We start from the raw sequence: 126,721 nt of genomic DNA, 5'->3' as shown, positions 1-126,721 counted from the left end.
AAAGATGAGAGAGGCCTGTAATTGACATCATAGGTAGACCTCAACTATGAGAGACAAAATGAGAAAACAAATCCTGAAAATCACATTGTCTGATTTGGAAAGAAATCTTTTTCAAATTTTGGTGGAAAATAAGTATTTGGTCAATTACAAAAGTTCATCTCAAAACTTTGTTGGCAATGACAGAGGTCAAACGTTTTCTCTAAGACTTCACAAGGTTGGCACACACTTTTGCTGGTATGTTGGCCCATTCCTCCATGCAGATCTCCTCTAGAGCAGTGATGTTTTGGGGCTGTCACTGGGCAACACGGACTTTCAACTCCCTCCAAAGGTTTTCTATAGGGTTTAGATCTGGAGACTGGCTAGGCCACTCCAGGACCTTGAAATGCTTCTTACGAAGCCACTCCTTCGTTACCCTGGAAGTGTGCTTGGGATCTTAATCATGCTGAAAGACCCAGCCACGTTTCATCTTCAATGCCCTTGCTGATGGAAGGAGGTTTGCACTCAAAATCTCACGATTCATGGCCCCATTCATTCTTTCATGTATGCGGATCAGTCATCCTGGTCCCTTGGCAGAGAAACAGCCCCAAAGCATGATGTTGCCACCCCCATGCGTCACAGTAGGTATGGTGTTCTTTGGATGCAACTCACCATTCTTTCTCCTCCAAACATGACGAGTTGTGTTTCTCGTGCTTGTGACAGAGGCGTCAGTAATATAAGAAGTGTTTGATGCCCTGGCATTACTGACTTATTTGGCTTTTGCATGATGTTGGAGTTGTAGCTGTGTTTAAAAATCTCCATAGGGGATAAATCAACATCCCAAACTCCAGTCTTGAACTGACCTATGTTTATGGTATTTTGCCTGCCTATGCAGTTATGTGATGTCCTGTGTTTGATTTCAATAGGTCTTAAAATCTTCTATACAACTTATAAAAGGATAAGTGAAATGCATTATTTTGAGATCAAAATTAACCAAGTGACTCCCAACCTGTACATTTGATATTCTTTGTGGCTTACTGGTTATAATTAGGTCTACAAGTGCACCCCCCTTTTCTTGTTGGGTCCTCCACCGGACGTAAAAGATAATTGTCTTTCATTAGGACGCAGTCGGACGGAAGTATAAATTGGACAAAGATCGGAATGCAATGCAGGGACTGGCCGGTGGCTATCGCGACCCAAGTGTAACAGCTGCATAAAAATACATGAAGCTTGAGTAAGGAGTGCCGCTGGCCAGTCCCGATCTCGGTCCAATTTATACTGCGGTCTGACTGTGCCCTTTATTGTCAAAAACCTGTGTCCTTTGCTGGACCAGCAGGATTCTGCTCCCCTATTTATATCAGGGTAGTTGAAGTCCCCCATAATAATTACTTCTAAATGATTCACTGCCTCATCTATTTGTTTAATGAGGATATTTTCTGATTCTTCCATTATACTTGGATACCAATATCAGTAGTTTTTTATTCTGTCTCCCTCCTCTTATCGCCACCAATAGGGACTGTACACTTCCATTGATCTCACATATACAGCCATGGCAGAAAGTGTTGGCACCCTTGAAATTGTTCCAGAAAATAAATATTTCTCTCAGAAAATTATTGCAATGTGTTACATGTTTTGTTATACACACAAAGGAAATAAACATGTGAATTGGGACAACACAAAAAAAACAGAAAAAAAGGCAAACTGGATGTGATTTCACACAAAACCCCAAAAATGGGCCGGACAAAATTATTGGCACTATTAATAAATTGTGGATAAACAACTTTGTTATAAGCATGTGTTGATCATTCAAAAACTCACCAATGGCAAATAACATGTGTGGGCAATATGAAAGACACATCTGAAACCAGATAAAAATGGGAGAATTTGACTCAATTTTTGCAATGTGTGTGCCACACTAAGCAAGGAGAACAGAAAGAGAAGAAAACTGTCTAAGGATTTGAAAACCAAAATTGTTGAAAAACAACAATCTCAAGGTTATAAGCCTATCTCAGATCCTGATGTTCCTTTGTCCACGGTGTGCAACATAATCAAGAATTTACAACCCATGGCACTGTAGCTAATCACCCTATACGTGGACGACAGAGAAAAATTGATGAAAGGTTGCAACGCAGGATAGTCGGATGGTGGATAAGCAGCCCCAATCAAGTTGCAAAGAAATTCACGCAGTGCTGCAGGCTCAGGGTGCATCAGTGTCAGTGCAAACTATCCATTGACATTTGAATGAAATGAAATGCTCTGGTAAAAGACCCAGAAAGGACCCCACTGCTGACACAAAGACAAAAAAGCTAGACTGTAGTTTGCCAAAATGTACGTAAGCCAAAATCCTTCTGTGAAAGCATCTTGTGGAAAGATGACACCAAAATAGAGCTTTTTGCTAAATAATATTCTACTGTTTACCGAAAACAGAATGAGGCCTACAAAGAAAAGAACATAGTAGCTACAGACAAATAGGAGGATGATTAAAGATGTGGGGCTGCTTGATTGTGCCTTGATTGTGTGTAAGGCATCATGAAATCTGAAGATTACGGATTTTGGGTCACAATGTAGTGCCCAGGGTCAGAAAGATTTGCATCCTAGGTCATGGGTCTTCAAGCAGAACACTGACCCCAAACATACTTCAAGAAGCACCGAGAAATGGATGGAAACAAAGCTCTGGAGAATTCTGTAGTAGAAAACAATGAGTCCAGATCTAAATTCCACTGAACACCGGTGGACAGATATTAAAGTTGCTGTTGGGAGAAGGCATCCTTCAAATATGAGAGACCTGGAGCAGTTTGCAAAAGAATAGTCAAAAGTCCCAGTTGAGGGTAGTAATAAGCTTATTTAAGTGATCAATTGCAGTGATTTATTCCAAAGAGTGTGCAACCAAATATTATGTTGAAGGTGCCAACAATTTTGTCAGCCCAATTTTGGAGGTTGTGTGTGTGAAATGATGTCCAATTTGCCTTTTTTTCCTCAATTTTTTTGTGTTGTTGTAATAGGGCATATCAGGGCCGGGTTTACCAGCAGTCAAAGAGATGGGTGGGAATGGCTGCTCACATACCCCCACTTTTCTTTTTATTTGAGTATATTGAGCAGTTTATGAAGTTTGTAATAAACCAGTCTGGACATTTTAATGACTACCTCAAACACAGCAACTGCAATTATTTTCTGGGACAAATACTTAATTTTCTGGAACAATTTCAAGGGTGCCAACACTTTCAGCCATTACTGTATTATGGAAGATGGGTTTTAGTAAAGATTTTGCATATAAGCAAACCTTTACTGCAGCGGTGCTACTCCTGTACTTACACCTACTTTATCTGCCAACATAGCAAACTTGTTGGGGTGTGCCATACCAGGAGCATTATTCAATCCATAGAGCAATATTTTCAATTATTTTTAAATTTCTATGAGGACATTTGGTCTGGAACACTTCCTTTGGCTGAATTTGATGCTTACAACTTGGTAATCAACTATTGGAAAAATCTCCATTCTACAGTATGAGGGCCTATTCACAAGTCCGAGTTTATATGCCAAATCCAGGAATGGAACTTACAGAGAAATACTATGATTGAAAGATTGATACCTGTTCTGTGTTTTGCAGACACTACGGATTTTGGCATACAAATACTGATGAAATACTGATCAAAATTACTGCTGTATGAATAAAGCCTTAGTATGCGGAATGGAAGACCAATGTGGAATGGAAGTACAATCTCAGATTGGGCTTCTGTGTTCGATAAGTTTTCATCTAGACATCCATGGCATCTGGAGGGAGAGCCAAAACAATTTTTATGCAGTCTAAAGCTAAAAAGAATTCAGATTACTGCTTAAGGAATTCAATTAATTCCAACTTTGGTTTTATACCTAAATCAATTCAATATTGCAAATATGGACCAACATCTTTCCTGCTTTCACCCTCTTTTCTATTTTTCTTTTTCCTTCTCTTCTTATGCATTTTATAAATAATACCTGTGTATAATGTATTTTCAGACATTACTGCGCTCAACAGGGTACTTTTATCCCTGTTACAAAATGGAGCTGCAGGTTGGATGTCCAAGGGGAGCTCCATTCAATTTCTATGAGGCTGCAGGAAAAAGGCCAGTTGCAGAGCTATAGGGAATGAAAAGGGCACAGTTAAGCCAGTGTAAAGAATGAAGCATGGATGAAAAAAGTGTGTCTAGAAAGTTGGAGTAACATAAGAAGCTGTCAGAGGAAAGAAAAGCAGAGCTCACAAAGTTGTCAAGGTAAGACTTTAGCTAGACATTTTTGTGACTATTACATTAGGAACTGGAGGGCATTGAAAGTGAAGGGTATTGACCAAATAGCAAGTACAGGAACTTGCCAGATTTCATGGAGATCATAGGAACTCTATATTGAAGTGTTGAAGCCAAACTAGTTTGCTGATATTTAAGATCTGGAATGCGGCTGACAGTCGCATCACGCTTGGGAACCACAAACAGGGGTAAATAGCGTCTGTACTGATGTTGTAGAAAGGGAGCGCAACCTCAGCCTCCTGTCATGTTTGAGATAACTCTTAAATGAAACGTCACAATAGGGAAGTGTCTGAGCATTGTTCTCCCTTGTGTTCCCATTAGTAAGTATTGTGCAACTAGTGGGTTGCCAGGTCCCAGTCTTGTACCTGACCCCCAGGTCCTTGTGTGGCCAGGGCCCGAACCTGACCTCCTGGTCCTTGTGTGGCCAAGGCCTGAACCGAACCCTGGGTCCTTATGTGGCCAGAGCCTGATCCTCAAGCTGCACTTGGAGGTACCTGATCCTGAAGCCGCACCTGGCGGGACCTGAACCCTGAAGCTGCACCAGCAGTACCTGAACCAGAGAAAGCATTGGCGGCATCCGAACCTGGAGCCGTTCCGTCAGTATTAGAACCTGTCGGACCCTGTCCCAGGAACTGAATTCAGCCCTGTCTGTAATTCAGTGTCAGTATCCGTTCTGTGAGAGGATCAAGAACCTGTGCAGTCTGAACAGAGTTCTAATACTGTCTTGCGAAGAACTCCGAGCCCAGTCACTGTTAGTGTACCTGACCCTTGAGTCAGTACCGGGGACTGCCTAGGAGTGGTACCTGGCAGCTACCTGCAGTTGAAGTCTGACTCCACCATCAGGAGCTCCAGTGAACACAGGTAGCAGCTTAGCTATGCCCCTTCCTAGGTAAGCTCGGCCCTGTGGCACAGGGGGTCCACAAACAATGTGCCCCACCTGTGGGCGTGACAGTATTGCATAATAAAGCCAATTACAAAAGTAGTTAGGTTTTAAGGATATATATTTAGAAAATATTGTACATGTTAGGTGCCAGACCAAGGATCCGGCATGTCCAATTTTGGATCTGTTCTTAATAAAGATAAGCTGCCGCCATAGGAGTCTGGCAGGGAATCTACTGTGTAAAGAGTCGGACGAGATAACTGCCAACGGAACGACTGTCTGGAACATCATTTGGCCCACAGCAGTCTATTGAATATGGAGCCTCAGAGCTAAACTGGTGTTAAACTGGTACCAGTAGGTGAATGTATCCTGTGGAAAAGAAGCAAATTTTTTTTTGTGTGATCGTAGTATCAGCCTTCTGGTTGTAGCGGCCAACACCCAAGGTTCCTGTGTGCTGTAATGAAAAACCTGAGAAATCAGTGATTCTAAACCCAATGAACAATCTGAGTTGAATAAAATTGTAACATTTACATTTGTAATGAATTTCTTTATTCCATCTTACTTTGCCATTGTAGTCAACATCCTTAAATGCTTTGTACATACCAAATTTGTGTTTTTTATTATTTTTGGAACTGATCTGAAGACCAGTAACAGTTAGACAATCTGCAATTGACAGTAGTTCAATATTTGTTGATGCGGAGAAGCAATATGTCAACTGGACATCAATAAAATGTACTGCGGAGTAATTATGCATTATTCACATCCATATTCTGCATCTGAGATTCTAAACCAGAATTTTGATTTTTCTTTCCTCCTTGTTGCTTCTTTTGCTTTTTTGTAAGTTCTTCCTCAATTGGAGCTGGTTTAACAAATTTGATTATTTCTTTCAGTCCTGGGGAAAAAAAAAAAGTTTATTAACAAAAGTATTAAACGGAATAGGGCCAATTTCCAAATTCTACTTAATTTCCGTCAAAAAGCTGTCTTACACATCCTGCACATTTATTTTGCGATTTAAACATGGTACATAAGGGTCTATGGCCCATTGGTAAATGGGTGGGATTGGGATGTGGCACCCTGTGTGCTGAAACTGCACCACAAATAGACATAACCTAGTGTACAAAAGTAAGCCAACTAATAAAAAGTGTAAACTTGCATTAGACAATGTAAGCCACTTTGATATATCTAGCACATTTCACAATTGTTTCACAATAGTCTAAGTTTGCGAGGTTTAAAAGGTGGATCACTTTAAGATGGATTTACACTGAAAGTATCGTTTCACAATGATCTTTCAGGCTGCAGATCACCCGATCAACAAGCAAACCTCTCGGTAAACGGGTGCAATGACCTTTTCGCAGCGCAAAAGATCAAATGTTCTCAGCAGTACGAGTCCTGTTCACCCAAGACTGTGGATTTGGGCATCCACTGAATGACAAAATGACAGGTGGCTCAGTGTATATCGTTTACCGCGGTCCTGTGTAAATAAGCTATTTAAATTAACCCCTTCAGAACTTTTGACATAAGTTTACGCCATGGTCAGGAAGGGGTTCCCGCAAATTAACGTAAACTTACGCCATGGGAACCTCTGGTCACCAAGTTCGGAGGAAGGTGCCTGTTATTTCTGACAGCAAGGCACCAGAAGTCGTCGCCACCGCCCACCCCTACGACCGCTGCGATTCGCTGTTCAATTGTCAACAGCTAATCACAGCGATTTCAAAGTTTTGTCAAATGAAATTGCCTGAAACATTGAAGTTGAGCTTTGAGCGGAGCTATAAACAGCACTGATCATAGGCTGGAGCTAGTCAAAGGTGGCGTCAGCCGCCCCAGCGCCGATTGGTGCGATCGGACAATGACGTTCGATCGCACCAATCAATAAGCAGAAACATAGTCTGACCGCTCTGTAATGCCTCATTCCAGCTTGAAGAGGTGTGCAGAGCGGTCACTGTTGTCGTTCTGCTGTGGATCTACTGAGTATTGTGGTGCCACAGATGATAATAGCCCGTGCCACCACTTCTGCTGCTGACTGAAGAGCTGAAGAACAGAAAACCTTGCTGATCTGTTCCTGTCCCCTACTTTTTTCCAATCCACCCTAATCCATCTCACCCCTTTTCCCTAACCTCTTTCCCAGCCCACTTGTGCCTGCGGAGCGCTGATCAGTGACCCGTGCTCGACATTCAAGCTCACTTTTGGCTTAGGACTTTTTATTCCCTGTCCACCCCCCCTACACACCACTCTCCCCTTTGCACAATCTCTGTGCATGTGTCCTCTAGCCACTGATCAGTGACGAACATCACTAATGGGTATACGTGCTCCCTTTTTTCTTAGGGCTTTTTTTTCCCTGTACATGTTATTTTTCCTCCTGTGTACACCACCTCTGTGCATGCATCCTGAAGCCGCTAAATCACCGATTGGCATCCATCGACAAACAAAAATCAATTTTATTAGTTGATTGGATTAGATTAGAGACAGTAAAAATATTTTGTAGGAATCAGCCTTTACTACAGTATTTTTTACTAAAATATAATCAGAATTAGTGTCAGATAGTTGGGGGCGTTCAGTCTTTTTTTTTTTTTTACCGTTGTCTGTTTAGTAATTGTAGTTTCAGAATTTTAGTGGAAAATTCTTGTAATTATACTAGTTTTTTTACTACATAGAATTATGGTTATATATACCTTAGATCCTTGATAGTCATGTAACAGGCTTCAAGATAAAAGGGACTCCTTGCTCAAATATAAACAATATAATTTTTAATCAACATTAAAAAAACAGAACTGAGGGGAAACTCCAACAGAAGGGAGACACTATAAATACACATTCCACCAGTAATATAGGCAAGTACAAAGTGCGGAGTAGAATGTCACAAAGTCTTCAGAGAGCGAAACGGCGTCGGGAAGAAGGAGACGCGACATTCTACTCTGCACCCCCGGTCTGGCAGTATGATTTACTAATATACCCTATCTACTATCCTTGCATGACTAGAGATAAAATCACTATTTTTTCACGATTACTATATACCATCATTACTGCCCAGGTAAGGCAGCTGCCTATTCTTTAGGGCAAGCTGTAATCTATGATATAGGATCAGCAGCTCATCTCAAGGGGCTTCATAACCTATATATAGTATATACATGTGTTTATCACTGGTTCAATGTGTATTTATAGTGTCTCAATTCTATTGGAGGTTCCCCTCATTTCTGTTTTTAATATTGTTGATTTTATGTTGATTGAATAAAAATTATATTTTTTATATTTAAGCTGGAGTCGCTTTTATCCTGAAGGTATATATGGCATGTAGAAAGTACCTAGCACTTGAATTGTACGGTGTTGTTTGGACATATGTGATGAATAGAATTATGGTTAGCGTAATTTAGTTGCAGTCAGTCAGTAATTGTTTTTACAGTCGTTTGTTTAGTAAGTTTGTTTCATTGCCTCCAGCAATAACCGTGCGGGAGAGGATGCCACATCCCCCCCCCACCTCCTGAAAATGAGGAGTGTCACATCCCCACCCCCGAAAATGAGGAGTCTCACGATTCCTTATTTTGTGGCTCAATCCGGAATCCAATTTGACACCGCCAGCCTCACAAGAATCAACTTTTTCAAAGTATTTTTCTCTGGGAATTTTGTAAATCTCATGGTGGGGCAAACAAATTGATACGCCCAACAATTTCTTGCCCAAAACCCCATTTCATCATATGCTAGTTGGATGCCTGTAGATACAGTAGAGATGAAGACATTTTGGGGCCTTGCCCTTCACATGGGGAGAGTGAAGAAGCCTTAAGTTCGGCAATATTGGAGTGCTGATATTTCATAACACACTCCAGTTTTCCGCATTGCTATGTCCAGGACACGCAATGAGGCCATTCTCAAATTTTTGTATTATAACGTTATTATGCAGTGTCCACCCAGAGACAACCCCAATTTTAATCGAATTTTCAAAATTTGGTCGGTCATTGATTACTTCAGCAACAAATTTGCTGATGTGTGCATTCCCCAAAGGGACATCAGCGTAGAGGAGTCCCTAATACATTTCAAGGGGAGGCTTAAATTCCGGCAATACTTCCCAATAAGACGGCCAGGTAATGAATGAAATATATATGAAGGGAAGAACACCAGGATTCAGCCCCCTGAATTCTCCCCTGTCCTGGGAGTGAGTGGGAAAATTGTGTGGGAATTGTTGCACCCACTGCTGGATAAGGATTAACACCTATGTAGATAACTTCACTCCACACACTCATAGAATCATAGAATGGTAGAGTTGGAAGGGACCTCCTGGGTCATCTGGTCCAACCCCCTGCTCAAAGCAGGATTCACTAGATCATCTCAGACAGATGTCTGTCCAGCCTCTGTTTGAAGACGTCCATTGAAGGGGAACTCACCACCTCTCGTGGCAGCCTGTTCCACTCATTAATCACCCTAACTGTCAAAAAGTTTTTTCTAATATCTAATCTGTGTCTCCTCCCATTTAGTTTCATCCCATTGCTTCTAGTCTTTCCTTGTGCAAATGAGAATAAAGATGATCCTTCTACAATGTGACAGCCCTTGACATATTTGTAGACAGCTATTAAGTCTCCTCTCAGTCTTCTTTTTTGCAAGCTAAACATTCCCAAATCCTGTAACCGTTCCTCATAGGACATGGTTTGCAGACCAGTCACCATTCTGGTCGCTCTTCTCTGAACTTGCTCCAGTTTGTCGATGTCTTTTTTAAAATGTGGTGCCCAAAACTGTACACAGTATTCCAGATGAGGTCTGACCAAAGAGGAGTAAAGACCGATAATGACTTCACGTGATCTAGACTGTATGCTTCTGTTAATACATCCCAGAATTGTATTTGCCTTTTTTGCTGCTGCATCACACTGTTGACTCATGTTCAGTCTATGATCTATTAGTATACCTAAGTCTTTTTCACATGTACTGTTGCTTAGCTCTATTCCTCCCATTCTGTATATGCTTTTTTCATTTTTATTGCCCAGATGTAGTACTTTGCATTTTTCCCTGTTAAAAACCATTCTGTTGGTTGCTGCCCACTGCTCCAGTTTATTTAGGTCTTTTTGAATCCTCTCTCTCTCTTCTCTAGTATTAGCTATCCCTCCTAGCTTTGTGTCATCAGCAAATTTAATCAGTTTACCCTCAATTCCTTCATCTAAATCATTGATAAAGATGTTGAACAATACAGGTCCCAGGACGGAGCCCTGTGGTACCCCACTTGAGACATTCATCCAGCTGGATGTGAAGCCATTTACAACCACCCTTTGAGTCCGATCACTAAGCCAGTTATGAATCCACCTAACAGTTGCCTGGTCCATTGCATACTTGGTCATTTTTTCAATAAGGATGGTGTGAGATACTTTGTCAAATGCTTTGCTGAAGTCAAGATATACTATATCTACAGCATTTCCCTGATCCACCCAGTCAGTGATTCTGTCATAGAAGGAAATTAAGTTAGTCTGACATGACTTGTTAGTTACAAACCCATGCTGACTCTGGTTAATCACTTCATTCTTATCCATGTACTTACATACATGTTGTTTAATAATTTGTTCAAAGATCTTTCCTGGTATAGAAGTCAGACTCACCGGCCTATAGTTCCCTGGGTCCACCTTCTTCCCCTTTTTGAAGATAGGAACAACATTTGCTCTTCTCCAGTCTTCTGGGACTTCTCCTGTTCTCCAAGAATTTTCAAAGATTATGGAGAGTGGTTCTAAAATTTCTTCTACGATCTCCTTCAGTACTCTGGGGTGTAATTCATCTGGACCTGGAGACTTGAACTCATTTATGTTAGCTAAATATTCCCTCACAATCTTTCTGTTTACAGATAACTTGGATTCCTCTATTCCTTTAAAAGGACAGTGAAGATCAGTTGATGTTACATTTTCTTTCTGAGAGAAAACAGATGCAAAATAGGAATTAAAAAGTTCGGCCTTCTCAACATCCTCTCTTACCATTTCTCCATTTTCATCCTGTAAAAATCCTATAGCATCTTTGACTTTTCTTTTACTTTTGACATACCCCCAAAATCCTTTTTTATTGCTTTTGACATCTCTTGCAAGCCTTAATTCATTGTCAGCTTTAGCTAACCTGATACGTTCCCTGCAGGATCTGCAGACTGCATTATAATCTTCTTTAGATATGCCTCCCTCTTTCCATTTAATAAACATTTCTTTCTTTCTTTTTAGCATGTGCTTAAGTTCTGTGTTCATCCATCCTGGTTTCCTTAAATGCTTCCCATTCTTCCTACTTTTCGGGATTGTTAACGATTGTGCTTTGAGAATCTCATTTTTAAAAATTTGCCATCCTTCCTGGACATTTTTGTCCTTAAGGACATGCAGCCATTGGATCCCTCCTATTCTCTTTCTGAGTCTCTTAAAATCTGCCTTTCTAAAATCTAACCTTGAAGTTTGAGTCTTCACATGTCTTCCTCCTCTAGTTATCCAAACTTCTATAATAGCATGATCGCTGCCTCCTAGGGTCCCAGCCACCTTTACCTCCTCAACCATTTCCTCCCTGTTTATAAGGATTAGATCCAAAGTAGCAGATCCCCTTGTTTTCTCCCCTACCTTTTGGGAGATAAAGTTGTCAGCAAGAGAGGATAAGAATTTGCTTGACCTGTTAGTTTTACTTGAGAGAGATTCCCAACAAATGTCTGGATAGTTGAAATCTCCCATGACCACTACGTCATATTTTTTGGAGAACTTGGTCATTTGATACATAAAGAGTTCATCCATATCTTCAGCTTGCCCAGGTGGCCTGTAGTAAATGCCTACAATGGTGTCCTTTCCGTTGTTCTCTCCTTGTATTCTTACCCAAACAGTTTCCACAGAACTCCCAGTCTCTGAAGCTTCAATCTCTGTGCAGATATACACTTTTCTAACATACAATGCAACACCTCCTCCTCGTTTATCAAGTCTGTTTCTTGCAAATAAGTTGTATCCTTTTAGCCTTTTATTCCAATCATGTGTATCGTCCCACCAAGTTTCAGTGATTCCAATGACATCATATTCCTTTTCCTGCATTAGTAGTTCCAATTCTCCTTGTTTGTTGCCCATGCTTTGTGCATTTGTATAAAAACATTTTAGTTTGTGATTGATTTCTCTTCCTCCCATATTTTTATTATTTAAATAGTTTTGTCTTTGTTCTTCTTTTCCACTTCCAGTAGCAGAGATCTCAATAGTATTTGTCAGCTGTATGGCTTTTTCTGGCCTTTTGCTTCCCTTCCCACATTGTTCTAGTTTAAAGCTCTTCTGATGAGTGTAGCAAGGCGACTTCCAAATACATGTTTTCCAGTCTTCGTAAGGTGCACCCCATCTCTAGCAAGTAGTCCATCGTATAGGTAATTCATTCCGTGATCCAGAAATCCAAATCCTTGTTGACGGCACCATCGACGTAGCCAGTTGTTCACCCGTAGAATCTTATTCCACCTCATTGTTCCATGGCCATCCACTGGGAGGATGGATGAGAAGACCACCTGCGCTCCCAATTCTTTCACTTTCTTGCCTAAGTCTTCAAAGTCACTGCAGATGGTTTCCAGGTCCTTTCTTGCGGTGTCATTTGTCCCCACATGTATTAGCAGGAATGGGTAGTGATCTGTAGGTCTGAAGAGTCTTGATATCCTGTCAGACACATCTTTAATTTTTGCTCCTGGAAGACAGCACATTTCTCTTGAGGTTATGTCTGGTCTGCAGATAGCGGCCTCTGTTCCTCTTAACAGGGAATCCCCCATGACCACCACTCTCCGTTTTTTCTTCACAACATTCTTCTTTCTCCATCCAGGAGGATTCTGAGGGCTTACAAGGTTATTCATTGCTGGCAAAGTCTTATTTTGCTGTATTTCTTCATGGTTCTCCTGCGTGAGAGCCTGGTACTGGTTCCTGAGCAGTATGGGTGCTGACTGCCTCTCGATCCTCCTGCTTCTGTGGGTCACATGCTTCCATTCCGCTGTTTCGTCAGGTGCAGTTCGAATTTCTTCTCTTTCTGAATCATGAAGAGATAATTCTGCTCTGTCTAAGCAGCGGTTTACCGATGTCTTCTTTTCAGCTCCAACAGCCAAAATCCAGTGTTCTTTGAGCTCGCGGAGACTCTTCACTTACCCCAAAATGCAGTGGGAATATGCAAATTATCTCCTCAGGACTCCTCCCCTGGTTTACCGATGTCCTCTTTTCAGCTCCAACAGCCAAAATCCAGTGTTCTTTGAGCTCGCGGAGACTCTTCACTTACCCCAAAATGCAGTGGGAATATGCAAATTATCTCCTCAGGACTCCTCCCCTGGTTTACCGATGTCCTCTTTTCAGCTCCAACAGCCAAAATCCAGTGTTCTTTGAGCTCGCGGAGACTCTTCACTTACCCCAAAATGCAGTGGGAATATGCAAATTATCTCCTCAGGACTCCTCCCCTTCTACACCAGCATCAAACTGTTCAAATCCCTCTCTGCCAGAGCGACCACAGCATGCATTACTTTGCACAAAAACGGAGCGGACTCCTTGGGTTGCTAATTGGTCAGCGGCTCAGAAAGAGTGAGAGCAGAGCACAATGTAGCTACAGCATTCTGGTGGTCAAGTATAAGGCCAAGACGGATGTCTTGTTCTTGACCACAAAACACGGTTAAGGCAGCACCCCCACCGTTGCACGTTTACAAAGGTCTATTATCAGCAGGGAAAGGTGAATCAGATAAAATAAAATGTGACCTTTAATGATAGCACTAAAAGAATAAAACTTAAATCAATGACAAATAGGGACCACCCTAACACACATACATAAAGTGCAGGTGCTCAATTAACCAGTGCTCATATAAAAAGGTTCAGTCTCACCCATATATCTTGATGAGATATATTCTTCCAATGTTACACAGCTGCAGAAAAAGACATGTATGGGTGTATGTTCTAGGTTAACCCTGTCTTGCCCCGTGTGTACCTTTAACTTAAGGTTTTATCACTAGGACATTATCATTGCTGTGACTAGCTGACAGGCATACATCTATCCGATTCCGCCCCTTTCTGTGATAAGCAGCTCACTGTCAATAGACAATGTAGATACAGAGCCTGGTGTGGGCGGGGTTAGCTTTCTTAGCTCTGCTACATTCTAAATCTATGAACACTGATTATATCCCAACTGCTGCACCCAGTAAACTAAGGGATACAAGATTGGAATCAGGGCCTCTTTTCCTACATTATGCTGCTCTCAGATGAGGTAGCAAAAACCTGCTGATGAACACCTCTTTAAGGCCACGGCCCCACTATCAGTATTTGGTCAGTATTTTTCTCAGGAGTGGGAGCCAAAACCAGGAGAGGGTGATAAATGCAGAATTGGTGACTTGTTTCTATTATACCTTTTCTCTGATTATTCCTCACCTGGTTTTCACTCCAAATCCTGAGAGAAAATACTGACCGAATACTGATAGTGGAGCCGTGGCCTAATACACTATACTATACTAATGTGTTTGTATGTTTTGATGTATTATTTGTATAGCAACAATACTATACTCTATTATATGGGTTATTGCAATTTCTCTGATACAGGGCTGTGGAAGAATTGGTAGCTGAGAATAAAGGGGTTACAGTTGGACAGGACAGAAGATGGGAGGGGTTTCGGGGCATAAGAAACGTGTTGCTTTCTAGTTAGAGTCAGTCAGCAGTTTGGATTCAACAGAAAGAGACAAGAGTTTAGCCGCAATCTGTGTTCATATGCAAGGAAGGAAATTTTGCGTTAACGGGAACAGGATAATGGGCAGTCTAAATCTCAATATGACCGAAATGGAACAGCTATAAGGAGAGCTCAGCTGCAGTGGGTACAGCCAGGACCCCAGAAGGCAGAGCTGAGGGTTTGTGGAGACCCTGGACCGCTTGAGAAGGAGGGCTGATGGACCCGGGAGTATACTGAAGTGATACTGGACTTGCCAGACCAAGGCACGAGTACTGTACAGAAGTGGGCTGTGGTTGATGAAAGGACAGGTAGATGAGATGGAGTATTCAAATCATGCTTGAGTACTGCTAAAATGACATTAACAAGTGCCACCACATGAAAACATTGTGATTGTGCCTTTGTGTAAAACAGAAGATGTGAAATATAAGCTTTGGGTATGCTACCTATTCTACATATGTTTCATCAGTTCCAACAGTAAAGTTACATAAATTAGATTGATATCCTTAGTTGTGAATACATTACATCTAGTTTTCCTGTTACATCTGAGGGCCTCCGGCAGTAGTGCAAGACTTCAGCAAAGCTTAACCTCAGTCCCAGAAGAACTCGTTTTGCCAGTGTTAGGGGTTACATCCAAAGATATAGCTAAATGAATGTACTATACCAATGTCCTTATTTTAATAGGCCTGTGATAGCACTTAGAAATTGAGTCTATTTTTGCTGAAATTTGCCAAATGTCGATTAAGATGTGATAATAGCATGGCAGCCGTATGTAATGTAGAAAATCTCATCAACTGCAGAAAGAGATGTTGAAAAGTGACAAATTCAACAATGAACAAGGATAACCATTTCTCACCCTTACCAGGAGGCATGAAATCTCGTAGTTTTTCAGGTACAATAATTCCTTCACTTGTTTGATAATTCTCTAAAATTGCACAAATGGTCCGTGTTGTCGCACACATTGTAGCATTTAGCATATGTACATACTCAACCTGTAACAAAAATTCAATGGTTTGTAGAGATTACAACAACATCCAATCTTGACAATACCTCCACCATAAGGGTTAATGCACACACTGCGTATTAGAAGCAGATACACAACACCATTTTTTCAGAGGCAAATCTTCAGCGTGATATATACAAAAATAGTAATATAGATGAGATTACACAAATTTCATTTAAATGTAGCAGCTATTTACAAGCAACAAATTTGCCAGGTGTATGTGGGCTATTTTAGCGTGGTCTTACACTGGGGTCTGTCTTTTTAAAAAAAAAAAAACTGCAGTTTTTTATTCATTTTTTGATTCAAAAGCCAGCAGGAAAGAGAAGAAGTATAGCTTTATTTTTACCTTTTATAGTCCACTTCTGGCTTTGCCACTGCATCAAAAACTGCACTATTATTTTTTTTCTAAAAGTACTAAGCCAACGAAAATGGCGTCATAACTAGGGATGAGCGAATATGTTTGAAAAACGATCGCCAATTTCAAATTTGGCACATTTGGATTAGTGATCGGAAATACGAGCATTTTTTCTTAAAATCGACAAAAATCTGTAAAATTCGGTAAAAGTGCGGGAAATTATTGCGTTGCCACTAAAGTATTTTTAGCACTTTGGCTAGGATAGTGGTGGTGTATGATGAGCGGGGGGCACGTGTTTGATGAGGGGTGTGGAGAGCTCAGAGGAGCGGCGTGCTTGTAATCTTTTTTTTTTCAAACTTTATGTGTGCTAATTGTGGCTAGCCAATCAGGGCGCAGGAAGCATTAACACTGACAAGACACAAGAGCTTGTGCCATTGGCTGCTGAAATCACATGTCCCTCTCTATGTAAAGAGCAGACATGTTGTTTTAGCGCCATTTTGTCTATGTAACAGCACAGAGAGGATTCTCCTGACGTGATGCAGCACACCATTTCCCACCTTATTTTGTGGCGTTGAAATTCAGCTGTATGCAGAGTAAAAAAAATCTATTTTTTTCTGCGACTAAAGTGATACAAAAGGCTAGATCTGAGTTTGAAATTTCTTGGAGCACATCTTCTATGTTATACAGGCTTCATCCACACTAAAAGAATAGTTTCTTCTGTTACTAACGTGATACAGTAGGGGACATCTCAGGGTGCCAAGGGACGATGGATTAGTGCAATCGATGGGGGCTGGTGATACCAGACAAACAGTGAAGGTGCAAGTGTCGAGGAACAAATGGAGGAGGTAGAGGTGATGGGAGAGCAACTGTCAGGAAATGAAGAGGATAATCATCCCCTCTCTGTTCGTGGTTGGCGGGAGGGGACGGAGGAAACAAGCATCAGAGTTACTCAGCCACCAACACGGCATGGGCTTGGACCTCATGGAAGGGCCCGACATATAAGTGCATTCTTGCTGCATGATCCCCGTATAGCTATGATTCAAAATAGTGCTGACTACTGGGTTGCCACTCTGTTAGATCCACGTTATAAGAGTTAATTTTGCCAGATGCTTCCCGCCCTGGAAAGGAACCCGCAAATGCTGAAATATCGAAACATGCTTTTACTCAAACTTAAAAGAGGTTTTCCTCAAGACAGCAGTGAGGCACACAGTGCTCATTGCAGCTCTACACTTCCAACCTCCGGCACGTCAATCCGTCAATGCCCAAATATTAGCAGCAGCAGCAGCGTAAGTGGCAGAAGCAATTTCTGTGAGTCCTTTCACACATTTTTTTAGACCAGATCGTGCACTAGCACAACAGAGTACAAGTCTGACACGTGGAGAGGAAGGTGCAGGAGTATCTAGAGCTCAATATCAATACCATCATGGAGGGATTGGACCCTTTGACATTTTGGTCTGCAAAAATGGATGAGTCGCCTGAGCTCGCCTGTCACGCCTTGATGGTTTTATCATGCTCGGCAACCAGTGTTCTCTCAGAACGTGCCTTCACCGCTGCTGGTGGTGTCTCGATGGATAAGTGCAGCCGGCTGTCCCCTGAAAGTGTAGACCGCCTAACTTTCATCAAGATGAACAAGTCATGGATCTCCAAGAACTTTCGTACCCCAATCACTGACGGTACAGACGAGGCGATATTGTCGTTTTTAGTGTGCTGCATTGATCTTGTGTAATTGCAGTCCATGATATCTTTAGTGTGGCTTCTGTGCCTGCTGTTGCAGATGTTAACACTAATTTTTGGAAATGTGAACACTCCTGATTAAGTCTCCATCTGCTGGGTTGGCTGTTGTGGAAGAAGTGTCGGTCCCCATTATAAAAGTTATACTCTAGTAAAATTAATTCTTTGGTGCTGATATTGTTCCCCATACAGGGGTACACATTAGTGATGAGCGAGCACTAAATGTGCTCAACTTAGTGCTTCAGCGGTTTCTCAAAACCTACCCAGATCTGCTTGTGAAAGTACACCGTGTGTGTACCCATTTCAGAAAGTCAGCTACAGCTTCCGCCACCCTGGCAGTGTTTCAGTAGCGTTTGCAGCTTTCAGCTCACCGACTGGTGTGCGATGTCACTGCATGTTGGAAATCAACGTTGCAGGTGTTGGGAAGGATTTGTGAGCAGCAGAGGACAGTTGTTGACTACCAGCTTCAAAACACCTGTTGGAATTCAGGTCAGCCTCCGCACATAAGAGCTCATGAGTGGGCATGGATGTCTGACATCTCTGCAGTCCTCCAAAACTTTGAGGACTCCACCAAGATGGTGAGTGGCAATGGCGCCATAATTAGCGTAACCATCCCGCTTCTCTGTCTACTGAAAAGCTCTCTGCTCACAATTAAAAGAGGAGGCATTGCAGGCGGATCAAGGAATTATACAGGGTGATGCTACTCATCCTAGCCTCATCTCATCTCAATGCGGGTGATCATGAGGAGGAGGATGAGAACATGGACAGTCGCCCTCTTGGGGAGGACAGGGAAGTCTTGGCTGTCTTGATACCCCTCTTTCAGTCTGTGGGAAAGCTGTACGAGTTTTGCTTAATGATGACTTTCAGTGGCCTAAACCGTGACTTTGCTTATGCACATTATTTCTCAAAACGCATTGCAGATCAGGCCATTGCCCAACTCTGTAGTCATGAAATTCAAGGCGTAAAGATCTTTATGTGTTGAAGCAGAGAAGTGTGAGCTGATGTTGGACGGGCTGCCATTACTTATGGAACAAGCTGCATTAGAGGACTTCATGAGAGAAATGAGAGCCGGAGTAGATACGGTTTCCCTCTATGCCAGTCCTTTCACAGACCTAAAGAGTATGGCCGTGGTGAAATGCAACTCTCACCGAGAAGCAGTGTCAGACTGAAGAACATTGGGCATACCAGAGGATTTGATTCTGAGGGACTACCTTTCTCCCCCACTCAAGAGCCCCATAGCAGTTTTAAGGTTTGCACTATGAGATCTCCTGAAGGAGAAGCCAGGGCCCACCGGAGGATTCTCCAGTTCTCTAGTGGACCAGTCCAACCTTGCCGAGAAGCAGCCCTGGCTAAGAAAAGTGTGTGTGAAGGTTCCCGGACACTCTATGGCTGCTTTTTTACTGTGGACTGGCTTCAGCAATCTTTAAGACTTAAGATCTGCAATCTGGCACCTTAGCAAAGCCCAATTCTGTTCTTGTTCTGATATCTAACAAACAGGTCATGCTGGAGAAACTTGCACCTACTGCCACTCAGTGTCTTCAGCTTCTTAGTGAGAAACTAATGTTTGGGCAGCCAGTCTACCAAATAAAATTCCTGAGATGGAAATTGTGGATGGCTTCGCTTCTGGTACTGGGTGCTAGTACCAAACCATTGGGTGCCATAATCCTGGCTGGTTGGAGACAAGCTCATTCCCACAGAAAAGTACCAGCAAGCTAAGGAGATGGTGGCTTCTATCATCATGAAGGAGTTTCTTGTCTAGGAGACAGACCACTGCTGCTGTCTACCTTGTGAACATTGTGTTGAAGCTTGGAAGGTGTCATGGGTTTAGCGCGACAGAGAGGAGCCAGAAGACCGCAGCGTCTGATTTCTCCCACTCCTGCACTCATTACAAATCTTTCGCCTTCATATTAATCGGTGCAGGTTTCTTTTAGCAGTGCAAGGGTTAATCTGCTCAATTGTTAGCTCCTTGAAGCTTACCTTCATTTAGGCTCTCAGCTGTCCAGTGTTAGCCACTCCGCGCTCCTATATATACTGGGCTTTGGCAGGCTATCATTACCAGAGCAAGCTTAGGCTGCATGGTGATAGGAGTGTGGAGGAGAGGTGCTGTTTGAGAAGGAGTTTGGAGGATTAATACTAAGACTGTTGTGTGGTTTAGGTTGTGTGTGATCCTTTTCTTCTCCTATTTGTTTTTCCAGATTTTCCTTTAGCCCTGTTTGTTTTACCTTGGTAGTCTGGTTGATGTACTGCCATACACTACTACTCCCCTCTTCCCTGGGTGGGGGAAAGGAACAGACTGAGGGCGGATTGAGGCACTCAGACAAGGTACGTGGCCCCGGCGTCTTCATCTTCAGAAGTAATCTGGGGAACAGGTCCAGCTAGGGCGCCCCTAGCGTTAGGGACAGGGAAGGAGCCCCTGGCCCCCGGGATACCCGACAACAGAGTCGTGACACAAGAATTAAGAGGTTACATTGGTGATTCTGGTTTTTATACTAAAGATCCTGCTGTGTTTTTAAAGTTTTAAGTGAGCATGCAGAGATCGTGGTTTCTGCAGCAGCGCAGGATGAGGATGGGAGCCATGCAAGGCACATGTGTGAGGTTGCTCCCGTGTAGGGCCGCCACCAGGTTTGCACAGTTATCGCACACGGCGTTCCCTTGCTCCAGGTTCAGTGGAGACAGCCATAGCTCAGACTTGGCATGGACAGCTATCCACAACTCGAATAGTTTGTCTGCGATATCCAAGGCATATTAATTGAAACACTGCCTGAGTGCAGTGAGCCCTGGCTGAGCAGTACGGAGGTGGGGGGATTCTATCTGCACTGTTGGAACGTGTGTCTCAGTAATGCAGGGGTTGAGGGTGCAGGCGTAGGTCCTAGAGGAGGTGGAGGAGGCAGAAGCACTGAAGGAAGTGTTACATACAGAGGTTTGTCCCGCAAGCCTTGGGTATTCCAACACTTGCTGTTAGTGAAACCTTGGTGTCTATTAGTTTAGTTCTCCATGTTCTGGTATGTATTTGTTTCGTTCTCCAACCGTAGCCATTTAATAATTTAGTTCTCCAACCCCTGTTGTCTAGTAGTTTAGTTCTCCTCTTCTGGTGGGTAGTGGTTTAGTTCCCCATCCCCAAGCGCCCTGCAAGCCTTGGGGGTTCCAAGACTTGTGTAGCAGCCCATTCTGCCCCCACAGCCAACAGAGTAACCCAGCGCCCAGTCAGCGAGATGTAACCCCCCTGGCCATGCTAGCTTGTCCAGGTGTCAGTGGTGAAATGCACCCTGTCAGACCTAGATTTTTTCAAGGAACAGGTGAAGTTGTCTGCAACATGCTGGTGTAGAGCAGGCACAGCTTTCTTAGAGACGTAATGGCGACATGGCAACTGGTACTGGGGGACAGCTTTTGGAAACAGTCTGTATCCACCAGGCAGAAAGGCAGCATTTCCATGTCCAACAGATTGGAGATGGTGAAGTTTAAGCTCTTCGCTTTGGCATGTGTAGGAGGAAACAATCTTTTACGTGAGCACAACTGTGGGATTGAGGGCTGGCTGCTGTGCTGAGAGAGGGTAGAGTAGGATGAACACGACAAGCTACTGGACTGTGAGAGAGGTGCAGACGGAGATGTTACGATGGACTGAGAAAGATGGGGTGTTGTCGGTGTCTGAGATCAGTCAAAAACAGCAGGCATGTCCACCTCCATAACAGCTGACGGGCTCTCACTCCCCCCGACTTTAGCGGGTAAACAAGTGGAGGTTCTGTGGCCGGAGACCTGTGTGAGAACACTTGCCACGGTGATGGAGGAGGAAGAAGCAGCAGAGGCGGTTGATGGGGCGGACAGTGGTTGGCGAGGCCCGCTAGCCTGCATTTTAGCACAGTGAGATTCCCAGATTAAAGCATGTTAATCGCGCATGTGCCAGTTCATGCATGTAGTAGTCAAATTTTTTTTTACTCTTCTCTAATCTGTTGTTTTTAACTAAGTTGGCAGATAACGCGAGTTGTGTCATTTTTTGAGGTCTCAAAAAAGACCCAGGCTAGGCAACTAAAGACCCGCGAACGCTGCTGGTCACTGCCAGAGTTGGGGCTGAAGATGCAGTGCTGGTCGTGGTTGCATAACTCTGTCTGTGCGGGAAGCTGCAACGTAACATCCTCGTCTTCCTCCTCTTCCACCTCCTCTGCTGAGCTACTCGGCTGCATGCCTCTGGATTCACACCAACTGGGATCTACAACCTCATTGTCAACCTCTCTGTTCTCCCACTCCTTGCCTCAAATGTTACCCTCCTCCTCTTCCTGCCCAGACAACACAGTACAGTCCGCATGCGCCTCAAGTATCTGAGTCTCATCAGGATCACCTCCACCCCCAGGGGTTAATGTCTGGTGACGAGTGTTTGGATTCTGCTCGGACTGTACTTCGTCCGGCCCCGGATCAACTGAAAAAAAATTTTGGGCATCGCTGCACACGCTTTCCCCCTCATGAGTCTGTGAAGCTTTGGATCAGACCTCTTATGCCCCGGAATAGAATATGTGAACAGCTCTGCAGAGTCGCCCATCTGTGGTTCCCCACAGTCAGTTGAGCGGTTGGAGAGTTGTGACGGGGGGTAATTGGTTGTGCCACCTCTGAGGACTGTACTGTGTGTGATGGAGGAAGAAGAGCAGAAGCCACTTGATGCAGCGCTTGTCATCTACTGGAGCATATGTTCTTTTTGGCCCTCATCTACAAAGCGTACCGCTGTCTCGGCATCACAGACTTGGCTCTATCTTGGATCTCTTCATACCTAACCGACCGGACATTCAGTGTCTCCTACTCACACACCACCTCCTCATCTCGCACCGTGTCGGTGTCCCCCAAGGTTCAGTTCTAGGACCCGTGCTCTTCTCCACCTACATCTTCTGCCTGGGTCAGCTTGTAGAGTCTCACGGCCTTTATTATCACCTCTATGCTGATGACACACAAATCTACCTCTCTGGACCTGATATCCCCTCTTTCCTAACCAGAATCCTACAATGTGTGTCCGCTATTTCATCTTTCTTCTCTGCTAGATTTCTAAAAGTTAACATGGATCAAACCGAATCCATCGTCATTCGACCATCTCATTCATCACTCCCAACTGACCTATCCATCAAAGTCAATATCTGCCCACTCTCTGTAGTTCTGCAAGCTTGACTCTGACCTGTCCTTGAAACGTCAGATGCAAACCCTTTCTACCGACTCCAACTCCAAAATATCTATGGGATCTGCACATTCCTCAGCCATGAATCTACAAAAACACCAGTGCACGCCTTCATCATCTGTCTACTGCAAGCTCCTGCTCTGTGGCCTAACTTCTACCACTCTCGCACCCCTCCAATCTATCCTAAACTGTGCTGGTCAACTAATCCACCTGTCACCCTGCTATTTCCCGGTTTCTCCCCTCTGTCAATCCCTGCGCTGGCTCACCGTTGCCCAGAGACTTCACTTGAAAAGCCTAACTTTGGCATGCCAAGCCATCCACCACCTGTCTCCTCCATACAGGTGTGACCTTAGTCTCCCTGTACTTACCTGTGCGCAACCTCCCATCCTTACAAGATTTCCTTCCCTCTTATCTCTTCTTGCCACAATCGCATACAAGATTTGTCCCGTGCATCTCCCCTACTGTGTAACTCTGTACCCCAACACATCAGACTCTCGCCTACCGTGGAAACCTTGAAAAGGAAGCTGAAGACTCACTTCTTCTGACATCCAGGAAAGATGGTGGTCAGCAGCACTCACTGCAAGGGACGCACGTCCATAATCCTCAAGGAACCCAATCGAGGAAATATCAGCATACAAAAGTAAAAGAAAGCGTCCATGCCAGGGTGTTCAAGGTTTTGGGATAGTGGAATAAACACCTCTTTTGCAATAGACCACCCTGGCATGGACGCTGTCTTTTACTTTTATCCACTTCTTCTGACAAGCGTACAATCTACAGTAACCCTCGCTCCACCATACCGCTGCACGACCAGCTGTATCCTCACTCATCCCTTGTAGACTGTTTGTGCGCCCTCACGGGCAGGGTCCTCTCTCCTCTTGTACCAGTTGGTGACCCCTTTTCACATGTAAAGCGCCATGGAATAAATGGCGCTATAATAAATAATAATGATTATACTACTTGTACTCTGGGTCAATTGATGCCACTTTTCTGGTGTCTGCCCCTAATTTCTTGTGATTTTGCAGCTTTTGGGCCCGTTTGAAGGTGTTGTGTATGCGTTTGGTTCTGCCTTTAGTGCACTCACCTCAACTTTGCCACCCCACATTTATCAAATGTTGAATGTTATTGGGAAGTTTGGTGCAAATTAAACCAGTACAGTTATTTAAGCATGTTGTTTACTACACTTCCAAATGTCATAAAATAAAGTAAAGTAATCAAGCATCTCAATTTGTGACTTTCTAAGCATGTTAAAAAATTAAGAGGGCCTTTCACCAAATCAACGAGCTGCAAGTAACATATACTGGCTTGTATCATCTCAGCCAGGTATGTGCTACAGCTTTTCAGAGAAAAACATACTTAAAAGTCTCCGGGGACGGAGCATCGCTGGAGACTATCGGTGAGTCCCCGAGAGTTCTCCCTGCCCACTGCTCTGGAATGACAGGTCTCTCCCTATTCAGTGACAATATAGACAGAGGGTTCTGAGGGAGATCAAGTGACCAGAGGAGCATCACAGGTTAAAGAAGGATTTGGGAAAGCAAGGTATTTACAAAAGAGCTCATCTATGTCACTGAGAGGGACTTATTAAGTAGTTGACAACAACCTCTTTGATAGGGTATTCTTTTCAAAATAGATTTATCACTTTTCCACAGAACTGGTAATCTCTACAGCTAGGCCCCCTACTAGCAGGTAGGGGGCCTAACTTGCCCTTCTTGTCCACATTTTCTTGGTGAGGAACGTGAATGGAGTAGTGGTTAAACATGTGGCACTACTCGAAAAAGCCAAGCACTGTGGATGGATGATGTACGAGGGAAGAAACCCCTTTACAGAGGACCTGTCAGCTCAACAGTCTTGTCCAATTAATGGGTCACATCCAATTAATGATCACCTCCATCACCAACAAACTCTTGAGGACATACCCCATTAACAAGAGAAATAGTAACTCCAAGTTGTTGACTTATTTAATAAAAAAATGATTTTAGTAGTAATAAGCTTAAATTGATCATTTTCTATAGATTACCTTGTCCATCATCTTTTTTGTCTGTCCATAACGAATCCGCAGCCGTCGAGCCTGATAGTCAGTACAGTTAGAACATGACACTAACTCTCTGAAGGCCCCAGAGCCTGGAAACCAGGCTTCTAAATCCAACTTCTTACTCGCTGCATGATTTAAAGAACCTAAAAAAATGAAAGGAATTGTTTCATCAGCAAATGACAACTTATTTAAATCAGGGTTTTAAATATAAACATTTTTTAAATTGGTTCTAATGCTGAGACGGCTGTCAGTCAGTGCCGGGGCGAGGTTACAAAGCGGTGACTGAAGCCACGCCGTTCGCATCACTATGACTGAAAGCCAGGGGCTGCCAAAAGCCATAACTTCTGTATTTTCCCATCGACATATGTGTGAGGGGGCTTTAGTTTTTGCGGGAGGAGTTGGACTTTTGAATGACTCCAACCATTTTATCATGTGATGTACTGGAAATTGTGAAAGAATTCCAAGTGTGGCAAAACTCTGAAAAAAGCACAGTTCCGCAAATGCTTTTTTGGAGTTTTGTTTTTACAGTGTTCATTATACTGTAAAAATGGCTTATCCAGGTGAGTACAATTACGGGGATACCAAACATGCATTTTTTTTAAGTAATCAAAAAGAAATAAAAAATTTGAACATTCGTTAAAAAAAAAAAAAAAAAAAAGCGTGAAAGCTTGTTTTTCGAGTCAAAAGTTGACATTTTTATTAACCGCTTCCCAACCGCCCACTGTACATAAACGTCGGCGCTTGCTGGGCTCTGTGCAGCGCTGACTTTTATAAACAGTCGGCAGTCCTGCTCAGGACCCATAGGGTCCTGCAAACGCTGCAGGTGCTGTGCAGAGCAACAACTCTGACAGGGGACATCATCGGGACCTGATTGGATCAGGTCCCAATGATGTTAACCCTTTGCTATCTTCTAGATGCCGCGATCCATAGCAATCGCGGCATTTAGGAGGTAGTGGGAGGGAGTCATCCACTCACCTTTCCGACAGCCCCCCGTAATAGGACCTGGCGTTGTCATGGCAGCCGGAGGTCACATGATGATTTCCAGGTCTGCCATGCACGATGTCCTGCTAGACTCAGCCAGCAGCTGAGTCTAACAGGAGATCTGACAGTGTAAAACTGTCAGCTCTCATGCAATGCAATACATGCCTATTGCATTGCATGAGACCAGTGATCAGAAAAATAAAAATTGAAGTCTCAATACAGGGACTAAAAATGTTTTCAAACTGTTTAAAAAAAAAAAAATAAAAAAAAAAAATAATTAAACCAGTAAATCCGTATATTTATGCAAAAACAAAAAAAAGTACACACATTTGGTATTGCCGCATCCGGAACAATCAGATCTATAAAACTGTTGCACTAATTAACCCCTTCTGTGCACACCGTAAAAACGATGGTTTTTCATGATACCGCCACATAAAAAGTGGAATAAAATGCGATCAAAAAGCCAAATGGAAATAAAAATGGTACCGCTAAAAACGACTTCTTGTCCCGCAAAAATAGCGCCGCCATGTAGCTTTATCAGCCGAAAAATGAAAAAGTTATAGCTCTCAGAACAAAGCGATGCAAAAACAATTATTTTTTCTATAAAATACCGTATTTTTCGGACTATAAGACGCACTTTTTTTTCCCAAAATTTTGGAGGAAAGTGGGGGGCGCGTCTTATAGTCCAAATACTAGCCATAGTATATACTGTGGGTGGTGGGACGGCTGGGGGGAGCGGATCACAGGAGGCAGCAGCAGCCGCCTGCTGCAGCCTACGCTGTGCCCACTGCTAAAGAAAATGAATATCCACTCCACGCCCATGGGCGTGGAGAGCAATGAATATTCATCTTCCTTAATAGCGTGCACACTGTGCCATGCATTAGCAGGATGGGGATCAGGGGGTGCCATGCATTACCAGGATGGGGATCAGGGGTGCCATGCATACCAGGATGGGGATCAGGGGTGCCATGCATACCAGGATGGGGATCAGGGGTGCCATGCATACCAGGATGGGGATCAGGGGTGCCAAGTACACCAGGATGGGGATCAGGGGTACCATGCATACCAGGATAGGGATCAGGGGTGCCAAGTACACCAGGATGGGGATCAGGGGGTGCCTTGCATACCAGGATAGGGATCAGGGGTGCCATGCATACCAGGATGGGGATCAGGGGTGCCAAGTACACCAGGATGGGGATCAGGGGGTGCCTTGCATACCAGGATAGGGATCAGGGGTGCCTTGCATACCAGGGTAGGGATCAGGAGTGCCTTGCATACCAGGATGGGGATGGGGGCCAAGTATAACAGGAAGGAGGGGGGCATATATACCAGGATGGGGGATATTACCCAATAACAGTGTCAGAAGCAGACTCCCTCTCCCATAACAGTGCATCATGACCACATTTTTTTGCTTCATTTTTTTTTTTCTATTTTCCTCCTCTAAAACCTAGGTGCGTCTTATGGTCCGGTGCATCTTAGAGTCTGAAAAATACGGTAGTTTTTATTGTGTAAAAGTGGCAAAACATAAAAAAACTATACAAGTGTGGTATCGCCATAATTGTACTGACCAGAAGAATAAAACTGCCTTATCACTTTTACCACATGCAGAACGGTATTAAAAAAAAAAAATCCTCAAAAAACAAATCTTGAATTGCTGTTTTTTGTTCATTCTACCTCCCAAAAAACGGAATAGAAAGCGATCGAAAAATGTCACATATCCAAAAATGGTACCAATAAAAACATCAACCCGTCCCGCAAAAAACAAGCCATCACGCGACTTTGTCGGCCGAAACATGGAAAAATTATGGCTCTCAAAATGCGATGCAAAAACTAGATTTTGCAAAACAAAGCGTCTTTCAGTGTGTGACAGCTGTCAATCATAACAACTTGATATGAATCTGGTATCTCTGTAATCACACCGACTTGAAGAATAAAGTCGTCTAATCACTTATACCGCATGAGGAATGGCGTAAAAAATAAAAAAAAAACAATTCTTAACATGCAGCTAATTTGTTCATTCTGCTTCCCAAAACAACGCAGTAAGGCGCGGCTCACATTTATTCTGCGCTCTGTGCTTACACCTGGGTTTCCGTGTAAATCTATGAAATACGTGATTCTGACGGAACCCCAGGCGGAAGATTCCCTGTAATGAGGCAGATGGACGCCGTCTGGCCTGTGATCCCACGGTGTCAGTGTTTTTAAGGCGTGCATAAAAGTGCGGTTGGCCACGGTTTTGTGCACCTCTGAAAAAAAAGGACACAAGCCAAGCAGAGGCCAGACTGAGTCCTCTGCTGCCTAACTATAGTGAATGGATCCCTCGTGGGTTTCATCTGAATTACATCACTTGGAGATTTAGATGGAAACTCCGATGTAAGTGCTCAGCGTAGAGCGCAGGATAAATGTTATGTAAAATGCTCCCAATAAAAGCTTCAACTAAATCCACAAAAAAAGCAAGTCCCCACTCAGGTCTGTCATCTGTTAACAAAAATATAAGGTACTTCCAAGTTACTGGTAGCACAAAGGCTCTGGAAAAGCGAAATGACCCTTGCCCCCCAAAAGAAATTCAGAAAATTCTGTGCTCCCAAATCCAAATGCTCCCCCTCCCTTTTGAGCCCCACAATGTGCCTAAACTATATTTAGGGTCCACATGTTTGGCATTCCTGTAGCGATGAGAGCCCGCCTAATTTACAGGTGCATGTCTCCAGAAGCATGAGCTGGGCACAACTTACTGGTCACTACAATGTACTGGTCACTTCAACGTACTGTTCACTTCAACGGCAGTTTGAAATTTTCACTCAGCAACATCCACTGCTGCTTGTTTCTGGAATCAAAATCCTCACTACACCTGTAGGTAAATTCCCAAAGGGGTATAATTTCCAAAATGGGGTCACTTGGGGGAATTCTGCTCTTCTAGCATTTAGGGGCTCTGTATATGGAGTCCGCAAACTATTCTACAATAATTTGTTCTCCAAGAGTCAAATAGCACTCAGTCCCTCCCGGGTCTTGCCGTATGGCTAAGCGGTACTGTACAGCCACATATGGGGTATTGCCACCTTCAGCAGAAATTGTGAGACACATTTTGGCACCATTTTTACCCATTCCACTGTGTGAAAATGTAAATCTGAGGCTAAAACAATTTTTTTTGTGGTAAAAATATAATTATTTTTTCTTCGCTGCCCAAAGGTATAAATTTCTGTGAGTCACACGTGCTGTCAATATAAATCACTGCACCCCTAGATGAATTCATTGAGCGGTGTAGTTTGTAAAATGGGGTCACTTATGGGGGGGGGGGGGGGGGTTTCTGCTGTTCTGGGACCTCAGAGGCTCTCCCAGTGGGTCATGTCACCTGCAAACAGTAAAATCTGCACTGTACCATGGCGCTCCTTATGAGCTTTGCATTGTGCCTGAAAAGTAGTTTTCAATGACTTATGGGGTATTGATGTACTTAAGAGAAGTTGTGTAACATTTTCTCTCATTACCCCTTTTGAAAACTGCAAACTTGGGGTCAAAGCAACATTTTAGTGTAAAAAAATAGTAATATTTCATTTACTTAGCCCAATGTTGTTATACAAGTGTGTGTATCGCCTGAGGGTTAAAAAATACTCACTACTCCCCTAGATGAATTCCTTGAGAGGTGTAGTTTAAAAATGGGGTCACTTGTGGGGGTTTCTGTGTTTCGGCATGTCAGCGACTCTTCAAATGTTGACATGGTGTCCGCAACCTATCTCAGCCAACATAGCTCTTTTTTCTCTTCCAAGCCCTGCAGTATGCCAAAGCTTTCCACCACATATGGGGTATTGGCGTACTCAGGATAAATTGCGCAACAGTTTTTGGGTCCATTTTCTCCTCTTACCCTTGTGAAAATAAAAAGTTTGGAGCTAAAAGATAATTTTTGTGGAAAAAGTTAGATTTTTTTATTTTCACAGATCTACGTTATAAAGTTCTGTGAAGCACCTGGGGGTTCAAGGCTCTCACCACACATCTAGAGAAGTTCCTTGAGGGGTCTAGTTTTTAAAATGGTGTCACTTGTGGGGGGTTTCCACTGTTTAGGCACATCAGGGGATCTCCAAACACAACATGGCATCCACTAATTATTCAAGCAAATTTTACATTCAAAAAGTCAAATGGCGCTCCTTCCCTTCTGAGCCCTGTTGTGCGCCCAAACAGTGGTTTTCCCTCACATATGGGGTATCAGCTTGCTCAGGAGAAAATGCACAACAAATTTTGTAGTCCATTTTCTGTTACCCTTGTGAAAATAACAAAAAACTGGGTCTAAAGTAACATTTTTTGTGAAAAAAAATTAAATGTTCATTGTTTTTTTCCACATTCCAACAATTCCTGTGAAGTACCTGAAGGGTTAATAAACTTCTTGAATGTGGTTTGAGCACCTTGGGGGGGGGGGTGCAGTTTTTAGAATGAGGTCACTTTTGGGCATTTTCTGTCATAAAAGCCCCTCAAAGTCACTTCAAATAAGATGTGGGCCCTAAAAAAAAGTTTTTGTAAATTTTGTTGGAAAAATGAGAAATCGCTGGTCAACTTTTAACCCCTATAACGTCCTAACAAAAAACAAATTTTGTTCCAAAATTGTGCTGATGTAAAGTAGACATGTGGAAATGTTATTTATTAACTATTTTATGTGACATATCTCTCTCATTTAAGGGCATGAAAATTCAAAGTTTGAAAAACTTTTGCCAAATTTCCGATTTTTTTCACAAATAAACGCAAGTGATATCGAAGAAATTTTACCACTATCATGAAGTACAATATGTCACGAAAAAACAATGTCAGAATCAGGGGGATCTGCTGAAGCGTTCCAGAGTAATTACCTCATAAAGTGACAGTGGTCAGAATTGTAAAAATTGGCCCGGTCACGAAGGCAAAAACAGGCTCTGGCGCGAAAGGGTTAATATTACTTGGGGGTAGATACAATGTTTTGATCGCCTTTTACAGCATTTTTTCTCGAGTGTTGTGGTAGCGGAAACAAGAATTCTGGTGTTTAGATTTTTTTTTTCTCATTATGTCATTCGTTCATTTTATACTGGACTTTTATGAATGTAGTGATACCCACTGTGTATCAATGGTAACAACTCTACAAAGCACTATTCTTAAAGCAATCTCCAGCAGGAGCAGCAGTACGCCCACCTGACACTATGTTCACAATGCGGTATGGAATGCCCAGTGTTTGGTAAAACTCTTCTGCTGTCGTGATCATCTCGTCAAACATTTCCCATGATTTGTTATCATGAGGTGATGCATAAATAAACTGTTCAATCTAAGGAAAAGGAGAATAAAAGGAGAAAAGATGGATAAAAGACATTACAACATGTCTGCAGAGAGATTATCACATATACATGTAGAGACATCTATACTGGTTTACGGTTTGTTTGATTTGTACACTAAACACTAGTAGGATTTCTAATACAGTACGACAGTTGTTCTGGCAAAAGGGATTTGTATGTTTTTTGGTGTAAATCATTCCAAAACACGGCACCCGAACTACCGATTTATGTTGTCCTGTGCCACGTCTCCTCACAAATTCAATCTTAATCCCTTCTCATCTAAGCCTTTTTTGTGCCTCTATTTTTTCCTCATTGTCCTTTAACAGCCATTACTTTGTTTTTTTTCCCCCATCAGTATAATCATATGGTGCCTAAGGTCCGGGTCACAAGCGAGAGATAAGGATCAATTATTTAAATGACTCACCGATCAAACTCTGATCCAAGTTTATCACTGACAGCTTAATGTGATCTGATTCTCTTGGATGAGAGAATAGTAGCACACTGTGCAGAGCAGATTGAGAACAAAATTGCTCCATTCTGTGAGTCTGCGGAAATCTAACTGCAGTCAGATGTCATCCGAGTGTAGTCCGATGTTTTCCACATGCCCATAGACTTGGGTGGATGAGTGCTACCAGATTTACGCAGCATGCTGTGATTTTTATTGGCTTATACCAAATTGGTGAGCAAGCTCTAGTGGTAAATATTTCTTCATGTGTAGAATACCAAGCCCGCATAAGGAGACTTTTAGGCCATGGAATTTAAATATGCAAATAGTCTCTTTTCAATTCTATAGCCCCATCACCCTAAATGTCAATATCGACCTATCTGCATATATAAATTCCCAGAGGAGCATTGCATGGTTTATAAGTCTCCTTGCGCTGACTTGGCACTCTGCACAAAGAGAAACTTTACTCCCCGACAGAGGCCTCTTATTCAGCCAAATAAGGCCTCCTGCTCTGCACTGATGAGGGGCAAATACTCTGATAAATTTGTCTGCAACAGTAGAGTCTAGTTTAGTTTCCTAATCCAAGTCATTTAGCAAGGCTCATTAAAGGGTCGATATTGACTTTTAGGTGGCATTAGAGTTCAATTATTTTACTCTCTAAAGAGGCTATTTACATATACTTGTAATCACTGCAGTGAGACTGGTCAATGTATGTCTCATATGGAAGAAAAAAATGTTCTCAGCTATTGTGGGGCATGTTCTCCCCCCCCCCCCAGTATTTTGCTACCTGTTAAATATTGGTCACAGTCATACAAGGGACATCCACTCCCCCAGAGAAGAATCTCTGGTAACGCCCCCTTGGACTGAAATTATAACCTGAACTTTACCAGCTAATAACTTCACAAAGCAGAGAAATAAAAAATAAAACTACAGTGGGTACGGAAAGTATTCAGACCCCTTTAAATTTTTCACTCTTTGTTTCATTGCAGCCATTTGGTCAATTCTAAAAATTTTTCATTTTTTTCTCATTAAAGTACACTGCACCCGATCTTGACTGAAAAAGAACAGAAATGTAGAAATACATGCAAATTTATTAAAAAAGTAAAACTGAAATATCACATGGTCATAAGTATTCAGACCCTTTGCTCAGTATTGAGTAGAAGCCCCCTTTTGAGCTAGTACAGCCATGAGTCTTCTTGGGAATGATGCAACAAGTTTTTCACACCAGGATTTGGGGATCCTCGGCCATTCTTCCTTGCAGATCCTCTCTAGTTCCGTCAGGTTGGATGGTGAACTTTGGTGGACAGCCATTTTCAGGTCTCTCCAGAGATGCTCAATTGGGTTTAGGTCAGAGCTCTGGCTGGGCCAGTCAAGAATGGTCACAGAGTTGTTCTGAAGCCACTCCTTTGTTATTTTAGCGGTGTTTAGGGTTGTCTTGTTTGAAGGTGAACCTTCTGCCAAGTCTGAGGTCCAGAGCACTCTGGAGAGGTTTTCATCCAGGATATGTCTGCACTTGGCCACATTCATGTTTCCTTCAATTGCAACTAGTCGCCCTGTCCCTGCAGCTGAAAAACACCCCCATAGCATGATGCTGCCACCACCATATTTCACTGTTGGGATTGTATTGGGCAGGTAATGAGCAGTGCCTGGTTTTCTCCACACATACTGCTTAGAATTATCACCAAAAAGTTCTATCTTCATCTCATCAGACCAGAGAATCTTATTTCTCATAGTCTGGGAGTTCATGTGTTTTTGAGCAAACTCTATGCGGGCTTTCATATGTCTTGCACTGAGAAGAGGCTTCCGTTGGGCCACTCTGCCTTAAAGGCCCGACTGGTGGAGGGCTGCAGTGATAGTTGACTTTGTGGAACTTTCTCCCATCTCCCTACTGCATCTCTGGAGCTCAGCCATAGTGATCTTTGGGTTCTTCTTTACCTCTCTCACCAAGGCTCTTCACCCACGATTGCTCAGTTTGGCTGGACGGCCAGGTCTAGGAAGACTTCTGGTGGTCCCAAACCTTTTCCATTTAAGGATTGTGGAGGCCACTGTGCTCTTAGGAACCTTGAGTAATGCAGAAATTCTTTTATAACCTTGGCCAGATCTGTGCCTTGCCACAATTCTGTCTCTGAGCTCCTTGGGCAGTTCCTTGGAGCTCATGATTCTCATTTGGTCTGACATGCATTGTGAGCTGTGAGGTCTTATATAGACAGGTGTGTGCCTTTCCAAATAAAGTTCTATCACTTTGATTAAACACAGCTGGACTCCAATGAAGGAGTAGAACCATCTTAAGGAGGATCACAAGGAAATGGACAGCATGTGACTTAAATATATGAGTGTCTGAGCAAAGGGTCTGAATATTTATGACCATGTGATATTTCAGTTTTTCTTTAATAAATTTGCAAAAATGTCTACATTTCTGTTTTTTTTCAGTCAAGATGGGGTGCAGAGTGCACTTTAAGGAGGAAAAAATAATAACTTTTTAGAATTTACCAAATGGCTGCAATGAAACAAAGAGAGAAAAATGTAAAGGGGTCTGAATACTTTCTGTAACCACTGCAAGTTTTACTCACTTACACAGCCACTACGCCCTTACGTGGCTAGGTTTTTCTTGCTAAAACTGGTGAAAGGTCCTCTTTAAGCCACCAGCAGCGATCAGAGCTAGTGCAAATCGCTGCTGCTAGCAGCCAGTTTGAGTCCACTCCAAACACCCCCACCCAATGTGTGATATACATATACTTCACTTGTCGTGAAGGCGTTAAGAGTGTCAGCAAAATATACCAGGCACATTGTTGTTTATAAGTTCACAGACTGATTGGTAATGGTTCATGGTTTTAAAATATATTTATGTAGGCCAACAAATATGGACTCATTCTTTTTTCTGGTGATGTGTACTGATATAAGATAAATGACCTTATAATCTTAGCTTTCAATTACCTTCTCAAACTGGTGCACTCTGAAGATGCCACGAGTATCCCTTCCATGGGAACCCACTTCTTGGCGGAAGCAAGTGGACAGACCTGCATAACGGATAGGCAAGTCTTCAGGTTTCAACCATTCATCACGGTGCAAAGCAGCAATTGGCTGTTCTGATGTAGCAATCAGATACTTCTCATCAATGGAGCTGTCATCTTGTTTTTCACTACCTTTTCCAATTACCTAATGTGAAAAGAAAAGATCAGTTTGTTACATTGTACTGTCTAAAGGATACAAAACATTAAAGTACTATTAAGCCATTAAGGCACTAGACACAGAGGTCGCTCATCTATTTTGTGTGGTGTTACATTTTATATTCACACAGGACAGATAAGCAGCGGATGTTTTGCATAAAACATTCACTACATATTCTAAATATCAGTATGTGTCAACAAGATGTACATGAATTAGCACCTCTACACATGAAAGGGTTAAAACCCACACTGAAATTGCACACCACATTTGGTTAGTCCGGCAATGTTAATCTTAGTGATAAATCCTTCACAGTTAGGAAACAACAGCACATGCTTTGAAAAGTGACACATCCCTGAACTCTGTGTTTCAGCCTCTATCTCCGCTGTCCTCAGATTACATAGTAAAAACCTGCTGACAGATTCCTTTTAACCATTTCGCGCCAGAGCCTGTTTCTGCCTTCGTGACCGGGCCAATTTTTTCAATTCTGACCACTGTCACTTTATGAGGTAATTACTCTGGAACGCTTCAACGGATCCCCATGATTCTGACATTGTTTTTTCATGACATATTGTACTTCATGATAGTGGTAAAATTTCTTCGATATCACTTGCTTTTATTTGTGAAAAAAACGGAAATTTGGCGAAAATTTTGCAATTTTCAAACTTTGAATTGTCATGCCCTTAAATCAGAGAGATATGTCACACAAAATAGTTAATAAATAACATTTCCCACATGTCTACTTTACATCAGCACAATTTTGGAACCAAAATTTTTTTTTGTTAGGGAGCTATAAGCAGGGCCGGCGTCAGCACCCGGGCAAATGCCGGGGCCCTGAGCAGGCACAGGGGCCCACTGGCGGTCGAGCACCCCGCTGGGCTATGGGTGGAGGAGAGCGGTGTCAGCGCCCGCCCTTCTCCCCCGCTTGCTCAGGGCCCCGGCAGCCGGATACTTACCTCTCCCCGTGCCTCCGCACATCAGCTGTCTTCTTGCTCTGCGCTCCCTGTGACGTCTCAGGTCAGAGGGCGCGGTGACGTCTTTACAACGCGCCCTCCCCTGAGCCGTCACAGGGAGCGCTGAGCTGGAAGACGCCGACAACGCTGGAGTTCGGAGCCGAGCAGCGAGCGGCGGGCAGCAGGTGAGGAGAAGGGAGGTGAGTATTCGATTTTTTTTTTTTTAATGTATGGAGGCATGGGGCATTATAAAGAGGGGAGGGGGGCATCCTGCATGGGGCATTATAAAGAGGAGGGGTGACAGCCTGCATGGGGCATTATAAAGAGGAGGGGTGACAGCCTGCATGGGGCATTATAAAGAGGGGGGGGATTCCTGCTTGGGGCATTATAATGAGGAGGGGTGACAGCCTGCATGGGGCATTATAAGGTGGGGACCAGCCTGCATGGGGCATTATAAGGTGGGGAACAGCCTGCACGGGGCATTATAAAGAGAGGGGGGGCATCCTGCATGGGGCATTATAAAGAGGAGGGGTGACAGCCTGCATGGGGCATTATAAGGTGGGGAACAGTCTGCATGGGGCATTATAAAGAGGGGGGGATTCCTGCTTGGGGCATTATAATGAGGAGGGGTGACAGCCTGCATGGGGCATTATAAGGTGGGGACAAGCCTGCATGGGGCATTATAAGGTTGGGAACAGCCTGCACGGGGCATTATAAAGAGAGGGGGGGACATCCTGCATGGGGCATTATAAAGAGGAGGGGTGACAGCCTGCATGGGGCAGTATAAAGAGGAGGGGTGACAGCCTGCATGGGGCATTATAAAGAGGAGGGGTGATAGCCTGCATGGGGCATTATAAAGAGGAGGGGTGACAGCCTGCATGGGGCAGTATAAAGAGGAGGGGTGACAGCCTGCATGGGGCATTATAAGGTGGGGAACAGCCTGCATGGGGCATTATAAAGAGGGGGGGATTCCTGCTTGGGGCATTATAATGAGGAGGGGTGACAGCCTGCATGGGGCATTATAAGGTGGGGACCAGCCTGCATGGGGCATTATAAGGTGGGGAACAGCCTGCACGGGGCATTATAAAGAGAGGGGGGGACATCCTGCATGGGGCATTATAAAGAGGAGGGGTGACAGCCTGCATGGGGCAGTATAAAGAGGAGGGGTGACAGCCTGCATGGGGCATTATAAAGAGGAGGGGTGACAGCCTGCATGGGGCATTATAAAGAGGAGGGGTGACAGCCTGCATGGGGCAGTATAAAGAGGAGGGGTGACAGCCTGCATGGGGCATTATAAGGTGGGGAACAGCCTGCATGGGGCATTATAAAGAGGGGGGGATTCCTGCTTGGGGCATTATAATGAGGAGGGGTGACAGCCTGCATGGGGCATTATAAGGTGGGGACCAGCCTGCATGGGGCATTATAAGGTGGGGAACAGCCTGCACGGGGCATTATAAAGAGAGGGGGGGACATCCTGCATGGGGCATTATAAAGAGGAGAGGTGACAGCCTGCATGGGGCAGTATAAAGAGGAGGGGTGACAGCCTGCATGGAGCATTATAAAGAGGAGGGGTGACAGCCTGCAAGGAGCATTATAAAGAGGAGGGGTGACAGCCTGCATGGGGCATTATAAAGAGGGGGGGCAGCCTGTAATGGGCATTATGTGGGGGGTAACAGCCTGCATGGAGCATTAAAAGGGGGGGGCCTGTATGGGGCATTATGTGGGGGGGGGGAACAGCCTGCATGGAGCATTATAAGGGGGGGGGGCAGCCTGTATGGGGCATTATGTGGGGGGTAACAGCCTGCATGGAGCATTAAAAGGGGGGGCCTGTATGGGGCATTATGTGGGGGGGGAACAGCCTGCATGGAGCATTATAAGGGGGGGCAGCCTGTATGGGGCATTATGTGGGGGGTAACAGCCTGCATGGAGCATTATAAGGGGGGGACAGCCTGTATGGGGCATTATGTGGGGGGTAACAGCCTGCATGCAGCATTATATGGGGACCGGTATCCTGTATGGAGCGTTATATGGGGGCCAGTATTCTGTATGGAGCCTTATATGGGGGCCAGTATTCCGTATGGAGCCTTATATGGAAGCCAGTATTCCGTATGGAGCCTTATATGGGGGCCAGTATTCCATATGGGGGCCAGTATTCCGTATGGAGCCTTATATGGGGGCCAGTATTCCGTATGGAGCCTTATATGGGGGCCAGTATTCCTTATGGAGCCTTATATGGGGGCCAGTATTCCTTATGGAGCCTTATATAGGGGCCAGTATTCCATATGGGGCCTTATATGGGGGCCAGTATTCCGTATGGGGCCTTATATGGGGGCCAGTATTCCGTATGGAGCCTTATATGGGGGCCAGTATTCCGCATGGAGCCTTATATGGGGGTCAGTATTCCGCATGGAGCCTTATATGGGGGTCAGTATTCCGCATGGAGCCTTATATGGGGGTCAGTATTCCGCATGGAGCCTTATATGGGGGTCAGTATTCCGCATGGAGCCTTATATGGGGGTCAGTATTCCGCATGGGGCCTTATATGGGGGTCAGTATTCCGCATGGGGTCTTATATGGGGGCCAGTATTCCGTATGGGGTCTTATATGGGGGCCAGTATTCCGTATGGGGTCTTATATGGGGGCCAGTATTCCGTATGGGGCCTTATATGGGGGCCAGTATTCCGTATGGGGCCTTATATGGGGGCCAGTATTCCGTATGGGGCCTTATATGGGGGCCAGTATTCCGTATGGGGCCTTATATGGGGGCCAGTATTCCGTATGGGGTCTTATATGGGGGCCAGTATTCCGTATGGGGCCTTATATGGGGGCAAGTATTCCGTATGGGGCCTTATATGGGGGCCAGTATTCCGTATGAAGCGTTATATGGGGGCCAGTATTCCGTATGGGCGTTATATGGGGACCAGTATTCCGTATGGAGCCTTATATGGGGGCCAGTATTCAGTGTGGAGCGATTCACCGGTTTCTGAGCTATTGTGGAATTTACAATAGATATCACTCATGAAGTGAAATCTTTGCATTGTACTATATATATATATATTTCTCCGCCGTATCTCTGCATCATGAATCGTGGTATGTGTTAAACGGGCCCACTGAGACTCTTTCGCCCGGGGCCCAGAAAAACCTGGAGCCGGCCCTGGCTATAAGGGTTAAAAGTTGACCAGCGATTTCTCATTTTTCCAACAAAATTTACAAAAACATTTTTTTAGGGACCACATCATATTTGAAGTCACTTTGAGGGGTCTTTATGACAGAAAATACCCAAAAGTGACACCATTCTAAAAACTGCACCCCTCAAGGTGCTCAAAACCACATTCAAGAAGTTTACTGACCCTTTAGGTGCTTCACAGGAATTTTTGGAATGTGGAAGAAAAAAATTAACATTTAACTTTTTTCACAAAAATGTTACTTTAGACCCAATTTTTTTTATTTTCACAGGGGTAACAGGAAAAAATGGACCCCAAAATTTTTTGTGCAATTTCTCTTGAGCACGGTGATACCCCATATGTGAGGGAAAACCACTGTTTGGGCGCACTGCAGGGTTCGGAAGGGAAGGAGCACCATTAGACTTTTTGAATGTAAAATTTGTCTGACACCATTTTGGAAACTAGACCCCTTAGGGAACTTATCTAGATGTGTGGTGAGCACCTTGAACCCCAAGGTGCTTCACAGAAGTTTATAATATTGAGCTGTAAAAATAAAATTTTCACATTTTTCCCACAAAAACGTTTTTCATCCCTTAATTTTGCATTATCATAAGGGTAACAGGATAAATTGCACCATGAAATTTGTTGTGCAATTTCTCCTGAACACGCCGATACCCCATATGTGGGGGAAAACCACTGCTTTGGTGTACGGCAGGGTTCGGAAGAGAAAGGAGCGCTATGTTGGCTGGGATAGGTTGCAGACACCATGTCACATTTGAAGAGTCGCTGACATGCCGAAACCCCCACAAGTGACCCCATTTTGTAAACTACACCTCTCAAGGAATTCATCTAGGGAAGTAGTGAGTATTTTTTAATTTTTAAATTTATACCATTGTGCAGTGAAAAAAGCATAATTATATTTTTACCACAAAAAAATGTTTTACCCTCAGATTTTACATTTTCACACAGTGCAATGGGTAAAAATGGTGCCAAAATGTGTCACACAATTTCTTCTAAAAGTGGCAATACCCCATATGTGGTTGTATCATACCGCTCAGCCATACGGCGAGATCTGGGGGGGACGGAGCGCTATTTGACAATTGGAGAACAAATTATTGTAGAATAGGCATTTGGATTTGGGAGCACAAAATTTTCTGAATTTCTTTTGGGGGGCAAGGACCATTTCGCTTTCACAGCCTTTCTGCTACAAGTAACTTGGAAGTCCCTTATATTTTTAACATTTAATGGACCTGAGTGGGGACTAGCTTTTTTTGAGGACTGAGTTGAAGCTTTTATTGGGAACATTTTACGTAACATTTATCCGGCGCTCTAGGCTGAGCACTTACATCGGGGTTTCCATCTAAATTTCCAAGTGATGTAATTCAGATGATGCAGGATCCATTCACTGTAATGAGGCAGCAGAGTTACTCTGGACTCCGTCTGGCCTCTGTTTAGCGGTGTCCTTTTTTTCAGAAGTGCACAAAACTGTGGCCAACCGCACACCTAAAACAAATGACACCGTGGGATCCCAGGCCAGACGGCATCCACAGTGGCCTATATCTGCCTCATTACAGGGAATCTTCCGTCATGGGTTCCGGCTGAATCACATATTTCAGAGATTTACACGGAAACTCTGGGGTAAGTGCTCAGCGCAGAGCGCAGGATAAATGTAAGGCTCTGCGCCTTACTGCGATCTTTGGGAGACATAATAAACTAATCCGTAGCAGGTGAAAAATTGGTTTTATTTATTTTTTACGCCGTTCCTAGCGTGATATAACTGATTAGATTACTTTATTCTTCGGGTCGGTGCGATTACAGAGATACCAGATTTATATTGGGTTTTTATGACTGACAGCTGTCACACACTAAAAGACGCTTTTTTTTGTAAAATCTAGGTTTTTGCATCGCCATATTTTGAGAGCTATAATTTTTCCAGATTTTGGCCGACAGAGTCATGTGATGGCTTGTTATTTGCGGGACGAGTTGACATTTTTATTGGTACCATTTTTGGGTACGTGACATTTTTTTGATCGCTTTCTATTCCGTTTTTTGGGAGGTAAAATTAACAAAAACCAACAATTCAGGAATTGTTCTTTGAGGTTTTTTTTTATGCCGTTCTGCGTGTGGTAAAAGTGATCAGGCAGCGTTATTCTTCGGGTCAGTACGTTTACAGCGATACTACACTTACTGTATTTTTTATATGTTTTGGCGCTTTTACACAATAAAACCATTTTATAGAAAAAATATTTTTTTTGCATTGCTTTATTCTGAGCGCTATAACTTTTTTATTTTTCGGCTGATGGAGCTGTATGGCAGCTTGTTTTTTGCGGAGCAAGATGACGTTTTCAGCGGTACCATTTTTATTTCCATTTTGCGTTTTGATCGCATTTTTTTCCACTTTTTGTTTGGCGATATGAGGAAAAAGCATAGTTTTTTGCTCAGTTTTTTATTTATTTTTATTACGGTGTGCACAGGAGGATTTAATTAGTGTGACAGTTTTATAGCTCGGGTTGTTTCGGACGCGGTGATACCAAATATGTGTACTTTTTTATTTTTGCATAAATATACGGATTTATCGGTTTAATATTTTATTTATTTATTTTTATTTATTTTGTAATTTTTTTTTTAACAGTTTAAAAACATTTTTTTTTTACATTTTTACTTAGTCCCTGTATGGGACATTAATTTTTATTTTTCTGATCACTGATCTCATGTAATGTAATAGACATGTATTACATTACATGAGATCTTCCCTGACTGTTTCACAGTCAGTCTCCTGCCTGGCTTCAGCTGCAGGCTGAGCCAGGCAGGACACCATATATGGCAGATCTGGAGGCGGTCATGTGACCTCCAGCTGCCATAGCAACGTCAGGTCCTGGAAGGTATAAGGGGGCCGTCGGAGAGGTAAGTGGATGACCCCCTCTCCTCCTGCTGTCTTCTATATGCCGCGATCACTATAGATCGCGGCATATAGAAGACAGCAAAGGGTTAACATCACTGGGACCTGACCCAATCAGGTCCCGATGATGTTCCCTGTCAGAGCTATCGCTCTGCACCGCTCCCGCAGCGCTTGCAAGACCCTGGGGGTCCTGAGCGCTGCGGGACCACCCACCGTTTTTAAACGTCCGCGCTGCACAGAGCCCAGGCAGCGCGGACGTTTATCTACAGTGGGCGGTTAAAAGAGTTATTTTACATGACAGGTTTCCTTTAATTCTGGGAGCCTGAATTTGTTGAATTAGGGCATTTTGTAGTGCTACTAATTGATTAACTATTAAGCTGCTCTAATCTAAAGGGAAATATTGAGTTATATGGAAACCTGTAAACTTGTGGACTGCAGTTACTCACCAGTTCATATCAATCAGTAACATTACAGAATTTTTAAGAGCCCAATTTATCAAAGCTTTCATGGCAGAATTCTCGCTGAAAAGCTTTAAGGAAACGTTCACACGTTCAGTATTTGGTCAGTATTTTACATCAGTATTTGTAAGCCAAAATCAGGAGTGGAACAATCAGAGAAAAAGTATAATAGAAACACGTCACCAATTCTGTATTTATCACCCACTCCTGGTTGTGGCTTACAAATACTGATGGAAAATACTGACCAAATAGTGAACGTGTGAACAAGGCCTCAGACTACATTTCCATGATGGTTTTTTTTTACACTGAGTATTTTCAAAAAAATAGAAGTAACCTTAAAGGGTGCAGAAAATCTGCAACATAAAAAAACTCACAAAAAGCTCATCGCGGAAACATAGGCTAGTCACAAAATTTAGTCGCAATTCAGAGTTGTGCCTAAATGTGTCTTTTGACAGTTTTGTCCAAGTTTCTCCCAGCTCCAAAATATGGGCTCGAGCAGGAAGCCACAATTCATCCAATTCATGACAAAATGTGGCATTCCCTACACCAAAAATCTCACTCTAGTACCTGACTGGAGTGAGATTTCTGGTGTAGCCCCTGCCACTCGTCAGACGCTCCAGATTCATGAAGAGACATGCATCTTTCCATGAACAAGAGTGTCTGACTCCAACACGTCCCCTTCTGCAGTCACACGGGAGTGCTACTGAATGTTTCTAAAAGCCAAGCTCACCTGCAGAGGCAAATAAGAACTTCAACAAACTAAAGTGCCCATTCGTGGCTACAGATGGCCATGACTGTCAGCCAGATGCATCAGCATCCCTGAGGGATCCCAGCCTCGGTGCAGCCCTAACATGACTGTATAATGAGTTCAGATGCATTTATAAACAATACACAATTTCCACCCGATACTGTACAAAACACACCTTATACAGCTCCTCATCAAACTGGCTTAACTGGGCTACTTCCTGCATTATCTCCTTCCTCATGAAGAATGGCGTATAAATAGGGGTGTAACCTCTTGCAGCCAAAGTCTGAAGTGCATACTGGATAACAGCTTGTTCCAGAAACACCAAAGGACCCTAAAGAGAGAGAGAAAGATGGCAAAACATACCCAAAACAATTTCCGACGAGCTTTTTTTTGGAAATTTTTCCTCTACTTTATAGAAAAACACTGAAAACAGCAATGCAGATAAACTGTGGCAATCAACTAGTACGTAGCCATCAAATCAAGTCTATAAATAAAAAAATTGGTCGGCACTTGGATGCCACCTGTGTGCATTTCATGCGCAGACCGATTTTCAGGTTTGTTTCATAGGAGAAACTTGAGAAATTCTCCAACAAAAAAGATCAGATAAATCTGAGGGTAATAAAAACTGACACTTGATGAAAATATGGTCCAAGACACTAATGAAAAGGAGTCTGCTTTTCTTGCATATGAGAAAAATCACCACTAGCTTGAAGACTTTCAGCTGTGCTTTTGGAGCAAGTCATCTGAAGCTTGCACCCCCACTCTGAACTCCTTCACATCAAAGTCAGTTTGGACATTTTTACTATATATTTAAGGATTGAATTATTGATATATACAATATTAAATTGTTCAATTCCAGAAGAGGGATAAACAAAATAAGTCAACATAAGTAAAACAATAATAAATGAAAGAAAATAAGGTGTATAACAGTTTGAATAACCTCCTTTTCCCACACAAAAACATATTTAGTACAGTGTATCCACAAATGTCCAATCTAGGAAATACATTATTTTAAAAGCTAATTAACCACCAAAATTTTGGAGGAAAGTGGGGGTGCTGTGCTACAGTAAATTTATCACTTAAACATGAGCCATGTATGAGGGAGTCGGAGTCGGTGTCATGGAAATTGAGGAGTCAGAGGTTTGGCTTACCGACTCCACAGCCGTGCTCCCTACGCCCATGGACATGTGGTGCACTGAATATTCACTCTCCTTAATAGTGGGGGCGCACAGTGTCAGCAGCGGACGCGGCTCCTGCAGCTGCTCGGCGGCCAAGCGTGCCCACTATCAAGGAACATGAAAATTCACCCCTCTCCACACCCATGGGCGTGGAGAGAGGTGAATATTCATGCTCTTTAACCCCTTCGCAACCCTGGGATTTTCCGTTTTTCCATTTTCGGTTTTTGCTCCCCTTGTTCCCAGAGCCATAGCATTTTTATTTTTTGATCAATATGGATGGCTGTGTGAGGGCTTATTTTTTGCGGGATGAGTTGTACTTTTCAATGCCATTATTAGTTTTACCATATCGTGTACTGGAAAACGGGAAAAAAAATTCCAAGTGTGGTGAAATTGCAAAAAAAGTGCAATACCACAGATGTTTTTTTTTTTTATTTTTTTTTACCACGTTCACTGAATGCTAAAACTGACCTGCCATTATTATTCTCCAGGTCATTGCGAGTTCGTAGACACCAAACATGTATAGGTTCTTTTTTATTTAAGTGGTGAAAAAAAATTCCAAAGTTTGGTTAAAAAAAATAAATAAATAAAAAATAGCCATTTTATAAGACCCGTAGCGTTTCCATTTTTCGGGATCTGGGGCTAGGTGAGGGCTTATTTTTTGCACACAGAGTTGAAGTTTTTATTGATACCATTTTGGGGTAGATCCAATGTTTTGATCGCCCGTTATTGCATTTTATTGCAATGTTGCGGCGACCAAAAAACGTAATTCTGGCGTTTAGAATTTTTTTCTCGTTACGCCGTTTACCGACCGGATTAATTCTTTTTTTATATTGATAGATAGGGCGATTCTGAACGCAGTGATACCAAATATATGTATGTGGTTTTTTTTATATCATTTTATTTTGAATGGGGCGAAAGGGGGGTGATTTAAACTTTTATATTTTAAGTTTTTTTATATTTTTAAAAACATTTTTTTTTTTCACTTTTTGCTTGCTTCTATAGTCTCCATAGGAGACTAGAAGCAGCGCTTGTCTGATCGCCTCTGCTACATACAGATGATCAGCAGATCACCTGTATGTAGCAGAAATGGTCCTGCGCTATGAGCGCTGACCACTAGGTGGCACTCATAACGACCAGCTCATGACAACCACTGGAGTCTGCTGCAGACCCAGTGTTGTCATGACCTCCCATCGGTGACCCTCGATCACGTGACGGGGTCACCGATGGGCGAGGTAAGTGACGCGCTTCCGACAGCGGCATTTAACACGTTAACAGCAGCGGGTGGATCACGATTCCACCCGCGGCTGTTGCGGGCACATGTAAGCTGTAATAATCAGCTGACATGTGCCCGGTTCAGTGCTGGCTCAGCGCCGGAGCCCTCACTGAATCAGGGGATTACAGCCTGTGCGTACTAATACGTCACAGGCTGTAAAGGGGTTAACCCCTTTCCGACGTGGTCAGTAATAGTACGCACCACGTTGGAAAGGCCGGTTCAGCGGGGGCTCCGGCGCTGAGGCCGCACTGAACCGGGCACAGGTCAGCTGATTATTACAGCTGACATGTGCCCGCACAGCCGCAGGTGGAATCGCGATCCACCCGCCGCTGTTAACTAGTTAAATGCCGCTGTCAATCTCTGACAGCAGCATTTAACAGCGCTGCGCCGGAAGCGCGTCACTTACCCCACCCATCGGTGACCCAGTCATGTGATGGCAGCTCACTGATGGGTGGGCATGACAACCCTGGGTCTGCAGCAGACCCCAGTGGTTGTCATGTAAAGATTGCTATGAGCGCCACCTAGTGGTCGTCGCTCATAGCATGGGAGCATTTCTGCTACATAGAGGTGATCTGCTCATCACCTCTATGTAGCAGAGGCGATCGGACAGTTGCTGCTTCTAGTCTCCTATGGAGACTATTGAAGCATGTAAAAAGTGTAAAAAAAATGTTTTTAAAAAATATTAAAAAAATAAAAAAATATAAGTTTAAATCACCCCCCTTTTGCCCCATTCAAAATAAAATAATAAAAAAAAACCCACATACACATATTTGGTACCGCCGCATTCAGAATCGCCCCATCTATCAATATAAAAAAAGAATTAATCCGATCAGTACACGGCGTAACGAGAAAAAGATTCTAAACGCCAGAATTACTTTTTTTGGTCGCCGCAACATTGCAGTAAAATGCAATACGGGCGATCAAAACATTGGATCTACTCCAAAATGGTATCAATAAAAACGCCAGCTCGGCCCCAGATGCCGAAAAATGGAGACGCTACGGGTCTCGGAAAATGGCGCCATTTTTTTATTTTTTTTTTAAAGCAAACTTTGGATTTTTTTTTTCACCACTTAAATAAAAAAAAGAACCTATACATGTTTGGTGTCTACGAACTCGTAATGACCTGGAGAATAATAATGGCAGGTCAGTTTTAGCATTCAGTGAACGTGGTAAAAAAACAAACAAACTGGTATTGCATTTTTTTTTGCAATTTCACCGCACTTGAAATTTTTTTCCCGTTTTCCAGTACACGATATGGTGAAACCAGTGATGGCGTTTAAAAGTACAACTCGCTCCGCAAAAAATAAGCCCTCACATTTCGGCAGTCAGAAAGGGGTTAACAGCGGGCACGGCACACGTGATCGCCCAGCAGGAGCCACGGCTGGGCTGACACTGCACGCGCTATTAAGGTGAGTGAATAGTCACTACTTCCCACGTCCATAGTCCCGGCATGGGTAGCAGTGACTATTCCGGCAGCTCATCTCACCGTGTGAGAGTGCATGGAAGTGACGTCATGCGCGGCTCACACTGTGAGATGAGTGCTGGCAGCAGAGCAGGACGCAGCGCTGGAGCAGAGGGAAGGAAGGTGAGTAGTATAGTTTATTTTTGTTTGTGTAGTGTGATGGGCATGAGGGGTGCCATGCATTCCAGGATGAGGGATCAGGGGTGCCATGCATAGCGGGACGAGGGGTGCCCTGCATAGCGGGACGAGGGGTGCCCTGCATAGCGGGACGAGGGGTGCCCTGCATACCGGGACGAGGGGTGCCATGCATACCAGGATGGGGATGGGAGCCACGTATAACAGGAAGGGGGGGCCACATATGCCAGGATGGGGGATATTAGTACAGAATTGGGGCACATTACCCCTATAACAGTGTTAGTAGCAGACCCCCTCCCGTATAACAGTGCATCATGACCACATTTTTTTTTTCCTCCTTTAAAACCTAGGTGCGTGTTATGGTCCGGTGCGCCTTACAGTCCGAAAAATACAGTATTTAATACACTGCCAATTTTGCAAGTTTTCTCACCTACAAAGAATGGAGAGGTCTGTAATTATTATTGTAAGTACACTTCACCTGTGAAAGTCAGAATCTTAAAAAAAATCCAGAAAAATCATATTTTTGTCTGATTTTTCCTTATTTAAATTGCATTTTATTGCATGAAATAAGTATTTGATCACCTACCAACCAGCAACAATAATTCTGGCTCTCACAGACCTGTTAGTTTTTCTTTAAGAAGCCCTCCTACTCTGCACTCATTACCTGTATTAATTGCACCTGTTTGAACTTGTTATCCGTCTAAAAGACACCTGTCCCCACACTCAATCACACTCCAACCTCTCCACAATAGCCAAGACCAAAGAGCTGTCTAAGGACACCAGGGACAAAATTGTAGACCAGCACAAGGCTGGGATGGACTATAGGACAATAAGCAAGCAGCTTGGTGAGAAAGCAACAACTGTAGGCACAATTATTAGAAAATGGAAGAAACACAAGATGACTGTCAATCTTCCTCTGTCTGGGGTTCATGGCAGGAGGCATGGGAGAAGGTCATGTGGTCAGATGAGACCAAAATAGAATTTTTTGATGTCAACGCCACTTGCCATGTTTGGAGGAAGAAGAAGGATAAGTACAACCCCAAGAACACCGTCCCAACCGATGCATGGTGGGGGAAAATATCATACTTTGAGGGGGCTTTTCTTCAAAGGTGACAAGACGACTGCACCATATTGAAGGGAGGATAGATGGGGTCATGTATCGTGAGATTTTGACCAACAACCTCCTTCCCTCAGTAACCGCATTGAAGATGGGTCGTGGCTGGGTCTTCCAGCTTGACAATGACCCGAAACACACAGCCAGGGCAACTAAGGGGTGGCTCCGTAAAAAGCATTTCAAGGTCCTGGAGTGCCCTAGCCAGTCTCCAGACCTGAACCCAATAGATAATCTTTGGAAGGAGCTGAAACTCAATGTTGCCCTGCGACAGCCCCGAAACCTGGAAGATCTGGAGAAGATTCGTATGGAGGAATAGGCCAAAATCACTGCTGCAGTGTGTGCAAACTTGGTCAAGAACTACAGGAAACGTCTGACCTCTATAACTGCAAACAATTGTAGCAAATATTAAGTTCTGTTTTTCTATTGTATCAAATTCTTATTTCATAAAAGTATTAATAACTAGCACTGGACCCAGGTGTAAACGAATAAAGGATACAGTAATGGGTATAAAAACAAGTAAATTTATTGATAGAGCTGATTAAAACAAGCCATTAAAATGCAATAAAATACGGTGGGAGGAGATAATTAATATTAAGCATAGGGTTAATTTTTGGTGATAGAAAAATTGTAGTCTTCTGTAATTCTCCTCAGGGTAGGTCCACTGAGTATTAGCTTCTAGGTCGAGTTAATTTCCTGATGGCGAGGAGGAGTGGGTCAGGGGAGTCCAAGGAGATTTGAGAGCGACCACGGGTGATGCTACACTGCTAAGTTGTCCCAGAATGGATGGGTGGATTTCCTGGTGGAGGGAGGAAGTAGATATAATCTCGCAGCCGCGCACTGAAGGAACCCATCGTGACTCTTCAATCGCCGATTCTCGATATTGATCCAACTCCTCTTACCAATTCTTAACCAGAGGCATCTTAGGGGACAGCCATCGCCCTGCAGAGGCGCACTTTGCCCTGCCCACGACCCAAGAGATCTCTACCAATCTCATGAATGGAACATATAAAGAGGTCCTCACTAGACCTTTCTAGATACCCACTACTAACGGTGACACCAAGGATTGGTAATAACAGACCGATCCTCATACCAGTCAACAACCAAAGTGAACATCTGAGCCAGCTGCACCATTTCTGCGAGATTATATCTACTTCCTCCCTCCACCAGGACATCCACCCATCCATTCTGGGACAACTTAGCAGTGAACCATCACCCGTGGTCGCTCACAAACCTCCCTGGACTCCCCTGACCCACTCCTCCTCGCCATCAAGAAATTAACTCGACCCAGAAGCTAATACTCAGTGGACCTACCCTGAGGAGAATTACAGAAGACTACAATTCTTCTATCACCAAAATTAACCCTATGCTTATTATTAATTATCTCCTCCCACCGTATTTTATTGCATTTTAAATAGCTTGTTTTAATCAGCTCTATCAATAAATTTACTGTATCCTTTATCTGTTTACGCCTGGGTCCAGCGCTAGTTATTAACAATTTTATTTTAACCTCCTGACATACTGTGGTCTTTTGTCCCAACTAGCAGGACCCTCTAGGCAGATCTACCAGCGCCACTGTTTTTATCTACAAATTCTTATTTCATGCAATAAAATGCAAATGAATTACGTGAAAATCATACAATGAGATTTTCTGGATTGTTTAAAGACTGTCTCTCAGAGTTGAAGTGTACCTACAATAAAATTTACAGACCCCTCCATTCTTTGTAGGTAGGAAAACTTACAAAATTGTCAGTATATAAATTTCTTTTTTTCCCCCCAAAGTTTGGGTATTTTAAGGGGTTTTCCCGCTTCATTAAATAAAATTGACAGTGGCAACACATGAGGATAAAGAAAAGATTTAATCACCCCGGAATCTGCTCCTGACAGTATTTCCAACAGTCTCCACTGGGCCCAAAGCAATAAAGTCAGTTGAATGGTGGTCATTTTTATAGTAACAAGTACGCCCTAAAAACAAAACTCAAAAAACAATGGCGGACTCCTTTGTTTTCTCATCATTTCACTTCACTTGGAATTTTTTTCCTGTTTTTAGGACACTAAAACATATCTCTCGATAAAAAGCCCTCTTCTAGCTACGTAGATACAAAAATACAAGTGTTATAGATTTTGGAAGAAGTGGAAGTGAATATTTAAAAAATAAAATAAAATTTGCCCTGTTATGAAAGGATTAAGCTCTGTTTTACTGTAATATAGAACAATACTCAGATTTGGGGCAAGACAGCAACAAACCACATTTTATTATCTTTCAAATGAGCAGCTCACTTAGCAGTGCTTACCTTCAAAAAGTACCCTCTGCTGCCAGCAACTACTGCCCCTTTCTCCCCTTCATAGCCATCCACCATCGCGACAAGATCCACGTGGGAGTATTTCTTTCGTTGAGTACAATCTCCTGACAATCGTTCCACTTTGTTATCATTATCCTAGAAGCAAAAACATCAGATTATTTGTTTCCCATGTTCTCAATGTTTGCTTAAAAGCACCACTCCAGCATTTTATTCTTATTGTATTGCTAGAATGGTGTTACTAATCCATGTTCACTGACCCTAGTGATATACTTACCAGCCGCCATCTTGTTCTGTTCCCGGTGACTTTCCAGTCATCTTCTGTTCTGCTGGATGTAATCTGCCGGACTGCTCCAGTATTTGTTGGACAAGCTGGAAGTCATTACTCAATATACCGTATTTTGCAGACTATAAGACGCACCCCAAATTTTTGGAAAGAAAGTAGGAATAAAAATGTTTTAAATAAAATGGTGGTGCGTCTTATAGTTTGGTTTTACAGTAGCTTAAAGCGGGGATGGGGTGGTGGCTACAGTGGAGTGGGGTCACAGGAGCAAGGGTCACCTCTGAAGGAAGCTGGCGGCAGGAGTGGGGCAATGCTGTGAGACGAGATCTCAATCTGAGGATGCGCCACCTCCGGCGACCATTTTCCCTAAGTCCCCTAAGTGGCAAATGCAGGGACTCCGCTGACAATTTGTGAAAGCCCGGAGCCGGCTGCCGCCTCGCTTTGCTGAACACCCCCACCTCCTAGCCCAGGGCCCACAGCATCGCTGCACTCCTGCCGCCGCTGCCTACATCTTGAAGCAGCGACTGTGCCTTCTGTGACCACGCTTCCCCACCGCCGCACCCTCCCCTCCCCCCGGTAAGCTACATTTGGATTCTAAGACGCACCCCCACTTTGCTCACAATTTTGAGTGAAAAAAGTGCGTCCTATAATCCAAAAAATATGGTAAGTCTATGAGAGCCAGAATAAGACCATAATGAGGCTCTCAGACTTACTAAGAGCTTGTGACTGTTACCTCTGACTTCCCATTAATCAGATGTTGTGGTGACAAAATGGCGGCCCAGGAACAGCAGCTGGTACGTTTGTTACTAGGGACAGGGAACATGGAAAACACTTAGAGTAGTGCGTGCTTTAAAAAAAAAAAAAAGCATAACAATTAAGCAAATCCTGATCAGAATATTATATAATATCCTGTGTACAGAGTAAAGCTCTCCAAACACATTTCACTAATGTCCACTGCACCCGCAAATATCGATGGGTTCAACCAACACCCCAACGTGTATGGGACTGGAGTGGCAGAAAACTGATTGCCAAGGAAGATGTCGATCGGGCATATCCGATTCCGGCCTGCCGATCACTTTGTTCACCAGGAGATAAACTGCTAGCAGGGATGTCAATCATCGACTTTCACACAGAGAACACAGGAGTGCCCGGCTGAAGGAAAGCTCCTGTGTATGAGAGACGCCTGGGACGGGTATCAGTCACACTATGGGCCGAAGCATTGTTTGGCTGACAGCCATCTAGTGTGTATGGGGCTTTAAGTGGGGTATTTCTCCACAAACACCAAACTTATTGTAGACTCCATTAAAGTCTATGGGAGCGTAAAAAACATGGATGACATCTAAGTGCAGTCTGATTTCCACAGACTCACAGAATAGAGAAGATGGAGAAATTTTGTTCTCCATCTTCTCCTCACCGGTGCTATAATTCTCTCATTTGAGAGAGTAAGATCACACTAAGCGCACACTCTGACGAAACTCGGATCAGAACTTTAGTGGAGTGTCATTAACATTATTCATTATTCATACATTAGTCATTAAGGGTACATATTCCTCAGTGACTTGAAAGAGCGTCGCTGAGGCATAAGGTTGTAGCGCCCCCCAGCGTCAGAAATTCTACCCTGTTACCTGAGACCCTGGAGAACATGATCAGTGCCGGATTTTCCGGTCCCCGATTCAGTTAATAGGGGCGATCATGGAAAAAAAAAAGCGTGCCCGCAGTTACAATGGTTTCTCTCTCCTCTGACATGATATACATGTCAGAGGAGAGAGAAATGAAGCCCCTCAAGCCCAACCAATACCTCCACCATCCCCCGAATCTCCTGATCCATCCTCCGGCCCTCCATGATGTTCCGGTAAAAGAAAAAATAGTGGATGCACGAGCAGTGCGCTCGCCGAGATCTGCCAGCAGGTACCTGGCAACAGTAGGGAATTTTCCCTATTGATTCATTTTGATCACTGTAATAAACACTATCACAGTGATCAAAAGTTAAAAAAAAGTAATAAATCAAATCCCCCTTTGTATTCTCCTTAGTTAGATAAAAATTATAAAAAAAATAATTTCCATTCTTTGCCGTTAGGACTGGGGTTAGAATTAGGGTTGTGGTAGGGTTGGGATTTTTTCAAAAGTAAAAAAAAAATAAAATAAATGATGACGATATGACGACTAGTGTTGAGCGCCGAGTATCGCGGATGCTCGAGTGACATGCTCAAGTCCCCGCCCCACATGTTTCACGGCTGTTATACAGCAAAAAAAAAAAAATACAAGCAGGGATTGCCTGCCATACACGAGCAATCTCCGCATGTTTTTTTTTAATGTCTAACAGCCATGAAGCATGTGGGGAGAGGACTAGAGCATCTCACTCGAGCACCCGCGATACTCGGTGCATACCCAAGCAACCAATGCAAACTCAAGTAGAGAGCACTTGCACTCAACACGAATGACAAGATATTCAATATGACAACCTAATATTATCAAATTCTGTGTCATGCCTCTGGGTTCAAAATGCTCACTATACCCCTTGATAAAATCCTTGAGGGGTGTAGTTTCCAAAATGGTGTCACTTGTGGGGGGTTTGCACTGTTTAGGCACATCAGGGGCTCTCCAAACGCGACATGGCGTCCGCTTATTAGGCCATCAAGTTTTACATTCAAAAAGTCAAACAGCGCTCCTTCCCTTCCGAGCCCTACCGTGCGCCCAAACAGTGGTTTTCCCTCAAATATAGGGTATCGGCATACTCAGAAGAAATTTCACAACAAATTTCAGAGTCCATTTTCTCTTGTTACCCTTGCGTAAATAAAAAATTGGGGTCCGAATGGAAATTTGTGCGAAAAAAGTTAGACGTTCATTTTTGGGAATTTTCTGTCATATAGACCCCTCAAAGTCACTTCAAATGTGATGTGGTCTGTAAAAAAATGGTGTTGGAAAAATGAGAACTCACTGATCAAGGTTTAACCCTTATAACTTCATAACAAAAAAAATTATTGAAAAAAATTGTGTCGATGTAAAGCAGACATGTGGTAAATGTTATTTATTAACTATTTTGTGTGACAAATCTCTCTGATTTAAGGGCATAACATTTTTGAAAAGTTTTTTCAAAAGTTTGAAAATTACTACATTTTTTTTAAAATTTTCATCAAGATTTATTTTTTTCACTAATAAACGCAAGTGATATTGAATAAATGTTACCACAATCATGAAGTACAATATGTCTCGAAAAAACAATCTCAGAATCAGGGGGATCCGTTGAAGCGTTCCAGAGTAATTTCCTCAAAGTAACACTGGTGAGAATTGGAAAATTTGGCTCGGTCATTAAAAACATAATTGGCTCAGTCACTAAGGGGGTAATTTATGAGAAAGCAGACAAAATCCTGCCCCAAACCATATACTGCGGCACAAAAGAAATGCATTTTCAGCTGAACGTGTTACACGAAATACAAGCATGAATTACATACCTCATCATTACTGATCGGGACACTCGGATGAAGCAAGTTTCCAATTTCTCTCAGACACTCAAATCTTGCAGCTTCTAAGCGTAAGCGCTCTGCATCCGTTTCTGCTATTTTTTCATCTATTTCTAGCCGCAACTTCTTGATTTGTGTCACTGTCAATGACTGATACAAGCAAAACACATTAATTGCTAAACGAAAATAAAAGGCATAAAGCCAATGGCAATATACAGTCCTGCTCATGGTTATTGGCACCCATGAAGTTTAAGTACATAATGTGGATTATCTCCTGAAAAAAATGAATCAAGTGAAACCGTTTTCTTGTATAGAGCACTCGTGTTAAATACAAAAGAGCAAATGATAATCAATAATTTAAAACAAAAAACAATGGGAGGGGAAAATAGAAAAACCTAAAGCTTGCTGTGACACTGGTATTGGCATCCTTTACATTAATTTAGTATGGGAACACATTTTGACTTGCCTGTTGTAAATCACAAAAGATATTCACCTGTGATTAATTGTCGGTGCCCATGTGACATGAATTAACCAATGAATGATGACTTCAGTGTTTTAAAAAGCCACATGGTAGGCCCTGTTCCTTTGTCACAATAGTGAAGAAAAAGGAGCAAACACAAGACTTCCAAAGGGTATAAGGCCATCTCCAAAGACCTTGGTATCCCGGTTTCAACAATGCACAACGTTATTAAGAAGTTTGCCAAGCATGGAACCGTCAAGAACCTCCCTGGACATGGGGGAAAGAGGACAATTGACAAGAGATGCCTTCGAAGGTTGGTGTGAATGGTGGAAAAAACACCACATCAAACATCCAAAGACCTGAAGAACAATTTGGAACAGTCTGGGATCATGGATTCAAAAAGTACTATACGCCGCACACTAAACCAAGCAGCTTTATGGGCGAAGAAAAGACATAGAAAGAAAAGACTATTCTTTGCAAAGAGTACCTAGACAAACCACAATCCTTCTGGGAAAATGTTCTGTGGACAGATGAAACAAAATAGAGCTTTTTGGCAATGCAAAGCAACAGTTTGTTTACAAACAGCGCAATGAAGCTTATAAGGAAAAGAATACCATAAGTTAAGCATGGTGGAGGATCCATAATGCTGTGGGGTAACTTTGCTGCATCTGGTACTGGAGGTCCTGATCGCATCACAGGAATCATGAAATCAGAGAATTATCAAGAGATTTCAGAGCGAAAGGTCTTACCCAGTGTAAGAATACTTGGTTTGAGTCGAAGATCATGGGTCCTCTAGCAAGACAATGACCCAAAGCACACCTCCAAGAGTACACAGGAATGGTTGAAAAAGAAAAACTGGACTGTTTTAAAATGGCCAGCAATGAGTCCTGACCTCAATCCCACTGAAAGTCTTTGGGGTGAGCTGAAATCTGCCATTGGAAAAAGAACCCTGCAAACATTCAAGAGCTTGAAGAAACTGCAAAGGAAAAGTGGGAAAAAATTCCAGCTGAGAAGTGCAAGAAGCTTATAGATAGCCTCCAAACATTTCTTGGAGCCGTCATCAATGCTAAAGGGTGTGCAACCAGGTATAAATTAGGGGTGCCTTTATTGCTGCACATGCTGTTTATTCTGTTTCTTCTTTGAAATTGCAACATGGAAGTTGAAAAGCAATGTTTTATTGTTGTATTACTTTGGACCAGTAATTAAAAAATCCTGGAGGATATAATCATGATTAAGACTAACGTCGAAACGCGTAGGTCGTAACTCTTATAGTGCACTAATGCCAACATATGGTGGAGCATTATGTTTTTAAAGGCTAAATAAAAACTAAGTTTTACTAATTATTTAGCAGTTCCAGCTGGATTGTTTTGCATTTTTTCCTAGTTCTGGTCACAGCTAGTGACGGGATCCGTGCGGGATTGCGCATACTCCACACCCCTCAAGGTGAGTGGACTTGTTCCCATTTTTTTTTCTCGAGGATATAACTTTGGTACATTTCCATTTATTTCTGAAGATATTGTACAGCCTTTGAAAAAAATGAAGGGGTGCCAATAATGGTGAGCAGCACTGTATATTTTTATAGTCAGTAAAATCAGAACATGAGCCGCACACCTGCATCTGTTGGCCATAAAATCCCTGTGATGACTCCCATAATAGAGTTTTTCATACTAGGAGCTAAATTATTCGTTAAAAGGTGCTGTCCCATGACACGGGCAAAAGAAAGACACCGTTCAAGGGCTTCTGGATACCCAATGAAGACTTCTCCCATGGGATGGAGTTACTGACAACTATTTTTTCTTTTTTTGTAGGATCAGTGATTTTTTTCTGAACTCATTCCTCTTAATCCCACTGACTGCAGACTCATGAGGCCATGCCCACCAGAGGGCTTCTGCCCGGGGGTATGCATATCGCATACATTACTGCAGTTCCCGACTCAATTCGGGGAATCTTTGCAGCGCACACTGCATGCGCTGGGGGGATTCAGAAGTCTGCAGTCACACAGACTTCATTTTAGACCAGACAACCCTTTTAATGGACATAATAAATATAGTGCCGGCAAAAAAAAATCTTTACATGTAAAATTTGTGTCATGATTTCACTTCTTAGGGCAGAGACACACTGCCGTATAACTCGTGCGATGATCACATCGCACTGAATGGACTGGCCGCCACCTCTCCTGACCTGAACATGACAGCGTGGTGTATTTCTATGTAGCTGTCAAGCTCAGGTCAGGAGAGCAGACAGCCAGTAAGAGGTTTACAATGCAATTCTCGGACGAGAAATATGGCCATCTGCCTCTGCCCTTAAAAGTGCACACAATAAGGGAACTGTCTAATAGCAAAACTGGCTTAGCTGCCCATAGCAACCAATCAAAGCTCAGCTTTCACTTCTCACACTGCTCTGGTAAAATTAAAGCTGAATTCTGATTGGTTGCTATAGGACAGTTTTGCTATTAGACAGTTTTTGATTATGTCCCCCAATGGGTTGGAAGAAGCTTAAAATGGAAGAGAAATCCCGTGCTTTGACTCTGCTAGAGAAGGGGGATTCGGGGATTGTTGTAGCTAGAGATATGGGCGTGTTGAGAGAGGATATTCATCAACTGAAGCGGTCGGCAGCGCCATTGCCTCCTGGGATGGTACCGCAGAGGCAGTCAGGCTCTGGAGCACCTAAGAAGACTTCACCAAGGACTGATAAGCTTTTGAAACGTGAAGTGATGTCAAATCCTTCTATAGCCGTCGTTGAACTAAATAACAAGTTCCCTACGCTCCTCCAGAAGGTCAAAACTAGGACCTGGGTCTACCAAGTCGCCATGCCACAAAGAAGCCCCTGCTCACAGCAGCAATGAAGAAGGAAAGGCTTGCCTTTGGTAAGAAATATCAAGATTGGACATCTGAAAAGTGGCAGAAAGTGGTGTTTAGTGATAAGAGCACTTTCAGGTTGGTCAGGGGAGGCTCAAAGATTGTGCGTCATCTGAGTACCGCGTCACGGTGTGACCTGAAATATATAGTTAACCCCTTCACGACATATGACGTATACATACATATGTCACCTCCGGCGCTGAGCCCGCATCGCTTCAGTCACATGACAGCTGACCAGATCCACCCGAGGCTGTTAACATGCTAAATGCCGCTGTCAATCTACGACCGCGGCATTTAACATGGCCGCGCAGAGGCGCGTCATAAGACCCGCCCGTCACATGATCGCGGAGAGCCGATGGGTTGGCATGACAACCCAGGGTCTACAGAAGACCCTTGTGGCTGTCATAGCAGACCTGCTATGAGCGCTCTCATAGCAGATGAGCATAAAGCCCTGCTATGCGTAGCACTGGCGATCAAAAGATTGCAGCTTCAAGTCTACTAAAAAGACTATTAAAGCAGGTAAAAAGTGTAAAAAAAAAAAGAAAAAAATTTAAAATACACATATTTTGTATTGCTGCGTTCCAATATTGCCCGATCTATCAATATCTAAAAATAATTAATCCGATCGATAAACGAAGTAATGAGAAAAAAAAAAACAAAAACGCTAGAATTACTTTTTTTGGTCACTGCAAGAACAGGAGATCAAAACATCATAGCTACACCAAAATGGTATCAATAAAAACGTCAGCTTGGTGCTCAAAAAATAAGCCCTCACCCGGCCCCAGATCCCAAAAAATGGAGACGCTATGTGTCTCAGAAAATGGCGTTTTTTCGGGGGTGGGGGGGGGGTTTCTACAAACTTTGGATTTTTTTTTCACCACTTAAATAAAAAAGTATCTATAGATGTTTGATATTTACAAACTCATAATGACCTGGAGAATCAACATGGTAGCTCAGTTTTAGCATTTAGTGAATATGGTAAAAAAACAAAAATCAATTGTGGAATTGCACTTTTTTTGCAATTTCACCACACTTGACGGAAAAATAAAAAAGTTATGGTTCTGGGAAGAAGAGGAGCAAAAAACGAAAGCGCAAAAACGGAAAAAATGGCCCGGTGGTGAAGGGGTTAACAGTGTGATGGCGTGGGGTGCATTAAGTGGAAGCATGGGCAGGGCAGGTTTGTGCTTGCATACCAAGAATGTAAGTACGAAAGTAAGCAGTTATATTAATGTTTTGGGAGAACATTTGCTTAATTTTTGGGTCATTCATATGTGTGATTACTTTATGAATGATGGACACAAAGCCAAGGCCATGACAAACTTTCTCAATGACCATAACATTAACATTTTAAAGTGGCCAGGTAATTCCCATGACCTTAGCCCCATTAAAAAAAGTATTATACGGTTTTACACATCAGGACAGAAAAAATTCTGTTCCTTAAGAAGTTAAAATTAGGTAAATACAACCTCAGATGAACAGAAGCACTTGACAAACTACACTTTCATGATTTGCTAAAAAGCAGAAGCAGTCTGTAAGAAATTAAAGGGGTTTTCCCACAAACAAAAGTTCATTTTATTTAATAGATCTCTGAATAATAATAATTTCCAAAATGGAATGTATTTATCTCACCACAGGGACATTTTATTTAATCTTATAAATGTGCCTCTGCTGTGTACTGTGTTATGGCCGTGTCTGACAGTACAAGGACACTGTCTGATCATACCACAGCTCCTGGGCAGGAGGGGAAGTATAAGAGTATACTGACATTACAGCACAGGATCACAGCTAATTATTTCTATGAAGTAAAACATTGCTTAAAAACAGGCAGGGAAATGTTTTACCTCCCAAAAAGAATCAGCTGTGATCCCCGGCTGTAATGTCTGTATTGTCTTTCCCTTCCTCTCCTGCCCAGGAGATGTGGTATGTTCAGACCATGTTCTGTACATAGTCAGACACAGCCATTACACAGTACACAGCAGAGGCACATTTATAAGATTATCTCAGCACAGGGACATTTTATTTAAATACATTCAATTGTGGAACTTATTATTATTCCAAGATCTATTGATTAAAATCATCTTTTGTTCATGGGAAAACCCCTTTAAGTGAACCCTTCCTGCTTCCATGGGAATTAAGAGGGCAAGTCACAGCCAGGTTCTGCTGACCAAATGTTCTTGATAGATTGTTCATCAGCAAGTAAAAAAGCAGATATTTTGTAAGTTTGCTGCTCAGGAGCATTCAGGCGTGTGACACAATGGCAAGGAGAAAAGACATCAACAATGATCTTGGAAAAGCAATTTTTGCGGCATATCATTCTGGGAAGGGTTAAACGAGTATTTCCAAATAATTTTGAGTACATCAATCTACATTGAGAAAACTTTGTTCACAAGTGGAAAACATTAAAAAAAAAAGTAACAATCTTCCTAGGAATGGAAGATTGTACTTGCAAAATCACCAAAGAGGTTAGGCTCTGCAATGCACAGAAAAATTGCAAGAAATCCAAGAGCCAAAGCTCAGACTCTAAATGTCTCAGTTTGCATGTTTAAAAGGTCAAGTTCATAACCGTAAAATAAGAAAAATGCTAAACAAGTATGGCTTGCTTGGAAGGGTTGCCAGAAAAAAGACTCTTCTTTCTGAAAAGAACATGGCAGAATGGCTCAAGTTTGCACATGTGTATCTGAACAAACCATAAGACTTCTGGAACAATGTCGTTTGCACAGACTAGTCTAGTCAAAAGTGGAGATGTTTGGCAAAAACATCATACCAACTGTCTAGCATGGTGGAGGAGGGGTGATAATTTGGGCTTGTTTTGCAGCCATTGAATCAATATGTATACCAAAGTAATTTAGAACCATATGAAAGACCATTTGTCCAAAAGCTAAAGCTTGGATGAAATTGAGTCATACAACAGGACAATGATCTCAAGCATAACAGAAAATCTACATCAAGAATGGCTAAAAAAAAGAATCAAGGTAATGGCCCAGTCAAAGATCAGACCTCAACCTAATTGAAATGCTGTGGCAGTACCTTTCTGAACTGATCCTGAGAGGCATAGAAAATATTCTTTTACATATGTGTCAGACAATATATTTCTTAGAATGCAGAATATAAGGAAAGGGAGTGCCAAAGGTAGTGGTACTACTTTTTGTGCAATTTCTATGGTTATTGCTCCTTTTCAGTTAGCTGCAAAATAATGTAAAAAATGTGCATGTCTTAAGAAACAGTGTGACTTTAAGGTAAACTTACACTGAGTACATCTGCTGTTATTTCCTCCACATTACATATACCGTCTGGAAGAACATCGGTGTCACCAATGGGCTCCTTTTTCTGCAATCACAATAAAGAAAAGATAGGTTTTGAAGATCACCGCCTTTAGTAACTGATTGAGGACCTTCATTAATGTGCCCTAGTTACGTGCTGGACAAACAGCTGCACTGAATGTGAACAGAGATTTGAAGCGGTATACTTATATGTCTATCTCATAACTCCAGTCAATATTTCTACTTTTGTGCTGTGTATTATATCTTCAGTGCTTTATTTAGGCTGCACACTCTGGCTGGCAGGATCTGTGGACTCATGTGATCCTCATGACATCATCATAGGTGCTTATGCACTTCTATGTTGTTGCCTGCGTATGATTGGTCAGCAGCATACAGGGGGCAGAAGTACGTGAAAACTATCTAATAACACCCACTTTACATGCGTGTTTAGTGTGTTTTTGATGCTGAGGCCTTTTGGTTTCTTGTTGGTATATCATATTTAAATAACACGGCTTTATTTTTATCCTTCCTGGCATTTTGGCTTTGACAAATCTTTATTGATACTGTTAAGTGCAGATCAAATGTGTTTTCTGCAGCAGAAACACTAAAAACATATGTATTTTACCTGCGGATTTTCCGTATTTGATGCAATTTATGTAAAAAATCTGCGTACTTGCAAGAGAAATTGACATATGGCGGATTTTAAAACACACCAAAGGTCAGTTTACGTTGCGTTAAGATAAAAAGGAAGCACGGTGGGCATAAGATTTATATAAATCCCATCCACTTTGCTGTAAGATGCTGCGTTATTTTGCACAGTGAAAATACACAAAATTAAAAACTCTTTGTGGGAGCTTAGCTTAGGTTATCAACCACGTCTAGGCTCTGTCTCAACAGGAAACACTTCACCTTCCACTTACCTTCATTTTTTCTCCAATGCTTTTACTGCACAGATTCTTGGACTTGTTTAAAGCATCTGCCTGAAATCTGCCTGGAAATACAAACATCAAAAAATGAGAAGCACGAACCAGCATTGCACGCCATATACACACACACACACACTAGGACAGCCATTCCTAGGTTTGATTTTTTTTAATTTTGGGACACTTCGCACACACATTCCTGGCATTTCTCTATAGACAAACCAATGGAGGAAAACATTACAAAAATGCCACGTTTTGATAAAAGGCAGGGAAACATTCTCATATTTCATTGTAAAAAAAAATAAAAATCGGACAGCAGCAAAACACTTAAAAATAACCCTCACAAAAAAGCCATCGAAAACAAGTCAAAATCCCTAAAAATGTGGATTTAAATAACCAAAGATTTGGCTCTGCCCACCAGAATAGATTTTTCACTTTGTACAAATTGTTTTGGCAGTGGCTTTTCTGGTCGCTTTGCCCTTTTGACTACGTGCCCACAGGTTACACGTACAGTGATGATATGACACGGCGACCTGCGATGGCTGTGGTGACATCACTGCAGCGATCTGATTCGGCTGGCCGGCTTAGGGTCGTTACACAATCAGGTAGGTGCAGCAGGAGGTCTATTACTTTAGCATTTTAGGCCAAGTAAAATAAAAACTTTCACATCCTTTTTACATATGGAAGCAGAGGTATTCCTGTGTAGGCACTTGTCGCCCAATAAAAAGAATGCTTTATTTTTTGTGTGTCAAGGTCGGAGTGGAGTACATCATACTGTGTGTCAAGGTCGGAGTGGAGTACATCATACTGTGTGTCAGGTCTGGAGTGGGGGTGCATCATACTGTGTGCCAGGGTCGGAGTGGAGGGCATCATACTGTGTGTCAGGGTCGGAGTGGAGGGCATCATACTGTGTGTCAGGGTCGGAGTGGAGGGCATCATACTGTGTGTCAGAGTGGGGGCATCATACTGTGATTCAGGGTCGGAGTGGAGGGCATCATACTGTGCGTCAGGGTCAGAGTGGAGGGCATCATACTGTGCGTCAGGGTCAGAGTGGAGGGCATCATACTGTGCGTCATGTTTAGCTTGCAAAAAAGAAGACTGAGAGGAGACTTAATAGCTGTCTACAAATATCTCAAGGGCTGTCACATTGTAGAAGGATCATCTTTATTCTCATTTGCACAAGGAAAGACTAGAAGCAATGGGATGAAACTAAATGGGAGGAGACACAGATTAGATATTAGAAAAAACTTTTTGAAAGTTAGGGTGATCAATGAGTGGAACAGGCTGCCACGAGAGGTGGTGAGTTCCCCTTCAATGGACGTCTTCAAACAGAGGCTGGACAGACATCTGTCTGAGATGATTTAGTGAATCCTGCTTTGAGCAGGGGGTTGGACCAGATGACCCAGGAGGTCCCTTCCAACTCTACCATTCTATGAGTCTATGAGTGTGTGGAGTGGAGTACATCATACTGTGTGTCGGTCGGAGTGGGGGGCATCATACTGTGTGTGGAGTGGAGTACATCATACTGTGTGTCAGGGTCGGAGTGGGGGGCATCATACTGTGTATGGAGTAGAGTACATCATACTGTGTGTGCAGTGGAGTACATCATACTGTGTGTCAGGGTCGGAGTGGGGTGGCATCATGCTGTGTGTTAGGGTCGGAGTGGGGGGCATCATGCTGTGTGTGGAGTGGAGTATATCATACTGTGTGTCAGGGTCGGAGTGGGGGGCATCATACTATGTGACAGGGTCGGAGTGGAGGGCATCATACTATGTGTCAGGGTCGGAGTGGAGGGCATCATACTATGTGTCAGGGTCGGAGTGGAGGGCATCATACTGTGTGTCAGGGTCGGAGTGGAGGGCATCATACTGTGTGTCAGGGTCGGAGTGGAGGGCATCATACTGTGTGTCAGGGTCGGAGTGGAGGGCATCATACTGTGTGTCAGGGTCGGAGTGGAGGGCATCATACTGTGCGTCAGGGTCGGAGTGGAGGGCATCATACTGTGCGTCAGGGTCGGAGTGGAGGGCATCATACTGTGCGTCAGGGTCGGAGTGGAGGGCATCATACTGTGCGTCAGGGTCGGAGTGGAGGGCATCATACTGTGCGTCAGGGTCGGAGTGGAGGGCATCATACTGTGCGTCAGGGTCGGAGTGGAGGGCATCATACTGTGCGTCAGGGTCGGAGTGGAGGGCATCATACTGTGCGTCAGGGTCGGAGTGGAGGGCATCATACTGTGCGTCAGGGTCGGAGTGGAGGGCATCATACTGTGCGTCAGGGTCAGAGTGGGGGGCATCATACTGTGCGTCAGGGTCAGAGTGGGGGGCATCATACTGTGCGTCAGGGTCAGAGTGGGGGGCATCATACTGTGCGTCAGGGTTGGAGTGGAGGGCATCATACTGTGCGTCAGGGTCGGAGTGGAGGGCATCATACTGTGCGTCAGGGTCGGAGTGGAGGGCATCATACTGTGCGTCAGGGTCGGAGTGGAGGGCATCATACTGTGCGTCAGGGTCGGAGTGGAGGGCATCATACTGTGCGTCAGGGTCGGAGTGGAGGGCATCATACTGTGCGTCAGGGTCGGAGTGGAGGGCATCATACTGTGCGTCAGGGTCGGAGTGGAGGGCATCATACTGTGCGTCAGGGTCGGAGTGGAGGGCATCATACTGTGCGTCAGGGTCGGAGTGGAGGGCATCATACTGTGCGTCAGGGTCGGAGTGGAGGGCATCATACTGTGCGTCAGGGTCGGAGTGGAGGGCATCATACTGTGCGTCAGGGTCGGAGTGGAGGGCATCATACTGTGCGTCAGGGTCGGAGTGGAGGGCATCATACTGTGCGTCAGGGTCGGAGTGGAGGGCATCATACTGTGCGTCAGGGTCGGAGTGGAGGGCATCATACTGTGCGTCAGGGTCGGAGTGGAGGGCATCATACTGTGCGTCAGGGTCGGAGTGGAGGGCATCATACTGTGCGTCAGGGTCAGAGTGGGGGGCATCATACTGTGCGTCAGGGTCAGAGTGGGGGGCATCATACTGTGTGTCAGGGTCGGAGTGGAGGGCATCATACTGTGCGTCAGGGTCGGAGTGGAGGGCATCATACTGTGTGTCAGAGTGGGGGCATCATACTGTGATTCAGGGTCGGAGTGGAGGGCATCATACTGTGCGTCAGGGTCAGAGTGGAGGGCATCATACTGTGCGTCAGGGTCAGAGTGGAGGGCATCATACTGTGCGTCAGGGTCAGAGTGGGGGGCATCATACTGTGCGTCAGGGTCGGAGTGGAGGGCATCATACTGTGCGTCAGGGTCGGAGTGGAGGGCATCATACTGTGCGTCAGGGTCGGAGTGGAGGGCATCATACTGTGTGTCAGGGTCGGAGTGGGGGGCATCATACTGTGTGTGGCATGGAGTACATCATACTGTATGTCAGGGGCAGACGGTATATGGGGTGGGGGTGGCATCTTTCTGTGCCTAGGGGAATGGATTGTGGAGGACCATGAAAGTGGTACCATATTGTGGAGGAGGACTGATGGGTAATAGTCCTTAGTATGAAGGAGTGGGCGAGGTTGGGAGGTGGCTTGGCAGAAAATAACCCTTGCAGCTGTGCAGTGTGCGCCCAGCTAGTAGGTGCGTGGGTATTAGGAGCCGATAGGTGGCGCTGTGCCTCATCGGACTACATGGATGCATGTGTGTACTGGCTCCCGGGATGAGGCGTCTCTGCCCGGTACCTAACATGAGCAGAATCCCTGGAGGACTCAGCCTTACCATAGAGTTGGCATGACGTCAGATGACCACGCCCCTGCAGTCAGCTTGCTGCATGATTGCATCAGCCCCCAGCACAGCACATGGAGCGCAGGATCCGGGCATCGCCCCCTGCTGGCCAGTCGTGCACAGTGCGGCCTCCCTGTAGAACACGCCTGTGATATACTCACACTTTCTCCACGCAGTGTCTGCCTCCAGTAAGGCGTCCACCAGACCCGGATCCTTAAACCTCTTCCTCTGCGTCTCCCTCACCAGCTCGGGGTTTCCCCCTTTATCCGCACGGAACAGGTCTAGCTCCAGCACCATGGTGACAGCCGCGGTATACCAGTAGTCGCAGCAGCCGGGTACCACGCACTGACAGCGGAGGATAGCCGGGTCTGCCGAGTCACGTGGGAGGGGCGGAGGCTGGGCTCATCCTACATCCGATTGGTGGAAGGGAAGGATGACTGTATGGTCATGTGACCGCGCTCTGTGACAGCAAGAAAGCAGAACCATGGCAGCGGCCGGTGCTTTGCTGTGAGGAGAAGCCGCCGCCGCCGCCGCCAGGGGGCGCTCACCACCGCTCTATGCGGTGTATAGAGGAGACTGGAGAATGCGAGGCGTGTTATAACCGGTTTATCCAGCTGGTGGCCATGACCCCCTGCAGTGCAGACAGTCTCTGGCCGCAGTCAGGAGGGTTATCCCAGCCCTTTCTCTAATCCCAGTGCCCCTCCATTTGTTGGTCCTTTATTCCCATCAGCGTGGCATCCATGAGTCTGGGTGTGTAAAGCATGGCTGTCTGTGAACTGCTGCAGGGTCCTACATACCTGGCTGTGCCCGTAGACCAGTACCTGACACGTGCTGCCCGCCGACCAGTCCGCACGGACCCGCTGTCAGGTCCCTTTAAATGAAGCGTTCTCCTTGTACACTAAACCCAGCGTTTCCCCCCACCCCGGCCCCCGTGCCATTGTGGGACCACAGAAGCCCTGCTGCCAATCAGTGGCCGTCATTATCGACTGCAGGGCTTCTATAGTATAACAATGTCACGGGGGCCGGTGTGGGGGAAATGATGGGTTTATTGTACATGGTGGGCTACGTTATTACCCCTCACCTTCCTGACCAGCCCCCATTTTACAATTCTGACCACTGTCCCGATATGAGGGAAGATCTCTGGAGAGCTTCAATGGATCCCGCTGATTCGGAGACGTTTCTTTCGTGATCCCTTGTATTTCATGTTAATGGTGAATATAGGTTGATAACATTTGCAATTATTTATAAAAATATCCGAAATTTGGTAAAGCTCTGAACTTCTCTGCCTTTATAATAGTCATTCAACAAAAACTAGTTTACTAAATAACCCTTCCCTTATAGCTAGTTTGCATCAGCAATACATTTGTTTAAGTCTCACTTTTAGCCTGTTAGGATGTTAGAAGGGTCAAAAGTTTAACAGCAAAATCTATTTTTTTTTGCAGATTTATTAAGTTTGAGGGGAAGATATGTCAGAAAACCCTCAACAGTGATATTTTAAAAACTGCACCCCCATGAAATATGCTGAAGATGCTTTTTAATCCTTCAGGTGCTTCACAGGAATTGAAGAGGGCAGCCATGTTTTTCTCAATCACCTATCCTTCAGATATGCTATCAATATCTGATCAGTGGATGTGCGACAGCCGGCACCCATGCCAATCAGCTGTTATCCAATGAATAGGGGAGGATCGCCAGAACGCGGCCGTAGCCACTGTATAAATGATGGCGCTGCTGTGTTCTGGCAGCACCTGAGAACTTCCCGCTGCTGGTAACAGCTGATCGGTGAAGGTGCCAGGTATCACACCCCCCACCAATCAAATGATGATAAATATATAGGATATTTTCACAAGCGTACCAGAGAAAGCAGACCACACCAATTGTAAAACAAATTGTCCCAAATGTGGCAGTACTTTACATGTTTGGAAACTACTGCTTAGGCACACGGCAGGACTACAGAGGGAAGAATCGCTATTTGGATTTTGGAGCCCATGTTTGGCATTAATAGTATGCAGAGCCCATGATGTGCTAAAACAATAAAAAAACAAAACAAAGTGACTTCATTTTGGAAATTATACCCCTGAGGGAATTCCTCTGGTGGTGTAATAAGCATTCCTTATCCCACACATATTGTGCTGATTTTTATTTTACTATTCTTCACCATTGGGCTACGTGAAAATGAAAAGTTAAAATTGTTACAATAATAAGTAGAGTTAGATGAAAAGGTTTCATCTTTACCTTGGCTAATAAAGAAAAATAGTATTACTTTACTTTTTATGTTATTTCTTGCAAGTACGGCAAAACCCTGGTCAAGGTATTTTACTGCCCTATGCAGAAAAGCAAATGGAGCCCTCACCCCACCCCAAGCAAAAAACTGGTATGAGAGTAAGGTAACAGGAACCCTAATGCCCCCCACCCTCCGATGGGCCAGGCTACAAGCTCTTACCACACCTTTCAGTAGAATTGTACCTTTTTTTTACACCAAAAAATACCAGCAAAAGTAAAAAAATTGGTGTACTTCAGGGGTGAGGCTTAACTGGGGGTGCAATTTCACAGTTAGAAATATGCAAATTGTCTCTTCAGAGAGGAAGAGGACTAGAACTCTACTGTCACCTATAGGAAGTGACAATCCTAAGAGTCTATACCAGTTACAGCGCTTGAAATAAGTATAGAACACATCACCAGTTTTCTAAGTCAATATATTTCTAAAGGTGCTATTGACATGAAATTCTCACCAGATGTCAGTAACAGCCCATCCAATCCACACAGGGAAATAAATCAAACCATCGACGTCCTTAAATTATGTGTAATAATGAGAAGTGACACAAGGAAAAAATATTGAACACATGAAGAAAGAGCTGTGCAAGAAGCCATGAAAAGTCATGACACCAGCTGAAATCTATCAGTAATTAGAAAGCAATCATGACACTTAGTGAAAAACAATATCAGCTGTTTCAACTGATGGCCTATAAAAAGATGTCTCATTACCAAGAAACATTTCATGATGGGTAATATCAGTGAGCGGTCTCAAGATATTCGAAACCTTATTGCTGCAAAACATACTGATGGCATTGGTTACAGAAGAATTTTTAAATTACCGAAGGTTCCACTGTTGGGGCCATAATCCAGAAGCGGAAAGAACATAATTTCACCATAAACCGGCCACAACCAGGTGTTCTCTACAAGATTTCAGACAGAGGAGTGAAAAGAATTATCAAAAGAGTTGTCAAAGAGCCAAGGACCATCTGTGGAGAGCCACAGAAAGACCAAGAATCCGCATATAATTGTTTCAATGAAAACAAGTAATTCACCCAACATCCATGGCATGTATGCACGTTCACCACACAAGACTCCGTTGCTGAGCAAAAAGCGTGTTCAAGTGCGTTTACAGTTTGCTCAACAACATTTAGAGAAGTCTGTGAAATTCTGGGAGAATATAGTCTGGCTGGATGAGACCAAAGTTGAACTCTTTGAATGCCATAATACACACCATGTTTAGAGGCCAAAACACCATACCAACAGTGAAGATTGGAGGTGGGAACATAAAGTTGTGGGGCTGTTTTTTCAGCATATGGTACTGACAAACTTCATATAATTGAAGGAAAGATGAATGGACAAACGTACCAAGATATTTTTTATAAAAATCTGCTGCCATCTACCAGGATGATGAAGATGAAACAAAGTTCTACATTTCAGCAAGACAATGATCCCAAACACACAGTCAAGGAAATACTCAATTGATTTCAGAGAAAGAAAATAAAGCTGATCTGACCAATTTATGGAAGGAACTAATGTCACGAGTGTGTCAGGTGTGACAGACAATCGTTCTGGATCCAGCTGTAGAAGGTCATTGCACTTGGCTCTGCAGACACCTTTTTGATCTTTCCATCTCTGTAGTGTAGTGATATACTTCTCCTTCTAGGACCTAGCAGTGACCTCCACCTTCTACTGCTAATTGACACACCCTTGCTGGATGTTTAAATACCTTCAGTCTCTCCAGAGAGTCGCCGGTGATAGCTCTATTTTCATCTGTCCAGGCCGGAAGTACTAGTAGTCGGCTAGTGTCTCCTTGGAGTTCCCTTGGAGGATAGTTGGTTGGATGATCCCTCTGGTGTCTTCTCAAGCTAAGTGTATTCCCTTGTCTATTTATCTGTTTGTCTTTAGTTGCAGTAGGGGCTGACTAGTGCTTACCCCGTCCCCTCCCTATCTACAGTACAGACCAAAAGTTTGGACACACCTCATTTAAAGATTTTTCTGTATTTTCATGACTTTGAAAATTGTACATTCACATTGAAGGCATCAAAACTATGAATTAACACATGTGGAATTATATACTTAACAAAAAAGTGTGAAACAACTGAAAATATGTCTTATATTCTAGGTTCTTCAAAGTAGCCACCTTTTGCTTTGATGACTGCTTTGCACACTCTTGGCATTCTCTTGATGAGCTTCAAGAGGTAGTCACTCGAAATGGTCTTCCAACAATCTTGAAGGAGTTCCCAGACATGCTTAGCATTTGTTGGCCCTTTTGCCTTCACTCTGCGGTCCAGCTCACCCCAAACCATCTCGATTGGGTTCAGGTCTGGTGACTGTGGAGGCGAGGTCATCTGGCGTAGCACCCCATCACTCTCCTTCTTGGTCAAATAGCCCTTACACAGCCTGGAGGTGTGTTTGGGGTCATTGTCCTGTTGAAAAATAAATGATGGTCCAACTAAACGCAAGCCGGATGGAATAGCATGCCGCTGCAAGATGCTGTGATAGCCATGCTGATTCAGTATGCCTTCAATTTTGAATAAATCCCCAACAGTGTCACCAGCAAAGCACCCCCACACCATCACACCTCCTCCTCCATGCTTCACGGTGGGAACCAGGCATGTAGAGTCCATCCGTTCACCTTTTCTGCATCGCACAAAGACACGGTGGTTGGAACCAAAGATCTCAAATTTTGACTCATCAGACCAAAGCACAGATTTCCACTGGTCTAATTTCCATTTCTTGTGTTCTTTAGCCCAAACAAGTCTCTTCTGCGTGTTGCCTGTCCTTAGCAGTGGTTTCCTAGCAGCTATTTTACCATGAAGGCCTGCTGCACAAAGTCTCCTCTTAACAGTTGTTGTAGAGATGTGTCTGCTGCTAGAACTCTGTGTGGCATTGACCTGGTCTCTAATCTGAGCTGCTGTTAACCTGCGATTTCTGAGGCTGGTGACTTGGATAAACTTATCCTCAGAAGCAGAGGTGACTCTTGGTCTTCCTTTCCTGGGGCGGTCCCCATGTGAGCCAGTTTCTTTGTAGCGCTTGATGGTTTTTGCAACTGCACTTGGGGACACTTTCAAAGTTTTCCCGATTTTTCGCACTGACTGACCTTCATTTTTTAAAGTAATGATGGCCACTCGTTTTTCTTTACTTAGTTGCTTTTTTCTTGCCATAATACAAATTCTAACAGTCTATTCAGTAGGACTATCAGCTGTGTATCCACCAGACTTCTGCACAACACAACTGATGGTCCCAACCCCATTTACAAGGCAAGAAATCTCACTTATTAAACCTGACAGGGCACACCTGTGTAGTGAAAACCATTTCCGGTGACTACCTCTTGAAGCTCATCAAGAGAATGCCAAGAGTGTGCAAAGCAGTCATCAAAGCAAAAGGTGACCTAGAATATAAGACATATTTCAGTTGTTTCACACTTTTTTGTTAAGTATATAATTCCACATGTGTTAATTCATAGTTTTGATGTCTTCAGTGTGAATGTACAATTTTCATAGTCATGAAAATACAGAAAAATCTTTAAATAAGAAGGTGTGTCCAAACTTTTGGTCTGTACTGTAGGTCTATCGCTAGGGGCAGTCTGGGATTATGTTTCCTGCTCGGCGATAGGTACGGAACCTATTTAGGCACGTTAGGGGAGTCAGGATGTTGTCAGATCTGCATAGGGGTCTCCAACTCCCCCTTTTTCCTAGTGTTTGTACTTCCTCCCCCTCTTCCTGTCGTTGTGCACTTAGTCTTTCCCTCACCGTGCGTGACAACTAAAGCTCAGAGTTCATAGGATGAGCCCACAAAACTTTCAGGATTTGAAGAGTGTTTGCGTAGGAAAATGGGCCAAAATCATACCTGAGCAATGCATGCGACTAGTTTCTCCATAGAAGAGGCATCTTCAGCAACAAAGGCTTTTGTACAAAGTATTAAATAAATTTCAGTAAGCATGTTCAATACTGTATCTGTGTCATTTCTCATTATTACACTTAATTCATGGAGATTTATGTTGTGATTTCCTTGCCTGCGTGGATTGAATGGGTTGTTACCGACATCTGGTGAGAATTTCATTGCAATAACACCTTTAGAAATATATTTACTTAGAAAATTGGTGACATTCAATACTCAGTTCACCTGCTGTATATCTACCTTTTTTATTTACTTTTCAGAAAAACAGAGCTTTTAGTTGCGAACACTTCTGCATTATAGAATATTAGACCTTCCAGTCATAAACTGCTTATGGCAGGACATTACAGGCCACCATTGTTGGCTGACATTGATGCCATTACTCTGCCTATGGTCATTATGGCTGATTGGCACTGTGCCATCACAGTTGCGGGGTGCCGATGAGAATAAAGTAGCCTCTCCCTCAAGCATACATCTAAATGCTGCTGTCAGCATTGACTGTGGCATCTGATGCGCTGAATGTTGGCAATCCGTGCTAGCACCGCGCCAGTTACAGCAGAATGTCAGCTGTGATTTACAGCTGATATCTACTGATGATTTTGTCGGTTCTGTTGAGGAGCCGACAAAATTTTCATGCTGTATTTGTACCGTGGTTTGTGGGAACACATTTCCCGCTGTGGCAGACCTGATCAGTGCAAGTCAGCAAGGAGTTAAAGAGGGGTTGTCTCGCTAGTGGACAACTTCATTAAAAGATAATATCCAAGCTTCTACTTATTACACAGTAAAAAACGAACACCACACAGATGGCATCTGAGTGCTATATACACTGCTCAAAAAATAAAGGGAACACTCAAATAACCCATCCTAGATCTGAATGAATGAATTATTCTCATTGAATACTTTCTCTGTACAAAGTTGAATGTGCTGACAACAAAATCACACAAAAATCATCAATGGAAATCAAATTTATTAACCAATGGAGGCCTGGATTTGGAGTCACCCCCGAAATTAAAGTGGAAAAACACACTACAGGCTGATCCAACTTTGATGTAATGTCCTTAAAACAAGTCAAAATGAGGCTCAGTATTGTGTGTGGCCTCCACGTGACTGTATGACCTCCCTACAACGCCTGGGTATACTCCTGATGAGGTTGCCGATGGTCTCCTGTGGGATCTCCTCCAAGACCTGGACTAAAGCATCCGCCAACTCGTGGACAGTCTGTGGTGCAACGTGACGTTGGTGGATGGAGCGAGACATGATGTCCCAGATGTGCTCAATCGGATTCAGGTCTGGGGAACGGGCGGGCCAGTCCATAGCTTCAATGCCTTCATCTTGCAGGAACTGCTGACACACTCCAGCCACATGAGGTCTGGCATTGTCCTGCATTAGGAGGAATCCAGGGCCAACCGCATCAACATATGGTCTCACAAGGGGTCTGAGGATCTCATCTCGGTACCTAATGGCAGTCAGACTACCTCTGGCGAGCACATGGAGGGCTGTTCGGCCCTCCAAAGAAATGCCACCCCACACCATTACTGGCTCACTGCCAAACCGGTCATGCTGAAGGATGTTGCAGGCAGCAGATCACTCTCCACGGTGTCTCCAGACTCTGTCACATGTGCTCAGTTTGAACCTGCTTTCATCTGTGAAGAGCACAGGGCGCCAGTGGCGACTTTGCCAATCCTGGTGTTCTGTGGCAAATTCCAAGCGTCCTGCACGGTGTTGGGCTGTGAACACAACCCCCATCTGTGAACGTCGGGCCCTCATGGAGTCGGTTTCTAACCGTTTGTGCAGACTCATGCACATTTGTGGCCTGCTGGAGGTCATTTTGCAGGGCTCTGGCAGTGCTCCTCCTGTTCCTCCTTGCACGAAGGCGGAGGAAGCGGTCCTGCTGCTGTATTGTTGCCCTCCTACGGCCCCCTCCACGTCTCCTGGTGTACTGGCCTGTCTTCTGGTAGCGCCTCCAGCCTCTGGACACTACACTGACAGACACAGCAAACCTTCCTGCCACAGCTCGCATTGATGTGTCATCTTGGATGAGCTGCACTACCTGAGCAACTTCTGTGGGTTGTAGAGTCTGTCTCATGCTACCATAAGTGTGAAAGCACAACCAACATTCAAAAGTGACCAAAACATCAGCCAGAAAGCATTGGTACTGAGATGTGGTCTGTGGTCCCCACCTGCAGAACCACTCCTTTATTGAGTGGGTGTTGATAATTGCCAATAATTTCCATCTATTGTCTATTCCATTTGCACAACAGCATGTGAAATTGATTGCCAATCAGTGTTGCTTCCTAAGTGGACAGTTTGATTTCACAGAAGTTTGATTTACTTGGAGTTATATTCTGTTGTTTAAGTGTTCCCTTTATTTTTTTGAGCAGTGTATATGTATATATAGTTTTTTTTTCAATGGACCCATTCACTACTGTGTTAGTTTGATCGGCTCAAGATGGACATGTACAACAAAAACATATGTCTGAATGACACATATGAATTGACAAGTTTTTGTCTCTCGGCCCATGCACGGATCACAATCACCCGGTCTGACTGTGGGTCTCCTGAACCTCCAGATTCATAGTCATATGTGAGACTAATAACTTGATTCAGGAGACCGACATTTGGGAGATGAAACTTGAACCTGTGCATTCATCCTTAAAGGTGTTGTCCTGCCGCTAAAAATGAAAAGCTTTCAGAATGGCTTGAAATAATGCAATGAATTATACTCGCCAGGGCTGGAACAGGAACATTGAGGAGTCAGTAAGGTAAATACTATTTATTATTTTAAGGCATTCTGTGAAGTCTTTTCCATTTATTTAGGAACTCCAATTTTAAGTTCTCTTTGTCAGTACTAAGGCAGTAGCAGATAGCACTCTACAAGGTTTTAGTAAAGTATTGCAACCTGCTGCCCTGTTTTCTGGTTCCTATTTGGCACCAGCGTAAGATAGAGAAAAGACTCTTGAGCCAGTCAAACATGAGGAAGCCTGCCAGGTGGCAGCATCAGGAAAAGTGCAGAAGTTGCCACAGCCATAATCGTCCTACAGACTCCAATAGAGTTGCTGACAGAATATAAACATTGATATCATATAGTTTGGCCTGTATAAAATCTAAAACATGATTATAGAGTATTCACCCACATATTGATGCCCCCTGAGGAAGTCGGACGATGAAACGTGCGTAGGGGACGAGGGACCTTGCATTACACCGGTGCCTACATTGAGGTTTTGCTACGGTATGTTATCACTATGTATCATTTCATTACCATTATCAGCACTTGCCTAATGACTAATATGTGGGTGAATACTCATATTTCAGTATACCTAATAGTAGCAGCATATCTCATATGAACATACACCTCAGGTCAGATGTAACCTAGTGTCCCTCACAGTTTGGAGGTGCTTTTTTATCATTTGTATGTCTGTATGTGTATTTAACAATAATAAAATTTTGTGTCTGCTGAATCAGTTTGGCCTCTAATCATGTTTTAGATTTTATACAGGCCATATGATATCAAAATTTATGTAATACTAGAATACCCCTTTGGCTGTCTGCATTTATTTTACCCAAGACAATCTCATTTTTTCTATCCTATAAATATGTACATGTTTCAGCACATTTGACTGCACCTGCACTTTATTGGTCTGTATCATTGACCTAGATTTTCCATGCATTTAGCTTTTATTTGACTCTCATAATTCATTCTGACCACTAGGTGTCGCCAATAATCTATTGCATTTGCACTTTATGATTATGGTTGTCTCCTTCAAGCAACTAATTATTAATATTGTCTGTTGATACCTTATACATATACAGTACAGACCAAAAGTTTGGACACACCTCATTTAAAGATTTTTCTGTATTTTCATGACTTTGAAAATTGTACATTCACACTGAAGGCATCAAAGCTATGAATTAATACATGTGGAATTATATACTTAACAAAAAAGTGTGAAACAACTGAAAATATGTCTTATATTCTAGGTTCTTCAAAGTAGCCACCTTTTGCTTTGATGACTGCTTTGCACACTCTTGGCATTCTCTTGATGAGCTTCAAGAGGTAGTCACCGGAAATGGTCTTCCAACAATCTTGAAGGAGTTCCCAGAGATGCTTAGCACTTGTTGGCCCTTTTGCCTTTACTGTGCGGTCCAGCTCACCCCAAACCATCTCGATTGGGTTCAGGTCTGGTGACTGTGGAGGCCAGGTCATCTGGCATAGCACCCCATCACTTTCCTTCTTGGTCAAATAGCCCTTGTAGCATCGGCGTCTCTGCCCCGTTCTAGGCAGAGACGCCGTCCCTCTCACCTCCCCACTCCTGGCGCGGCATCCTCCAGCGCTTCTCTCCCCGCTGCTTCCGGCACGCGCTCCTTCCCCGGCAGTGTGCTTAGGGCGCGCGCGCGCTCCCTCTCTCTTAAAGGGACCGCGCGCGCCGTCCTAAGGAGTCCCCGGCCAATTGCTGGAGGACCTCCCATATAAAAGGCACCTCCTCCAAAATGGAGGTGCCCGAGCAATGTTGTAGCACTGTTCACTACTCTGCTTCAGCCCTCAGGTCCCGTTGCCAGTTACCTGCCAGATACCTGCCAGATTCCTGCCAGTCTGTTGTCTAATTCCTGCCTGATATCATTCTACCTGCCTTCTTGCCTGAGGTCCGACGGTCTGCCTTCCAACTCCTGTCAGTCTGTCTAAGGACCAGCTTGCCTGCTCACCTGGGAGCGCTCATCTGCTGCCTGTCTGCTAGCCTACCAGGAGGCTCTGCCGTCACGTGCTGTGACCACCCGCCTGTCCAGAGACTCCTGCCCGCTCACCTGGGAGCGCTCATCTGCTACCTGTCTGTTGGTCTTCCTGGAGGCTCCGCCGTCACATGCTGTGACCACCCGTTTATCCAGAGACTCTCGCCTGCTCACCTGGGAGCTCACGTCTATCATCTGCCGCCACAGGTCGTACCAATCCTTTACCCAGAGACTGCCCCGGTCACTTGCCGTGACCTCCTGCCCGTTCATCCAGAGACTGCCCCGGTCACTTGCCGTGACCTCCTGCCCGTTCATCCAGAGACTGCCCCGGTCACTTGCTGTGACCTCCTGTCCGTTCACTCAGAGACTGTCCCGGTCACCTGCTGTGACTGCCTGCCCGTCTACCCTGGTCGCCACCCGCTCCCTTACAAGGACCGCCCCCTTGTATAGTAGCTCAGAGGTTCCGCCTCCCAGACCCGTTACAGTTTGCTCGGGCCATGGAACCCGGTGGCACCCAAGCTCCCTCGCTCTCGGACCTGTGTCATGAACTGTCCCGTCAGAGGTCCCAACAGGAGTCCATCCTGGGTCACCTGCGGAATGTCAATTGTCGCCTGGACACTCTGACTGCTCTGCCTGCAACCACCGCCAGTGCCATGACTCGCAATCCGGCAGCTCCACTGCCCACTAATAACATGGTATCCTACCCCGGACCCCGGCTTTCTGCACCTCCTCTTTTCGGAGGCGACTCCGCCCAGGCTCGGGGCTTCATAAATCAGTGCACCCTGCACTTTGAACTCCTGTCTCACCAGTTTAACTCCGACCGGGCCAAAATTGCCTTCATCATGTCTAGAGATGAGCGTTGTTCTACTCGAACTGTTCGCCAATCTCAAATTCGAGCTGTTTTGGGCGGTGTTCGAGCCGGTCGGCAAACACGAACAATTTGAGAAAAATTCGGCTGTTCGAGGTTATGTTCGATAACTGTTCGTGCACCAAAATCATAACTGGATTTTTTCTCAGTAATGATGAAAATTAATGTTAATACGCAGTTTGAGTGTACAGCGGGGCGGGGGGAGGGGCAGGGGATGGATCTCTGCAGGAACAATGAAGATCTCCATTTTTTTTTCTCTTTCCCGCATTTGCAGTGGGGAGGTGCAATCTGTCAGCCTATCAGCAGCGCACACACGGAGCGAAGTGCTTTTTTTCACACAAGCAAGGGCATGTGTGATTGGCAGTGTATGTCACATGTCCTTGCCCTATAAGACCAAGCCATTTTCCCCGTCGCCACCATTTTCTCACTGCTGCAGCTGCGTGTTAGACGGCACCGCTGTTGCTGTGTGCGCTATACCTTGTTAATTTCAAGCCAATTTTCGCACAAATATACAGATAGCTTGGGAGTAGGGAATAGTTGTGATTGCAGTCCTTTTAAGGACTAGGTTACAGCATTTCCTACGACTTTTATCAGGCAGGTCTGTGCTCTTAAATAGATAGATTGTGGGAGTAAAGACTAATTGTAATTGGAGTCCTTTTCAGGACTAGGTTACATCAGTTCCTATCAGTTTTTGCCAGGCAGGTCTGTGCCAGTGCTGTGCAAGTTTTTTTCACAGCATTTGGCTGAATCTAGCAAAGCTAATCCTTTTTGGCCTATTGCAGAGTGTGTTAGTCAGTGGAGTAGCCTATCTGTGTTGCAAGATATACCACCTGTGTATAGAATTTTTTTACTGCACCTAGTGAAGTAAAATCTTTTGGGCATAGCATCATTCTATTAGTCCATCTATACTGACCTCCATCAGGTTGCAAACTGAATATAATTTTTTTCTGCATCTAGCTCTGAAAAAATATTTGGGCTTCTAGCGGTGTGTGGGACTTGGTCTATTAGTCCATCTATACTGACCTCCATCAGGTTGCAAATTAAAAATAATTTTTTTCTGCATCTAGCTCTGAAAAAATATTTGGGCTTCTAGCGGTGTGTGGGACTTGGTCTATTAGTCCATCTATACTGACCTCCATCAGGTTGCAAATTAAAAATAATTTTTTTCTGCATCTAGCTCTGAAAAAATATTTGGGCTTCTAGCAGTGTGTGGGACTTGGTCTATTAGTCCATCTATACTGACCTCCATCAGGTTGCAAATTAAAAATAATTTTTTTCTTCATTTATCTCTGAAAAAATATTTGGGCTTCTAGCAGTGTGTGGGACTTGGTCTATTAGTCCATCTATACTGACCTCCATCAGGTTGCAAATTAAAAATAATTTTTTTCTGCATCTAGCTCTGAAAAAATATTTGGGCTTCTAGCGGTGTGTGGGACTTGGTCTATTAGTCCATCTATACTGACCTCCATCAGGTTGCAAATTAAAAATAATTTTTTTCTGCATCTAGCTCTGAAAAAATATTTGGGCTTCTAGCAGTGTGTGGGACTTGGTCTATTAGTCCATCTATACTGACCTCCATCAGGTTGCAAATTAAAAATAATTTTTTTCTGCATCTAGCTCTGAAAAAATATTTGGGCTTCTAGCAGTGTGTGGGACTTGGTCTATTAGTCCATCTATACTGACCTCCATCAGGTTGCAAATTAAAAATATTTTTTTTCTGCATCTAGCTCTGAAAAAATATTTGGGCTTCTAGCAGTGTGTGGGACTTGGTCTATTAGTCCATCTATACTGACCTCCATCAGGTTGCAAATTAAAAATAATTTTTTTCTGCATCTAGCTCTGAAAAAATATTTGGGCTTCTAGCAGTGTGTGGGACTTGGTCTATTAGTCCATCTATACTGACCTCCATCAGGTTGCAAATTAAAAATAATTTTTTTCTTCATTTATCTCTGAAAAAATATTTGGGCTTCTAGCAGTGTGTGGGACTTGGTCTATTAGTCCATCTATACTGACCTCCATCAGGTTGCAAATTAAAAATAATTTTTTTCTGCATCTAGCTCTGAAAAAATATTTGGGCTTCTAGCAGTGTGTGGGACTTGGTCTATTAGTCCATCTATACTGACCTCCATCAGGTTGCAAATTAAAAATAATTTTTTTCTGCATCTAGCCCAGCCAATAGTTTTGGCCTAATACCACAGTTTGGCCACTCAGCTCTGCTCGGTTACCATCCATTGTTTTTTTGTGCAAACAACTCCAGAGTTGTGAATTAGTTAACCACCAAAATGAGTGGAAAAAGGCCTGCTGCTGGTGGAAAGGGGAATAGGCGTGTTGGGAAGGGGAAAAAAGGTTGTGTCCGTGGGGTAGGTGCAGAAGAAAGACCATCTTCCAGCCAAACTAAAATGTCTACTTCTTTTAGCGGACAATGTGATAAGATCCCTTTCTTACGGCCACACCAATCGCTACAAATTCCAGATGAGGCACAAAAACAGCAGGTGCTTCAACGGATATCAAGTGCTCCTTTAAGTGGGCTCTCCTCCACATCAACTTCAACATCACAAATACTCCAGTCCTCAAAGGTGTCACCCAAATCGCACTTGCTTCCTCACAGCTCCCAAATCTCCAGCTGCCCGTCTGAGTATGAGGTAGAACAGATGGTTGAGTCTGCAGAGCTGTTTACTCATACTATAGCCTGGGAATCAGAGGTCGACTCCAGCGCTTCTGTGAATCCAGACGAGGAAATGATCTGCACTGATGCCCAGAATCTTTATGAGTCGGATCCAGGACCAGACGCAGAAGGTTCTGACCATAATGTAGACCCTCATTCCCAAACTGTAACTCCTGTTGGTGGAGACAATGAGGAAGACGATGATAAGACTCAAATACCTGATTGGAGCGACAACTTTAGTTTTTTGTCAGGGCAGGAACAGGTTGGCTCTGAGGACGACGGGTGTGATAACGCACAGGGTGATGATGATGAGGTCGGAGATCCCACTTACTGTCAACCCACAGTCAGCCAAGAGATGAGGTCAGCAGAGGAGGTGGAGGAAGATGCTAGTGACGACGAGGTCAGGTTGCGCCTTCCTGGACAGAGACGTAGTACTGGAAGCACGTCAACAACTGCATCCTCAAACACAACTCTGCCTCTCACCACAAGTCGTGGTGGCTCTTCAGGTCGCATGGGTGCTAAGCCTTGCATAGCCTGGGCATTTTTTCAGATCGATAAAGATGACCCAACTCGTGTTATCTGTAACATTTGTCAGCAAAAGCTAAGTAGAGGCCAAAAAATACATAGTTTGAGTACTTCATGCATGAACCGGCACATGGACATGAAGCATAAGTTGCAGTGGGAAGCTCAGTGTGCTACAATGCGGCCTAGCCGGCCGGGCCAATCACCGTCTGCCATATCTTGTGCATCCGCGGCCTCTTCATCCTCTGTGACTGGGGGGACAGCAGTCACACCTGTTTTGGGGCGCAGACCTGCCACCTCTTTACCCGCAACAGCCAGCGTGATTGGCAGGTCATCATTTTCTTTGGAGGTGGTAACACCAGCTGGTGTTGAGCGCTGTCCGACATCGATAGCACCACCTTTGGATCAAGGCAACCTAACATGTCCGCCTGCATCTTCCTCACAGACCGGCAGTTTGCCGGGGACACCCTTATCAACCCCGTCTAAGCACAATAGCCAGCCCTCGGTCCCTCAGATGTGGACAAGTAAAAGACCATTTCCTCCTAGCCATGAGAAAGCTAAGAGGTTGAATTTCACCATCTGCAAGCTCTTGGCTACAGAAATGCTGCCTTTCCGCCTGGTGGACACAGAGGATTTTCGAGACCTTATGTCCGTCGCAGTGCCCCAGTACCAGATGCCCAGTCGGCACTACTTCTCAAAGAAAGGTGTGCCTGCGCTCCACCAGCATGTCGCACACAACATCACCGCTTCTTTGAGAAACTCTGTGTGTGACAGGGTGCATTTCACCACAGACACTTGGACGAGTAGGCATGGACAGGGGCGTTACATGTCGCTGACTGGGCACTGGGTAACTATGGTGACAGCAGGACAAGGGGCTGCTGTCCAAGTCTTGCCGTCCCCACGAGTTGTGCGTCAATCCTCTTTATGTCAAAGTTCCTCCACTGCTTCTGCCTCCTCAACCTCCTCTCGGTCTTCCACCTGCACCCAAAGCCTGTCTGGTCATGCCACAAGCTTTCTAACTGCGCAGAAGGGATCCTGCACACCTCCTTACTATGCTGGCAGTAGGGCTCAACGTCATCAGGCGGTTTTTACATTGAAATGTCTGGGAAATGTGAGTCACACAGCTGAGGAGTTGTGGTCAGCTCTGGAGAACCAATTTCATGAATGGTTGTCTCCACTGGACCTGAAACCAGGGAAGGCCGTGTGCGACAATGCTGCAAACCTGGGTGCGGCCCTTCGCCGGGGCAATGTCACACACGTGCCTTGTATGGCTCACGTGTTGAACCTGGTTGTCCAGCAATTTTTAGCTCACTATCCCAGACTAGATGGCCTTCTGCAGAGGGCACGGTCGCTGTGTGCTCACTTCCGCCGTTCGCATCCCGCAGCTCAACGACTTACATCTCTACAGAAGTCGTTGGGCCTGCCACTTCACCGGCTAAAATGCGATGTGCCTACCCGGTGGAATTCAACTCTGCACATGTTGCAGCGACTGTGGCAGCACCGACAAGCCCTGGTGCAATACGTTCTGACGTATAGCCTGGGCCAACGAGATTCAGAGGTGGGGCAAATCACGCTGGAGGAGTGGTCTCAGATCAGGGACCTATGCACCCTTCTGCACAGTTTTGAAATGGCGACGAAGATGTTTAGTGCTGACGATGCCATTATCAGCATGACTATTCCGGTGATTTACATGCTGGAGCACATGTTAAACAGAATTCGGAGTCAGGTGGTGGCACAAGAGGAGGTGGAGGAAGTAGAGGAGGAGGAGTTGTATGCGGAAGGGCTAACATCTGCAAGGTCCAGACGGTCGGCAGCACCAAGGCGGCAGGCATGTGAGGGTGGGGGAGATGGTTTTACCAGGGCGCATGGTAGCAGCCAAACTAGTGAGGAAGGTGCAGGAGCCCAGGAAGAAGTGGAGGACGAACTGATGGAAGACTCATCAGATGAGGGAGACCTTGATCACATTTCTGTTGTGCGAGGTTGGGGGGAGAGGACAGAGGAAGGAAGCATGATTGTTACCTCGCCACCAACACAACAGGGACTTGGTGCTCCTGGATGCGCAACACACATGAGTGCCTTCTTGCTGCACTACCTGCAACATGACCCTCGAATTGTGAGAATTAGAAATAATCCTGACTACTGGGTTGCCACACTGTTAGATCCCCGGTACAAAAGTAAATTTGCAGAAATTATTCCTGCCATAGAAAGGGATGCACGCATGCAGGAGTATCAGCAGAGACTGTTGCAGAATCTTACATGTGCTTTTCCACAAAATACCAGTGGTGCACGTAGTGAATCTCACAGTTCCAACTTGCCAACCGTGGGACCGTCAAGTGTTCAGCACTCAAACCGTAACAGAACCACAGTATCTGCTGGTAACATCAATTTTGCGGAATCATTTCACCACTTTTTTAGCCCATCCTTTGCAAGGCCACAGGAGACAAGAAGTCTGACACATAGTCAACGCCTAGAGACGATGGTACAGGAGTATCTCCAAGTAAACATTGAAGCCACGACTGTGTCACTGGACCCTTGCTCTTTTTGGGCTTCCAATCTGGATAAATGTCCGGAGCTAGCCACTTACGCCTTGGAGATCTTGTCATGCCCCGCAGCCAGCGTTCTGTCTGAACGTGTGTTCAGCGCTGCTGGTGGTGTGCTGACAGATAAGCGCACGCGGCTCTCCACTGATAATGTAGACAGACTCACGTTCATAAAGATGAACAAATCATGGATCCGAAACGACTTTTCTACCCCTGTGTCATCCTGGGGAGAGTAAAAGCTTGATGATTGGTTAAAATCACCCTACCAACCGTTTTAAGCTTTCAAATTACTAATCATGTTTATCTGTATCTTGACTGGAAAATAATTTGGGCTTTGTAGCAGTGTGCAGCACTGATCCTATTAGGCCATCTATAATAAGCTTCACCAGATTTAAAATTAAAAATAATTTTTAGCTGCATCTAGCCCGGAAAATAATTTTGGGGCTCCGAGATGCGCAAGACACATAAGTGCCTTCTTGCTGCACTACCTGCAGCATGACCCTCATATTGTCAGAATTCGAAGTAATCATGACTACTGGGTTGCCACACTCTTAGATCCCCCAAACTTTTCGATCAACCTTTTCATTTTAATAAAGACCAAAAAAATGGTCATTTTTGAAATTATAAGCATTAGCAGGTTGTTAGAAACTGAAATCAAACAGTTTTCAACTCAAAACTTTATTCTAGGTGATGTTACATTTTCACATAGGACCCCTTGTTCGAAAGGAGCTTCTGAACTCTCTCGTCCATTGAATTTGTCAGGTTTTGGATGGTTTCTGATTCAATTGTTTTGCATGAGGACAGAATACCCTCCCAGAGCTGTTGCTTAGATGTGAACTGCCTCCCGCCATCATAGACACTCCTTTTAATGATGCTCCAAAGGTTCTGAATGGGGTAGAGGTCAGGGGAGCATGGGGGTCACACCATAAGTTTGTCCCCTTTTATGCCCATATCAGCCAGAGATGCAGATGTTTTATGTGCAGCATGAGATGGTGCATTATCATGCAGAAAAATGATCTTGCTGTGAAATACACGGTTCTTCTTCTTGAACCATGGCAGGAAGTGCTGTTTGAGAAAATCCACATACATTATGGAGTTCATCTTTAGCGCCTTCAGGGATCCTAAAGGGGCCGACAATCTCTCTCCCCATGATTCCAGCCCAAAACATTACTCCACCTCCTCCTTGTTGGCGCTGTAGCCGTGTTTGCGTGGGGTGTCCATCAACCAGCCATCCTCCACTCCATTCATCTGGACCATCGAGCGCTGCACGGCACTCATCCGTGAACAAAACAGTTTTGAAATCAGTCTTCATGTAATGTTTGGCCCACTGGAGCCGTTTCTGCTTGTGTGAAGTGGATAGAGGAGGTCGACAGGATGGCATATGCACAGCTGCAAACCTCTGAAGGACCCTGCATCTTGTTGTTCGGGGGACGTTGGAGGCACAAGCAGCTTCAAAAACTTGTCTGCTGCTATGACAAGGCTTTTTTGCCGCTGCTGTTTCAACCTGACGTAATTGCCTGTAGGAAAGAGTCCTCAATTTGCCCTTATCAGCACGCACACGTGTGTACTGTGAATCAGCTACATACTTCTTGATTGCCAAGACACTTCATCCTGATCATCGCACAATGTTGATTGTAGTCATGCCTTGACCTAAACACTCCACAATTTGTTGCTTCTCAGCAGCCGACACATCCTTTTTCTTTCCCATTTTGGCAGAAAATGTAGGCTGCTTAATAATGTGAGAGAGCCTTCTTAAGTAGTCTTGCCTTTCATTGGACACACCTGCCAAACTAATTAGCACAGGTGTCTGCAATTGCTTACAGTGATATAAAGAGCCCTGACACACATCACCATCAATGAGTTTAACTGACAAACAAACAAATTCTTCCCTTATCACTCCTAAACACTTTTTGCATAATAATTTGGAACGCGGTGTACATGTGCTTTTCCACAAAACACCAGTGGTTCACGTAGTGAATCTTACAGTTCTAACTTGCCAACCGTGGTCTGTATGGAATTGTTCAATAAAGGGCCCAAAATTAAGATAACATAGATGGGAGAGGTCTCTATGAATAGGAATTCCTAAGTATTTGATACCCTGTGAGGGCCAGGCAAAGGGAAAGTTGGACTGGATGGAATCCTATATGGATTTAGGGAGGGAGACATCGAGGGCCTCAGACTTCGCTGCATTGATTTTAAAATTTTACCATGTAACAAAGTGATCTATTTCAGCCATAACAGCAGGGATGGATATATGTGATTGAGTGATATATACTAGGACATCATCAGCAAATAGAGAGCACTTGTACTCGGTGCCTCCCACCTCAATCCACCTAATATTGGGGTTATGGCGAATTGATGAGAGCAGGTGCTCCGTCACTAGGATGTATAAGAGAGGGGACAGAGGACATCCCTGCCTTGTCCCATTGGTGATTGTGAAAGGTGATGAAAATGTTCTGACGCACCCCCTGGGCCTTGGGACACCCGGAGCCGGACCCTTTTTGGTGGATGCTGGTGGTTGTAGTCTTCGTGGCGGCGATCCGGTTCCGTGGCTCAGGGCGGTCAAACCAGTGGCGGAACTATTTATGTGGTTTTGATGTTTAAATGTCCGACTACGCCACCCGTGGATTGCGGTCAGAGTGAACCGCCGCTACAGGGCAGACCGCTAAGGCTGGTGTTGTGGGTGCAGCAGAGCGTAGCATAACTCCCCACGGGAGGAGTATAGCCTCAGGGCAGTGTATGCGGAGGATGGGGGTGATGGTGCAGGGCAGCAGCAGTAACGACACGGAGTCAGTGATGCAGTTCAGGGCCTTTACTCACAGTTCTTATTATCCAGACCACGTCTGCAGGTAACGGCTGCCCACGTCGTACTGTGTTCACCAGGTGAGGGGCTCAGACAACTCCCAGATAACTTTGGAGCGCTTCACAGGACCCCCTTTGTGTGTCCTTTGTCTGGCCTTTCTTACCAACACTTCTGTCCGGCTGCCTCGGGCCTCCTCTTGGTAAACTTGGCGCCAGTTTCCCTGACCCTATGTGGTGCCTTCCTAGCGGGTGGAGCAAGGGGCTGCGCCACATAAAATGTCAGAGCCTCCGGTTTCTAGCTGAGGGTCGTTTCCTGCCTCCACTAGTTCGGGGACCGGTCTCCCCCTTTGGCCTGACCCCTCCACGCAGGTGGATTCGGGCGTGCGGTGGCGACTCGCCCGTCCGCACCCCTGGGATCCCTTCATTCCTCGTTCCTGGAGCCTTCTCCGCTCCTCTTCCTTCCTTCTCCCTCTTGCAGGCCTGGGCCTCTGTTACTAGGCCCGCCTCCGGAGCAGAGCTCATGCAGAGCCCCTGCTCCCTGCCACTTCTGCTCAGACTTCTCTGCACTGAACTAAGATGGTGCCCACCTTTTATACTCCCTTCTCAATGCACCCAGGAACTGCTTCCTCCCTGCTCCTGACTGCAGGGTTCCCCTTCCTCAGTGTTCCCTCCCCCCACTCCAGCCAGGGACAGGGACTGTCGTGCCCATCTCAGGGGCATATTGTTCGCCCTGCCCCACGGCAATGTGGTGTAATGCATGCAGGTGTCGGGTCCTGATCCACACTCCATCCTTATCTGAGAGTGAGATATCACACCTCTGGGTGAGGTGCAATACGTCTGTAGCAACCGAGCCCTCGGTGCTACAGTTCCATTTATCTTCAGCCTAGGTGACGTATTGTGATACAGGGCCGTGATTTTGGCTATAAAAGGGTCCCCTAGACCCCTACCCCAAGCTTTTTAAGAGAATCATATATGGCGTGCCAGGAGACTCTATGGAATGCTTTCTCAGCATCCAACGAGAGTATCTACTTACAAATTTTTAACTGCATCTAGCCCAGGAAATACTTTGTGCCTAGTAGCAGTGTCTGCTAGTCAGCGGATTATCCCGGCTGTTAAGCAAGCTACACCACCTGTAGTTTGGACACTTAATTTTTTCAAAGGAAATGCTTCGGGACCACGGGATACTTAGTGAAGAGCATCAGGAGGCACCCCAAGGCATAGGGGCTGGGACTGGCAGTAGGATGCCTTGCGGTGGACAGCCGAGCTCGATCCTTATAAAAGCTTTTTAACTGCAGCAGCTTTAGTGGACGCTGCTGGAGCTGGAATTACGCGGCTGCTGGCATGAGACTTGCCCTCCAATAGATCCTTGTAAATGGATTTAAAGTGTATTCATTCAAATTAGAGGGACAATTTAAATTAAAAAGCTTAGAGCTGCCTCCACCACAGGGGGGCTCTCTCGACCCACCAGCGGACAGGCACCAGTATTGGGAGAGGGGGGCTGGCCGTCAGGGTTCACCGCGGCTCTGGCACAAACCCGGCGACACGGAGGTGGCACGGGCAGGAGCGGACTGGCCGTCTCGGCTTCTCACTTTTTGGATTTTAGAAGGGCATGACATGCCTATATCTGTGTCTCCCCCTCCTTTTACTCCTCCACCTCTTTTCTTTTCGCATGACTATATGTACTTGTCACTTTTCCATGTGTTAGTTGTGTCTTCTGAGCAGTTTGTCAGCTTTTGGACACCTTTGAAGGTGTTTTCTATGTGTTTCTATGTGTTTTTGTTTGCCTGCCATTGGTTTTAACGGTGTTCGAAGGTGTTCGACGAACAGTTCGACGAACAGTTCGGCGAACACACGGGTGTTCGACGAACCGAACCGAACTCGAACACTACGGGGGTGGCTCAACACTAATCATGTCCCATCTCACCGGGGAGGCCCTGGCCTGGCTAAATCCTCTATGGGAGAGAGGAGACCCCCTGGTGTCCGACTTGCCTGCCTTTCTCACGGCTTTCCGGAAAGTCTTCGACGAACCCGGACGGAAGACCTCATCCGCATCATCTCTGCTACGCCTCCGTCAGGGAAGTCTCACCGTGGGCCAATATGCCATACGGTTCCGTACCCTTGCCTCGGAGCTGGCCTGGGATAATGACGCTCTGGTTTCCGTCTTCTGGGAGGGTCTGTCCGGCCGTATTATAGATGAACTTGCCGGTCGGGACATTCCTACCACTCTCGATGACCTATTAACCCTTGCCACCCGGATTGACCTGCGGTTCCAGGAGCGTGCCAAAGAGGTCACCCGTGAGAGGAGGTTTCCACGTCTAGCTCCTACTTTTCAGAAACCCGTCACTCCCTCCGTCTCTCCTCAGGTACACTCTCCTGAGCCTATGCAGATCGACCAGACCAAGATGGTCGGTTCTCGCCGAGAATCTCGCCGAGCCGAGGGAAGCTGTTTCTATTGTGGCAGTATGAAGCACTTCATCCGTTCCTGCCCGGAGAAGCCGGGAAACGCCAGTGTCTAGGACCACTCGGAGAGGTCGTCCTAGACAAAAGTAAGCCCTCTCCGTCTCTGACCTTACCGGTCTCTATTGCTTGGGGAGAGAACCGTCTCTTTGAACTCGCCCATCTGGATTCTGGAGCTGCTGGAAACCTCATCTCCCTGTCTCTGGTAGAGAGATACCATATTCCCACCAAGTCCCTGGCTGAACCATTGTCAGTCGCCTCCGTGGATGGAAGACTTCTCTCGGAGACCATCCTGCTCGTCACTAAACCCATAACCCTGCAGGTGGGAATGCTGCACTCTGAGGAGATCTCATTCCATGTGCTGTCCGGACTTTCTCACTCCCTGTTGCTAGGTCTACCTTGGCTCCAGACACATGAACCCGTATTGAACTGGCGGTCCGGTGAAGTACTCCGATGGGGTCCTGACTGCCATAGGACCTGCCTGGTCCCGGTCCGTCCACTTCGCCCTCAGCCTACTCCAGCTAACTTACCTGGTCTTCCGGCTCCCTACTGGCCCTATGCGGACGTCTTCGGTAAGAAGGAAGCTGAGACGTTGCCACCCCATAGGCCATACGATTGCCCGATCGACCTGGTACCTGGCACCACTCCTCCCCGTGGACGTATCTACCCGTTGTCTGCAGCCGAGACCCGAGCCATGTCTGAGTACATTGAAGAGAATCTGGCTAGGGGATTTATCCGAAAATCTACCTCCCCGGCTGGAGCCGGATTCTTCTTTTTCAAAAAGAAAGACGGCTCGCTACGTCCCTGTATTGACTACAGAGGACTCAATCTCATCACGGTAAAAAACAAATATCTCCTGCCACTCATCTCCGAATTGTTTGACCGTCTCAAGGGCGCCAGGATCTTCTCCAAGCTGGATCTACGAGGAGCGTATAATCTGGTCCGTATCCGTCAAGGAGACGAGTGGAAGACGGCATTCAATACCCGGGACGGTCACTACGAGTACCTTGTGATGCCCTTCGGTCTCTGTAATGCTCCCGCGGTCTTTCAGGAACTAGTCAACGACATCTTCCGTGACCTCCTGTACTCCTGCGTAGTGGTATACCTGGACGATATCTTGGTCTTCTCTCCGGATCTCCCCACACACCGGAGGGATGTTCGTCAGGTCCTGCTTAGGCTTCGGCAGAACCACCTTTATGCCAAATACGAGAAGTGCCTCTTCGATCAGACCTCTCTTCCGTTCTTGGGCTATGTCATCTCCCAAACAGGTCTGCGAATGGATCCCGAGAAGCTCTCTTCCGTTCTAAAATGGCCTCGTCCTGAAGGTTTGAAGGCGATACAGCGATTCCTGGGCTTCGCTAATTACTATCGTCTTTTCATCCCACACTTCTCGTCTCAGACTGCTCCCATATCTGCACTTACCCGTAAGGGGGCTAACCCCAGGACATGGTCACCTGAAGCCGAGGAGGCCTTCCTTTCCCTAAAGAAAGCCTTCGCCTCTGCTCCCGTCCTGCACCGTCCGGACTGTAATAAACAATTCTACCTGGAGGTTGATGCCTCCTCCTCCGGAGCCGGAGCGGTGCTCACCCAGAAGTCTTCTACCGGGAGAATGGTAACGTGCGGCTTCTTCTCCAAAATCTTCTCCTCGTCGGAGCGCAACTACTCCATAGGAGACCGTGAATTGCTAGCCATCAAATTGGCACTGGGAGAGTGGCGCTATCTGCTTGAAGGGGCTCTCTACCCGGTAATTATCTACACGGATCACAAAAACCTGGCATATCTCCAAAATGCCCAGAGACTCAATCCTCGCCAGGCCCGGTGGTCGTTGTTTTTTGCCCGCTTCGACTTCTTTCTTCATTTCCGTCCGGCGGACAAGAACGTCAAAGCTGATGCCTTGTCCCGGTCCTTCCTGTCCTCCGATCAAGAGGAGGAACCTACGCACATCATCGACTCCTCCAAGGTGATGAATGTGGCCCCCTTGGATCTGACTCGTCTTCCACCCGGTAAGACGTTCGTAGCTGTGCCAGATCGGGAGAGGGTTCTTCGCTGGGGACATTCTTCTAAACTAGCTGGCCATGCTGGCCAAAAGAAGACCTTCCAACTCATTACCCGGCATTACTGGTGGCCTACCCTGCGTAAGGACGTGGTAGACTTCGTCGCGGCCTGTTCATCCTGTGCCCGTAACAAAGTTCCCCGACATCTACCTGCCGGCCATCTCCTGCCCCTTCCCGTACCTGCTGCTCCTTGGCAACACATCGCTATGGACTTTATCACCGACCTTCCAGTTTCTGCCGGTTGTACTGTCATTTGGGTTGTCGCTGACCGTTTTTCTAAGATGGCCCACTTCATTCCCCTGCCTGGTCTTCCGTCTGCACCCGAGCTGGCTAAAGACTTTATCCGCCACATCTTCCGTCTCCATGGTCTGCCCCTCCACATCGTGTCGGATCGTGGGGTTCAGTTCACCTCTCGCTTCTGGAGAGCCACATGTAAGCTGCTGGACATTACCCTGGATTTCTCCTCCGCTTACCACCCTCAGTCCAATAATCAAGTGGAGCGGATCAATCAGATCTTGACCAGCTACCTCCGGCACTTCGTTGATGCTCACCACTCGGACTGGGTGGATCTCCTACCATGGGCCGAGTTCTCTTATAACAACCATGAGAGCGAGTCCTCTTCCAAATCCCCGTTCTTTATAGTCGGTGGCCAACATCCCCGGATTCCACTTCCTGTCTCCGTTTCTGTGGACAACCCTGCTGCAGAGTCTCTTGTCAGCGAATTTTCTACTATTTGGGAGAGCACCAGGTCCACTCTTCTTCTCTCCTCTGAGCGGATGAAGAGATATGCTGATAAGAGACGTCTGGATCCGCCCCAATTCCGTCCGGGAGACAAGGTTTGGCTCTCATCCAAACATGTGCGGCTCAAAGTACCCTCCTACAAGTTGGGTCCTCGATTCATCGGCCCCTTCGAAGTCCTCAGGCAAATTAACCCTGTGGCCTACAAATTAAAACTCCCGGCCACCCTTCCTTATCCCCAACTCCTTCCACGTATCTCTCCTCAAACCCGTTGTCTTTAACTTTTTTTCCAAAAATCCAGGTGCCCCTCCTGCTCCGGTTTCCGCTGATGACATCTTTGAGGTAGAGAGTATTCTGGCCTCCAAGAGGGTAAGAGGAAAAACCTTTTTTCTGGTAGATTGGAAGGGGTTTGGTCCTGAGGAGAGAACTTGGGAACCCAGGGAGAACATCAACGCCCCGCTTCTTCTTGAGAAATTTCTTTCTGGCCAAAAAAAGAGGGGGCCTAAAGGGGGGGGGGGGGTACTGTAGCATCGGCGTCTCTGCCCTGTTCTAGGCAGAGACGCCGTCCCTCTCACCTCCCAGCTCCTGGCGCGGCGTCCTCCAGCGCTTCTCTCCCCGCTGCTTCCGGCACGCGCTCCTTCCCCGGCAGTGTACTTAGGGCGCGCGCGCGTGCGCTCCCCCTCTCTTAAAGGGACCGCGCGCGCCGTCCTAAGGAGTACCCGGCCAATTGCCGGAGGACCTCCCATATAAAAGGCACCTCCTCCAAAATGGAGGTGCCCGAGCAATGTTGTAGCACTGTTCACTACTCTGCTTCAGCCCTCAGGTCCCGTTGCCAGTTACCTGCCAGATACCTGCCAGATTCCTGCCAGTCTGCTAATTCCTGCCTGATATCCTTCTACCTGCCTTCTTGCCTGAGGTCCGACGGTCTGCCTTCCAACTCCTGTCAGTCTGTCTAAGGACCAGCTTGCCTGCTCACCTGGGAGCGCTCATCTGCTGCCTGTCTGCTAGCCTACCAGGAGGCTCTGCCGTCACGTGCTGTGACCACCCGCCTGTCCAGAGACTCCTGCCCGCTTACCTGGGAGCGCTCATCTGCTACCTGTCTGTTGGTCTTCCTGGAGGCTCCGCCGTCACATGCTGTGACCACCCGTTTATCCAGAGACTCTCGCCTGCTCACCTGGGAGCTCACGTCTATCATCTGCCGCCACAGGTCGTACCAATCCTTTACCCAGAGACTGCCCCGGTCACTTGCCGTGACCTCCTGCCCGTTCATCCAGAGACTGCCCCGGTCACTTGCCGTGACCTCCTGCCCGTTCATCCAGAGACTGCCCCGGTCACTTGCTGTGACCTCCTGTCCGTTCACTCAGAGACTGTCCCGGTCACCTGCTGTGACTGCCTGCCCGTCTACCCTGGTCGTCACCCGCTCCCTTACAAGGACCGCCCCCTTGTATAGTAGCTCAGAGGTTCCGCCTCCCAGACCCGTTACAGCCCTTACACAGCCTGGAGGTGTGTTTGGGGTCATTGTCCTGTTGAAAAATAAATGATGGTCCAACTAAATGCAAACCGGATGGAATAGCATGCCGCTGCAAGATGCTGTGGTAGCCATGCTGGTTCAGTATGCCTTCAATTTTGAATAAATCCCCAACAGTGTCACCAGCAAAGCCCCCCCCACACCATCACACCTCCTCCTCCATGCTTCACGGTGGGAACCAGGCATGTAGAGTCCATCCGTTCACCTTTTCTGCGTCGCACAAGGACACGGTGGTTGGAACCAAAGCTCTCAAATTTGGACTCATCAGACCAAAGCACAGATTTCCACTGGTCTAATGTCCATTCCTTGTGCTCTTTAGCCCAAACAAGTCTCCTCTGCTTGTTGCCTGTCCTTAGCAGTGGTTTCCTAGCAGCTATTTTACCATGAAGGCCTGCTGCACAAAGTCTCCTCTTGACAGTTGTTGTAGAGATGTGTCTGCTGCTAGAACTCTGTGTGGCATTGACCTGGTCTATAATCTGAGCTGCTGTTAACCTGCAATTTCTGAGGCTGGTGACTCGGATAAACTTATCCTCAGAAACAGAGGTGACTCTTGGTCTTCCTTTCCTGGGGCGGTCCTCATGTGAGCCAGTTTCTTTGCAGCGCTTGATGGTTTTTGCAACTGCACTTGGGGACACTTTCAAAGTTTTCCCAATTTTTCGCACTGACTGACCTTCATTTCTTAAAGTACTGATGGTCACTTGTTTTTCTTCACTTAGCAGCTTTTTTCTTGCCATAATACAAATTCTAACAGTCTATTCAGTAGGACTATTAGTTGTGTATCCACCAGACTTCTGCACAACACAACTGATGGTCTCAACCCCATTTATAAGACAAGAAATCCCACTTATTAAACCTGACAGGGCACACCTGTGAAGTGAAAACCATTTCCAGTGACTACCTCTTGAAGCTCATCAAGAGAATGCCAAGAGTGTGCAAAGCAGTCATCAAAGAAAAAGGTGGCTACTTTGAAGAACCTAGAATATAAGACATATTTTCAGTTGTTTCACACTTTTTTGTTAAGCATATAATTCCACATGTGTTAATTCATAGTTTTGATGCCTTCAGTGTGAATGTACAATTTTCATAGTCATGAAAATACAGAAAAATCTTTAAATGAGATTGTGTGTCCAAACTTTTGGTCTGTACTGTATGTGGTGATTGCTATCGCACAGGATTCTCTGCTCATATCACCTGTTTTATATTTTGTTTCACTGTTTTTATGTATTTCTTAAATAAAGATTTGTTATTTTACTATTTGGGCTTAATTGCTTCCCTTCTTTTTGGATTATTTTATTTCTGCAAAACACCTGTGGAACCAAAATAGTCACTACAACTGTATATGAATTCCCCGAGGGGTGTAATTTACAATATGGCATCACATGAGGAGGGATTCTGCTGTTCTGGCACCTCAGGGGGATCTGCAAATGCCACCCACAAAATTGTAAGAAAATCTGCGCATCAAAAGTAAAATAGCTTTTTCCTTCCCAAGCCCTGCCGTGTGCCCATTTTCACCTATTACCTCCTGTGAGAATTAAAAATCGGGGGCGACGACACTATTTTAGGGTAAAAAAATGTATTTTTCCCTTCCGTGCCCAATTCTGTGAAACAGCTGTGGCATCCATATGCTCACTGCACCCCTAGATAAATTAATCAAGGGGGTTAGTTTGTAAAATGGGTCACAAGTGAGGACAGGAGAGTTTTTGCTACCTCAGGGGCTCTGCCAATGTGACATGGACAGTGATTTTTGACCACATATTGTGAACCTGCATACTTAGGAGAAAATTGACTGCAGAATTTGTAATGCAATTTTTCATATTAACACTTGCAAATATAAAAAATATGGGCTAAAGCATCATTTTAGTGGAATTTTGTTTTAGATTTACATTCCAATATTATAAAAATCTGTGAAGCATCTGTATGTGGAAAATGCTCACTACACCCCCAGAAAATTACCATAAGGAATGTAGTGTCCAAAATGGGGTCAATTATGGAGGGCTTCTCGTGTTCTTCAGAGAACAACCTGACAAACAATTGTTTTAAAATGATGCTGATGTAAAATTAGACATGTGAATGTTATTATCTATTTTATGTGGTATGATTCTGTTCTAAAGGCGTAAAAAAAAAAGTAAAAATGCAAAATATTTAAAAAATTTTGAAAATACTGAAAATTTATAAATAAAACGCAAATTTTATCGACTTAAATTTACCACTAGCAACGTACAGTGTGTCAAAGAAAAACAAACTATCTCAGAATTACTGGGATATGTGGAAGAATTCCTGAGTAAGGCTGAGTTCACACGATGCGTATTTCATGCGTTTCCGCGGCGTTTTTGCAGTTGCGTAAACGCATGAAAAACGCATAGTAGAAGGGAAGCAATGTTCCCCAATGGAAATCTGCATGTGCTGTGCCCATGATGCGGATTTTTCCGCAGCGTAAACGCTGCGCTCAAAAATCCGCAGCATGTCATTTAATTTTGCGGAAACGCGGCGTTTTCGCCGCCATTGACTTGCATTAGAACGCGCCAATTCCGCAAGACTGCATCTGTACTTGCGTAATTGGTGCGTTCTAATGTGCGGATGGTACCCGGGTGTGGAGGAGAGGAGAGTCTCATCCACACCCAGGTACCATTAAAAAAATCTGTAAAAACAAGAATAAAATAAAAAATATATATATACTTACCTTCTGTTGGCCCGCGCACCGCTCCTGCTTGCTTCCCGGCACTTGCAGTGAGTTGTAGGACCTGCGGTGACGTCAGAGTCAAAGTTGCCGGGAGAACGGAGTGAGCAGGACAGCGCGGACCATCGGAGGTAAGTATATACACTCTCTCGGGTCACACTATATAAATCCATGCTGTTTGCATGGATTTATATAGTGTGACCTAGTTGTCAAGCACTTTCCAGGTGATGCTAAAATCGCATGGAAAGCGCTTGTCAATCTGCATGCGGAAACGCATGTGAATCTGCATGTGGATCTGCATGTATTCTGCAGGAAAAACACATGCACAATCTGCATGCGTTTTTTCTGCCAGGGAGATGCAGAAATGATGCAGAAATTTTCTGCTTCATTTCTGCATCGTGTGCACATAGCCTTAGAACTATATTGTATTTTTTTTTATATTTTTATTTAAAAAAAAATAAAGCCAAGTGATAAATGTGGTGATGAGTACTCTTAAAGGTTCTCTTTATCCAGTGTATATGCCATCTTCTGCGTCTTGTTCAGCAGCTGTCGAGTTTCAGCCCTCCTTACCCTGGCCACGTGTCTGAGCACTGAACACCTTGTACTTTCGGGCACATCAGGGAGGTTGCACTTCTGGACTATGAGAGCACTGGAAGAGTTCATGGTCACTTCACATTTGAGTCTTCTCAAATCTTTGACAATTAATGTGCGTCTTCCCCACCCTTTCCCCCAACATGTTTTTTTGCAACCCTGTTGAATGTTTGCAACAAAACTTTTAATGATTCTGTGATCACACCCTAACATTTTAGAAATTTTATGAGTGCTGCATCCCTCTGTAAGGCTTAATTTTTGACTTTTCAGAGTCAGATATCCTTAGGCCTCACCTTCCTCATTACACTTCACCTGATCTGTTTCGTCCAAATAGCATTCAGGTTTATACATCTTGGAGTTGGAAAATATTCATAAAATTATGATATAGTGAAAGTACACTCTTGTCTAATAATTCTGCACAAGGTGTAGCGCAATGTAACTTGCTTCAAAATAAAAAAGAAATCTTAGTTACTTACCAGTAATGGGATTTTACAGAGCACATGACAGCACCACCTGGGAGAGGGTATCCGCCCATCAAGGACAGGAACCTACTGATAAAACAGCAGTACCTCTCCCTGAATCAGTTAGGTTTCAGAGTATGAGAGGAACTCCAGACATTTGTTAATACATCCACCACCAATCAACCAACGTTTTCAAACTATATCTAGTTCACACCAACCAGGTGGTAAAAGGGAGGGAATATAAGAGTGCTGTCATGGGCTCTGTAAAATCCTATTACTGGTAAGTAAGATTATTCCCCTTCTCCCATGACAGCACCACCTGAGAGATTTATATAGAACAGACACCTTAGGGAGGGATCACCACTTATAACACCTTTGTCCCAAAGGATAGATCAGCAGATGAAGATAGATTAAGTGGGTAATTTTTCTAGAAGGTGGAAGGAGATGACCATGTCGCTGCCTTATATATTTTGTTGATAGATACTTTTGCCTTCTCTGCCCAGGAGGTTGCCTCAGCCCTGGTGGAATGAGCCCTCAAGTTCTCTGGAACTGACACATTACTGGAAGAATATGCTAAGCTAATGGAGTCCCTGCTCCATCTAGCTCTCGTGCCCCTTGTTACTTTGAGGCCCCACTAACTTCCTGGAAGGACACAAACAAAGCTTCATTTTTCCTCCCTTGTTTGGTTACAGCCAAATATTCTACCAAAACCCGTCTAACATCTAGGGGGTAAAGTTTCTGCTCCTCTGAACTCTTAGGGTATGTGCACACCATCCTTTCTGGCAGAGTTTTGAACGCAGCATACTTGATGCTGCTTCCAAAGCACTGCACGCAGGTGAATCTGTATGTGTTCATTGAACACATGCGGATTCACCGCAGCTTAAATATTGCACTGGTAGAATTTCTCTTGCGGAGACCAGCGTCTCCGCAACAGAAATAGACATGCTGCGGTCTGTGAAGACATGCCGCATGTCCATCTCCGCGGGTAAGCTGCAGGTGCACGGAGACACATAGTGGACATGGAATTTGTACAAATCCCATCCACTATGCTGTAACATCTAGCCGCTGCGGATTGCATGCAGCGCAAGTCTGCTGCGTCCAATCCACAGCGTTTCCTGACCGTGTACACGCACCCTTAGTATTACTAAAAAAGGAGCGGAGAACGATTCCTTGGTTCTATGGAAGTTGAAGGCCACTTTGAGGAGAGTTATATTAAGATCAGGTCACTGAAGATGGGCTGTATCTGTGTAAATGGGTGATTAACTGATGTAAGTGCATGTAAGTCACTGACTCTGTGGGCTGACGCGAAGGCCAATATCACCGTTTTCAAGGTGGTTGTCCTGACTATTAATTCTTTGAGCCTTTAAAAGGGAAACTTAGTTAATGCTGCCAAGACGGAGTTCAGATCCCAGGGAGGCATTCTTAGGGCAGGTATCGGTCTGGATCCGTCACAGGCCTTGATGAATCTAATGATCCACCTATCCACCGCCGAATTATGATTATACAAGGCTCCTAGGGCTCTATAGGAATTTTACGTTTCAACGATTGCCCCGAACTAGACAAGAACTTTGCCCACGTTCTACCATATATTTTAGTGGTTATTGGTTTTCTGTTTTTAAGCAGAGTGGTGATTAAGCCTGCCTGAGGATATCCAGAACATCTGGAAGGACCCATGGTTCTGATTCAGACATCATCCTTATCCAAGCGAACCATGGTCTCTAGGGCCAGAATGGAGCGATCAAAATGATTCTTGCTCGCTCCTCTCAGATCTTCCTCAATGCTGTTGGAATTAAAATGTAGGGGGGGGTGGGGAAGCATAGGCCAGGTTGAAGTTCCAAGGAATCAGCAGCGCATCCACTGGATAGGGTTCCTCTCTTGGTTTCAGAGAGCAGAAGTCTTTTGTTTTCCTATTCTGCCTGTTTACGAACAGGTCTATCTCTGGTTGTCCCCAGTAGTCCACAATTTCTTGGAATACCGCCGGACTTAGTTCCCATTTCCCTTGCTCATTCGTTTTCCTTCCCTTATGTAGAGCTGAGTGTGAACTGGTGTTGTTCTGCAAACCTAAGGATCTCTTCTGTCACCAACATCATAGGATGGTGTCACGGGTGTGTCAGAAGTGACAGTTGTCCTGAAGTTGGCTGCAGGAGATCTCTACGTTTGGCATTGCAGACACCTTCTTAGAGGCTGTCTCTCTAGGACCCAGCAGCTACCCTCCTCTGGCTCATTAACTGTAGCCTGGGTGTATAAATAACTGCTGTCTGCTACCAGGAGGTGCCAGCGATAAAAATATTATCCTGATACTTTGTCCCGGAGCTTCCCTGGTGGTGGTGGTGACCATGAGTACCCTGCCCCGATATTACAGAAAGGGGTAGTCATTTTGGCACTGTATCCTGAACTGGAGGCTAATGTGTTGGACGCTCAGGGGGACACCCCTGCCTCCTGCCCTTCAGGAAGTTTATTTGCACCATCTAATCTGCGCTGCAAAGTAATTAAGGAACATCATAACTCTGTGTTTGCTGGGCATCCAGGTGGTAAGGCAACCATGGACCTCCTCTCTCGTTTTTGGTGGCCGGGGTTGCGTCGGGATGTGATTGAACATGTATCTGCTTGTAGTATTTGCGTGCGTTCTAAGGTTTCGCATACCAGTCCGTCTGGTACACTTCTTCCGCTACCTATCCCTAGTAGGCCATGGATGCACTTATCCATGGATTTTATCACTGACATACTGGTTTTTGCAGGCAAAACAGTAGTTTTGGTGGTTGTAGATAGGTTCAGTAAAATGGTTCACTTTGTATCATTACCTGCACATCCAAATGTCAAGACACTAACTCAGGAGTTCATAAATGAGATTGTGAAGCTTCACGGGGTTCCCTCCGATGGGGTGTCTGATAGGGAGACCCAGTTTGTTTCCAAGTTCTGGAAGGCATTCTGTTCTCGACTAGGGGTACAGCTGTCTTTTTCCTCCGTCTTCCTCCCTCAGTCGAATGGACAGACCGAGCATGTCAATCAGAATTTGGAGACCTACCTCAGGTGTTTCATCTCCAAAAATCAGGAAGATTGGGCATTATACTTACTGCTGGCAGAATTTGCCATTGATAATCATCGTCAAGAATCCACTGGCAGGTCACCGTTCTTCGGTGCATACGGTTATCACCCACAGTTTGGTACCTTTAGTGGGGGAGGAGCTTCGGGAGTTCCTGAGGAGGAACGGTTTGCTTTGTCGCTCCGGACCTGATTGTGAAGGACTGTGTGGTTGTCTACCAGGAATATAAGATTGAAAGTTCCTTCTTGGAAGCTGGGACCTAGGTTTATGGGTCCCTATAAAATAACCGCCGTCCTTAACCCAGTGTCTTGAACTTCCTCAGGCCCTTAAGGTCCACAACGTGTTCCACAGGTCTCTACTCAAGAAGTACGTGGAACCTCTTGAGCCCTCACCTCTACCATCACCCCTAGTAATGGTTGATGGTAATCTAGAGTTCTAGATTTTGAGGATTGTAGATTCTCATCTCCAATGTCGTTCTCTACAATACTTAGTGCACTGGAAGGGTTATTGGTCCAGAGAAGATGTGGGTTTCAGCATCAGAGGTGAACACTTCCATGTTGGTTCGTTCATTCCACGCCTCCCATCCTGAGAAACCCAGTCCTGAGGGTCCGGAGGCCACTCGTAGAGGATGGGGTACTGTCACGGGAGTGTCAGAAGTGATAGACAGTCGCGCTGCAGTTGGTTGCAGGAGATCTCTACGTTTGGAAATGCATACACCTTCTTAGAAGCGGTCTCTCTAGGACCCAGCGGCTACCTTCCTCTGGGGCTAATTAACACTCTGGCCTGGGTTTATAAATACCTGCTGTCTGCTAGAGGGAGGTGCCGGCGATACTCATATTACCCATTGTGAAGGTTCAGAGCAAGTGCGTTACTTCATCCTGTATGGAGATATGAGGACGGGTGTTTATCTCTCTGAAGTCGACTAAAAGCTAAGCCATCTTCCCGTGTTTGTTCCCCCTTGTTGTCGTTAGTGGTCAGTGGGGATTGACTAGCGCTCATCACCCTCCCTTCCCTAGCCAGGGCCAAATGCCAGGGAAAGACAGGGCGAGGTTTACGTGCGGCGATTGGTGAAGAGCCAATACAGGGATGTTAGTGGAGACAGGGTGATATTAGATCAGCCTAGGAGGTCTCCACTCCCCCCTTTCCCTAGAGTCTGGGCTCCGTTTCCCTTTTCCATTTGTGTTGCACTAAGTCTTTCCCACACCTTGCGCAACAGACGGGATCTCGTGCTCCTTTGATGGTTGATGTAGGTGACTATTGTCCGACATGATGCGAACACGATGCCCTTGCAGGCGGGAAAGGAGCTTTATAACTGCATTTTTCACTGCCAACAACTCCTTCATATTCAAAAGAATAATTTTTCTCGGTTTCCAACCAGAGTCCCTGGACTACACAATCTCTCAGATGTGCTTCCCATCCATCTGAGCTTGCATCTGATGTAATTATATCCCTGATCTGATGAGACCAAGGGACTCCCTGCAACAGATTCTCTAATTCCAGTCACCATGTCATGGAATTGATAGTCAAACGGGAAAGTATCATCTTCCCTTCTAAATAGCCCTTGAGTATTATTTCTGCTCCTAGGCTGCAAATGTCTGGAGTGTATCTGAGCCCAATGGAATGCTGGGATACATGAAGTTATTGTCCCTAATAGAGATATTGCCTTTCTTAGGGTCATAGATGGATTTGTGACCCCTGCTGAGACTAATTGTCCTTCTTCCCTTGCAGTAGAAGACAAGCTGTTCTTTTGAGTTTAAGGTAAGCCCTAAGAAAGACTTAACCCTATGTGGTTCCAGTCTTGCTTTCTCTAGATTTAGCATCCATCCTAGTTTGGTCAGACTGGTTCTGAACTCAGTCAGTTGGAGATTGCAGTGCTCTACTGACCTGCCTACCACCAGAAAATCGTCCAAGTATGGGATTACCAGGGTATTCCATTCCCAAAGATGCGCTGTGACTTCCAGAATGATCTTCGTAATTATCCTTGGGGCCATAGACAGCCTAAGGGTAGAGCTCTGTACTGAAAATACCCGATTTGATTGTTGATATATAAGGCCACTCTCAGGAATTGTTGCTTTTTCACATGGATTGGGACGTGGTAATAGGCATCCTTCAGGTGCAGCACACTCATAACATCCTGGAAACCACATTTTCATGGTTTCCATCTTGAAGGATCTGTAAACAAAGAATTTGTTCAGCCCCTTCAGGTTGACTGGTTTTTTTTTGTTTTGTTTTTTTATTAGGAATAAGTGAGAATAGAATCCCTTCCCTTGCTCCTTTACCAGTATTTCCACCAGAACTTGTGTCTTTACCAGGCTTAATGCCTCCACCTCTAGGGCTGATTGTTCCCTGGGACCCCTGGGAGATCCCTAGGATCCAAGTGCTGGATGTAATCTTCTCCCAGGCAGGCAGGCAGGCAGGCAGTGAGACAGCTTTCCTCCTAACAGGAGAAGACTGTCACTTAGAAGGATTCCTACTCTCAGCGGAAGGACCACCAAACAAGCCTCCAGTTTTTGGCTGTCGTTCCATTTCCAGTGTTCTCTTAAGAACTTGTTCCTGTTATAGCTCCTTTTAAGAAAGGATTTTTTGTACTGTGGCATGGATACACTGGGAAATCCATTATTTTTGTCTGCCGCTTTGTCCAGTATATCGTCCAGTGCTCGTCCGAAGAGAAATTCTCCTTCACATGGGACCGAGCACAACTTGGTTTTGGACTGGACATCTCCATGCCAGCTCTTGAGTCATATTGCTCTACGGGCAGCATTTGATAAATTTGCTGACCTGGCTGCCAATCTCACCAAATCTGTCAATGCATCTGCGAGGAAGGCAGCAGCTCCTTGCATCAGTGGGAAACTGGCTAGGATTTTATCCCTAGGAATGTTGTCTTTAATAATCTGCTCCTCTAATTGCTGCAACCAAATCATCTTTGATCTGGCTGTACAAGTGTCCGTAACTGCTGGATTTAATGCCCCTGTTGAGGAATCCCATGTCGGTTTCATATGAATCTCTGCTTTTTTTTTTTTTTTTTTAAAATCTAGAGGATCTTTAAAAGTAACCAGATCCTCAAAAGACAGGGTGGATCTTTTAGATGATTTTGCCACTGCCACGTCAATCTTAAGGGTTTTATCCCACCTGACTATTTCTCCTTCATCAAACGGGTACCTCCTTTTTGATGATGATGGTAGCTGCCCCTTCTTTTCAGGTCTCCTCCATTCCATATCAATGAGCATCTTAATTTTTTCATTGACGGGAAATATGCGCTTCTTCTCATCCAGTCCCCCAAATATAATGTCCTGTACTGTTCCACGGGTTTTGTTATGCGATATGCCCATGGTGTTCCTAATGTCTTAATCCAATTTGTCCATGTCTTCCTCTGGAAAACACGGTCTACCCCCCGTAACACAATCCAAGGAGGAAGCAGAAGTCAGATTCCTCCCTGTCCTCTAATATTACAGATTCATCCAAATCAGTTGCCTGCAGTTTTGTTTTTTTCCATTTCTTTGGTTTAATCAAAGATCTAAGGGAGTATTTAACCTCTGATTTAGTTATGTTTTTTAAATCCATGGTGAAGCTGGCGGTTTCTTCAGAGATGGTCTTCTGAATATAACCGTATATGTGCTGGGTAGATTATCCCCACAAAGCGCACATTCTTTGTTTTAGTTTGGCGCTATATTTCATGGGCCTTTCCTGGTAAGGAATACACAGAAAGGGACCTATTAAACATGGTGAACTTTCACGGAGATCACTCACCACTTTGCCGTTCAGTCTAGGGTACCGGAGATGGAGGTTGGATCGGTTCACATGAACTTTTTCTCCTGGAGGAGGTGGACTCGCGACCTGCCCTAATTCTATGGCTTGTCTTTCTGCCACTGCTGCGTCCCTTACAGTGGTGCTGCTGCTGCTGCGGTGGCTGCTATGGTGACTGCTGCTCCGGATTCATTTTCTAGATGAAGATGTGCAGGCACCGCCATTCTGTGATCATCTCTCCATTTTATATGATTGATGGACGTCACTCCACCTCCTTGTCTGCCCCCCCCCCCTCCCCAGATATACCGAAATTAGACTTGTTTCCGGCGTGCTGTGTGCAGGGAGCTCTGGCAGACCCTGTGCATGCGCAGACCTGGAACACTGCTTACTTTCCGGCTCACTGCATTGGGGCGCGCCAGATATCTCCACCAGCGCACCCCACGCATGCGCAGTCCCGGCGCACTCAACACGGGGCCGCATGCACACCACAGCTTGCGCAGATCCGATAGTATGTCCCACCGCACTCAGCCGGGGCATGCCAGCAGACCCCGATGTGCAGAGACCCGGGACACTTGTCGGCAGGAGACATTTACTGAGAGGTCCCGGCCAGCACACCACTGCATCTCCAGCCTGGAAGGCATCCTCGTCCACGAACACCCTCCAGCCTGGGTAAGTCCAAGTCATACCCTTCACTTCACAGGTTCCCTCAAGGACAGGAAACCAACTGATGTGGGGAAGAGGTACCACCCTTATTTAGTAGGTTTGCTGTCCTTAATGGGCGGATACCCTCTCAGGTGGTGCTGTCATGGGAAAAGAGGAAACATACGTATTTGATAGTTACAGGTAACCAGTGAATAAACTAGAATGAGGTACGAAGAACGGTTAGAATTCTTTATTAACATGATGCACTAGAAATTTTAATAAAATCAACCCAAAATATTTTAATGCTAATTACTAACAAGGTTAGGATTTAATATATCTAGTTTCTTCTAACGAAACGTTTAGACCCACAGTGGTGGCTTTACCCAACTTCTCAGATATTAAAAAAGTTCAAAGTCGTTAATAGAATTAATTGTCGGCTTTCTGGATGTCTTCAGCAGCTTTTGCTTTAAGCTCTTGATTATATCTGTAATTAAAAGAAAAAAGGAAATTGAAAGATACTTGGATCTTGTTTCACAAGCATTGTACAACTCAAAAATGGTAGATTGGCTACTTAAAGAGCAACTCCTGCTTCAGGAAACATCAGACAGTGGATATTGCCATGAGAAGCGACGGCATTCCCTAAGCAGTGGTCACTGTAAGATAAATGTGGCCCATCCTTGTAATAAAAATATGGGTAGTGATGTCAGAATAGGAGCAACTTGTACAAAAAAGCTTTTTGTATTGGTTAATGGAATATGACCAATAGGCCCCACATCTTTAGAACATCCATGACCTAATATTGGAAATGGCTACATGAAACAACCTCTTAAATGCCCTCATACCTATATGAACTTTTTTTTTCTTCTCTTTCAATTAATCAAACCGTGAGAGCTTTTTGTGGTCTCATGGTCGATTTATTGGTGCAATTTTTGGGTACATACAACATTGACCATTTTTTATTCCATTTTTTGAAGAGGCCTGGAGACTGAAGAATGACTATTCTGCCGGTTGCTCCACTTTGTTTCTTCTTATATGGAGCGGGATCACCTTACTCGGCGGGAAAACTTTAAGCAACAGCTATAGTTGAGCAAATAGATATGAAGGACCCTGGTCTAACAGCCACGTCAGTAGTCCATGGCAGCAGGGCCAGATCCCTGGTAGCATGATGTCATGTGTGTCTCATGCCATTACAATGACGTTGAGCCAGCCTATTAATCAGAAGGGATTCCGGCAGGTAAGAGGAGACTCACAGAGCTCTGATACGCAGCCAAGAAATACTGATTTGGTCACTGGACCCGAGTTCTGCCAATCCTTTTGCTCAACTCTAGCAGCAGCCTATACTGGGGATTTAAGGCTGAGTGATTTTTTTTTCCCATTTACCATTGCAGCATTCCAAAAGCCATAAGTTTACTTGCTCTGTTGACATACCCATAAGAGTTAATTTTTTTTTTTTTTTAAGGCGTGGTGGGAGTTGAAAAAATATCAATTCTGCCCTAGTATTACGGTATAATTTCCATTTATCTATTTTGAATGACTTGCCATTTTTATGGCTGCACAGCTGCTCATCAATGCATCGACGTAAGGATGACATATTAGAAGGTACATTTGCTGAAAGCGATTAAGAGCCAGTAGATGAGAATTCTGCTCTGTGCTATTAGGAAAACCGTTTGCAATCGCTACCCCAAACTCACAGGATAGGATACTTTCAATCCTTGGCACCAAATACAATTTCATGTGACTGTGACTCAGGTACACAGCACCTTTACCTTTTAGCAGTTCAACTGGCAATTTTTTGTCTCTGAACACATACCTCCATATTCTGAACAGCTGGGAACCTCCTGCACAGCCAACGAAAAAGTTTACAGCAAATAGAGACCAGTTTTTAGGGATAATCACAAGCGAGTAACGTGACCATATAAGTCCTGGTGAAGAAAAGGTGTGCAAATAATTAGCATATACATGACTAACAAAAAATGTTCGTAGTATACATGCAAAGTTAAAATTAAATGGAGTCTGTCAGTAGGATCAGCCCTCCTAAGCAGTCTATATGGGCATGTAGGTCATAGGAAACAGAATAAAATGATACCTTATCTGCAATCCTCAATGGGTTACTTATACTGAGAAAAGGAATCCCCAGCCCTTCACTGCTGCTCTGCAAAAAATTCTCTCACTCCAGATGCCCTCATTGCACTCTGTCACCTCCAAAACACTAACTAAACCACTTACAGGGGCATGTAAAGGTTTGGGCACCCCTGGTCAAAATTACTGTTATTGTGAACAGTTAAGCAAGTTGAAGATGAAAATCTCTAAAAGTTAAAGATGACACATTGCTTTGCATCTTAGGCAAAAAAAAAAATTTTTTTTTTTTTATTAAAAAATTAACACCCCACAAAAAAAAAAAAAAGGAAAGGGAAGAGTGCAAAAGTTTAGGCTCCTTTGGAGATTTGTGTGGTCAGATAAAGGTCTGAAACGTGGTCATAGTTATTAGCCAGTTAGGGTTATGGCAAATTTCCCAGCGTTATAAAAACCCAGCCTCCTTTAAGCCCCCGTCTCACATAGCGAGATCGCCGCTGTGTCACGGTTTTGGTGACGCAACAGCGACCTCACCAGCGATGTCGCTATGTGTGACACTTTGCAACGATCAGGCCCCTGCTGTGAGGTCGCTGATCGCTGCAAAATGTCCTGGACCATTTTTTGGTCGTTGCCCTCCCGCTGGTCAGCACACATCGCTGTGTGTGACCAGCGGGAGCAGCAATCAGGCTGGTAACCATGGTAAACATCAGGTTACTAGGGGCAAACGCGCACTTAGTAACCCACTGTTTATCATGGTTACCACTCTGCTACAGTGAGCTGGAGGTTACCGCTCACTTTAGCAGGCTGGTAACCATGATAAACATCGGGTTACTAGGGGCACACAATGTTTATCATAGTTACCAGCCTGCTCCTGCTTCAGCAGGCTGGTAACCAGGAGCAGGACATCGTGGAAAGATTCTTTCCACGATGTCGCTGCTCCCCTGATCGTTGGTGAGCCTGCCTGTTTGACAGCTCACCAGCGACCACATAGCGACGCAGCAACGATCCCTGACAGGTCGTATCGTTGTCGGGATCGTTGCAGTGACACTAAGTGTGACGGGGCCTTTACCCTTGTGCCAAAAGACAGCACCGAAGCCCTCCTTGTTTTTTTATAAAAACAAGGTGCAAAAAAGAAAGAGCAGCACTCGCCATTCCTTATATACAAAAATGAAAATATCCTTTATTCCATCAGCCTTTTGGACATCCATGCGGCAGGCAGAGGGATAAGAGGAGTGCTCATGGACTACGGCCGTTTTGTGTCCTTCTACGGGTCCTGGTGTGTAATGAACTGGCAGTGCCCCCCCCTTTATAGGCGGTCTAGCACTTCTCCATTTCGTCAACACAGGAGAGATAAAATTTCAGGTGACAGAAGGAGCAGTTTCCCCATTTATGGTTCCTCCTAGGATTATTTTTATCAATCCAATGATTCACATTGAATTTTGTGGAATCCAATATGAATAATAGGGGGAACTACAAATGTGGAAACTGCTCCGTCACCTGCATCCAACTAGTAAGACACTAAGAATAGGTCCAATCCAGCACCAACTATGTGATTTTATTTCTTGCAGAACAACATATCGTTTGTGTTATTTTTTATCCGTGTCAGTTTTATTATATTGGAAAAACCGTAAGACCCCTCTTTAGATTCCGCAAGCATTATAAATCCATTGGCACTGGTAAGGGCTCCGGACAATTAATCACATCCAGGAACATCATGGGTCAGACCCATTAACATTGCGACTTGCAGGCCTGGAAATAGTAAAATACTCACCACAAGGGGGCGACCATAATAACATTTTATTAAGATCAGAAGCTAAATGGATAAGGACATCTGCCCTTTAGGCTTAAATGACAGGTTTGACTTATCAATGTTCCTATAATGAATACAGGTTATTTGTTACATCTTCTTGTGAATATGCATAGTTGTGTTTGTTTTTAATGTGAAATTTTATCTCACCTGTGTTGATGAAATGGAGAAGTGCTAGACCACCTATAAAGGGGGGGCACTGCCAGTTCATTACACACCTGGACCCCTAGAAGGACACAAAATGGCCGTAGTCCATGAGCACTTCTCTTATCCCTCTGCCTGCCGCATAGACGTCCAAAAGACTGATGGAATAAAGGACATTCTTATATATAAGGAATGGCGAGTGCTGCTCTTTTTTTGCACCTTGTTTTTATTTTCATGCTTGTTGAGCAATAGCTCCACTACCATCCTGATTGCTGAAAGAGGCTCATAGCGGGGAAATACACAACACGTGGTATTTTGACTGATTAGTGTCGCAGTCCTTGTAGGACTTGTTTTTTATGGCACCTACACCAACAACCCATGACTCACAAAACACCAAAATATAGAACTTACCAGTAGCCGTGAGAACCCCTGACTGAGCCGGACTTAATTTGTCTGCTGGTCTGGTCATATCCGCTAAGCCAGCAATCACCAAGCCCTAGTTTAGAGCACATATAGAAAAGACATGTACTACATTGCAGGTCAGGTAGGGTAAATACAATATCATTCACTTTTACAACCTCCCTTCTTGTGATGCGACAGTTCTCTAATATTTAGGACAACACAGGAGTTGCACGCATTGGACAACTTCCATCACATACGGACGGGCTCAATGGGAATATTACTCAGATTATTGCCATATGCAATTGTAGACAAGTGCAGCACATTATAACTTACAGCGCAAAATATAAACCCATCTAATCATGATGGAGCATTAGACTGCAAGTGCCCTATAGACTAAAAGTAGCAGCGATCACTTGTGATGTCAGACAGTGGAAAATAGTATCCAAATAGAATCCACAGAACGTAGGAAGTTCAATTATCATTATGCCAACCCGAACTGGAAGAAATAAGTCACGATACTTTCTTTCCACCGGATTCCAAGTCAATAGACGTCCTACATCATCTAAGAATAGGCCCGAAATCCATTGGAATAGCAAAAGCTTTATTCATCTAAATAAGAGTTACTGGGGCTAAGCTGCATTCATAGACTGCCAAATAAGAAGGTTTTTAAAGGGAATCTGTCATCACATTTTCTACCCCATCTGAGAGCGACATGCTGCAGGGAGAGAGACCCGGATTCCAGTGATTTTTCACTTATTAAACTACATGCTGTGGTTTTGTTTTGTATTTTACTTTAAAATATTTTTATTGGGTTTTAACAACATTGATATGAGAACAGAACATTCCAATTACATTTAATAATAAACATGTTGATGGTTGTAATTAATATAAGCTCTCACATGAACCAAATAAATGTGTGTGTGCACTAGAGGAATGTAAAGAAGAAAGGAGGAGGGAGGAAAGGGAAAGAATGGGAAGGAATAGAAGGTCGGGGAGCAAAAAACAAACAAAAACAGCACTTTAGAAGAGACCACAACAAGTATTGTTTTCTGACAACCAGATACCAGGTCATTCTCCTCACTGAATAATATCCAACATGTCCACTGTAGATGAAAAGCTTTGAGGAGATAGTCACGATGTGCAATCATGTTTTCCATTTTCATAATATCGTTAACCTCTTCCTCCCCTTCACTCAAAGTGGGAGTTTTTGTGGATTTCCAGTCATGTGGAATAATTGACCTAACAGCTGTTAGAAAGTAAAAGAATATTTTCTTTGCCTTTGAGAGTGAACCTGGAGTAATGGAAAGTAGGCCTATTTGGGGGATGGTGTGACTCTGCTATTAGTGAGAAAACTGAATTCCATAACCCATAAATCAATGGGTATTCCCACCATGTATCCAACATAGAATATCGTAGATTTTCTCCTGAGCAAGGCAAGTAATAGGTAATTTGTACATATAAGATAGAAGTTCATCCTTTATACTAGTCTCTATCTCTATGAGGCTGGTGGGGGGAGCAGTAGCATAGGAGGACTGGGGCACAGGATGCAGGAGCCACCTGCTGCAGCTCCTGAAGAAAATGAATATTCACAGCTTCCCACGCCCATAGGTATGGGGAGCACTGAATATTCATTCTCCTCAATAGCCAGCACACAGTGTAGCTGCAGCGAGGCTCGTGCTGCTGCTGGGTGATCGCGTGTGCCTGCTATTATAGAGCATGAATATTCACCCCCTCTCCACTCCCTTGGACGTGGAGAGGGGGGAATATTCATGCTCTTTAATAGCGGGCACACGCGATCGCCCAGCAGCAGCAGGAGCCGTGCTGCGGCTACACTGTGTGCCGTCTATTAAAGGTGAGTGAAGTCACTGCTCCCCACGCACACAGTCCCGGCGTGGGGAGCAGTGACTATTCCGGCAGATCATCTCACCTTGTGAGGGCGAATGGCAGTGACGTCATGCGCGGCTCACACTGTGAGATGAGTGCTGGCAGCAGAGCAGGACGCAGCGCTGGAACACAGGAAAGAAAAGGGAGTAGACGTGTTTATTTTATTTTTTTGTGTGCAGCGTGATGGGGATTAGAGGGGCCATGCATATCGGGAAGAGGGGTGCCATGCATACATGGGCACACACGACAGCAGAGCTGCACTGTGGGTACAGTGTGCGCACTATTAAGGAAAATGAATATTCACTGCTCCCCACGCCCATGGGCATGGGGAGCAGTCAATATTAATTTTCTTTAGCAGCGGGCACAGCGTAGGCTGCAGCAGTCGACTACTGCCTCCTGTGCCCTGCTCCTCCGCCACTGCTGCTCCCCCCACAGCATGCATATATATATATATTTTTTTTGGACTATAAGACCCCCCCCCCTTCCCATTTCCTCCAAAATTTTGGAGGAATAAAGTGTGTCTTATAGTCCGAAAAATACGGTAACAATACGGAGTCTCTTCCCATGCGATCTTGGTACTTTGTATATGTTTGATCTATTAAAGACCTTAGCTCCTTTCTAGTTAACCAGGTCTGCGCATACCTGGAGGGAAGCAGATCGTTTATGTTGTTTCTCAAGGAGGTCAATCTGCACAAGCAAATGGGAGACCTTAGCTGCTCTTTTTTTAGCCTGTATCCCTGTTTTATTAGTATAGAGATGACCACGGCACTACTGTATAATGGTGCACAAGTAGGATCCAATCCCCTTCAATGATATGTAAGAAAACTTGGCACTCAGAATAGTTATTAAATATTTAATATGCAATGCAAAAATAAAAGGTTCACAAACGTGTCAGTCTACATTAAACCTTCATCAGTGTGCCCATTATCTAATTAAAATGATATCAGGTTGCGTTATATCCCCTGGATCAGCTAGAAAGCGCTGAACACGGTGTCCACCGCTCTTTCATTTAAGTTCCAACATCTGAAGCCTTGTAGGGAGTCAGATATAGTCAGATTACTATATGCAGGAGCATCATCTGACCATATAGCAGTTCCTATCTGAGATGTAGGATGCCATGTAAGCGATGGCTAATTAAAAAGTCTATATGGCTATGCGTACTGGAGAATAATAGGTATAACCCTTTATGTCTGGATGTAGTATCCTCCATACATCAACCAGTTGGAGAGACCAGAGCACGTTTAGCAAAGGATTTGTTTGTGATGTAGATTGGTGACTACTGCCCAGGGACGCGTCTGAAGAAAGATCCAAGACAAAAATTAAAAAGTCACCTCTAATGATAAGATCCTCCACAAAATTTTTTCCCCATTAGTTTTTATTTCATTTAAAAACGATTCATTTTTTCTAATAGAAAAATGGATAGCTAATTAACTAGTTTTCAATAGACTTCAATGTTAAAAAAGCGGATCCAGTTGAAATCATTTTTTTTTAGCTGGACAAAATAGTTGTGTCTTATTACTGAACATGTGAACGTAGCCTTACTACCCTCCAGCAGGGGGCAGATTGCTGGAGCACGTCAGAGGCTAGATAAAAGGACATGAACAATTACCGGAAGTAGGAACACATACAGTGCCGGTCATTAAAGGGCTTCTTTACTAATTGGACAACCCCTTCTTATAACATAAAATAAACTCGCCTCCCCACTCTATTCCAGCAATGTTGGCGCTGAGGCCCATGTGCCATTGTTATATTACATGAGCGCTGCAGCCAATCAGCGGTTGCTAATGGGCTGGGTCACTCATTCGCTGAGAACTGCAGTCCATTAGCGCCCATTGATTACTGTGTCATGTGAGCGCTGGCACGGCGATGTCGGGGCTAGAGACGAGTTTCAGTTATTTTTACTTTACACTGGGGAATATAGTATGTAAGAAGGGGTTGTCAGAATAGTGGACAATTCCTTTACATCCATACAGGATTTATAATTTATTATACCTGTAAGGGTGTAATAACGGACATACATTTACATGCCAAAATCTGACTTAAAACATTTAACACGTTGAAAACAAATTACCCATTTCATTATTGGAGCCCAGAAAAAGACAGTCTTGGGTCCTATAAGAAGAAAGAGACAAGTGATAGAAGGCAGCAGCTTAAGGTAAGACATAAGCAGGTTTGCTGGTATACATATGCACCTCATCATGTAATACGCATGTGTTAGTTTCAGCAGCCTCCTGCATCGACATACAATACTATTGTGACATCCAAAAATGTCCACAAAGCCTAAACGTTACCACTCAACGGTGTAGAAACTCCGACGACTTGCCTTTATAACATTTACATCCCCTTTATACTTGCTACCTTTTGGATCAAAGTTAATAGTGTTTCTTAAAGCAGCAGTAAACATTGAGGCTATACTCGGGTTGCCCAGGAGATTAAAGGGATTGTCCAGTCAGAACAAGTTCTAAACAAGATATCTTATTGATCAGATGGGGCCCAAACTGATAAGCAGAATGGGCAACTTATATCCCCAGTGGGAACTTATGTCCCCATTCCAAAAGCATAAGGTCGGATACCTGACCGGCGCGCCATTCATTCTCTATGGGACTGCCAGAATAAGCCACCTGCAGTGCTTGGCAGCCGCATAAGGGATGAAAGGAGCGGTGGTCAAGCACGCCTTCTGCTGCTCCACTTTAATGTGGAGAAAAATTCCCCGATACACCGGTGGGTGTGGGGGCCTCTGCTCGGACCCACAGCGGTTATCCTGTGGATAGGCGATAACTGGTTTACACCGGACAGCCGTTTAAGCTAAAGGCAAACAAGAAAACCAATTAAAAGAGATTATTTCCATCTCATAAAGTGATGGAATATCCCTAAGATATGTCTTGATTATTATGGCGATATCAGAGGAGGACATCAAGCCTTCAGAGCCACAACAGATGGAAACATGAAGACGACAGCACTGTGCACTGGTGGCCGGGAGCAGCGTTATACAGGGGGACATGAGCAGCTCCACTGAGACCTCTTTATTCTCAAAATCCCTCAGCCCCACACCAATACTAACGTAATGATGTATTTTAGCAATATGCCATCATTTTTATCAAAGGAATAATCCTTTATAGGGTCTCTGATAAATAATAATCCATGATCTGAGTCCTACAATTCCCCGCTATAAAGACTACCTGTCATATCAAAGTCCTGTCAGTGCACAAGGAGAAGTTCTCTATCCACCATGTCTTAGCAGTGACAACCTTCAAGGGCAAAGGCTAGAGAACAAGGAAACTCTTGTTTTGATGGTATGAAAAGCATGTCCGAATTCAGGAGGTATATACGCCCGAAAATGGTGAATGAGAGCGCACATTGACTGTCGGAACCATTATGGACAATGGCCCCATTGGCGCACCCACCCAAATCCTGTTTTGTAGGGGAAGGTGTTTCGGACGTAAGCCCTGACGGGACCACTGAATGTGGGGAAGAACGCAATGTTACAGGGTCCTAAGGGAAAACTGATTAAATTAGTCTCAGCAGTCAGGCAGCGTTCACACATTGCAGCTGCAGTGCATTTCTTTCTTCCAGGGCGGCGGGGGGCACTAACACCACAATGTCTTTGCCATGGTTTTTGAAAATTGCATCAAAACATGGCATAACCCCCCCCTCCCCTCCCAACTATGGCCGCAACATGTGAAAGCAGCCTTAAATTGCTTTGTTTCTTTAATTACAAGTGATTTAACTCAATCAATGGTGCGGCACAAGCCACTGAGCTGAGCGATTGGCTGCAGCACCGTGGATGTGACAGTGCAGCTGATCTACAGAGTCTGTGCTGTGCCCAGTAAGGGCAAGTGAAGCTCAGTCTGTTATTTTATACATCACTCAGCCTAAGGGCTAATCATAAATGAAGTGGGACAGCCCATTTAACAGTGAGAGGACTAGCAGGCAAAACTACAGCAAGAAGTGACCAGGTGTTAGAACTAAGGTTTCTGCCCCTACTTTGTGCTGCTCAATGAGGGGTGATCAAAGCAACAGGTGACAGATTATTTTATTGCTTACTGATTGCCGTGTTATGTTCTCCTCCTAGTCTCTCAGTCTAGAGTAGACGGAGCACACATCGGCCCTGATTAATGCCGGAGTGGTATCTCCACTGTACGTCCCTGCCCCTAGTCTTATACTTACCAGCCGCCGTCTTCATCAGGTGGTGACCTGCCTGACCGCTCCAGCGTTTCCTGGGCAGGCGGGAAGTCACTCTCACTGTAAGTCTATGAGAGCCAGAACGAGGTTGTCCGTAAAGAAGCCACAGGGTTTATGTTTTCATCCAGAAGTAATTTCTATACAACCCATCTTTCTCCAGCCTGTGTTTGCAGACCAGCATTGGGCACGGCTGTTTGACCATAGCCTCAGGCCTCATTCAGACATCTGTTTTATGTATGAAGGCTATCCATGATTTTCCCTGATCGCACTCATGCCCATTATAGTCTATGGGGCCAGTCACATGTCAGGAAAATCATGGAGACAGGACTAATCTTGATCCAAGGGTCGGCTCAAAATTCAGCAATGCAAGTGTATGGGTCCATGAAAAAAAATATGGGACTGCACTCGGATGTCAATTTTCACGGACCAACGGTCACGGTATGTGTGCAAGCATCAAGGGTGATGGAGCCACCATATACAGTTCTCAGCTTTTCTACTCAGCTCCACAGACATTAAAGGGAATCTGTAGCCACCTAGTCTGAGAGCAGCACGATGCAGAGAACATGTGTCACTTATTGAGCTGCTTGCTGTAGTTTTGAAAAATCACCGTTTATCATCAGGAGATATATCAGGAGAGGACCAGTAAACCTTCTGGTTCTCTACTGATATTTATTCCTTCATATTCATGAGCTTTTCATAACTCCACCCTCACCACAGATTGGCGGCTTTCTGCCTATGCACAGTGTACACAGAAAGCTGCCATTCAGTGGTGTGGGCAGGTTATACAGAGCTCAGCATTCAGAGAACTGCTAGATCTACAGCAGAGAAAATAGTGATTGTATCAAACTCCAGCAAGCAGCTCAGTAAATGACATTTTGCTGGAATCAGGGACTCTGCCCCTACATCATGTTACTCAGAGATGAAATAGCAAAAACGTGCTGACATATTCCCTTTAAGTGGAGTGGCAGAGTACATTATTGAATGCTGCTAAATTGTAACACTATCCCCATTCTAGTGATCACTAGTCATCCCAAGCTCCCCAGCATGAAGACATTCATAGTTATTTTTTGCTCCCATCTCCTGATTCTGAGGACCACTACCCACACGAGTGCACATCGTTCTTTTCAGAGATATGATGAGCATCATACCGTAAATCATGTATAACAATATCATCTAGAGACCCTTTGCCCAGCCAGGCTAGCCCTGGTCACATGGAGGCGTCCTCAACTTCCAACCCTCCCTGCCCATCATCTACATCATACATGTCAGACTCTGGCCCCTGGGACAAATCTGGCCTGCAGGGTGGTTTTATTTTTCCACTACACCAGAACCATCACAACTGCGTGGGGTCCATTATTCTGTATGGGGGGAGGGGAGGGGAGGGGGGGGGGGGGGGGACTGCGTGGGGTCCATTATTCTGTATGGGGGGGGGGGGGACGACTGCGTGGGGTCCATTATTCTGTATGGGGGGACGGGACTGCGTGGGGTCCATTATACTGTATGGGGGGACTGCGTGGGGTCCATTATTCTGTATGGGGGGACGGGACTGCGTGGGGTCCATTATTCTGTATGGGGGGACGGGACTGCGTGGGGTCCATTATTCTGTATGGGGGGACGGGACTGCGTGGGGTCCATTATTCTGTATGGGGGGACGGGACTGCGTGGGGTCCATTATTCTGTATGGGGGGACGGGACTGCGTGGGGTCCATTATTCTGTATGGGGGGACGGGACTGCGTGGGGTCCATTATTCTGTATGGGGGGACGGGACTGCGTGGGGTCCATTATTCTGTATGGGGGGGACGGGACTGCGTGGGGTCCATTATTCTGTATGGGGGGGACGGGACTGCGTGGGGTCCATTATTCTGTATGGGGGGGACGGGACTGCGTGGGGTCCATTATTCTGTATGGGGGGAGGGGGGGGGGCTGCGTGGGGTCCATTATTCTGTATGGGGGGGGAGGACGACTGCGTGGGGTCCATTATTCTGTATGGGGGGACGGGACTGCGTGGGGTCCATTATACTGTATGGGGGGACTGCGTGGGGTCCATTATTCTGTATGGGGGGACGGGACTGCGTGGGGTCCATTATTCTGTATGGGGGGACGGGACTGCGTGGGGTCCATTATTCTGTATGGGGGGACGGGACTGCGTGGGGTCCATTATTCTGTATGGGGGGACGGGACTGCGTGGGGTCCATTATTCTGTATGGGGGGACGGGACTGCGTGGGGTCCATTATTCTGTATGGGGGGGACGGGACTGCGTGGGGTCCATTATTCTGTATGGGGGGGACGGGACTGCGTGGGGTCCATTATTCTGTATGGGGGGGACGGGACTGCGTGGGGTCCATTATTCTGTATGGGGGGGACGGGACTGCGTGGGGTCCATTATACTGTATGGGGGGACGGGACTGCGTGGGGTCCATTATACTGTATGGGGGGACGGGACTGCGTGGGGCCCATTATACTGTATGGGGGGACCATTATTCTGTATGGAGGACGGCCCATTATTCTGTATACTGATTGGCCTGCTACTTTGTCCAAATTTTTCATGTTGGCCCTCTGTGTGTTTGAGTTTGACATCCCTGCTCTACATGAGCATTTCCTGCTGCAGCTGGTGTCGGGTACAAAACAGTAATTATTTCCTAAATAATATCCGACTGTCAAGGACTCCAAGCACAGGCTGCAGCAGTGAAGTTAGTGTGTGCCCTCCCCCGGGGTGAGCTGTGCCCTCCTGGGAAGGAGGGGGGGTGAGCTGTGCTCGGTAGGTCTCAGGAAGCACACAGGCTTGCCGCTAATGCAGGACCTGGCAGAGTATCCAGGCCGTCATCCTCGTGCCCATCCGCATCATAGACACAGGTGACCTCTGCAGGTGAGCTGCCGGGCGACGCGCTCCTACCTGCCGGGTGATTGTAGAAAGGCCTCAGCTTTGCCGGGAGCATCAGCTCGATCTTATCCAGCGCTCTGTGGTAGGACGCCCTCAGCCCGACCGCTGCCATCTTGTCCAGCAGGGAGACGCCGCAGCCCGCAGATTGCAGATTGCAGCAGTCACCTAGCGGAAGCGCCCAGTGTCCCCACAAGGTCTTTCAGATAGGAGTAGCACGATCGCAATGTTCCTATTGGTGCAGAGCTGTGACAGCAGGCCCCGCCTCTTCCTGGTATCTGCACCAATCGTTGCTCAGGACTGGAGCCGCGCGAGTCCTCTGTCATCAGTAGCCATGTGTGGGGCCGAGCTGGCGGGGTTCCCTCTGCTGTACGGGAACGTCTGCGCATGCGCCCTCCAACCGACCAACTGCCGGGAACATGGAGTAAGGGTATGTGCACACGATGCAGAAATGAAGCAGAAAATTTCTGCATCATTTCTGCATCTCCCTGGCAGAAATGCTTAAAAAACGCTTGGTAGAAGGCCTGCCATGTTCCCCAATGATAATCCGCATGTGCTGTACACATGCTGCGGAAATTTCCACTGCGGATTATCATTGCGGAAAAATCCGCAGCATTACCAATTGTTTTGCGGAATCGCAGCGTTTTCCCCGCCACTGACTTGCATTGAATCGCATAATATCCGCATCACTGCATCTGCACATGCGGATAACATGCAATTCAATTTGCGGATGGTACCCGGCTCTGGAGAACAGGAGACTCTCCTCCGGGTACCATAGAAACTGTAAAAAAAAAAAAAAGAATTAAAAAAATACATTATACTTACCTTCTGATGGCCCCCGGTCTCCATAGCGATGCGTCCTGGCTTGCCGGCAGCTTGTGATAGTCTAAAAGGACCTTCCATGACATCATTTAGTCATGTGACGTCAGCGGTCGCGTGACCTGTCACATGACTAAATGACGTCATGGAAGGTCCTTTCACACCACCGCGAGCCGCCAAAGACACTGGACGAGAGACCGGACCGTGGATTGACGTGCCCACCTGCCGGTGCACGCTGAATGCCGCTGTCAGAGATTGACAGTGGAATATAACAGGTTAACAGCCATGGACAGAGCTTTGTTGTTAGAGGCACATCATGGCTGATTAACTCAGCCATCATCTGCCGGGAAAGATGCGGGCTCGGCGTCGGGGACATGACATATGATGTAAATGTACGCCATATCTTGTGAAGGGATTAACAAGGCCTTAAAGGGGTATTCCCATCTCCAAGATACTATCTCAATATGTAGTAGGTGTAATAATAATATTATTAGCAAATACCTCCAATTAGAAATTTAGTATAATTCTTCAGATTCGCTTTGTCACTTACCCCATGTAGGGCATTATTGCAGTAGGTTAGGTATCCATGGTTACAACCACTAAGAGCTGTCACTATATGAGTGGCCATAAGCATGGATGCCTAAGCTACTGCAATGCTCTGCATGGGGAATGCGACATAGCGAATCTGAAGAACTATACTAAATTTTTAATTGGAGGTATTTGCTAATCTTATTAATATTACACCTACTACATATTTGGAAAGAATCTTGAAGATGGGAATACTCCTTAAGTTCCCGATAGTTTCCGTTTCAAGGGAATATGTCAGCAGAATCCCTCCCCCTCCAAAAACTATTTACAGTATATGGTCTTTTAAAGACCAGTCCAGCATTACATTTGTATGGCCAGTACGTTCTCCATTACTGAGAAATCAGACTTCGAACTGATCTGCAAATGAGGCTGAAAAGCTAGTTGTATATATTAACCCCTTAATGACCACCAATATGCATTAAAATGGCTTTTGGTAAGGGGCCTTAATCCTGATTGCCGTTTTAAAACGGCAGTCAGGAATAAGTGAATAGCGCTCCCTCTCTGTCAAAAATCCCACGGGTGACAGCTGTAAGTGACAGCTAACACCCTGCAGCATCGGGGTCCATTAACTCTCTTAAATACCACTGTCAATCGCAACAACAGCATCTAAGTGGTTGAAGGGCGGGTTCACCCCGACTTGATCGTAATCTGATGACCCCAGGGTGCGATGGGCTGTTAGACCCTGCTAAGGTCTAACAGGCTCTGTCAGTGAGTCACTCTGACAGGTCTCCGGCACTGCATTACATGAGTACTGCAATGCATGAGACCAACGTTCAAAGTAAAAAATATACATGTCCCACAGTAAGAGAAAGTGAAAAAGTTACATAAAATGTGTAAAAAAATGTGCATCCCAAGCCATTTTGGCACTAAAAATGCAACGTTTGCATTAAAACAAAAATATACAAAACACGTAAATTTAATGTAACTTTTTCACTTGGAATTACCGCTTCCGAAATGAGCTAATCTATAATAACTGTCACATTATTTATTCCATGTCGAACACCATATTAAATAAAAAAACATGGCAAAAATGTTTCTTCTTCATCATACTGACACACAAAAAATTGAGCAAAAAGCGTTCAAAAAGATATATGTAAAAAAATTGGTACAAATGAAAACGTCAAACTTGAATAAAACAAGCCCCAATATGGCTCATTCGGCAAAACACCTCTCAGGATTTGATGATGTAAAAACAAATACATTTTTGTCAAATGTTGGTGTTAGTGTGCAAAAGTAGCAAAGCATAAAAAAATCGATATAAATCTGGTATTTCTGTAATTGTATTGACCTGACGAACAAATCTGTCTTTTCACTTTTACCGCAAGGTGAACCACTCAAAAGCAAATATGCTGGTGTGCATGCAGCATGTACTATTTTAACTCTATTATTTAAAACCTTACCATTTGTCAAGTGACATGCATGTGGATAAGGGCTGAGAGATTGAACCCAGCTAGTGGACACACAGCCATGGGGAACAAGATGAATAGACTTTCCAGCTCAAAAAAAGGCAGACCACAGCTTTAAAGAGCTTGAAAGTCTATTCATATTGCTTCCCAGGTCTGTGTGTCCACTAGCTGGGCTCAGTCTCTCAGCCCTTGTCCACATGCATGTCACTTGACAAACGGTAAGATTTTAAATATTGGAGTTAGGACTGACCCAAACAGGGTCACCATGACGTGGTGGGATGGCTTTTGCATTATTTTGATCAAAATTATGTTAACTAAGTACTCTATATTATTTTCATGCACTACTGCGGTTTATTTATTTATTGCAGGATATTTGCGTATTATATATCCTACAAAACAGAAGTAAATGACAATAATAAGCAACCAATAAGTCCAAAATACCAAAACTCAAATAATACAACCGAAAAGTTGATATTAAATAGGACACACTGTAACATCCCTGGCGGCGTGCTTGCATAGTGCACCACCTCCCACTATGCAAGACCGCAATCTTACCTGTCAGTCCAGCCTGCAAACCTTGCTCCAGTTCATGCTGTGTGAATGTCTCTTGACTGACTGCTTAGGGCGGCGGCCCGGTTACTTCCTGATTCTTATAGCTGCTGTAGGCGCACCCCTAATGCGTCTCCAGCCTATTGCTGTGAGTCACTGGATATTTAAACCCCCTCCACCCAGAAGGAGGTGCCTGAGCAACACCTTCACTCAGTTTGTCTTTGCAACTGAATTGCCAGGCCCTGTCCTGTATCTTGTCTGTTTCCGCCACTCTGGGGGCTGCATACCCAGACCTGTTATCTCTGACTTCTAGTCTGTTTCCGCCACTCTGGGGACTGTATACCCAGGCCTGTTACCTGTGACTTCTAGTCTGTTTCCGCCACTCTGGGGGCTGTATACCCAGGCTCGTTCTTGTATCTCATTGCAGTAGCAGTTCCTGTCTGAACTGTATCCTAGCCTGTTACCTGTTTGTCTCTATGTCCCTACCTTCCCTTTTCCTGCAGTATCTGAACCTGCACCTAAATCCTACTCGTTGTCTCTGTACTTATGTTTGTGAGTTTTGTGTCCACGCGCTACTTCATAGTAAGTACTTTGTGTGTATCTGGTTCTGCTGAGCAAGTGTTTTGGCATTTGGAAGTGCAGGTAATGCGACAAAGTGAACCATTTTACTGAACCTACCTACAACCACCAAAACCACAGTTTTGCCTGCAGATACCGGTAGGTCAGTAATAAAATTCATGGACAAGTGTGTCCATGGCCTACTAGGGATAGGTAGCGGGAGAAGAGTACCAGATGGACGGGTATGCGAAACCTTAGAATGCGCGCAAATACTTCAAGCAGGTACGTGTTCAATCACATCCCGATGCAACCTCGGTCACCAAAAATGACAAGAGACGAGGTCCGCGGTTGCCTTACCACCTGGATGACCAGTAAGCACAGAGTTATGATGTTCCTTAATTACTTTGCGGCGCAGATTAGATGGTACAAATAACCTTCCTGAAGGGCAGTTCAAGATATAGTGCCGAAATGATTACCCCCATCTGTAATATCGGGGCAGGGTTCTCATGGTCACCACCACCGGGGAAGCTCCGGGACAAAGCATCGGCCTTGACATTTTTGACCCCTGGATGAAAAATGACAACACAATTGAACCTAGTAAAAAACAGGGACCATCTGGCTTGCCTAGGGTTGAGACGCTTAGCTGATTGAAGATATGACAGGTTCTTATGGTCAGTAATCACAGTAATAGGATGGACAGCCCCCTCCAATCAATGTTGCCATTCTTCGAACGCCAATTTGATCGCCAAAAGTTCCCTATTACCCACGTCATAATTTCTCTCAGCCGAAGACAATTTTTTTTAAAAAAGAAGGTGCATGGAAGCCATTTACCAGGGGACAGACCCTGAGACAACACAGACCCAACCCCCACATCCGATGCATCAACTTCCACATTAAAGGGGTGGGAAACATCGGGTTGACTGAGTATAGGAGCAGTGGAAAAATAGTTCTTTAAGGAAAAAAAAGCCTGGAGGGAGGCATCCGACCATTTGTAAAAATCAGACCCCTTCTTAGTCATGTCAGTAAGGGGTTTCACAATTACTTAGTAATTTTGGATGAATTTCTGGTAAAAATTAGTAAAGCCCAGAAAACGTTGTAGAGCCTTCAGGTTCTCAGAAGGGTCCCAATCAAGGACTGCACGGATCTTCTCCGGATCCATCCAAAAACCCGAAGATGACAACAGGTACCCCAAAAACTGCCCCTCCTGAAATGCGAAAACACATTTTTCTAGTTTGGCATAAAGTTTGTTATCCCTTAGTATCTGGAGCACCTGTTTAACATGCCCCCGATGTGTCTCAAAATCATGTGAGTAAACCAAAATATCGTCCAGATAGACCACCACAAACCTCCCCACCAAATGCTGGAAAATATCATTTATGAAATGCTGGAATATCGCAGGTGCGTTGGTCAAACCGAAAGGCATAACTAGACTCTCGAAATGCCCTTCCTGGATATTGAATGCTGTTTTCCATTCGTCCCCTTCTCTGATTCTAACCAGATTGTAGGCTCCCCTTAAATCCAATTTGGAGAATACCTTAGCTCCTACAACCTGTCGGAACAAATCAGGAATCAGGGGAAGAAGGTATGGATCTCGGAATGTAATTTGATTTAATTTGCGGAAATCGAAACAGGGACGTAGACCGCCATCTTTTTTCTTCATAAAGAAGAACCCTGCCCCCACAGGCGAAGATGAAGGCCTAATGTTTCCTTTCTCCAGACTTTCCACAATGAAATCCTTCATGGCTTGTCTCTCAGGGCCAGAAAGATTATACAGTCTGGACTTTGGTAGTTTAGCTCTGGGGGTCAGGTTAATAGGGCAGTCATATGCACGATGAGGAGGTAAATCCTGACACCCCCTCTTGGAAAAAATGTCCTCAAAATCAGACAGAAAAGTAGGTAATCTTTCCTTAGAGACTGTAGCAAGGGAAATATATATAAACAGTTCTCATGGCAGTAATCTCCCCGGTTTGCCAATCTACCAACGGATTATGTTTCACCAGCCAGGGAAGACGCAAAACAATTGGGTGGAAAGACTGTCCAGGACATAGCAAAGGATTATTTCACAATGAACCGACCCCACCCTCAGTTTTTCAATATGTACAATCTGAGTAAAAACTTTCTGTGTAAGTGGCGCAGCGTCGATGGCGAAGATGGAAATAGGCTTAGCTAAAGTACAGCAAGCAAGACTATGAGTTTTCACAAACTCGGCATCAATCATGCTGACTCCGGCTCCACTGTCAACAAACACAGACATTTTCTCGGTTTTGCTCTCTAGCACCACCTCTGCTGTCAGGACAAACCGGGAACTGCAGGTAGGTGACAAATGCACCCCTTGATTATCTAACTCTACACTACCAAGAGTTAATCGAGTCACCTTTTGTTTAGCAATTGAAGCACCGGTCCCAATAAAATGTCCCTTTTTCCTACAAAAAACATACGCCTTTTTTCTTGTGAATCTCCGGGGAAATGTATGACGTAAAGGCACCCCCTAAGTGCATGGGTTCCTCCACCTTCCCCAGTACTGGTTCACCGCCAGACCGCTCGCCTGGCAGAGGTACATAGCCCCGACAAGAAGGCCCCAGAGAAGGTGGTCTCACCCATCTATACCGAAGGCGTCTATCAAGACGTATGGCCAATGAAATGGCAGCCTCCAAGGACTGAAGGGTTTCGTATACGGCCAAGGCATATTTCAACCTTTCAGAAAGACCCTTACAAAATTGGCTTCTAACGGCTGAGTCATTCCATTTATAATCCGTTGCTCATCTACGGAATTCAGAACTGTACGTCTCCACTGACTGCTTCCCCTGCTGAAGGCGACGTAGCCTAGACTCAGCCAGGGCGACTCGGTCAGGGTCAGCCCCGAAAAATCCCTCTACAGACTGGAGACAAACCGAATCCTGCGGTAAAGAAAACGCCCAGGACTGAGGATCTCCCTGCAGTAAAGAGAGCACAATTCCTACTCATTGCTCCTCACTTCCGGAGGAGTAAGGACGAAGTTTAAAATACAGTTTGCAGGCCTCCTTGAATACAAAAAACTTGTCCCTACCTCCTGAAAACCTATCTGGGAGGGTAACCTTGGGTTCAGGCTGGACAGGCCTACCTGCAGAGACCCCCACGTTAGCACATTAGTTGCTGATGCTATTACTGAACCTCACAGTGGAGGTCATACACCTCCAGAGATAGACTGTGCAGCCACTCTGCGAGCTCTGCAACTGAACCATACCAAGGAGAAAGGGGAAAAAAAACACTCCCAAAAAAGACAACAACACACAATTAAACCCGAGTGTCAGTTTTCTTTTTCTCTAAATGTGCACGGCCGTTGATAATGTCACGCAAGGTGTGTGAAAGACTAAGTGCAACACAAAGGGGAAAGGGAGCCCAGACTCTAGGGAAAGGGGGGAGTGGAGACTTTCTATGCTGATCTGATATCACCCTGTCTCCACTAATGCCCCTATATTGGTTCCTCACCAATCGCCGCACGCGAACCTAAACCCTGTATTTCCCTAGCGCTTGGCCCTGGATAGGGAAGGGGGGATGAACACTAGTCAATCCCCACTAACGACTAAAGACAACAAGGGAGAGAAACACGGGGGAAAGTGGCTTAACTTTAGCCAACTTCAGAGAGATAACTCCAAGCGTCCTCCTAGCACCACAGATGAAGATAGCAGTCTGAGAGCTCCAAGCATTCACAAGGAAACATGTGAGTCACCGACACCTTCCTGCTGCAAAGTGAAACGATTTAAACACCCAGTCCAGGGTGTCAATTAGCCGGAAGGAGGTAGCCGCTGGGTCCTAGAGTGAAACAGCTAAGAAGGTGTCTGTAAAGCCAAGCGAAGAGATCTTCTGCAACCAACTGCAGGGCGACTGTCTATCACATCTGACACACCCATGACAGAGGGTGACTCTCAAGGCGACAAGCACTGCATCCTCAGCCACAACTCTGGCTCTGGCCAGCAATGGTCAAGGGTCTGCAGTTCGCAGGGACGGCAAGGGTTGCCTAGCCTTGGCCTTTTTGGAGACCGCAAAGGATGACCCTACTCACATGTGCCAACTTTGTTAAAAAACAACTCTGTAGAGGCAAAAATTGCAATAATTTGACTACTGCATGCATGAACTGGCACATGTGTGATCACCATGCTTTAGTCTGGGAATCTCACTGCACTAAAATGCAGACTAGTGGGCCTCGCCAACCACCGGTCGCCCCATCAAACATATCTGCTGCTTCTTCCTCCTCCATAACCATGGCAAGTGTTCTCACACAGATCTCTGGCCGCAGAACTTCCATTTGTTTACCCGCTAAAGTCGGGGTGAGTGAGAGCCCATCAGCTGTTACGGAAGTGGACATGCCTGCTGTTTTTGTTTCACTGAGCACACCACATCTTTCTCAATCTACCATAACATCTCCGCCTGCACCTCTCTTACAGTCCAGCAGTTTGTCGTGTTCACTGTACTCCACCCTCTCACAGCATAGCAGCTAGCCCTCGGTCCCGCAGTTGTGGTCCTCCTAAACATGCCAAAGCTAAGAGCTTAGACTTCACCATTTCCAATCTGTTAGCCACGGAAATCCTGCCTTTCCGCTTGGTGGATACAGACGGATTCCGAAAGCTGATGGCCATTGTAGTCCTCCAATAGCAGTTGCCCAGTCACCATTACTTCTCTAAGAAAGCTGTGCCTGCGCTACACTAGCATGTTGCAGCAACATCGTCCGTTCCTTGAAAAATCTATGTTTGACGGTGCATTTCACCACTGATACCTGGACGAGCAAGCATGGACAGGGACATTATAGCTTGCTGACTGGGCAAGGGGTGACTCTGGTGGCTGTGTTGGCAGATGGGAAAGGGGCTGCTGCACAAGTCTTGGAATCCCCAAGGCTTTCAGGGCGCTTGGGGATGGAGAACTATACCACTACACAGCAGAAGATGGAGAACTAAACTACTAGACAACAGGGGTTGGAGAGCTAAACTACTAAACACCTGAAGTTGGAGAACTAAACCACTACCACCAGAAGATGGAGAACTCAACTGCTAGAAAACAGAAGTTGGAGAACTAAACTACTAAACACCTAGTGTTGGAGTACTAAACCACTATGTACCAGAAGATGGAGGACTAAACTACTAGACAACAGGGGTTGGAGAGCTGAACTACTAAACACCTAGGGTTGGAGAACTAAACCACTACACACCAGGGGATGGAGAACTAAACCATTAGACACCAAGGGATGGTGAACTAAACCACTTGACACCAAGTGTCACTAGACACCAAGTCTTGGAATCCCCAAGAATTGCGAGACAAACCTCTGTACCTAACACTTCCTACAGTGCTTCTGCCTCCTCCACCTCCTCTAGGGCCTCCACCTGTGCCCTTAACCTGTCCCTTAATGAGACACGCGTTCCAACAGTGCAATAGTACTTAAATTAATATGCCTTGGAGATCGCAGTCACACAGCTCAAGAGTTGTTGACAGCTGTCCAGGCCGAGTTAGAGCAATGGCTGTCTCCACTGAACCTGGAGCCAAGGAACGCCGTGTGCGATAATGGTGCGAACCTAGTGGCAGCCCTATGCCAGAGCAACCTAACACACGTGCCTTGGGTCAGGTCCTCAACCTGGTGGTACAGCAATTTCTCCACCACTATCCCG

General features: G+C 45.0%; 2 protein-coding genes across 2 annotated transcripts; both read right to left on the bottom strand.

Moving 5' to 3' along the window:
• Positions 1-5,662: 5,662 nt before the first annotated feature.
• SARS1 (seryl-tRNA synthetase 1) lies at positions 5,663-66,016 on the bottom strand. The gene is made up of 11 exons (XM_073666601.1): positions 65,748-66,016; positions 61,827-61,897; positions 60,893-60,973; positions 54,320-54,478; positions 50,579-50,722; positions 43,301-43,456; positions 34,673-34,894; positions 31,157-31,286; positions 25,019-25,176; positions 15,626-15,755; positions 5,663-6,028 (listed from the first exon to the last, which is right to left on the bottom strand). Exons 1-11 carry the CDS (start codon positions 65,881-65,883, stop codon positions 5,883-5,885), a joined length of 1,533 nt encoding a protein of 510 aa, XP_073522702.1. The 5' UTR covers positions 65,884-66,016; the 3' UTR covers positions 5,663-5,882.
• Positions 66,017-104,021: 38,005 nt separating this feature from the next.
• MPC2 (mitochondrial pyruvate carrier 2) lies at positions 104,022-117,426 on the bottom strand. The gene is made up of 5 exons (XM_073666600.1): positions 117,181-117,426; positions 112,175-112,215; positions 108,229-108,313; positions 105,604-105,715; positions 104,022-104,277 (listed from the first exon to the last, which is right to left on the bottom strand). The coding sequence occupies exons 1-5, from the start codon at positions 117,278-117,280 to the stop codon at positions 104,220-104,222; spliced, it is 396 nt and encodes a 131-aa protein (XP_073522701.1). The 5' UTR covers positions 117,281-117,426; the 3' UTR covers positions 104,022-104,219.
• Between the last annotated feature and the right edge of the window lie 9,295 nt (positions 117,427-126,721).

Source organism: Phyllobates terribilis, unplaced genomic scaffold, assembly GCF_046119375.1.
Source record: "Phyllobates terribilis strain yellow unplaced genomic scaffold, ASM4611937v1 Scaffold_2__4_contigs__length_985480577, whole genome shotgun sequence".
Lineage (NCBI taxonomy): Eukaryota > Metazoa > Chordata > Amphibia > Anura > Dendrobatidae > Phyllobates > Phyllobates terribilis.
This window is presented reverse-complemented; position numbering and strand designations above follow the sequence as displayed.

What these genes read in the sequence shown, in the direction of transcription:
- MPC2 (XM_073666600.1), bottom strand. Translation starts at nt 117,280, where the DNA reads ATGGCAGCGGTCGGGCTGAGGGCGTCCTACCACAGAGCGCTGGATAAG. An exon ending in GGGCTCCAATAATGAAATGG is followed by an intron (nt 108,314 to 112,174) that starts GTAATTTGTTTT and finishes GCTCTAAACTAG; the next exon opens with GGCTTGGTGATTGCTGGCTT. An exon ending in AGGGGTTCTCACGGCTACTG is followed by an intron (nt 105,716 to 108,228) that starts GTAAGTTCTATA and finishes TTTCTTCACCAG; the next exon opens with GACTTATATGGTCACGTTAC.
- SARS1 (XM_073666601.1), bottom strand. Translation starts at nt 65,883, where the DNA reads ATGGTGCTGGAGCTAGACCTGTTCCGTGCGGATAAAGGGGGAAACCCC. An exon ending in CAAAAAAGATGATGGACAAG is followed by an intron (nt 15,756 to 25,018) that starts GTAATCTATAGA and finishes TTTTTGTTACAG; the next exon opens with GTTGAGTATGTACATATGCT. An exon ending in ACGAGATTTCATGCCTCCTG is followed by an intron (nt 6,029 to 15,625) that starts GTAAGGGTGAGA and finishes TTTTTTCCCCAG; the next exon opens with GACTGAAAGAAATAATCAAA.